The sequence below is a fragment of the Crotalus tigris genome, unplaced genomic scaffold, assembly GCF_016545835.1.
Source record: "Crotalus tigris isolate CLP2741 ecotype Arizona unplaced genomic scaffold, ASM1654583v1 scf7180000024310.2302065, whole genome shotgun sequence".
In the NCBI taxonomy this organism is placed as follows: Eukaryota; Metazoa; Chordata; class Lepidosauria; order Squamata; family Viperidae; genus Crotalus; species Crotalus tigris.
Genome location: NW_024100482.1, coordinates 2164977 through 2302065, shown reverse-complemented (window position 1 = coordinate 2302065; position 137089 = coordinate 2164977). Strand labels below are relative to the sequence as shown.

General features: G+C 36.5%; 1 protein-coding gene across 1 annotated transcript; it reads left to right on the top strand.

Annotated features, from left to right (window-relative positions):
- Positions 1-29216: 29216 nt before the first annotated feature.
- LOC120299781 (follistatin-related protein 4-like) lies at positions 29217-92648 on the top strand (the record flags this gene model as incomplete). The annotated part of the gene is made up of 10 exons (XM_039324946.1): positions 29217-29428; positions 47825-47945; positions 71472-71633; positions 73041-73175; positions 75049-75075; positions 79273-79391; positions 80235-80384; positions 81560-81667; positions 84188-84297; positions 88216-92648. Coding segments are annotated over 10 exons (1847 nt in total), but the record flags the coding sequence as incomplete, so codon positions are not given.
- Between the last annotated feature and the right edge of the window lie 44441 nt (positions 92649-137089).

The window sequence follows — 137089 nt, the reverse complement described above, 5'->3', positions numbered from 1 at the left end:
ATTTTCGCCATCTTCGGATCTTCAGGAGACGGGTCTATCAGCCAGCCTACCCCCGAATGCGCACTGGATTGGCGGGCAGCTGCTGAGTCAACACCGTTCCTCTTCCGCCGCTCAGGACTCCTTGGGTACGCTTACACTTTTTCCTTTCCAGGTAGTGCAAGGCATCCCACCTTCGTCGCCAGTGTTGCGTCCTTGGCGGGAAAACAGACACGAGAAGCAACTGGAGTTCTCAGGTTCTTTTATTCAGCGTTCAGCTTACAGGAAGATGGCTTCAGCTCAGCCCAAACGCCTCACAGCCTCTTATATAGGCAACTCCCGGGTAAATGGGTTACTTTTCCCGCGCCAGCACCCTCGCATGCGCACGGCGCTGGCGACAGCCTGTCTGGTCCCGGGCAGCTTTGCACCTGCCCGGGACTGCCTGCAAACGCCCGAGCCGTTTGCAAGGCTCGGGACATAACACTTACCTTAAGGACTTTACAAAATTCCTACCAGGCTATTAAATGAGTCCTCACTGAAGATAAGGGCAGTGATAGAGAAGAATAATGAGCACATCCCAGTGGATGAACAGCTAGGCTAGAATTAGAAGCCGCAATATTTTTCTGTGGCTTCTGAACTTGATTTGCCTTAACTTTAAGGTGACCAACTTTTTTACAATGAAAAGGAGGACACAAATAATTGAAGAAAAAAATATCGTAAATAAAAGAAACATTTTATTCATTGCAACAATAATACAGACAACTTGCATGTGCAAAGTTTGCCAGCCGGGTGTTTTGGCGCGCTCAGCAGCAATTCCTATTGGCTTTCAAAAGCCAATAATGGGAGTAGCACAGCTCATGCAAAAGTTGAAAAAAAAAACATCAAAAAAAGGTGCCGGAATGCCGTTCTGAGCATTCTATGAGGGAAAAAAAAGCCCTGCAGATTAGTCTTCAAATATCAAAAAGGAGGACATGAAGGAGGATACTTTTTGAGGGAGGACAGAACTTACAAAAGGAGGACTGTCCTCCCTAAAGGAGGACGGTTGGTCACCTTATAACTTCAGCTCAGCTTCCAGGAGCATGAATGCCATTATGGAAAAGAACAAAAATACCAGGCAACCTCAGGGTAATAACTCACTCACCCATCCATGCTAGTTTTGATATTTATTAGCTTTATTGGTAGACCACTGCAATCCGCCTGACACCTCAGACTAATTTAGCTAACATGGGTGCTTATTAACTTTAAAATAGGACTATTCAACATCACATATCAGAAGAGCTTACATTGCAACTGTCCTTTGAGAATAACCAGAAAACACTTTGAGGTAATCCTAGAAGAGTTGCCATGAATTTCCTGCTTCTGACTTGATTGCCCTTTTGCTAAAGCTTTCCAAAGTGTCATTGAGCTTTCTACATAGAAGTGGGGCTGGTATGCTTAAATTTATGTATAAAGAATTATGTCTCTGTATGATAAAATTACAGATGTAGTATTCCCGTTCTTCAGTAGTTCATGACATAATCTCCTTTCTACATACTTTAATTCAAAGATTATGTCTGGTTTTCTTTGCTATGTTCATGTTGTCAAAGTAACAAAAGTAAGTCTGTGACCTAAAAAATATTTCTGCTTTTAAGGTGAAATTTTTCTCACTTTTTATTTGACTAATTTTAGAAGACCCTAAACAGATTCTTTTTGCAATATTAACAAGATTATGACTAAGTGGCAGAAAGAAGCAAAACATAATACCGACAAATTAGTCTTTATTTTTTTTATTTCTAATGGTGGTTAATTTCATTCGCGGTTCTTTGCTGAAAACTAATGATGGTGAAGAGTATTCAATTCTTACTAAGATGAAAGCTTTAGCTTTATCACTAGCATTTTCATTCCCATCATAAATGGAAAATATATTTAGGATTTTGAAATCAAGGGAATTGAAACCAATTATTTTTTACTATTAAGACAGATGGGGAAATATCTGCTTCCTCTCCTTAGATGCACTTCAAAATAGGCACATTTATTAAAATTATATCTTTATGAAATCCTTTAATCATTATTATGCTTCTTTAATCATTAATTATGCCAGCATATTTCACAGAATCATTTTTTCCAAAGCATTTACTTCACCATGAAATAAATTTTCTAAATAAATTTAATAAACAAACAAACAAACAATCATAAATAAATAAATAAATATTCTTAAATTTAGCAAATGGCATCATTGGAAGGTTTTTGTCTTAGAAATCATCAAGATTAAGTTTAACAGGTTATTTAATACATGTACTTTCAAAATAGATCCAGCTCTTTGTGATTTTAGGGGATTTTTCCATAAGGCTTGTAAAAAGAAGAACCAGCCAGGCAGTTAGCATTCCTGTATCTTCATCAAATAAAAGGTAATTATATCAGATTAGGGATAATAAATGATTTATTAAATCTTTAAAGCAAAGGCAAACCAAGATTTAGATCTAGGTTTTTAAGGACCATGAAGTTAACTGTAGTAAGAGTTACCATATTTACATTGTTTTTAAAACAGTGACATAAAGTATATCATGAACAATCTTTACAACATTGTGAATTCAAATTCTTAAAATTCCATGAAATTCTACTAGAACCTCTTCTAACATTGATTTCTTCAAAAGTATCTTCTAACTCAAACTCTGCTAACTCTACAGAAAAAAAATATTTTTCATTTATTCATATATGGACACAACAGAACAAGAATTTCTGAGGAGCAGTCCACAAATATCTCAATATGCAGAATTTTTTACTATTTACAAGGCATTATTTTCCATCTTGAAGCAGTCACAACAAAACAATATTCATATCCTTTTTTAATGAAATGCATTTTATAATTGGCAAAATTTTGCAATTAAAGTTTATTGTCACTTATTGTGGTTGAAAAAGAAATGCAACATAATTTAATATTGTAACTTATAATTAACTGTATTTTCCCGCAGGATACTTCAGAGCTAAATTGTTTTAGTGGGTGAATTTGCTGTCCAATTATGTTAGCAGTGAAAGATTATTTATTATTAAATGTATGTGCCACCCGTCTTGTCCAGACATGATTCCTTAAAAAGTCTATAAAAATAAGAACTAATTTGTTGATATTGTATTTTTATCTCCTGTATAAAAGGACAATTTACGATTTAAAAAAATGAAATATTTTTAAAAGTAGTTTACTGTTTGTACAAGGAACAAAGCCAGTAAACTAAATAATTATATCATGTAAAATATGTTCAGGCAGTTCTTTCCAAACTCTCATGTCAAATCAAAGCCATAATGAACTGTAACAATGAATAAATGATCACATTATAGCAATCATGTTTTATTAGTTCCACAAATATTGTTTTAGGTCATTCAATGGAGTACGAAAGCACACACACACACACACACACAAATACAACAATGACTACTGGTTCTAATAGGGTACAAGGTCCATCAGTTTTAATATCCTGAAAATGTTCTTCTCTGCATGCAACCAATTTTACTGTATTCAGGGCATTGTAAACTAATAGCAATGAAATTCAAATGGCTGTAGGCTTTGGGGGCTAGAACTTAAATTACATTATAGGGCAAAAAATCTGTCATTTTGAGGAGATCACTGAAACACTAAAGCAACAAAATCAGTTCAAAAGCAACATTCAAGCTTATTATTTTGTTACATGATAAGCATAAACATAGGCCTGTCTCCTAATGACAATCTAGGCCAAAGTCATCAGATTAATTCAGCATATTAAAATTGAATGTTTAAAATCTATTCATGTCTCACTATATATTTTAAAGACAACGTTAAAGTATTTAGCATCTTACTGGTTTCAAGCACAATTTATATTTATCTGGACTGATTCCTAGTGTTGGCATTATATTGAAATATAATCCCTCTCTGGTTAACTGAAGGAAGAAAACTGTAGCTTATAGTTTTGGAAGGCAAGCACTACCCTCTATTTCTTAACAATATAATTTTAACTTAGAGTTTTACAAACAGCTGCAGTTAGTGGCATTGGGATGTTTTGAAGTGGAAGTGAAAGGATAAAGGCTTAAGCCTGGCCTAACTCATATCATCACCAAATTCTCGATTTATAAATATGTGTAGTTCTCCTGAAAATTCATCTCCCTGTTGTTGTTGTTTTGCCGCAATGTGCCACAATATGGAAATGGTGGGAGAAAAAAAAAAAGCTCAGAAGACAGGTTGCACGGTCAAAGGTTAGGATTTCTCATTTTCTCCTGTTCAACATATTTAATGCACAGAAGATAGTCCTAGAGAAGTCAAGTGGCAGGAGTAGCACTGCCAAAATGTTTATCTGATACATTTTTAAAAAGGGAAGTGGTTTCCAAGCCTCAGACATTGTATTTATTTCTAAGAGTATGACTGGGTTTTATAAATGTTATTGCAAAATAAAGATGGTGAAAGGCTAGAGTCCTGTGGTTTGTTCAACAGTGTGGCTCATTTTTTAGAAAAAAGAAAAATAGGCAAGTTTGAAGAGAGCAGTTTGGAGTGTTACAATGTGGATAGGATTACCTCTATCAATTTGTTTTCTGTTCAGTAGATATTTGGATTATAATTGCACTATAGTCATATGTGGACTCTGCAGGCATATTGCTGTGTACTGTGAAGTGTTTCCCAACTGCACTGAATCTGTTATTCTACCCCTCCCCTCCCCCAAACAAGGAGGGAAAAGAAAACAATGGGCCACCAATATCCTGGCCCATATTTGTCAAGCTTCCAAGGTAGTTTCATGGAGTTGGGTCTAAACCACGGGTGTCAAACTCAATTTCATTGAGGACTGCATAAGCATTGCGGTTGCCCTCAGGGGGCTGGGTGGGTGTGGCCTACTGGATGGGCATGGCCATCTTTACATCGTTCATATCAAGGGTACCTGTGGGGGCCTGGGCAGGAGTGGGACAGATCTGAGGGTCTCTGGCAGAAGGGGGTGGGACCAGGGCAAATGCCAAGGCATGGTCCACAAAAGGTGACATCTCCCCAGCATACACCCAGGGGCCGGGGCCGATGCAGCAGGGACTGGTTCCTCACTGTTTCCAGACGGCCTTGTGGAAGTAGGATTGAATGTGTTTCAGCATAGATGGCTACCACAGGCCATCCTGGGCCAGGACCAAAGCAGCGGGAGCCATTCCCTCACTGTTTCCAGGATGGCTTCACGGGCCACATGAAACCACTTTGCGGGCCGCATCTGGCCCCCGGGCCTTGTGTTTGACATGTCTGGTCTAAACAGTAATCAACATTTCATTTCAGGAGCAGATTATACTACCTGCTTCAAAGGAGTCAGTGGTGTAACCCCCTCTCAAGAAGCTGTCTTCGAACCCAACAGCATTGGGTAACATTTATTCATTCTCCAGATTTTTCTTTTTAGAGAAGGTTGTAGAATGGATGATAGGCATTTAACTTTTGAGAGCCACCAGTGAAGTGGATTACTTTGAGATTGTTCAGTCAGAGTTCAGGTCAGTTTACAGTTTTCAGAAGGCATTGGTCGCCCTTTTGGATGATGTCTGGAGGACAGGGGATGGAGATGATGTAACCATCTCGGTCTTCCTGAATTCTTGGAAGTGTTCAATACCATTGACTATTGGATCTTTCTGGGCGAGTTCCTGGTGGTGGCGGTATTGTTTTGCTTATTCATATCTATCCATCTAATATTTATCATACTACACTCCTAGTATTAGGAGGGGAAGAATATATCAACCGAAGAGTTTCATAATGTTTTAGCCTAATATAGCTATTTTATTAGGAAAGTTAGGCTTTAAGTACCACATTGCATAATTTATAAATAAGGGACAAACCGAACTCCCAATTAAACCCTAACTTTGAAAAGCTTTTACAGTTAGCGATAAAATTGTAGATAATAAATATTTTGCTTTGGTTTCCCTATAGTTATATGGAATATGGAAAGTTTGGCTTTCCATATTCAAAGAGTTTGTTTTTGTCAAACTATAATCATCATACTCAGTTATTATATTTTGTGCAGAATAATCATTTCCTATTCTTCCTGTCTTAAAATGGGGAGAGGGAGAAATGAAATAAATGTGTCTTATCTGGCATTGTTTTGCAACTCCAGAATAGAGGAAATGATGAGAGAATAGTAATAATGCAGATAATTAATACCTAATTCATAATATATTTGCAATGGTTGGCTGATATATAAATTAAATACTATTTTCTTCTAAAGTTTGACTTTAACTTAAAATAGATCTGAAGCTCCATGTATTTGCTACCTTCAGCTCTGAAAATCAACAGCATATAATAAGGGCAACACGAGGAATAATGTTCTGTTTTAAAATATTAAGTAGTTAGGAAAGAAGGTATTTGAAGTTTGTCCATTAAAACCACATAGGAGAAAGATGTAAAGATGTCATTCATAAGATAAAGTAAATGACGGTAATCAAAATGAAATACAAGGCAAGAAATTAGTGTACTGTATGTGGCATTCAAAGTCAAAATAAGGAAAGTGTCCCCTTAACACATGCTTTCCTTTCTTATCATTTTAGTCTTTCAGTTTTCTGCATTCTCAGCTGTTAGCAGATGCTTATTCCATAATCTTCTCTTTTTTATTATCCTTCCATTGCGTACAAAAGCAGTACATGCATTTCACTTGGACGACCATATTTACTTCTAGCATATGACCTCTGTTAGCTTTTGTGTCTCTTTCCAGAGCAAAAACAATCCAGATCAATCATATTATAGCGTTATTAGTGTTATAGTGTTATTTTTTTTTATTGAAAATTTTTAAATATTTTTACAAAAAGCAAAAAACAAAAAAACAACCCTAACCCACCCACCCCAACCCTCCCTCTCCATCCTCCCGACCTTCCCAGAGCTGAATATAGGCTTAATTAAAATTTTTAAGAATCTTAAAAAAATTGAAAAAGTATAAATCATAAATATATCTAAATACCTTACATAAACAACTTATAAAGTAATTAACAATAAAATATATGTAAGAAAAAAGCATAAGTATTAAAAAGAAAAAGTACTTGAAAGAAAAAGAGATAATAAAAAAAGAAAAGAGAAAGAATAAAAGAGATATAAAAAAGTACAATCTATCAAATATTAAAGTTTATATACAAGTTATTAAAAAGCTAAATGATATTTTTTTATATCCAATTTATATTGTATAAAATTTATCCATTTTTCCCATACCGCAAAGAATTTCTCTTGCGATTGCTCCTTTAAGAAAGCCGAAATCTTTGCCATTTCCACGAAATAAGAAACTTTAAAAAACCACTCTTGCAAGGTAGGCAAGGATTCCTTCTTCCAATATTGCCCTACTAACAGCCTAGCGGCCGTAATCAAATTTAACATCAATATAACTTCCTTAGCATCATAATCAGTAACAATACCTAACAAAAACAATTGTGGGGTAAATTTTACCCTCTTTCTAAAAATTCTTTGAATATTCCACCATATCTTAATCCAAAAGACTTTTATATTTTTACACGACCACCAAATATGATAATAAGTAGCATCCAAACAACCACATCTCCCACATTTAGGCTGTAGGTCAGGATACATAAGAGACATTTTTTGTGGATCAAGGTGCCATCTATAAAACATTTTGTAAAAATTCTCCCTTAAGTTCTGGGCTTGTGTAAATTTAACATTCCTCACCCAGATAGTTTCCCAGGTATCCAGTAGAACTGGTTCACCAAAATTTTGTGCCCATTTAATCATACAATCTTTGATTAGTTCTGATTCTGAATCCAGTTCTACTAGAACCCCATAAATTCTCTTAATATGGGTTCGCCTTTGATCTTTTACTTGTTTAAAAAGATTTTCATCTTCTCTAAGCAAGCCCGTATTACGATCCATCTTCCATCTATCCACTATTTGTCTATACTGAAACCATGAATAGGTAATATTTTCATGTACTAAATCTTCCAAAGATTTTAACTGCCAATTTTGACCATCCCATCTAAGTAGTTGTGTATAAGAAACCCTATCCATCTTAACTCCTCTCCTTATCCCCTCTATCGCATGCCAAGATATAGCCCATAATGGTATTTTAAAATCACTTTTATAATATTTCCTCCAAACCTGAAGTAAAGAAATCCTTATAATATGAGATTTAAAAACCCGGTCCACTTTTTTATTAAAAGTTAGATAGGCATGCCATCCAAAAAGTAAATCCCAACCCTCCAAATGGAGTATTTCTACATTTGTTAAATTAACCCAATCACTAATTAGTGTTAAAGCCACAGCATCATAATATAATTTCAGATTCGGTACCTTGAGTCCACCTCTCTCACAGAAGTCTTGCATAATTTTAAGCTTTACCCTTGGTTTTTTCCCTGCCCAAATAAATTTGTTAATACTGTGTTATAGTGTTATTATTAGTGTTTCAGAAATCTTTATTTTTAAATAACATTTTTCTGAAGCTGGGTAATCAACTGGAAATCAGATATTCCACTAAGGGAAAATTCAACAGTACTTGTATTGATTGCTAATTTTTTTTCCAGCAAAATCCTTTTTTTAATTAATTTTTTACAACAACAACCTTAGTGCTTGGTGTACAGCGTGCTGTCTTGGTTCATGATTTTTTTTTACAATCAATAATAGTTAATTAAAAGTCAATAATAATTAATTTTTATGTTTCCATAATTAGTATATCAATTGATAATATATTTCCTTGATCCTCTCTTCTCCCAATAGTATTCTCCTTCTTCAGCATTAAACAAATATAATTTTTGATATTTGATATTATCTATATATAAATGATTAAAGAAAAAAAAATCTTCTATATTTATACCAACAATAATAGCTTCCATATACAGCATTTTTTTCTTAACTTATGTTATTTCATAAAAGTCATCTTATTGATTCACTATATATCTTATTTTCATAAATCTTGTTTAAACTCAATTTCTCCATAATATTCAAACAATTCTTATCAATCATAATTTTCTCAATAATTAACATCTAAATATCCAAATTTTCCACTTAAATATATCATCCCAGTATTTTCATATTTCATATATTAAAGAAATACTATACTACTTATCTATCATAACATCTACCTATGACATCTTTTCTAATCAATTTATATTTCACTTTTATTTATAAAAATTGAATCACTATATATCCTTTTTTCAAAGTGCTTATTAAGCCTAATTTCCCCTCAATATTTCAATCATTCCTTAATCCTAAATCTTTTCAAACTTAATTTGTCTTTAAAGTTCAAACTTTTCCTTCACTTTCATCATCCCAATATTTTTGCATTTTGTATCTTATCAAAAAATACCATATTACTTATATCTCTTTTCCCACTTATTCTAAAGCCCCTTTATAGCCAAAGTTATTTGTTTATTTAGCCATATGCAAACAAGTGTTTGCTCGTATAATATTCCATCTGGTAGGGTGAATCATATCTCTTAAGCCCGTCTCTAATCTTCCTTTGCCAAATTGTTTTCCAAATTAATATTTTCGACTTGTCAAACAGTTCTTGTATTTTTGTAGTCATTGTTAGGCGTTGTTGTTGTTGTTAATTGCGAAGTCGTGTCCGACCCATCGCGACCCCATGGACAACATTTCTCCAGGTCTTTCTGTCCTCTACCATCTTCTGGAGTCCATTTAAGTTCACACCTACTGCTTCAGTGACTCCATCCAGCCATCTTATTCTCTGTCGTCCCCTTCTTCTATTGCCCTCAATCTTTCCCAGCATTAGGCCCTTCTCCAGTGAGTCCTTCCTTCTCATTAGGTGGCCAAAGTATTTAAGTTTCAACTTCAGGATCTGGCCTTCTAAAGAGCAGTCGGGGTTGATCTCTTCTAGGACTGACAGGTTTGAACGCCTTGCAATCCAAGGGACTCGCAGGAGTCTTCTCCAGCACCATAGTTCAAAGGCCTCAATTCTTTGGCGCTCAGCCTTTCTTATGGTCCAACTTTCACAGCCATACATTGCAACTGGGAAAACCATTGCCTGGACTATACGCACTTTTGTTGGCAGGGTGATGTCTCTGCTTTTTAGTATGCTGTCTAGATTTGCCATAGCTTTCCTCCCCAGGAGCAAGCGTCTTTTAATTTATTGGCTGCAGTCCCCATCTGATGTGATCTTGGAGCCCAGAAAAATAAAATCTGTCACTACCTCCATTTCTTCCCCATCTATTTGCCAGGAATTGAGAGGGCTGGATGCCATGATTTTGGTTTTCTTAATGTTGAGTTGTTAAGCATAGAGGATACATAATATGTAAGATATATGCTTTTTGTCTCCCAAACAGTGATTCTGTTAGCAGTGTCCATTTTGTTAAGTCTTCTTTCTTCTCAAGTTTGTTTTGATGTTCTAATGCATAAGGTATATTTTCCGTATGTATTGTTGTATCCAAATCATGTGAGATTTTTCTTGTTTGTATTAATTTATAATTCCCTTCATTTGTGACTTCGCCAATCAAATCATTTTTTTCTAGTTCACATTGTTATCTGATTTGTTTGTTCATTCTTTACCATCATCATTGATTGTAGATTTAAATTAGAAGTGTATTCATTTATGTTATCAAAGTTGTGATTAATCTCCTCATGGTTTAGAGCTATTGTGATTTGTATCTGTCGTAGCATTTCATAAATTTCTTCTTGGAAAGTATTTGTCTTGTCTTGAAATGTTGCTTCTAGAGGTCTTTGATCTTTCTTGTTGAATCCTTCAAGAGTAGATATTAAGTGTGGCTTTCTATCATTTTTTGATGAATATGTCATATCCATGTTGTCTCTCCCTTTCAAGTAATCCATCATAAGTGCCATAGTCTCTTATCAAGCTGGCCAAAACTCAAAATCCAAACAGTCCAATTTTGTATAGTTCTTGTCTTTATATATCATTTTTATAATCCACTGTAATTTTCAATTGTCAAGGTTTCAGTAAAATCAATGTTTTATAACAATTCTTTCTTTTAGGAGTTAATTGTCAACCAGTCAGAATTGCAATTCAGTATATTTAGCCACCTTAAATCCTTCCTGTAACTTTCCCTCTCAAAAATTAGTCTTAGATCAAAGTTTTTAAACAACTCATAAGTTTAGACCACAATCAAAGTATTTCTTTTCCTTCAAACACTTTCCAATCTTATAGCTGGCCCAGTAGGTACTCTCTTCTTTGTTCCTGGCAACTATCTTCTTAAAAGTTATTAGAGTTCATGGGAACAGATTTTTCTTTATTTCTGGGCGTTGTTTTTAATGTGCTATATTCTAATTGTCCACTAGATGTCAGCAAATATTTGTTTTCCAGCTCTTTCAGGCAAGAAGTTCTTATTCTTTTTCTTTTTTTATAATTTCATCAAAATCCTTTAGAATATAATCTTAGCAGTTTGTTTTAGTTTCTAAGTTTGTAGTATTTTAAATTTAATTTCAATATGTTTCTTTCCTTCTTAAAGGTTAATTTTCTGCTTCTGTCTATAGGGGAATGGGAATGTAGTCCCCTCTCCTCACTTTTGGAGGTTTTTTGCTTTGGGGATCTTTCCCAGGGATTTAGTTACAAAATAAGGGACAGAAGATCAAATACTCTCACCAATTCCAAGCACGCTGCTCACTGTTGTTCTGGTTAGTGCTCTTGGATTTCGGCTGAAGGTAGCATGGCTGGCTCAGGAATTCTGGGAGTTGAAGTCCATGAGTCATAAAGGAGCCAGGGTTGCCTACCCCTGGGCTAGACACTGGCATGCAGTTAGTCTTTCTCCTGTTGGGTTCAGAGGGCTTCCCCCCGATCAAACAAAACAATTGCTGTCACTTCATGATCAACAGGTCACCCCTCCTTCATGATTATTATCGGGGCGATTTCAGACCCATCTAGGGTCCCCCTGGCAGATGAAACTAGCCACGGGGAGCGGAGGTCCGCTCTTGTGCGGCCATGGGCTACGGGCGCAAAACCGGAAGTCTCTACAAATAAATATTACTTTAGCTGATGGTGGAGAAGGACATATATACATACAACATATATGTGTGTGTGTGTGTCAGCTAATATAGTTAGACTTCAAAACTTAAGAATCCCCAATCTGTAGATAGAGCAAAAGTTATCATTACTTTTCTGACACTTGAAATAACTCCTTGGAATATAATGAATGTTGTATTTCATATTAATTCCATCCAAATAATTCCAGCTAAAACTCCAGTAAAGCCTCCTGCATCTTAATTTTCAAGAAAGCATCTGGATTCCAGTTTTATAGAAAAGGAAGATGGTGGGCAAGGGTTGTATCTGGATTTGCTTGACAATATCATACTTATCCTGTGAGGAATTTAAAAATAAAGACATTAATGCAGCATTGTGATCCTAAGTGTAAAGGCTTGGTCTGTAGAAGCCCCAAACCAGGATAACACCTATATTTTATTCTAGCTCACTCAATAATTATATCTAACAAAGCTTCCAAATGATCATCAGAAAGATCAAAACACTTCCAAACACAGCAGGGCTTTTGAAATAATTATACTGCATGCATCTATCTGTAAGCTACTCCCAATATCTAAATAGGATAGCCTTCATTCATATGAAATAAGGTAATATGTCAAAAAAGGAAGCATCCATTTACAGAAAGTATTTAAGTAGTAATGCATATTTAGAAATAATTTTTGAATTTAAATTTCATAGCAGGCAAGCCAGTTTCTCATCCGTGCAATCACTCTTAATTTGTACACCACCTTCAATGTAATTCCCCCCCAAAGAATGGGTATGCATCTCCATCCAATTAATTCATTTCTTTTGGTTCCCAGACAGCAACTTTATCTCTCCACTCTCCCCTTAATGTTATCAGAAGCTGAAATCCTTTTGATATAAATAGCAGTGGTTCTCAACCTTGTTAATGCTGCGACCCCCAACCGGTCGTAAGTCGAGGACTACTCAACCAGTCGTAAGTCAAGGATTACTCAACTGGTGCAGCACCGTTTGCAGAATGGGACTTTTGGCGGGCTCAGCAGGGCAGAGACAGCCTGGACAATTCCTATTTGCTTTTGAAAGCCAATAGAATTAGACTCTATTCAAGAGAGTCTATTCTATTGGCTTTCAAAAGCCAATAGAATAAAAGGGAGTAGCACAGCTAAGGAAAAGGGGGAAAAAATGGCGGACTGTGTTGTTTGGTGACCCCCGTGAAATGGTCGTTTGACCCCAAATGGGGTCCCGACCCACAGGTTGAGCACCACTGTATAAATAGTGTGCTACTGTTCCTCCTCCTGAAATTAAACCTTTGTGGTTTGAAACTGGAGCTAATGGATCAAACACACAGGTGTTTCATGAAGTGCTGGAAGAAAGATGCAAAATTATCTGATGATCTTTAGGTTTGTTTAAAAAAGGACCATAAGAGTCAGGACTCTTCTCATTGCTTGACTGTCAAAGTTTAGTGGACAAAAGGCAACTAAATCTTCCCAGCACCAGTGTTTCATATAAAGGGAGATATCTGGCCATTACAATCAGTATCTGGTTCACTAATTGTTGGTCTTTACCAACTGCCCCCTTTGGCATCTATAACACAAAAATGTGTATTAACAGTTGATCAGCAAAGAAACTGGCTTAATTACACAGCCTTATGCCTATATTTTACAAGCAAGATTTGTCAAAAAGTTTTCTTCTTGGCGCTTTTACTAATCTTGCCTCTTATACTAGGAAATATTCACTTAGCCTTTCAAATCATTGTCAAAATTATCAGTCTCATCTGAGTCTTTCTTTCACTGAGAATTTACCGAAAATTCCAGCATTCCCCATGGAGACCTAACCCATTGAAAGCAATGATGGCTTTGAAATGCTGATCCAAAATTTTATTTAAAGCCCTAGGATTCTGCTTAGAATCGAATAGAAATTCTGATAAATTACCTCTTCACTTTATGAAATAATGTCAAAGGTTCTTAACTTTGGGGGTTTGAAAAGATTTAATAGTAGCAAAACTACATCTCAACATTAGATGTGCTGATAAAATGAATCCAATGGATTCCTTGGGAATTATTGCATTTTCATCTCTTCATTCTTTTGCCCTTCCTGCTTTAGGTTTTTGTTTTGTTTTGTTTTTTGACAGTGCGTAAGATTTTTTCCCTTGCTCTCTCTTTCCTTTCTTCTTCCTTTTTTATTTCTCTTGTGTTAGACATGTTTCTTCAAACATGCAAGTCATTCCTACATATACTGGTATATGAGTTACACAATTTAAATAGATATGTTTGTAGAACATGCTAATTTTTAATTAGAATAAATTTCATAATTGCCTACTTACTGTTAAGAGACTTTTAATGAAGCAGTTAAGATATTAGACTAGGATTGGGGAGACCAGAGGTTCAGTCCATCCTCAGCCACTGTGATTGAATATTGGGCCAATCACTCTGTCTCAACCTAATCTGCTCAAATTTATGAACCTATTTGTTGGGGGGGGGGATTGGAGGAGTACCATGGGACTCCCGGGAGAAAAGGTGGAATAGAAATCAAATAAGTAAAAGGATCACTACTTTAAACAAAACCTCAGAGTAAACCATCATAGGATTTTTAAAAAGTGTGTCTGGGTGGAGAGTTCTAGGAAAACATTGCTAAATATTCAGAATGCATGGAAATGGCACAGAGGTGTGAAAGTATGCAGATTTAACTAAATGAAGTGGATCAAAACGTATTGCTGGTGCAGTCAGTGTTTTGCATTTGGTGAAAAGTTGCTGACCTGTGAAGTGGAAATATTTAATAAAAGGGGAAAGTCATGAAAGCTATATTTTTCATGAGGTAACTATCACATCTTATCATAAATTGGCAATATGAAATGTCCATCATATGCTAGATGAAACCAGGTGATATTGGTGAGAAAAAAAAGTAATGCAAATTATGAATTAGAAATTTCATTTCTTTAATACATGAATTGTGCCCCTCAATAATATAACCAAATGTTATTCTTCGAACAACAAACCATGGACTGGTATCAGACTAGTCTAAATGATGACTTTGTAATAGATTTTTTTTCCCCATCTTGTACTCTTCCAACTCCTTGGAACTTCTTGTCTCCCTTTTTTCAAAATAATTGATTTTGCTGTCACACTGACATCTAGTTAATGGGATGTCAATATATTTATGATAAACTATATGGGTTTATGGAGTAGCCATATAAAGTAACTCAGGGATTATTGAAGCCCCATAGTGAAGCGCTGTAAACTATTTTTTTATATTCTGTGTTAGGTATAAACTAACATAGTCACAAAACTGGATATTAGTTACACTTGGCCAACTCCGCACAAATTGTCTGGTATTATGTCATTACCTTTAGCAGCAAGTGTGGCCTTTGGAAACGTGAATGGAATAAAAATATTTTGGGGAATATATGTATGCAGAGTAAAAATATATGCAAGTTTTTCTTCCTTTCTTTTTTCCCCCCTCTTTCTCTCTCCTCTTCTCTCTCTTCATGCCATAGAAAAAGGGAGCAAATGGCAGAAAATGAGTATTTACTGATTAGTAAATACTGATTACTATTTAAAATTAGCAGTATCTCCAAAGATGTTGAGCAGTCATACAATTCTTATTTTATGTATCAGAATTTGCTCTTACTCTCATCTTTTCATTCTCACGCTGATCCAATGAGTTACGTAGTAACTCTTCTGGAAATCATAAAGAAGTCTGCCATTTGGTTGCAATGGTGAGTGGTAAAAGGAGTATTGTGTGAATCTATTCAATAAAAGGACACAATATTTCACTAAACAAGTTCTTCCAATCTGAAAGAAAATCATTTCCAAGTCAGCTGAATGTTTCAAAGAGACATCATTTACAACTGTGAAATGTGAGAACTCAACCAAAACTTTGATTCCTAAATTTTATATATTTGGGAGTTTTTGTATTTGGAATAGTGTGTGGGTTTTTTTTTTCTTAACAACTAAACTTATTGACCACAGAAGTACAGTGTTGTATATCTAATTCACAATACTATTGTAGGTCAACAATGCTGTGGCCAAATTAGAATGTACATATGAAGCAGAAGTTTTGGAAGTTGTTTAACCATTAGCAGCCCTATATTTTCTGTTAAGAATTGATATTCATGGTTGTGATCAAATTGAGATGATTTGTGGAGATTACATTTTTCAAAGAAGGCAGCTGTGTTGTCATAGAAACAACTAAAACGTAACTACAGGCTGTGTGATGGTAAAGGAGGCAGACAGAGTAGAAGGAAGACAGTGTGTAAAAAACAATTCAATATAAAACTGTCTTGTTGATAAAGAAGGAGCAATGGAAGACAAAAATCCTTCAACAATTGAACCTGAGCTAAGTGGTACTGATTACATGTTGTTCTGTGCTTCAGATAATGACATAACTGGTTGTGGCAACCTGCCAAGAGTTCTCAGCTACAAAAGACAGCCACCCAGTTCCCCGTTAGGATTCTATCATTTGTAGCATAAACAAATGCTACAAATGATAGAATCCTAACAGTGGCTCAGTGACTTAATGATGGTCAAGATGATGAGCTCCTATCACTCGCCTCAGCTTCTGTCCACCTAAGAGTTTGGAAGCATGTTCTGTGCAAGTAGATAATTAGATACCACTTCAGTGGGGAGATAAGCTTTGGCAAACAGTCAGATTCCTGATAGCTCTGAACCTTCCTGGTTGCAACGTCCATTTGTGAGGGAATTCCAGGAAAGAAAAGGGCCTTGGGTAACACTGCAGGAAGAGCCACTCGTCTTTCTCTCTGGTATGAGAGAGAGAGAAGCTCACCCCTTGTGGCTCACCTTGGGAAGCATGCAAGTGTTTCCTATCAATGACTGGTTGGTTGGCAAGTCAAACTACTATTCTGCCCAGAGATCACAGATACTGACGAGTAAACCATATTTGAATAAATTGTCAAATTTTTATATCCTTTGCACAATTAACCACAAGGACAGTAAAATGATCCATATCTGATCTATATGCAAGTTGGCATCTGTACTTATATTGCAACATCTAAATAATGATATAATCATGCAGATGTCATCATTGATTCTCCTGTCTACACCTCCCCCACCTACTGTTGTGTTCTTACTATATTGTACATGCAATAACAATGACTTGTAAAAGAAAAGTATAATTCAAGATGTGAGGAAAGGAAAAGAAAAACATGTGCATGTCATTACTTGCCATAGTTAGCTAGTAATGCAAGTGACAGAGAGAGAATTTACTGCTGATGGTGCTGTTTATTAAGGATATATAGCACAACCATTCAGTTCATAGGAACTTTGACTGAATCACCCCTTTGATCTTAATCTCACTATCAAATAATTGATTCCATATTTTAGATCAGATGCTTTTGAACTGATCTGATGATATGCAAACATACTCTTTTCTCCTGAATTGAATCATCATTCAGATCAATTTGATTCAAGTTGACAGTTTCAGTATGATTTGGGATGACTCACAGAGCCCCTAATGTTTATTTCATGAGACTATAGATGAAAATCCAAGGCCTTGGCCTACCTCCTTTATCTTTTGAGTGTAGAGATGTTTGTAGAGGAGGCTACAAAAGCTACAAAATTGACTTTTGTGTTGAGAAGCACTCAGCTGTGAATGTTGAGAGATCCTGAGCTAGACTTATTTTCTGGAGGGAAAGTTGACAGAATAAATTGTATACTTTTTAGCGAAAGATTAAGCATAACTCAAACAGTCATAGCCTAAAGACTTCATGAATAAATAACAAACAGAAAAGTCTTAAGATGCTAAATTCTTTGTCATGGTTAGAAATACAATCAGGCTTTTTTATGACTCAGAAAACACTGTGACTAATTTAGTGCCGAATGTACTATAAAACATTATTTGAAGCAGCATGCCTGTGGGAGGCAGAGGGCATATTACAGTAAGAGTTTGAATTATGGCAATTACAAAATATAGCTTAGATTAGTATATTTTCTTAGGATTTAAAAATAATCTTATTTTATACATACATTTGCTCAGTTATGTTTGTACACTTAGAATTCATAATGGAAATAATAAAATGGGGAAGATTTTTCATTGGTTATGACCTGAGCCTCTGAAATACTTTTCAGTCTATATAAAGATCAATATGCTGATATATAAATACATAGAAAAACAAAAATAGGTTTTCTCAATCCATGAATGTCATGCCTATAACAAAAAGTTCTGAACCTATCATTATTGATGGTAGTAGTTTTCTTGTTCCCTATTTAGCCATTCCCTCAGATTCATTGCACGAATTATGCAAACAAATTCACATAGCGAGTTGCAATGTTAGGAAGCTAAGCCAATTTGGAGCATTACAACATTAGTACTGATTCCTAGCTGCTTTCAGGAATTATTTTTAAAAATGAACCCAAAAAAATAATTAATGTGAACAAATGAAATTTTACAGAACAGGATACACAAATTCCTTATCACTGGATCACTGTTAGTTTCATATTTATTATTAATGATTTAGACAGATGCAGTTTACTTTATGAGTTGCTTTCCTGAGTGGAAGGGGCTGTAGATGCTGACAACCTGTTATCATGGCATTGAATCCAAAGAGATTCCTGCATTTACTGCAGCCCTTGAAGGGTAAAACAATGGGAGCCATAGATCCCATTGTTTCTAATGGCATTTCCCCCCCCCCAATTCTATGTGGATTTGATTAACATAAAATAGTAGCTTCAAATTTTTAATTTGCTTTCCAATATAATTCAGTGTGGAGATATTTATAGATTTGTATACATTTAGCCATGGAAACTCATTGAGAAGTTCTAGTTATTGTTCCCCAGCCCATCACTCTCATTGGGTTACTCTTGTTGCGGGGAAGTGGGGGAGAGAGAATACTTATGCTGCTGTAAATTTCTAGAGGAAAGGTGGAATGTAAATCTAATATGTACAATGTAATACCCTCTCTCTCTCTCTCTCTCTCTCTCACACACACACACACACACACACACACACACACACAGAGAGAGACAGAGAGAGACAGACAGACATATGTACTGTATATACATCACAGAATTGAATGGGATTGCACAGACATTTCTTTGGATCAATAAAAAGGCAGTGAACAAATAAAGTTTGGTTCATACATCCCTAATTAGAAATGTTTTATTGACTGCTAGAGCAGATACTGAGAAAAAAGTCTTTGCTTACATATGCCCTAAATTAGGATATAACGTACTTACTGAGACTAAAATTTAATGCAAAGTTTATGCTCCTTTACTAATTGGAGACAGAATACATTAGGAGCCTGTGTCAATCAATATAATAAATAAATGCTATGGAATAACCTTCGTTCTTTAATAAGATGCACATCTGCAGAAACCTAGAAAAAATATTTCATTGTTTCAGATATATCTGAGAGCAAATAGGAAAAATAATTAAAAAACAGTAAAATATTGTGCAAAATGTTGTATCAGGATTTTAAAGTCCAAAAAAATCTAATTAGTGATACAAAAATCATTTTCCAAATCAAATGGAATTCTGCATGTAATGTACTCCTCTTGCTGAAGAAAAGTAGAATCTATGACCCGCACTTGCTATGTAAATTATCTCTGAGCTATGCTAAATCAGTGAATTTTGTTCTGTAGATGCTCGTTCCCGGTTGCTCCCTGTAATGACCTCAATTATATATGTCTTCATTGTGAAATTATGATTGCTATTGCTTGGCTTCATATGACAGCAGAGGGAAGATTTCCATGATAAAGAAGTATAATTGGTACTATCTCACTAAATTAGCATGTAGGACTTGCTATTAAAGATTATTCCTATTAAAATCAGTGCAGTTCATAAAGACCCTGTGATTGAGTAGTAATAATAACAATAATGACAATGTAGCAACAATGGTGCATTGGGATATTGGTAAGAAATACATTTGCCTGCAAGCAAGAACTGGTAGACCACAAAATAGACCAAGATATACAAAAAGAAGCTAAAGTATTCTGGGACTTTAGAATATAAGCAGACAGGTCCGGCCACATAACACCTCTAACTTAACACTTGTCAACAAGAAAGACAAAAAAAAAAAAATCTGAATAGTAGACATGACAGTACTTTGAGACAACAGCAGAGAAGAGAAAAAATTGGAGAAATTTTGAAAATATCATTATCAATCAATTGCAAATGGCAGTTTTACATGGAACAGTCCTGCAATGCTACTGTTAACACCATCAAACAACAACAAACAACATCTGCATTTCCAGGTCCTTGGGAAAGATAGATGAAAATACAAATCCAGTTGAAACATCCTGCTGATTGTGTAACAAACCACAATAATACAACTGGGAGGAATAAAATATAATGATTATAGATCAATATAAAACGCTTAATAGTTTATACCAAGAATATTTACAAGTATATATGACTAGAGATGCATACTTGCAACATATATCCTGCCTGTATGATTTCTTTCTTAATCCTTAAATTAAGAAAAGTATCTCTCGAGTCAAGCTTGACTTCTGGTGACTTCATACATTATAACCATGTAGTTTTTTTGGCTAAATGTAGAGGCAGTTTGTCATTGCTTTCTTGAAGAATACTTTTAAACTTCTCAATCTATCCTACAGCCCTGGTGTTCCCTGTAGGCTTGTTTCTTAGATGAATTTTAGACAGACTTGGATTCTAAGCCATACAAGATCAGCTAGATGTTGCCATCTGCTTGGATACTACTGACTCACAGAGGGTCACAATAGGATCTATGCTGCTGAAATCCTAATTGCACTTGTTTGATCTTCTCACTCATCTTTAACATATGTGAGTTTGTGTTCTCCAAAAGTACTTGCAATAAATAAAAGAATGGTTGTGATTGTGTTAGCTTATATCTTTATTAGAATGCATGAGACTGGTCAGCCAATTGTGAAAGATTATCATATGCAATTTTTCTAAGAAATCTTTTTCCTTTTTCTTCTGTGAAACTCAATATTTGTCCTATTTTAAAAGGAAATATTACAACAGTACACTTGAAAGAAAGAATATGAGATAATGTTAAAAGTGATTCATAGAATCCAAATCATTCCAAAAAAAACCCCTATTATTAAGGGAACACAAAGACAAAGCCAGTATGATTCCCTCTTATGTCTTATCTCTTTAAACAAAAAGGATCTTCATTAAAGCCACTAAATTTTATGTAATTTGCTAATTGTTTTTATTCTATTAAGTGCATGTCAAATATAATTATTTTCATCAAAAGAAGAAAATGTATTTCAACTTTAAAAAATGTACTAATGTTGCATATATTAGCGGTAGAAATAAATATGTGTTGTGAATATTTAGAAATAATCAAAATAAAATGTTATAAACTGTGAATGTAATCAAATCTCAAATATGTGTGAATAACAATAGGCAGAAGAAAATCATAATCTGGCCAGATTATAGGAATCTGACACAATCTGTAATATCTATTTCCAGAGCAAAAGTTTGCATAGAGTTTCATAGTTGACCCAGAATATTTCTATACCTGGTAATTGGCTTAACTGTACAATTTTCTGCTCTTTTTAACTCATTATAAGAAAGCTACTTTCTGGTGCTTTACATATTCAGCACTTAATATTCCCTAATGAAAAGTGCACAGCTTCAGTAAATTTGATGCCTGTTTTTAAGCGGTGTGCAGCAGCGAGAGCCACTTTGGGTTAGGCCCTCAGTAAGGTCTGCAGAAAATAGAACAAAAATATTGGAAAGGAGTTGTCTGCAGATTGTGAGCAATTTGGAACAAAGTGTACACTGGGCAGAAACTGTGAAGTGTTCATATCATAAGAATATAAATAGTGGCCTCCTGAATCAGACCCCTAGCCCATTTAGTCCAGCTGTCTGTTCTCACAGTGGCCAACCAAGTACACAAGGAAGCCCAGCTTTCAGAGACAGCCATGCTGCCATCAAGAGTAACATGTATTGGTCCCCATGACTTCCACAAATTGGTCCAATCTGTTTTTGAAACCAGGAAAGCTGGCAGCCAGCACCACATCTCACGGTAGTGAATTCTACGTTTGAATTATGCAATATCCATCAGCAAGGGCATTGAAGATGAAACATGGCTGGGTCTTTCAGCATGGCAATGATCCCAAACACACCGCCCGGGCAACGAAGGACTGGCTTCGTAAGAAGCATTTCAAGGTCCTGGAGTGGCCTAGCCAGTCTCCAGATCTCAACCCCATAGAAAACCTTTGGAGGGAGTTGAAAGTCCATGTTGCTCAGCGACAGCCCCAAAACATCACTGCTCTAGAGGAGATCTGCATGGAGGAATGGGCCAACATACCAGCAACAGTGTGTGCCAACCTTGTGAAGACTTACAGAAAACGTTTGACCTCTGTCATTGCCAACAAAGGATATATAACAAAGTATTGAGATGAACTTTTGATATTGACCAAATACTTATTTTCCACCATAATTTGCAAATAAATTATTTCCAAATCAGACAATGTGATTGTCTGGATTTGTTTTCTCATTTTGTCTCTCATAGTTGGGGTCTACCTATGATGACAATTACAGGCCTCTCTCATCTTTTTAAGTGGGAGAACTTGCACAATTGGTGGCTGACTAAATACTTTTTGCCCCACTGTATATAAATATCTTTTGTCTGTATTTCGTTTCATTGGGTGACCTCTGGTTCTTGTATTTGGGGAGAGGAAAATAGCTTCTCTTTATCTATTTTATTCACACCATGCCTAATTTTGTTAGGTGAAATTTGTTCCACTCTGAATCTTCTCTGTATTCTCTATATCTGATCTGATATTTTTTTTGCAGCGGGTGCATGCTGTATCAAATCAACAGCTTCATTGAACTGTTCACCATGATTCCAAGATCTCCTCTTTCAGCTAGCTCTGCTAGCTCTGATCCTTTTAGTTTGTTTGAGTAGTTAGGATTTTCAGCACCAGTCTGCATTACTTTCCACTTGCTCATCTTGAATGACACCTGCCATTTTGACACTTATTGCCTTAATGTAATGTACCTTAGATCCTTTTGGGTTTCTTTACAGTCTCTTCTTGTTTTCAGCACTCTGCACAATTTAGTGTTATCAATAAAATTGGCTATTCCACTAGTCGTACTTGATTCCAGATCATTTATAAATATGTTTAAAAAAACAATCCTGGACTCCATTAATTATATTTCTGCATTTGAAAAATATCCACGAACCTCTATTCCTTGTTTTCTATTATTAAGCCAATTATTTATTTAGAACTGGCCCTGTCCTTATAATCCATAACTGTTAAAATTACTGCTAAATCTTTGATGAGATATTTTATCAAACGTTTTTTGAAAATCTTAATAGATGACATCTACTGGCTTGCCTTGTCCACATGTTTATCAATACTCTCAAAAAAGTAGTAGATTAGTTAGACAAGACTTTCCCTTCATGTAGCTATGTTTTGTATCCTTGAGTAAGGCAAAATGATTCCAGATGTTTAGTAAATTTATCTGAGGTAAAATTATCCAAGCATGAGGTTAATGAAGATGCCTGTTTCACAATATATGAGAAGAGGCTAATCAAGATTGCTCTAAAATTGAAGATGGCATCCTTTCAATTAATTTAGTAAAACTGCAGGAACAATTTTCTATTATTACATCTGTATTTAGAAAACTTTCAAATACAACCGATTAGTGAAGGAAGATATTGATGACAGTTCATTGAAAACAAAATGAAAAACTAATATACTTAACTTTTTTAGCAAAGTTGTGGGAATAAATGCTTTAAAGTTTGTGTGTGTGTGTGTGTGTTTTAAAAAAATCATCTCTTCTTTTTGGTAAAATGCCCTATATGATAGTTATTTAAGTATATTCTATATGCCTATAATGCTTCTGAAATTTTATACCATTTTATTTGAACTGAATATTCATACTGACTAGCATATTGATGCTTGAAAAAAAGAAAAGAGGAATTATATCCCTGGAGAGTCTGATCAGGCCACTGCCATTCAGAAGAGCAAATGTCAATTACCTGGTCTATCTTTTCTTTATATCAACCAGAACATTGATAAAGTGTTTTACTACTCAAGCAAGCCCAGACTGTGTCAGGTTCACTGATTAGTATTTCACGCTGGATTCTTAATTTCTCTGCTTATCAATAAAGGAGAAAAGAACTGAAACAGTAAAGAATAGATGACTGGATTAGCCATTGTTTCAGATTGTGTCTTTTAAAGGTTAATCAGCTCTGACACTTATAAAGAAAATTAGGTATCTTCTCACAGTTACTTTCCAAGATAGTCTAAACTTTTGTTTTGTGTGTGTCACAGAAAAGGTGGACATGTGTGATTAATTGTTCTCCAGCCAACTGCCAACTTAAAGTCTATGCTGCTTGTTTTCTTGAACTATGTCAACACTTTTGCTTTCATGTGTCTTAGTTATGTCCATGCTTTCAGATCACTTTGGACTTTTGGTGATTGTCTTGGCAATCCCTGCAGTTTTGTGGGGAAGATTTCAGAAGTGGTTTGCCATTGCCTGCTTCCTAGAGCTGAGATACGGTAGAATGGCTGGCCCAAGATCATCCAGATGGATTTATACTTAAGGTGGATCTAGAACTCACTATCTCCTGGTTTCTAGCTTGATGCCTTAACCACTACAAACCAGTTCTCAAGGCATTGTTACTGTTGTCAAAAAGACTTATTCTTTCAAGTGTTAAAAACAGTGCCTCTTATTCATGACAAAGCTTCTGTAAATTCCAGCAAGGATCTTATTTCAGGAATGTTAATTGTCTTTCTTATTTTCTATCGCAATAGTTGCTTTTCACTTAGCAATATCCACCCAGCATCTCTCTATTCCTTACAGGTAGTCCTTGACCTACGATCAATTACTGAGCGAGAAAGGTGTTAAATGAGTCTTGACCCCTTTTACGACCTTTCTTGCCATAGTTGTTAAGTGAATCACTGCAGTTCGGTCCTCAAGAAAATCTGGCTTGCTCCATTACTTGCTTGTCGAGAGCCAGCTGGGAAGGTTACAAATGATGATCACATGACTCCAGGACAGTGCAATTATTATAAACACAAGCTAGTTGCCAAGCATCTGAATTTTGATCATATGCCCATGGGGATGCTGCAATGGTTGTAAGTATAAAAATTGCATAAGTTACTTTTTTCAGTGTTGCTGTAACTTCAAACAGTCACTGAATGAATCATTGTAAGTTGAGGACTTGGTGTAATTATTTTCTAACAAAGTTACTATTGTTTATTATTTTCCTCCCAACTAGCCCTCCTCAATCATTCTCTCTATTGTCTTCTGCTACTTTTGATTTTTTTTTTCCCAGTCTGGGAAGATCATATAAAGAAAATTGCCTTTACTTCCTTCTCTTCACCCCGATCCTGCCACACCCTACTCTTCAGTTCCTTACCCTCTTCCTATTCTTTAAGTGCTGATAGTTTTCCGGCCTCATTGAAGGACACCCTTCCTCATTTTTGTTGACTCTCCTTGAGTCCCATTTGTGCTCAAATTCCAGCTTCTATCTTTGTACATGAGAGAGCTTGTCTTTTTCATTTATCATCTAACGGCCTTGTTGATCTACATCACTTAGAATTTTGCATAGGCTACTCAATTGAAATAGTTCTTTCTTTAATGCTGAATGACATTTTGGGGACCAAGTCCAATGACTTCCACTCACATTAGTTCTTTTGGATCTGAGAGATGTACTGGAGGCAGTTGGCTTTTAAATCTTTGGGAATAATTGGTGATGCTGTTTTTGAATCCTTGGAATATTTTTCTTTGCCTTCTTGGGTTTTTAATTTCAGTATTATATGGTCAATTTCAGTCCTGGGAATTTCACCTTAGAGTGGATGTCACCGAGAAATCAATCTTTAGTCCTAGTTTACTTACCATTTTTATCCCTTCCTTGTGTAAAAAGGAAAGGACTATGATTCAATCAGGGCTTCCATTATCCTGGATAATGTTCAAATTTAACCTCTTATCGACTTTTAGCTTTAAAAAAGGAGAAAAATGAACTTGTGTTTATAGGTTTGAGTATCAGAAAGGATAGCTTATGGAAAGAAGGAAATTATGATCTAAACTTAAACAAAGAGGGTAACATGTAAATGCATTTATAATCACTGTCAAAAAGATCAGAAGCCACTTCTTTGTTATCTTCTTTTTTATTTTTATTTTTTCTTTCTTTTTCTTTTATTTTCTTTTTTTACTTATTCACTATTCTTCCTTATTTTCTTTGTTTCTTTTCCAATATACGTATTGTTTTTGTCTTGTTAAAATATTCTTCAGTAAAAGTTCAGTGGTTAGAATGTAGTATTGCAGACCGATTCTGTCCACTGCCAGGATTTCGATCCTGACTGGTTCAGGGTTGGCTCAGCCTTCCATCATTCCAAGCTCAGCAAAATGAGGACCCAGTTTGTTGGGGGCAATATGCTGACTTTGTAAACCACTTAGAAAGTGCTGCAAAGCACTATGAAGCAGTATATAAGTCTATTGCTATTGCTATTAATACCTTTCTCCATCCTCTGATTTTAGTCTGGAATAATGTCATTCGGGTGGTTCTGGGCCTAGTATGTTCATTACATGTCTGCATAGGGCTCTGCACTGGCTCCCCATTTGAATCAGAGCCCAGTTTAAACTATTGGTGTTTTTGTCTTTACAGTCCTCCAATCACAGACTTGTTCTTCTGAATGTCTCTATACATTTTTTTTTCATTCCTTCTGTTCCTTTCAGCAATACAATCTTCTTTCAATTCCATTTCAGGGTCATGGTCTTCATGTTCTGAGCCTGTAGGGACCTACTTTAATGACTCTGGAATCTATTCCATTTTCTATGGACACTGATAGATTTAATGTGATTGGAACTGCCATATCTATGCTGTAGACCTCCAGGTGACCACAAGATAACTTCATGTGTTAATAATTTTCTGTATCTCTTGACTTCCCTCTATTGGACAGGTGAAAATTAGACAGCTGTGATATGCATGATTTCTAGAGATACCTTTCTCCTGAAGTCCATATATTTGCTATATTGTTTGCATGTCAACCACAGACTAGATCAGTATTGCATCAGAGGGTATGTGATAATAAACTTATCATCTTAAATATCATATTAATGGGCTATTAATGTGAAAGTTCCATTTGGAGCATTTAACTGTTGCATAGTATAGAGTCAAGAACAGATACAGTATCTAGGGAATGACAGAGCTATAAATGTTTCAGATTTGACAATGTTGCTTTATTACTTCATCACTTCTCATTATATTTAGTTAAAATGCTTAATAATAATTCTCTTCCACAGACAGTAAATTTCACCATCAATAACTTACCTGTTCATGTGGCAAAGCTGGTTGGCATATTTTACAACAGTTATGTATGCAAATGATAATGCTATTATTGTGGGGTTTTGATGGGATAAAATGTAAAGATATCACAATTTTGGCTATATTATTTTTCTTTTTGGTGGTATTAATCAGAATGTAGTGCCAAGTAAAAAACTTTGGATATTCTATAGATTTAGAAGACTGGTAAAAATTATGAGATAGAAATATTAAATTGACTACAGCAGTCTCATATAAAGAAAATCTGTATAAAATGTTTTATAGATGGCATATGACACCAATAAGATTAGCGAAAATCTTTAAAAATACTTCAGATAATTGCTGGAAATGCAAACAAAGGCCAGGTACTTACTATCATATCTGGTGAATATGCCCTAAAACATATGGGTTAAGATACATATATGGTTGGAAAAGATGATTAAAAGACAGATATAATTTAAACCAGAACTGTTTTTGTTAGGAATATTAGGATCTAATTATGAGAAGGAAAATGAATACTTAATATTGCATGTATTGACAGCAGTGAGAATAGTATTTGCCCAATGCTAGAAAAATGAAAACTTACCAATGAAAGAGGTCTTAATTAAGAAAATCTTAGAATGTGCAGAAATGGATAGATTGACTTTAGAGATTGAAGAGAAAGAAGATTCAGTTTACTTTAGAACATGGGATAATTTTTACCAATGGTTAGGAAAATGAACTAGTGAGAAATGAATGTGATATGTTATTTTGAATATATATTAGTAAGAAGAATGATATGTATTGACCAACTGATACTGTTTATGATTATCATTTATCACATTTACTACAGCTATTTACCATTATATCAATTATTGTTAACCAAACATATGTACTCGGACAATAGTCTGTTTGCTAAAGATTGAAAATGGTATTGGGGGGTAACCCCAATGTTGATCCCAATCCTGTCCTAATCTTAGTCCTGATCCTAACCCTAACCTAAACCTTAATCCCCATCCCGATCCTATCTTATCCCCAACCCTATAAAACTCAATAAAATCTTTAAAAAAAAGAATGTAATGCCAAGTAAAAAAAATTTTTAAAAAACCCTAAGACCACTTCATACAAAGCAGTTAAAATGGAATAGAATACCATGTAATTAGAATAGAATGGAATGGAATTAGAAAAGAATCATGATGAAAAATATCATTTTCTGATGTAAGAGGTCATGGATGACTGTTTACTCAGTAGGCATTGCACTGTCTATCTTAATAAAGCTATCATATACACATATGGATAACCAGTCCACGGAGAAGCCAACATTTTAATCAAAATACCTTGAGAGATATGCAACCTGCAGAAAAGCCAACCCGCTTTTTTTCATGGTATTTTGGTTAAAAATTTGAAGAACTGTTTATCTATGGATAAATTCATCTGCAAGTATAACTGGAAAATACGGTACATTAAAAATATTGTCATATTCTTGCAAATAAGTCTATCCATGGATAATTGAACCAAATTTCTGGAATATAATATGGGATCTAGAATTCTCAATGTACATTTGAGTGTACAATATACAACATTTTCCTGGTTATTATTTACTTACTTACTTACTTACTTACTTACTTACTTACTTACTTATTTAATCCAGATCATATATGTTATATATGACTTTTCCCCCAAGGGTTTGATCCAGCTGAAGAAAAGCACCTTTGGATGATTTTATGATTGTGTTTTGTTCCATTTTATATTTTACATATTGGGTATGTTTTAAATATTAGGTGGGATTTCTTTGCTTTATTGCAAATGTTTGATGCATGGTGCCTAAAATCATACTGTTTTAGTTGGGTAGTCCTACCAATCAGACATACAGATGATGATAGATAGATAGATAGATAGATAGATAGATAGATAGATAGATAGATAGATAGATAGATAGATAGATAGGGTTTTCACATTCTTAACCTGAGAAACAATTAGTTCAAACAGGTGTGCCTGTCAGCATTGCAAAAGAAAGGTATATGCTAATCATTTTAATATGAATTTAATTTCTGTAGGCTAATAAGACTGATATTATCTTATGTCTAACAACCTTGAGGATTATCTGATGGGCAGGGAGTATTTGGGTTTATATTTGGGGCAACCGACATTTTAGCTATTACTGAAACTCCTTAATCATTTTTATTTAGTAGATAGTAAAAAGAATAAATTGCCTTTTGTAATTATTTTCACAGAGGTGGTTCAACTCATACTCCCCGAAGAGCAGAAAGTCAGCATTACCACAGTAACTGTTGGACTAAGCACTGTATTGACTTGTGCTATACACGGACCTCTGAGGCCTCCAATCATCTGGAAACGCAATGGGATTATGTTGAACTTCTTGGATTTGGAAGATATCAATGTAAGTCTTAAGTCTTCTGTCATAATCATGACTACATTGGAGAAATTAAAGTATGAATTTACATTCTCCCAGGATTCACACATTATTTGAATATAAACTGTATATTCTCCCTCAGGGAAAATACATTCTCAATAGTAAAAATTAGTTTTTGTGGGAAATTTTGATTTTTCAATCAGTTTTAAATGTGGCAGTTTTTATATTTTCAACTTTAGTGGCATACTGTGTAAAAATACAGTATATATCGTGCTTATGTATAATCATGGTTATAGGATGAAAGAAGATTTCCTCAGAATTTTTTGCTACCTTATATATACTAAAAAAAACTCTAAGCATAGGATAAACCAGAAACTAGAAAGAGAGTTCCAGTTTTGAAAAGACAAATACTGCAAAAACCTTTGTTCCCTAATTTTCCCAACACTGAAAATGCTGTATCGGGAAGAGGATGGGAAAAAAGATGTGGTTGGATCTTAACAGAGACATGCTGGGAAAAGCTTTAAATTTATCAGACTCAAACTCATCAAACCAGGGGGTAAAAAAATCAGACCAGCCTTTGTAATGAAAATAAATAACTATAAAAGCCTGGATAGGAATAGAAAACAAGTATGTATCATTGGGATAGGTAAGATTATCTTGTGAAATGCTCCCAGTTGGTATTCTGTTTGGACAATAAGTTTTTGATAAAGTAAGAAGAACAAAAACACAGTTGATTCAGTTAAATGCAGCTTATCTTCCATAAAACAGATGTTTTACGTTGTTTAAAATAGCTGTTCTTTTGGATAAGGAAAATACATGTTCAAATAGTGTGTGTATGGTATGTGTGGGGGACAGAGTATGAGTGTGCATGAGTGTGTGTGTGTGAATTTGTGTGTGTGCATTAGATCTTAAATACTTTTTTGGATGAGCATTCAAATTTTTTGATAAATTAGTTGTTCTTTATTCTCATCAGTTTGTTCCACTGATGAGTATTATATACCCTCCAGAGAAGTCATTTTGTGAACAAGTGACTCTTTCCTTCATTTTCTCCTTGCTTAGAATATGCAAATGGGCCCTGCTTTCAGGCTGTGCTTTAGGAAGGTGTGGGAGATCCAGTCCTGATTCAGATTTAATATGGTGACAATCAGATTTAAAACTTTGCTCAATTTTGATCCAGATTCAGCCATTTCTTCCTGCTGTTTACTAGATCAAATTGTTCTAGTATTCATTTCTTGATGACATCAGCGGTAGGATACATCTGCTTTACTGATTTGTAAAGAGAGGACTTTTAACAGGCTGCTGTAGACCAGTAAGTTCCTTCCATTGACCTCTGTTAACTCTTCTAAATTGGACTAAAAGTCACGTTGGACAATCCAGCAGTTGGAAATAGTGCTTTATTTCTCTTCTGCTAAAGCCCAATTCTGCATTACTCAATGATATATTTAAAGGCATAAGAGGAAACTATGCTTCTTAATACAGTTGAAGTCAGTTAATTACATTGTTTCTATTCCCACCCTTTTAGGATGCCTCAAGCAGCAACTCAATTGCATTTTTCTACTTTGCACAATAAGGCTAGCAATTTAGTTAATTGGAAGCATAACAGGAGATTAATTGTACCTTTTAACTGCAAGAAAATGTCCTTGCTTCTAGCATGATTTAATCACATACAAGTTTAGAGACATTTTTGGACATTTTTTAAACAAGCATACTGTCAACTCTACAAATGAGCATGGCTGCAGCCATTTTTCCTACTCATTTTCGGTTGCCACATAGAATGGGGGGGGGGGTTGCCCAGGTGTTTCTCTAGTCAAACTAATCTTTTGTCCTGTGGGAACCAAGGACATCAGCTACTCCTGAGACTGAAGGCTGGGCATTGCATAAAAAGCCTGCCGAGAAGATGTATTGGGGAACGTAGTTGCTTGCATAGTTCTATACTTTTGTATTGGGGAATTGTTAAGTGTGTTTCCAGACTTGGTTTCACTTTTTTTTTAAATAGTAGACTTGGTTTCACTTTTGATGTGCCGATACTTTGTAACTAATAAACTTGTTCTTTGAGAAATGTGCAAGCTTCGGAGTTCTGCTTTATTTGTCTCTGTTTGTTGGAACCAAGACACATACATTGTGTTTCAATTGAAATAATGTTCTATCAGAATTTAACAGGCAGCTGTCAAATAATATCAAAATAAGAAAAAGGTTGTGGCAGAAAAAATCTAGTATTGTTGGGCCCCACATCCATGTCTGTCCTGAACAGAGATAGACAGGTATGTGACATGCATCAAAATAAATATTGATAACTATGATATTTGGCAATGAAACACCAATTCTAAATGTGAACAAAAATTAAAATTAGGAGATTAATTATTTTTTGGTGGCCTGCTGCTTTTCTGCTCTATTTTGACTGGCAATTAAAATTAATCATTTTTCTCTACTTAATGAGAGACTTATAAGCTGCATAGTAATTTCTGTTATCTACCAAGACCTGAATATTTTCATCACATAACTCTTCTGAAAGTACCATCTGAATGATTCATATAATTAATTCATTTTATCCTTGTCCCTAATATTCAAGGTTGCCTAATTAACAAAATAATATTTAATACTAATGAAACCATAGCTACTTGGGATGCATTTTAAAAGAAAACACTTTTAATCATATATACATTTTATTACACTTACAACTCACATTTTCTCCAACCTTACAGTGTTTAATGCAATGGTTATTCATACTGTTCATTCTTGTGAATATAATAGTGTGCATGAGAATGCATGAGAAACAAAAATGATTTTAAAAATAAATAATGGAAAGCTCTTGTAATTTAATGTGTTTCTCATTTTCCTGAAAGGAAATTTTAAAATACCTTTTAAACATGTATAGTTTACTACGGAAATGTCTAACAGCTAAAGAAGGATGGATCAAATTATTTCAGGTCCATCTCAGTTTCATATGTGTTTATTCATAAATTCATTCTGCATTTTCAACATTTCCTACTCTATAATGAAGGAGCCCTAGTAAAAAATGATGGCTCTCTTGATAATTGAAATCATAAGCTGCATGTTGTTAAATAAGCTATTGTATCTTAAGTCTTGCATCTCTCAGGAGATGGGATAAGATCACTGGAGAGAAGAAATAGTAGAAACTTCAAGGGATAAATGAATCTCATGAAGGGCATTCAGCTCCTTTGAATAGACTTTTCCAGTTTATTTTTAATGTTTCAACTTCAGTTTTTATTTCAAAAGTTTACCACTTGGTTGGCCTTGCCTGCTCCTGGGGCCTATGTTGTCTTCCCTCCCTTCCTATTTACATTTTCCCCATTTTGGATAGCACTGTCGCCTTCGGTTTAAATGGCGAATTACCCTATATCAGGCTGGAGACTTTAAAAGATAGTATAGCAAAACTAGCACCTAGATTGCTAAGAAAGAATTGTATTCACAATTCAGAAATAAATTTCAATCATTCTATATCTCATCTCTTACATATATCTGTCTCATAGGACAATAGAAAATTGGTGGATGATGACCTCCACTTGGCTGCTGTAGAAGAACAAAGCTTTGGTTCCATTGGGGCTTTACAGAATCTCCCTAGTGATCTGCTAAAGGCCTAGCCTGAAAGACACCTATGTAAAAGCCTTCCTTAAAGTAATCTAAACCAGATACTGGGAGAGACTTTTTTGTTTCTTAAAACAGAAAGAAAATGTGACTGTATCACAAGGGCATCTCTATTGGCATTCCATTGAAGAAAATGATATCTAATATTTTCTCTGCTTCAAGAACTAAGCTCCCCTGTTGAAGGAAAGAGTACAGTATATGTTAGGCAGTTACTAAAATGGTGGATAGATATGTACCACATGCAAGTGTCTTATAAAAGAGATGTATAGTTATTTGCAAGAGATGCATTTTACTGTTTGTTCGGCATCAATTGACCACCCAAAAGGACACTTTCCTCTGTTTGCTTATGCTTGATGCTAGGATAAATCATAACCAAACATTTTGTTTTCTTTTCTTTTCACAATAATCAACCAATCTGTCCAATACTCCCTAAGGCAATCTTGATGTGAGAGATAAGTGCCATGTCATCAATATCTATTAGAATTGAGATTTTATATCCATTAAGTAAATGGAAGAGAAGGCTTGTGTAGATCTGGGAATGCATCGTAGAGTTCTCAAAGGTTAGTTGCATTAACAGTCCTATTATCTTGGCCACTGAGCTCACTCTGCTAATTTTTACCACTGAATATCCAGTGTATCAGAGAGATGATGAAGCAGTAATTGCCCAACCCAAAATAGTGTTTCATCCCACAATTTACAGCATTTTCTTACCAACAGGACATGAACTTTCCTCAGGCCAAGTTCCATATGTCAATCTTTTGAGACAGTCCAGACAGAAAATCAGAATCATGGCCAACACTGCTTTTATTGTATGGTTACAGCAATTGAATCTGCTAGTCTGCCTCCCTCTGCCTTTACTTTCCAGAGAACTAGGGAGGGTCCCTTCTGAGATCCCTTTTCCACCCCCATCTCTTCTTTGGACTCAGATTTCTTTCGTCAGACTCCTATTTAAGGTGTGGTTCTATCTCCTGTCTCCCAATCCCATTACTTCATAATAATTTACTTGAGGCTCACAGATCTATGATTACATATGGAGATCTACAAACAGAACCTTATACTGAACAGAATTAAAATATGTTAGTGACGGATGACTGAAACTGGCCTTATAAATGAGTTGTATATTCTGCACCAACATTTCCCTAAAGCCTTCCTGCAGCTGTCTGCAATTGCTCTATGAATTTAGAAATAGCTGGACCAGAAGAAGGCTTATGAAAGTGGGTGCCAATATGCTTTGGCTTAACCTTTGCTTGAAGCCATTGACTGCTATACTTGCTGACAAAAATGAGCTTGATGGGTGGGATCTCTGTTATATTCTGAGTGAAAGGGATTTGGAAGGCCTACAGAGAGATCTGGCCACCTGAAAATACCACATCCTCATAGCAAGATGTGTTTGTATAGTGAGTGATACATGGGGAATTTACCTGGTTCTTTGTTGCTCACTCTAGGAATGTACTAAATTCTAAAAACCTTTGCATTCAACCCAACCAGGGATTTTATTTTGTTTATATATCAGGCTCCCTCAGATTTGAAACACAGATGGCTAAATTACAGTTAGTAGATTGGCAGCAGCCTGAGTGCTGAGTCAAATTATAACATTCAACCATGATGGCTTTACACTCATGTAACATATTAACTAATCCCAGACTGACATAATAAATTATATGCGTGGTTAATTTGTTCCAGGCAAGATTGCATCATTTACTGAAGAGCCATGGTGGTGCAGTGGTTAGATTGCAGTACTGCAGGCTAATTATGCTGACTGATGGCTGACAGTAGTTCAGCAGTTCGAGTCTCACCAGCTCAAGGTTGACTCAGGCTTCCATCCTTCTGAAGTCAGTAAAATGAGGACCCAGAATGTTGGGGGTAATATGCTGACTCTGTAAACCGCTTAGAGAGCACTGTAAAGCTGTATATAAGTCTAAGCCCAAAAGCTGTCTTTTGGATTTGCTGAATAATAGCTTGTTAATTGTTTGGGGACTTCTTTGGGACAATTCCCCAAGAAGGAAACTCTCAATCTGCAAGTGGAACTATGAACCACCTCACTACTTTTCTCATGGTACATGCTTTCTCAATATTCTTAGCTACTATTTCTAGCATCTCTAATACTGATTTCAAAGTATTTAGATCAATAGGTTAGCACTATCCTGTACAATGGACCTGAAAACCACTTACAAAGCCAATTTATAGGTTCCAGGCTGTCTTGTTGTTAAGACTGCCTTTAATAATGGTTTGAAGGTTATTTGGCACACTGGGAATGGTAGTGAGCCCCAGATTTTAGTAGCCCAATTCAAGATAGTTATTACTTGTTGACTGCTACCTTACATAATGGATTGTAGAATTCACTGGTTGTGGAGTTGGCTTTCCTGATGGCAAGTCACCTGGAAATTGGTGATGGGCAAACTGTGCTCTACAATATTTTCCTTAGATATATTCTTTTCCTAGGAATTGCTTTTGTTTATTTTAATCAGTGTATGATTCTTTCCCACTTTCTTCTAATTTGTATGACCACCTTCAACCTACATAGCCAGGGAGAAGGATCCTGTGGCAGGATAGTTTTTCTGTGGTCTTATTCTATTTGATAATTTCACAGGTGCCAGACAAAATTACTGTGCAAAGGTTTTTTATCCACTCAGCCAGTTACTGAAACACTGGAATAAGCATTGTTTTCTTTTTCTGTCCTGTTTAGCCTCCAGCTGCCTTCTTCATACATAAGCAGAAAGAAGTATCAGCAAAAGTGCCTGTGTGCATTGTCACCACTGCACAAAGCAAAACTAGACACTCTGTGGAGCCAACAGTTTGGTCTTTGCTTACACCAACCAAATATGAAAAGGAGTATTTGAAAATTAGCTTGCCTCATAAAGGCATAGAGCAGACATGTCCAACTTGCGACGTCACATGACATCGCGCAACGTATCAAAGCTTTTTCGCCGTTGCCAGCAATGGGGTGGGCACACCTCCGGTATGATGAAACTGGCCCACAGGCCGGCAGTTTGACACCCCTGGCATAGAGTATAAATATCAAAAAAGAAAATTGCCATAGGAGAAAAAGAGAAAATTACTCACATTGAAAATCAAGATAAATATCCTCTGTATTTTGGTAGGAAATAATCACGCTAAAAAGATTATAGATATTTATCAACTGACCATCTACACACTTTTTAATCTGATTCTTTTTTTAAACTACTAGTACCAATGCTTATTGTCTTTGTTACACAGAATATAGTGGAATTTGCTGTAGTGGGATGAATCCTACCATAAGGCAAATTCTCTAGCAAATTTATCATGATGGCCAAGGAATAATGAGCCCTTTTTATTATGTGGAACTGATTGTTGAGAATAGGGTGGGAAGTACAAGAAATTAATTTTGTTCTTTCCCATAAAAATAAACAGTTGCCAAGCCAGGCTTTTCCATAAAAAAAAAAGTTTATGAGCTTTCCATAAAAGAAATTGCACAAAACATAATCAACCAACTGCTGCAAATGAGGTGAAACAGACAGCAAATTTGAAATTCTCTTTTTTGAAATCTCTCTCCCTTCCAAGAAATTGTGATTTGCAAACTTTATGGCCTCATCACAAGGTCAGTCTGACATTAGCCCAAACCAGTTAGTCATTTAACCTAATATTCTCTTCCTTCCTTCACTGCCATTTAACATAAACACAAGGTTTTCTCCTTGTTTTTAGCTGAGCTCCAGCTGAGCATGAATTCTGCACATAATGCAGAATAGGGCAATTTCTAATATTCTAATAAAACTCACTTAAGACTCTAATTTGACTTGTATCCAATTCTCTGCCTCACTGTGCTAGAAAGGGCAATATGTTCTTTCCAAAAAAAGAGGCATTTTTAAATAACATGTTTCATGTTTGTTTGTGCAACATATTGGTAACGATAGTGAGAGTGGACACAGTGATCCTTACTAGTTGTCCCAGTTATAGCTTTTGGAACAGCTGATTGTATCTCAGGAAATGGAGATACAGTAGCTTGATACATACTTACTTCCATTGCAATAACAACTCATTCTTTGTGATAAAGTATGTGACACCCTTTGTAAACATCAACAGATTTCTTTTCAGTTCGTCATCCTCATTCCCATTTTTGTATGAGTGCTTTTCAGTGACTTCCTTTCTCTAACTTTCCATTTCTCCTTTCCCATCCCATTGGTTCCCTTTCATTCCTATCATAAAGTAGTCCAGTATTCAAGCAATTCCACTTAACCTTTTCTCTGTGCTCATGGTTTCCCTTGTAGGTTAGGAATAAGGAGAACTGTATAACACAATGCTCCCACTCCCAAATCTTTCAGGATACCATGCTTGATAAAAAGGATGGATACATGATCTTCTTCCTGCTTCTGCCAAAAGATCTTAACAAACACAACTAAAATGCCATTTTACTGTTATATGTGTTGGATTAAATCTGACTGGAACAGAATCAGTCTGGTATAGGCAGTGGTGGGATTCAAATATGTGAAAAACCAGTTCTCTGTGTGGATGCTGCTTTCAGAAGTCCATTCTGGGCCTGGGCAACAAAAAATTAGCCATTGGTTCTGCCGAACTGGTGCGAACCGGTTGAATCCCACCACTGTCTATATCATTCTGTATGTTCACTTCTGTAAGAACACTTGTAGCACTATGGTTGTCTTTCTAATTAAAAAAAAAGCCATGTCTCCCATTATTTCTACCTGACCTGAAGGTTTTGTCCCATTGTTTAGTTAGTATCATCTGATGAATCCTAGGAAATCCACATTCTCTATTGTACCATCTGCCCCCCCCCTTATAAGCCTTTAGATATTCTGACAAAAATCCTGCTGTTTTCCCCAAACTCCATGTTAACTTGGTCCTGTGCACACTTGAAATCTTTTGCTTATGATACGAGTTTCCTCCATTACGTGTTGTTTTTTTGGAATTGTTTTCTTATTTTTAGGCATTGTACTGATTTTAATTATACACCAATCATTTTTCAGTTGGGCCAGCCTTATAAATTGAAATAAATAATTGTTCCAGATTACTTTTAATTAAACTGTCTACTGGCAGATAAAAAAAAATCTCATATCAAGTAGTAAAATTCAGTTTATCTGGTACCATACTTTTGTAAGGAGAAGCAAAAAGTATGGGAAGGTAGTAATCAGTTGCCTTCATTTTATTGTGAATAGTTCTATTTTATATTGATTTTATGAAATTTTATAGTTTGTATATCTTTTATCTTGTATTACCTTTTGGAACAATGTACCAACACTTTTATATTTGTCTGTTACACTAATAAATTTTAATGCAAAAAACAGTATCATCTTTAACTTCTTTTTAAACTTCAACGGAGCATTTCTTATTTGAAATGGTTTAGATTTAAAATATCCAGCATACCATTTCTAGTCACATCACAGAATGATTAATAAGTGATCAACGCAGTGGTGGAAATGCAGTTTAGAAATTGGAACAAAAAATTGTTTTAGAGTACAAAGGTCCTTCTTCAAGTTTTGCTAATTATTTTCTAAAAGAATTTCAGACAAATTCTGCCCGGCTGAGACGTAGATTTTTCAGCTCAGCAAACTAGATCATATTCTTCTTCCTTTGCATGCCATGTTTCCTATCAAATGTGCTCTGATGCTCTTAAAATTTCAGCCATTAACTTGGCAATTATTGGTAATTACTGCTAATAAAAACGTTTGACCATAAATGTATTTATAATCTGACAAAAATGTTCATGTCACCCTTTAAATATGCATTTATCCAATGTTAAAAGCCAATTTTATTTGGTGGTCATGCAGAGAGATAAAAGCATTTTGGATCAAAGTATGGTGGAATATCCAGAGAATTCTTAGAAGGAGGGTAAAATTTACTCCGCAATTATTTTTGTTAGGTATTGTTACAGATTGTGATACAAAGGAGGTTGTATTGATGTTAAATTTGATCACAGCCGCTAGGCTGTTAGTAGGACAATATTGGAAGAAGGAATCCTTGCCTACATTGCAGGAATGGTTTCTTAAAGTAGCTTATCTGGCGGAAATGGCAAAGATCTCGGCTTTCTTAAAGCAACAAACGCAAGAGAAGTTTCTTGCTGTTTGGGATAAATGGATAAAATTTATACAATTTAGATTGGGTATACAAAAATATTCTATAGTTTTTTCATAAGTTTTATTTTTATATATATTATAGATAATCTTTTTATATATATAAATATAAAGTTCTTAATTTAATTTTTATTTTTACTTTTTAAGCCTATATTCTGCTCTGGGAAGCTCAGGGAGGGGGGGGAAGGGAGGGGGGGGTTTTGGGAGGGGTGGGGTTTTTTTTTTTCTTTTATATATGTATTGTTTAGTTTTATTTTTTTCTATATGTTGTCTCTTGTTTTGTATTCTTTTTTCTTTTTTGTAAAATTTATAAAACTTTTAATAAAAAAAAAAGCCAATTTTAGTAAGGAAAATATTAAGGTAAGACAGCGGGGTATAACTCAGATGAAATCTCTACTTCTATGGAGGAGATATAACCCATACTATGAAACAAAAGATTCATGCAGACTCATCCATGATAATTCCAAGGAAGGGCAATGGGAAAATATATCATGAATGCACCCACAGCTTCAATTTTCATTTGTTCAGGTCAGTAATGTCCACTTTCCCCCTTCTAATAGGAGTATTCTCCATTAGCAGCGTTGTTACAAAACAGCATTCAGAATAATGTAGAAACACAATAGTATGATGTATCTGTGGCCCACATCAACTCCGTCAAACTTCTATAGATTCAGAATAACAGATTTGGAAGGGACTTTGGAGGTATTCTAGTCTAACTCTCTGCTCAATCAGAAAACCTTATATACTTCAGACAAGAGGCTGTTCATATCTTCTTAAAAGCCTCCAGTGTTGGAGCACCCACAAATTCTGGAGGCAAGCTGTTCCACGGATTAATTGTTCTAACTGTCAGGAAAATTCTCCTTAGTTCTAGGTTGCTTCTCTCCATTGCTTCTTGTTCTGCTTTCAGGTACTTTGGAGAATAGCTTGACTCCCTCTTCTTTGTGACAGCCCCTTCGATATTGGAACACTGCTATCATGTCACCCCTAGTCCTTCTTTTCAGCACTGTGTTGGCTTTTTGGGTGGCTGCAAATACTGCTGTCTCATATTTAAGTGATTGTCCACTAGGGCTTCAAGATCTTTCTCACAGTTACCACTATTAAGCCAGGTGCCACCTATTCTACACCTGTACATTTGATTCCATCTTTTTCTTTTACCCACATTTGTCCTCCAATCTTCTCAGTGTCACTTGCGCTGAAAGTCACTGCCACAGCTTGTGCTTTTGTGAGAATGAAATAATGAACAGCTGTAATACAAAATCTAAACAAGGTTTTGTATTACAAGTGTTATTTATTTCCATTCTCACAACCTAAAATAGATTTTGTATAGTTTTAAAAATAAATCATCAGTGTAGTGGTTCAGGTGGTTTGGCTGGGAGCACAGATAGACCTTGGTTCTACTCCATTCTCAGCTGGACAGGGGGGGCAATTATTGATCTCTCAATCAAATCTATCTTGCAGGAATGTTTCTAAAGAGAAAAAATAGGAGGGGAAAGACCTGTGCTTGCCAACCTGAACTCCTGTATGAAAGAATACTACTATTACAGTTGTATCGGGACAAGCAAAGCACTTCTGGGTTGAAAGGATTAGCCAGTGAGATCTCCATTGTCCAGGGGAAACCCAGTGGGACCTCCTTTCATGTCCCCATTAAGCTGCCTATCAAAGTGGTACCCATCTATCTACTCACCCGCTTTCTCACCTGCTAGGTTGGCAGGAGCTGAAGCAAATGACAGAAGCTCATCCCATCCCATGGCAGCAACCGAGTCGCAAAAGAATACTGAATATAAAAAAGCCCCAACTCATTTCAGATCTCATGAAGATTGGGAGTTACTCTCTTTTTTTGCACTAGTGAGCAGAAATAATTCCACACTTTTCTGAAAAGCTGGCTTCTTCAAAGCCTCTGATTAGGAGAAGAACCCTGCTATTTCTAAGTTGCAAAGGTGTCCCAATTGTTCTGCTCCGCAAAAGTAGTTTGTGCACAGGTGAAGCAGATACAAGGGAGCCACTATTCTCAAAGCAAGACAAGTTGACCCCACTGGCACCAGCTAAGGTCATGGCATAAAATAGCACCTCACCAAGAAGACCCACATTGCTATGTGTAATTTGGGAGGAGAAACCAATAAGAAGCATTTAAATGAAGCATTGATCAACCTTACCTGCTGAAGGTCCACCAATTGGTAAAGTCAGGTACCCGATCCATTCTTAAAGTAAATATCCTGAACTGTAAAAAAAAAAAAAAAAAAAAAAGAGAGAGAGAGAGAGAGAGAGAGAGAGAGAGAGAGAGAGAGACCCAAATAGAAAATACTGCTTTTGAAAAACAAATATCTGCAAGGAATCATGAAAGGAAATGTGATATGGAAAAGATATCTGACAGCCAGCCAGATATAGTTTTGTTTCTTAAATTGTCTGTGGATTGCAGAGGTTTAAAGGATTACAGAATACAAAAGCTAGCCGAGATCAATCTGGAACACTAGTTTTTAAACTAACAAAGCTTGAAAGCATTTTGGGATCATTTCAGCAATATTTTTTCCAAAGGTATTTGTAAAGTGTAAAAGCAACTCGCCAGAGGATACAAGCTTTTATTTCAGCGAAGAAAAAGTGAAGCAAATCAAAGAAAGGAGCAATTTGCCATCTGACACTATAAGAATATGTCACTGAAGGAATACAGGAGCATGATTTTCTAAAAAAATAAGGATTCTGTCTAAGCCATAAGCAATTTTACTGTACATAATGCTATACAGGACAGATTTTGCATAGGGTTATGAATGGATAAAAATCTGTTGATTTTGTTCCCATTTCCTGGGATTCTTTAACTAGAACTTTGATGTTGATATGTATCTTAAAGGACAATTGCACACATGCAACACTTCGGAACTGGAATTCAATAATATGTAATGGCATTGTGTAATCATATAAGGATTCAAAATCATCTCAATTTGTCTGGGCTAGGATACATTTTGATCTCTTATCTTGTTCAAAACTAGTGAAGAAGCCACACTGATTCTGATTATCCACAAAACTGCATATAGAATATTTGCTACCTATAATATTTAATCCAGAATAATCCACATGCAATCTCAGGAGTTGTAGAATTGAACTCATACCCTTATATAAAAAACTTGTCCTTGCAAAACCAATATAGTAAGGAAGCTAAGATACTGGTCTAGAAATAGGAAAAAACAAAGTTCCTCTGGGGTTCACTGAATAATTCTCTCCCGCTCCTAATATTTGATCATTTCTGTGAAACAACACTCTCAAACTGCCATCAAATGTTTAAGCTATATTAACATCTGAATAAATGCACAATGGTAAAGTGGACTAGGGCTGTGAATACTGGATTCACCCTCTGCATATCTACCCCTGTGTCAAAGGAGAAACTTTTCACATGTTCATTTGAATGGAAATAGAGCTCTTCAAATGACTGAATTTTATTCATTTGAATATTGTATTTAATGTTTTAATGTGTTATAATATTGTTTTATCATGTTATAAGTGCCCAGAGTCATGTGACAGAGAGATGGGCATAAAGAATCCAAAAGCAGTGTGCAGGCAAGCATTATCGTGAACCAACACCACACAGGAAGTCAGCATGCCCCGACACTTGTTATGGATGGCTCATCTGAGCTTTCATAATGTTTTACAGTAGATTTCTGAACTGATGGTTGAATCACGCTCCATGAACTTTGCTAGCAGTACTCCTCTGGCGTCTTCACATTTGGCAGGATTTTCTATGGCACCACTTCTGGTGTGGTGTTGGTTCACGATAAAGCTCGCCCACATACCTCTAGATGCACCCAAAAACTTCTGAAGCAGTTCCGTTGGGATGTTTTTGATCAACCCCCCCCATAGCCCAGATTTTAGTGCCAAGTGACTGCTACTAAGGAATTTCAAATCTTGTAAGACGTTATGACAAGTGCCTCAGTTTGAATGGCGATTATGTCAAAAAGTAATGTAATGTTGTAGTTTTCTAATGTGTATAATAAAAATTCTGTATCTGCAAGTGTCTGTCATTGATAACCAAACAGAGGTTTATTTCCAAATTGTCCTCATACATATGTACACACACATATATATATATATATATATATTTGTCCCATTTATCCATTGATAAACATATGCAGGTATGCTCTTGACTTATAATACTTCATTTAGTGACCCAAGTTACAATGGGACTAAAAAAAGTGACTTAAGACTGGTTTTCAGACCCCTTGACCAATGCAACATCACCACAGTCACATTATCAAAATTTGGATGCTTGTCAACTGGCATTTACTTATGACCATTGCAGTGTTCTGGTGTCATGTGATCATTTTTGGAGACCTTCTGACCAACAAAGTCAATGGGGAAAACCAGATTCACTTAACAACCATGTTACTAATTTAACAACTGCAGTGATTCACTTAACAACTGTGGCAATAAAGGTTGTAAAATAGAGCAAAACTCACTTAACAACTGTCTCACTTAGCAACAGAAATTTTGGGCTCAATTGTCATAAGTTGAAGACTACCTATATTAGGGCCTATTGTATGTAAGAATAATTTTGTGATTCTCTATGGTTTGCTTTTTATGTATATATGATAAGAATATGAAAGAATTTTCTATGCCTTTTTGAAAAAAATAATCAAATAAGATTATTCAATAGCTTTTAGCAACTCTGGAATCTAAGATGACAATTGAAATACTTACTATTTTTTTACTCATGCTTTAAGAACAGGTGAACCGTGAAGACTTTACATATCATGATGACTTAACATATCGAGTTTCACAAACTTATTTTCAGCATCCAATTTTCTCAGTCACTTGGTAGCGATGTCTCCGATGTAACTGTATGAAAAATTTCACTAGTTCATTTAAATTTTACTAACTAGCATAAATGTCCAAGAAAGTACCTGGCAGATCCAAATGTCAACCCATGTTAACATTGTGGAGAGGGAGATTCTGGAACAGTTGAAGGACTTGTGTACATTTAATCTGAAGAATTAGGGGAAAGATTTAACAGAAGATTTAGGAGAAGTTTGATAAGTTTGCTTATCAAATTTGGAAAGCTGCCTATTTATCTGGGCAGTGAATATACCATTAAAAATATCACCCATAAAACAAAACAAAACCCAGTTCAAGGTCCTCTCATTAGAAATATAAAATATCTTCATATTTCACCATGAGAGCTCCCAAACTAATCCTGGAGGAAATACAAAGTTTCTATGGCTTCCTGAAAGGCTGAGATTGTCCATATTTGGGTGGTGTGTGTGTGTGTGTGTGTGTGTGTGTGTGTGTGCGTGTGTGTGTGTTCAATAGGACAGGCAACATGACAAATTAGGCATATTTCCTAAGGTCCGCAAGGTGATATTTTCTCATCCAGATGACCTAGAGCTCTGCCAGGTCAGATGATACAGATTGAAGCCATTAGGGTGAGGTGTTCCCACAAATAACCTGGGCCCATAAATGTAGATCTTTAAGGATGTCAATCAGCAATTTGAATTGCAACTGGAAGCCTACTATTTTATGGGCATACTATGTTTTGTTTTTCCAGAGAATAGGACTGGAATCCAGAAACTGGATATTATTATTATTATTATCGATCATCGCACAGTCAGCCAGATGTTCAGACTGGATTTGGCATTTTGTCTACCTATCGAGTCCTTACCCAGGACCTGGGATAGGCAGATGTGGATGTTTGATGGTATTACAGATATCGTCGCAGGATGGAAGCAGTTCCTAATAAGGCCGCCTTTTGCAATTGACTAATAGCGAATTTGTCAATGCCAATGGTGTTCAAGTGGTGCTCCAGTTGTTTTGGGATTGCACCCAAGGAGCCTATGACTATTGGTACTACCCTTGCTTGCTTTTGCCACAGTCTTTCTATTTCTATTTGTAGGTCTTTGTATTTTGTTATCTTCTCCAGTTCTTTCTCTTCTATTCTGCTGTCTCCAGGCACTGCCACGTCCACTATCCAGACTTTTTTGTCTTTCTTATCGACAATTGTTAAGTCTGGGGTGTTATGTTGCAGGTGCTTGTCTGTTTGAATTCTGAAGTCCCAAAGCAGTTTAATTTTATCATTTTCTATGACTTTCTCTATTTTATGATCTCACCAGTTTTTGCATACAGGCAAATGATATTTTTTTTGCAGATCTTCCAATGCACCATTGTTGCTACTTTGTCATGCCGCTGCTTGTAATCAGTTTGTGCAATCTTCTTGCAACAGCTTACCACTGGTCCACTGTTTCTTCAGCTTCTTTGCATAGGCGGCATTTACTGTCTGTTGCTGTCTTCTCAATTTTGACTTTGTATGCATTTGTCCTTAAGGCTTGGTCTTGTGCAGCCAGAATTAGTCCCTCGGTCTATTATTATTATTATTGTTGTAAATATAAATATAAAGTAAATAAATAGGGAATAATTGCGGGAAAACTATTTGGCAGACTATATCTGAAAATCAGCCAATCACATATGAACTTTCCAGACTAATGTGATCCATTTCAAATTGCACACCCTTCCCAATTTGGCAATGCAATTATGGGATGTTGGGAACAAGCATGATACAGAAAGTTGCCTAATACAGCCCCTTTTCAAAAGGCTTTACTCCACCTGGAATTTGGTGCTACAAATGGCATAGAAGTGCAACAAATACACAATAAATAAATAAAAATGGAAACAGCTTCACAAATTGAAAAGATTACTTATATGGGAACCCTAATGACACAGTGCTTAGAATGCAGTACTACAGCAAACTCTGCCCACAGCCTGAAGTTTGATGGGGTTCAAGATTAATTCAGTCATGCATCCTTCTTAGGCCAGTAAAATGAGGACCCAGATTGTTGGGGGCAATATGAAAATAATGCTGACATTGTAAACTGCCCAGAGAGTGCTATAAAGCACTATGGGACATTATATAAGGCTTAGTGCTATTGCTATATAAGTTCATTGATAATAATACTAACAACAGCGACGACGATGATGATGACAACGATGACAACGATGATGATGATGTTGTAAGATACCTTGGAGGTCATCTAGTCAATCACCTATACCATTTCAGACAAATGGCTGTCCAGTCTCTTAGTTCTAGGTTGCTTCTTTCTTTGGTTAGTTTCCATCCATTGCTTTTTGTCCTGCCTTCAGGTGCTTTGAAGAATAGCCTGACTCCCTCTTCTATGTGGCAGCCCCTGAGATATTGGAATACTCCTATCATGTCACCCCAAGTCCTTCTCTTCATTAGACTAGATATACCCAATTCCAGCAACCGTTCCTTATCTGTTTTAGCCTCCAGTCCCGTAATCATCTTCGTTGCTCATAATTGTACTCTTTCTAGAGTCTCAACATATTTTTACATCGTGGTGACCAAAACTGGATGCAGTATTCCAAGTGTGACCTTACCAAGGCATTGTAAAGTGGTATTAATACTTCACGTGATCTTGATTCTATCCCTCTGTTAATGCAGCCTAGCCCTGTGTTGGCTTTTTTGGCAGCTGCAGCTGTGATTGTCCACTAGGACTCCAAGATCCCTCTCACAGTTGCTACTATTGACCAAGGTATCACCAATTCTATACCTGTGCATTTGTTTTTTCTTGCCTAAATGTAGAACCTTACTTTTTTCACCATAAACTGACTATATCAGATTTGGAAGGTGGCAGACTTTGATTTAGGGAGATGTTTAAACAAAGAGTTGACCATTTGTCAGAGATAATGAATTGCAGGATTCTCTCCTTGACCAAGGACGTAGAACTAAATGACTACTTAGACCTTTTTCATCTCTAACATCCTGTAATTCTATGTATCAGCTCTGGAAATCCTGAATTCCTTTCTTGGAACTGAGAAGTAAAAACAGTGTTATTATTTTGTGTCTGAAAAACATTTTCTTTTTCAGCATGACAGCTCTGCATGTAAAGGGTACATTTTGCACATGTCATCCCCTAAGCTAATTAAAACCAGAAGATAATTCTTCAAGCTAATTAAGTATGGTTTTTAAATGTATTGTTGTGGGTGGTATATAAAAGTATAAGCAATTCAGCACAGCCAATTCTGCATACTAATGAAAATAGAAAAACAGCTGCTGCCTGTGTTTATTCATCAATATAGGAGCTTGTATAGCATCATTTGGAACAATGTGATAAGGCCAACATACCCGCATTTTGAAATCTTACAAATATTTCAATTTCTCAAGCAGAATTATCATTCCAAATTATACAATAAGCAACCCATGTAAGGAGGAAGGATTTTTTTCTCCCCAAATGAGATAAGCCATAATATAGGTAATTAAAAATCAGAAGGTTTTATTTAAAAGAGAAATAACCTCCTTATCCCTGTTTCATTACTGATTTTGAGGGAGAAAGGGATGGAAAAATCCATTTACAAACGTATTTTTTCAGATAACTGAAGGCCAGTTCAAGTATTCATTTAATAGATAATGCATGGAGCTTTCATTTCCAGTCTCCTAGACTAAAGCTGTCCCCCAGAGTAGTTTGCCTTGTAATTTGTCATTTTTTTTTTCATTATAGACTCAGCATATTGAATTTTATGTGTGTATGCTTTTTTTAGAAATCAGAAGCTGGTACTAAGTTGTGATATTTTTTTCTCATTTTGGTATTTGCATGTGGCCTCTTATTCTTTTCGCCAATGAATCTAAACATATTAAAAATGCAATTCAGAGGGAAGAGCAATTGTCAAAGCAACCAGTGTTAGCTTAGTTTCTTGCAGCATTTCAAACACATTTGCTAAATGAGAGGTTTCTCCTTCCCCCACCCTCTTTTTTGTTTATTTACAGGATTTTGGAGAAGATGACTCTCTCTACATAACCAAGGTAACAACTATTCACATGGGCAATTACACGTGTCATGCCTATGGCTATGAAGAATTGTATCAGACCCACATTCTTCAGGTGAATGGTTAGTAAATGGCACATATGACAATTCGCTGAACATTACTATTTTTTCTTACAAAAGTAGCAAAAAAGCCCACCATATTGTATGATTTCAGTATTAGTTGTAAATGGGAAGATATCTCTTAGTTAATTTCTCTAGAGTAGAATACAAATACACAAGAAGAAATATAAGGGGAGTGTGTGTGTGTCGTGTATTTGTGTGTATGTGTGTGTTCATTTGTTAGTCTTTTGTTACTGTAACAAAATATTAGGAGGTGACAGTTATGAAAATATGGAATAAAGATTGTAAATAAACAAATAGTTGTGCAACAAAATCTTTCAAGGAGGCTCAGTGAGAGAAGGCATGTAACAGACAAATCTCTTGGTCTATTTTGTGTGACAGTGTGAAGTAGCCACAAACGGCTACTTCATATAGCATAGCTATGTTCTGTGCATTATTCCAGCAGAATAATTGAAGACGGTGGTAAAGCAATACAGCAAGCTTTCAAGCATCTTAGAGTATTTCATGCTTTAGTACTCCTTATGCAAAGGAGGACCAGATAAAAAAATCTTGCCCTGTTTCTACTGGTAGCTAGCAGAGAATAAATTCAGTGTTCTTAGAGTAAAATTTGATTTTAATTGCAGTTCTGGCAAACTGGACAAAACATGCCTTAACTGATCTATATTGTTTCCATGCTGTTGGCAAAGGTATCACTAAGGCTAATAACTTAGTCTATATTTCTCTATCTTATGAAAAAAACATAACATAGAAGACCTAATTGATTAAAGTGAGGGTGGGCATAAGAAGGCAATACCTACGGACCCTCCTGTTGATTGTAGTGGCATACAGAAGACCATGGCTTGAAATGTAAAAAGAGATAGAACAGCAGGAATTAATAAATTAAATGACTAGCATAAATAAAAGAGAAATATATATTAGATCTGAGTGAAGGTGGTCTGATCTTTTAGAGTGAGCTAGATGAATACATGCATAGGGTACAAAGATTTGGAGAAGATTTCTAGAGAAGTATGAGCTAATGTCATCCATTGTACTGATAATTATGGAGGTAGGAATTAATAGATTGATGATAGGTATATGGTACTCCTGTGAATTATGAAAATGAAATAATTTAATATGAGTTCCTGGGGGAAATGTTCTGAAGAATGTGATCCAAAGGAAGAAAATCTGACTAATTGATAAAAATGAATGGGTGGGAACAAAATGAGATTGTTTTACCTTTTTCACAAAAGACACTAGAGTCAGGATTAGACTTTTCTGCTGTTTGCTTTACTCCACTTTCTAGAATTAACTCACTCTGCGAAAATGATGGCTTATGGAGACATCTCAGTATATCCAAGTGACAGTATAATATCACAGACCAGTTTGAGAAGTAACAATAAGAGTCCAGTGCACCATAGTGAGGGTACACAATATCAACTGATTCAGACATCTAAGAAAGAATGAAAATGGCAGCTGGTCAGTGTCTGCTTTAAAAATGTTCTATTTAGAATATGTAGTATAAGCATTTGGTCATGCACACACATGGCAAAGGAATGAATATACATCTTAATTCACATTTATGAAAAAAGGCTGAGAGAATTAGTGTTGGATACAAGGATGATGAAACTTCTGAATTTGCTACAACTCATTTTTCATATAGGCCATTTGGTACAGTGAATGGGATAAAAGAAAGAAAGTAAAATCAAGTAAGTCTCTGAACTTCTGTCCCATACTCCTAGACTAAATTTAGGGGCTTTACTAACATTAAGTACCAGTAGGTTCCAAAAACAATCTGTCATGTTACCTTCAAAATGAGAAATATCCAAGTAGTCAATAATCAGAATGTACCGATGTATCTTAAAATAGCATCACAACAACATCAATAAGACAACAACTCTGAAACTGTGGTACCATGATATTCTAAGGTTTCAAATAAGATTAACCTTTCTCTTCACTACTAGATGTGACAAATTCAGAAATCTGCCCTAAGTAATATAATTTAGCTAAAGTTAAATTGGTACCTTGAGAAGTGCAATGGCTTGGAATGTATGACTGACAGAACAAATCTTCCATATAAAGAATTCCTTTGAGATGAATGACATTCTTTATAATAAAATGTTAGAAAATTTGGTCCTGGCTTTTGTACTCAAAAAAGTAAACACATAAAGAGAAATAACATCCTAAGTGTGTGTGGTGAAAGGATGAGAGAGAGGGATTTTTTTCCCTGTATTTAACTGCCTCTTTAGAATATTGTTAAGATAGTGCATAATTATATAATTAAACTATTTTTAAAGCTTTATTAGTCAAGAGGCATCAGCTGCAGTCCTAAAGTCACAGGCCATGCATCTGTTTAGAATTGGTTTTATATAGTATAATTTTGTGCCCAGAGTCCTATTAAACTAATATGTATATTAGTTTAAATGTGAAACAATTTTTCATCTGAAAACCATAATTATACACATTACGTCCTATTAAAAGGGAATCAATAAAAATAGTTATGTGCTTAAGTCCTAGTATTTTCAATACAGTTAGATTTAAGTCAATACCTCAGAAGAGAAAAACAAATTTGAAGGGACCTTGGAGGTCTTCTATCCAACCCCATGCTCAATCAGGAGACTATAACATTCCAGACAAGTGGCTGTCCAGTCTCTTCTTAAAAACTCCAGTCATGGAGCATCCACAACTTCTGAAGTCAAGCCGTTCCACTGGTTAATTGTTCTCACTGTTGGGAAATTTCTCCTTAGTTCTAGGTTGCTTCTCTTCTTGATCCATTTCCATCTATTGTTTCTTGTCTTGCCTTCTTGTGCTTTGAAAAATAGGTTGACCCCCTCCTCTTTGTGGCAGTCCCTTCAATATTGCAACACTGCTATCATGTCATCCCAGTCCTTTTTTTCACTATACTAGACATACCCAATTCCTGCAACTGTTCTACATATATTTTAGCCTCCAACCTTCTCTAATCATCTTTGTTGATCTTTTTTGCACTCTTTCCAGAGTTTCTACATCTTTTTTTATAATATGGTAACCAAATCTCAATGCAGTATTCTGTGGTCTTACTAAGACTTTATAAAACAGTACTAGTACTTCATGTGATCTTGATTCTATCCTTCTGTTAATGCAGTCTAGGATTGCATTGGCTTTTTTGGCTGCTGCCACACACTGCTGGTTCATATTTAAGTGATTATTCACTAGGACCCCAAGATTCCTCTCACAGTTACTGAGATTGAGCCAGGTTTCATCTAATCTGTACCTGGATATTTGATTTTTTTGCCTAATTATAAAATCATACTTTTCTCTAAATTGAATTTCATTTTATTAGATAAGATCCAGGATTCAAGACTGTGAGATTCATCTGGATTTTGAACCTATCTTTTGAGGTGTTGGCTATTCCTGCCAGTTTACTGTGTCTGCAAATTTGATGAGTTCCCCTTCTATTCCCTCATCCAAATCATTTATGAAGATGTTAAAGAGTTTCTCCAAAGCATCTGAGGGCAGGACAAGAAGCAACAGATGGAAACTAATCAAGGAGAGAAGCAACCTAGAACTAAGGAGAAACTTCCTGATGGTTAGAACAATTAACCAATGGAACAAACTGCCTCCAGAAGCGGTGAATGCTCCAACACTGGAAGTTTTTAAGAAGAGACTGGACAGCCATCTGTCCGAAATGGTGTAGGGTTTCCTGCCTGAGCAGAGGGTTGGACTCGATGACCTCCAAGATCCCTTCCAACTTTATTATTATTATTATCGATCATCGCACAGTCAGCCAGATGTTCAGACTGGATTTGGCATTTTGTCTACCTATCGAGTCCTTACCCAGGACCTGGGATAGGCAGATGTGGATGTTTGATGGTATTCCAGATATCGTCGCAGGATGGAAGCAGTTCCTAATAAGGCTGCCTTTTGCAATTGACTAATAGCGAATTTGTCAATGCCAATTGTGTTCAAGTGGTGCTCCAGTTGTTTTGGGATTGCACCCAAGGAGCCTATGACTATTGGTACTACCCTTGCTTGCTTTTGCCACAGTCTTTCTATTTCTATTTGTAGGTCTTTGTATTTTGTTATCTTCTCCAGTTCTTTCTCTTCTATTCTGCTATCTCCAGGCACTGCCACGTCCACTATCCAGACTTTTTTGTCTTTCTTATTGACAATTGTTAAGTCTGGGGTGTTATGTTGCAGGTGCTTGTCTATTTGAATTCTGAAGTCCCAGAACAGTTTAATTTTATTATTATTATAATAAATTATTATAAATAATTTATTATTATTTCTTTGTTTTCAATCACTGTGTATCTGCGACGGATAGACACCTTTTCTTCCAGTAGTTCTGCAGCTGCTGGCCCTGGTTGCTCAGCCAACAGTCCTGAGTCCTGTAACCCATTTTTCACCAGATATCCAGGAACTCCAATATCTAGCGCAGACCTTGTTAACCTGGGCGACATCCAAGCCGGTATGGCATTCTGAAATTTACATCTCACCATATTTGTCTGACTCCTCTGATGAGACCTGTCCAGTATAGTTGAACCTCTGGCATAGCTCTCATCTTCCTCAGAGTACACAAGCCCCACAACCACGTCAAGGTAGTGCTATTATTATTACTACTATTATTATTATTCGGCCTAAAATGGAACCTTGGGGTACCTCACTGCTTACTTCCCTCCATGTAGACGTAGTTCCATTAAGGATTACATATTGAGTGCAATTACAAATCCATCTGGTGGTGATGCTGTCTACCCCACATTTTTTTAAATTACCAAGAAGTAGGTTGTGGTCTATTTTGTCAAATGCCTTACTAAAATACAGATATATTATGTCCACTGCATTTCACTGATCCTCTAACTTAGTCACTTTATCAAAAAATGAAATAAGATTTGTTTGGCATGATCTATTTTTGACAAACCTGTGTTGGGTTCTGGTTATAACTTTCCTTGTTTCTGGATGTTCACAGATCTGTTGCTTGATTATCTTTTCCAGGATCTTCCCAGGTATCGATGTCAGACTGATTGGTCTGTAGTTTCTTGGATGTGGTCTTTTTTTTCCTCTTTTTTGAAGATGAGAACCACATCAGCTCTTTTCAGTCTTATGATAGTTCCCTGGTATTCCACAATCTATCAAAGTTATACTTCACATTTGTCCTGCTCTGCCTGATTGGCTAGAAAATCTCAAATACATTCCTGTCAGATTTTACAAAACTAACTTACTTCCCTCTCAGGATCTTTGTCCTCCAACTTTGTCTAGTTCTTGATCCTGGAAATTTATGTTCAGATTCTTGGTATTTTACCCATCAATCATACTTTGAGCTTCTCCTAGTCTTTCACCTGTTTTTCCATGTGCCTATGCATTCAGACAGGCTGTATGTACTTGAATAGACTAAGTATTCAGTATACAGTTTATCATACAACCCACTGAGCGCATTATACAACATGATCACCAGAAAAGAGAATATGCTGGGCAATCCTGCAGAGAGGCTACATTAAATTTAAATCAGGATTATTTCTAGTATGCTGAGATCTTGATTTCTGTACTTTCAGTAATAACTTTCCAAAGTCAGGGCTTTGGCTTTGTAGATAAAAAGGAAAGTGAGTTCTCTGAGACATCTTCTTATCAAAGGAAACCATTACAATGTACTCTCAGTTTCATGAACCTCAGTTTAGCAGAGTTGTTATGATGTATAATATCCACTCAACATTTTATGCATGCATAAAAACACACTTTCCATTTGAGGTATTTGTAAAATTCCATTTGTTATTTAACTGAATACTGGTTATTAAATGGAGGACTTACTGCACCAATATTTATTTTTACTTATTTATTTATTAAATTTATTGGCCACTTGTCTTACCACAGGGCAACTCTGGGCAGCTTACAATGTGAAAAAGCTTACACTGTGAAAAAGATAAAACTATACATATCCTATAAACAACAAAAAATAAAGTACTATAAAAATACAAATATTCAACCCTAACTAAAAGATAGAGAGGGGGAAAGTAGGATGAGCTGAGGAGGAGGTAGGATCTGTAATTAATCTATCAACCACCCTATTGGGAACCCCCCCCCCCAAGTCTTTAAGCTCTTGTAGAACAGTGTTTCCCAAACTTGACAATTTTAAGGCATGTGGACTTCAACTCCCAGAATTCCACAGCCAGTGTTGCTGGCTGTGGAATTCTGGGAGTTGAAGTCCTCATGCCTTAAAATTGTCAAGTTTGGGAAACACTGTTGTAGAAGATCGGGAGGGTTGGAGCTGACCTCACTCTGAAGGAGCGCGGTGGGGGAGGGAAGGCATTTCAAAGGAATGTCTTAATTTGCCTTCTAATGTGCCCAAACAACCACCAAGTGCTAGCAAATATATCAAGCGAGTGGACATTCTTTTTGACAGAACGCTGTAGGCTGTGGAAGGTATTTGTCTTATGCTGAATTGAGGGTTTCTCTATTTCCTCTTGAGATTTCTTCTTAAAGTGGCTTCTTGCAGCCCTTAATGTGCTTCACTATATTCTACATCTCTCCTTTTTTCACTTCAGTGATAACATATTCTGGCAACAAGTTATTGGGGAAACAGATCAAAGTGTAACGGCTAAGTAAAAAACTGTTTCACCTACAAAAGTCTCATAGTACAAGATAAATTCTTCTGGGAATCCCTTGTAATTTACGTTTTAGCAATTATGGGATAAAGACTCTGATGTTTTTCTGGGATGAAAGGTAGTGAGCTAAATAGCTAAGTAAAATGCTAAATAAGACGATAAGATTCTTTGACTAACTGGTTCAGGATAGTTTACATAAAAATTCATGTGACTATTAAAATAAATTTTAAATATATTAAAATGCAGGATACTTTTAAAAAGAGCATTAGGATTCCGAGTCTCATCTTTTTTCTACATTTATAAATATCAAACTGGCAGAAGAACCCAAAGCATCAGTGCTATTGACATTAGGAAAGCTGCCAAAATCCGTCCTTTCTAGAAACCCTTTGTGGGATTGATGGTATGTTAGGGTCCCTCCTCACAACAGGCAAAATAAATATAATTCATATAAAAATCACAATATTTTAACTAGAATAGCAATCTGTTTAGCTCAGCATTGTCTACAGTGACTGGTGGTTCTTCTCCATGTTTTCAGGCCAGAATGTTTTATACTCTATATCCTGATTTTTGTGATACTCAAATGGGGATGCCAAATAAATACAGTGGCCATTCTTTTTTCTTTTGATTCTAGATTTCTAAATTCTATAGGTCTAGAGAAATTCTTTTTGTCACAGAATCTAATACACAAATAATAAACTACCTTGGGGACTTCTGTCTTGCTCTAGGTATCTAACAGATAGTCCTCAACTTAACATCAGTCCCTTAGTGACCAAAGTTACAACAACCTTGATTGGCTTAATGATACAGTGTTCACTTAATGATCTGTACAAAAAAGGTTTTAAAATCAAGTATGATCATATGGTAACCCACCAAACAACCGGCATGACTTACAATCAAAAATTCTAGGCTCAATTACAGACGTAAGTCAAGGGTCACCTATATAGTGTCACCAAATACATATCGAAGTCCCATATAATTCAATGTATCTTTTCCCCAAATGATGGAGTATAGGATGAAAGCATCAATCATATAATACGTGACTTTGTGTTGTGAACTGTATGTCCAGGCAGATCTCTTTCTTTGTTGAAATTCTGTTGAAAGAGTAGTGTAATCCTTTTCACCACATCTTGGAAATGGTATAAAACTCACTGATTTAACTATCCATGCCAGCTTCTCTGAAAGAAGAAATAGTTAGCCCATAAGACACAAGCCACATGCATTGTTAGCCTAGAACTGACAACGTCAGTAAACTTTCTGTTTACAATTTGCTCTTTGACTCAGACAACATTATTTCTTTCCCATATATGGATGCTTATGTGTATTTGGAGGCAAGTGAGACTGGCATGCTACCTTTTTTAATCTAATAACCTTTCCATTAGAACACTCAAGACAAATCATTTCGTCATTAACTTCAGTTGAAGAAATCTCTATCTGTCATCTTGAGTTTTAGCCAATATCTTCTACCTAACAAAGAAAATTAGTCTAGCAACCATATTTCTATTAAGATTAAGGGCCATTGTAATAGAATAGACATATTGTATAGCATAATTGTGTCATAAATCATAAAAAAAACCTTTTTAGAAGACAGAATGTAACATTCTAAGGTCTTTTCCCAGAGCGACCTTAGCTACTCTACATGGAAACTACCACAATAGTGCATTTCCAAGGTTGTTCCATCAGTATAAGAATACTTGAATCATAGGGGAGAAATCCCTTCCATTGTCTTTCTTAGAAGATTTTTCTTCTGGGGCATTATGGCCTCTATCTGTTTGACCCAAGGCTAATAACATAGCCAGAAGGAAAAGTCACACATTGCAAATATTCTGTAGTATAACATTGAAAAGATATAAACATTTTGGAACCTGAGTATGAAATGCTAAATAGTAAAATTGAATTCAGCTGCCTCTTATAGTATTTTTGTTAGAGAAAATGAATTTAATTCAGTCTACCCAGCTTGCCTGCCTGCCTGCTTAATCAAAATCAGAAAGAATAGTCACATTCCTTTTTTCCTCACAGATTATGTGATCATATCACACTAGAGATTTGTATTTTAAACATCATGCTTAGTGAAATAGAAGCTGTTTATCTTTTCTAACACAATGTTCTTTCTTGGTAAAAAAAATCTCATAAAGCAATAATCGGCTATGGAAATGGATAGTTTGCAAACAAAAGACTCCTTAATGCAAGGAATCATTTTCTTTGGTTGCTGCATTTTACAATAAGCTGACATAAATCATCACATTTTCCTAGAAAATGGTTGCCATTGGCTCCTCAATCCAATTTCACAGATTCCCTCAGAGTATTTTCTAGTAATAGGTATCTATTTTGAACAATATAATATATGACAGTCTAGCGTTTAGAATAGCAGTAAGCTGAAAAATACCCTCAATTTCTTCCCTCCTATAAAAAATCACAACATTAAAGGCAAATGATTGATCTGTCAATATAAATAACATAGAAAAATGATTCAGTTGGCTTTAAAGCTGAGTCAGCCGTCTTGGTCTTATCCATCCATTCTAGATGGCTACTTTTTATTCTTCCTAAAATATGCCCTAATGTAATCTTTTGGCCTTGTTTACTATGCTATCTATATATTAGTGCTAATAATATGCTGTACTAATTGTTGTATCTTCAATTCCTGACTCCTGGTGATTGCCTGGGCAAGTCCTGGCAGATTTTTGGCAACTTTTTGAGAAGTGGCTTGCCATTGTCTCCTTCCTGGGACTAAGAGAGAGTGCCTGGCCCAAGATCATCCAGCTAGCTTTAAGCCTAAGGTGAGACTAGAACACAGTCTCCTGGCACAAAACCATGGCACCAAACTGAATCTTTAATCGATACTGATATTAGTATAAAAGTGTTCTTTTATTGCCCTTAGTTATAAGTGCATACTAAATACTTTACTACACAAACCACATCTCTTCAAGTCTCCAAGCTCATAGAGAAAAAAAATAACCGCCTCAACACATATAATAAGGAAACATAAGGGTCTACAGTAGTTAAAACATGGTGGAGGAGGGAAAAAGTCTCCATCAACATTTCACTTGACTGACTAGAAAAGTGGGGAAGGAGAGGGAACCTCCATGAATATATGAGAGGAAAAAGGAATATGCTCTATTCAGAGCATGCTTTATAGAAAAGCCCTATTATTCATTAATTTTATTTTAAACATGTTCATACCATTTCGTATGTCTAAAACAATTCAAAGTAATGTCCAACATTAATTACTCATGTAACAATTGTCCCGTATGGTGCATCCATTTGAGTTTTGGTGGTTTTAAAAATATTACATGTGATTGCTGATATCAGAAGAGTAACCCACTTAATATAAGGCTTAAAGAACTGCGTGTTTTGGCTGTGCTTTGCATTATTTACTGCGTTCTTTGAAATACATTGGGCTTCAGTTATTTGTGATCACCCTAGCTACAACTGATTTTGGAGGGAGAGCATTAAATTGATAGCTCAAAGAGTTAAATGAGAAGAGGTCAGTTAATGAATCTAGGTTGTTGGATATCGGAAGCCCAGGCATAATGAAAAGCAAACCAAGAGAAAGCCTAACCAGCAGAAAACCCTGCTGGAACCCATAGGAAAATCTAGTAACTGTGAAACACTGAAAGGTATCTTATCTTATAATAAGCAGACTTATAAAGCTCTTCAACAAAGCAACATTTGTTGAGATTATTTATGGTTCCATTAAGGTTTTTTGTTAATCTGTGTGTACAATATAGATATATTAACAACTGTATTGTGAAAACCTAAACACAACTTAAATTCCATGTTGAACAATCTCTTTATCGCAATGAATCAAAAAAACACAAAATAGCGCAGGTAGTCCTTGTTGTTCAGCAACTGTTCAGAGTTATAACGGCACTGAATGAATGGTAGAGGGGACCAATTCTCAGAGTTACATTGGTTGCCATGCCTCTGAGGTCACACAATCAGTGTTTGAGTACTTGGCAGCTTACCCATTTTTAGGATTGCAGCATGTGCTTAAACTCTCCCCACTTGCCTATCTCCCTGTTTCCCTTCCCTCCATCTCTGCCTTTTACAGGATTAATGGTACTCTTATTAGTTTCTATGAAGTCTTTTAATGCAAAGTATAATGGGGGGGGAGAGGAGTGGAAGAAGCATAAAAGTCTACCATTTAAGCCATGTGGTCGGGACAGGTTATTCCTAACATTCAGTTATGAAAAATATTGTGTGGTCTTATAGATACATCCCCAAATAAGGAATATTTTTTATTTATTCCTAATTATATTCATTGTTCATTTTATCTCTTTCCCTTAATAAATATATTCAAAACTGTAAAACATTGAGAATTAACCACTAAGCACAGGCTCTAGCTTGTTCTTTTATTTAAAAAAAAATTGTTTTTTCCAGAGTTTCCAAATAGAGAATAAACAAAAGAATACAGAAACAAATGTTGACATGTGGGAGTCAGTTTTAATGCTTTCAAGATAACCTCTTCTGCTTTGTGTTAATGAAATCTACCAAATATACAGGCATGTACAAATTCAAATCTATTCAGATTTCAGATACCTTGGAGGAAAAATGTAGGATAAAGTTGGTTCCAAAATAATCATCACCTTAAAGAGTGTCATGAGATATTAAACCATGTTCATCTGATAATTCCTAACCAGATAGTGTATTTAACATATCACATGAGTAACGGTTTTCTTTAAAGCTGCAAAGACAAGCAGTGTTAAATTTTCCTGAAATTACATTGTAATTATATAAGGGCACTTGCAGAGAGCATGTTAAAAATTGGGTATATTTAGCCTCAGACACAGCTCTCAGAAATTTAGATTGTATTGCTTCAATTGGGGTTAAGCTATGATAGTTGCAAATCTATTCTCTGAGAGACAAGTGATTAATTGTAGAGAGTAAGGAAGATCACCTTGACAGAAATATGCAAGAACTGTTACAAAGGCAAAGGGTTAAAACATTTTTAAAGTCCAGAGCAATGAGATCACGTTCAGGTGCCTCCCTGATTCATTGAATTTTTAATCTTCCTGAGGAGTTGATCTTCCTGTTCTGGGGCAGACATTAATGAATATATGATATGCAATTAATGGAAAAAAATATGTAAAACAAGCTTGAATCGTACTCCCTAAGCAAGAGTTGGGCAGTTTGACATCAGGATCCAAAGAGTAAAGTCAGGCATGGATAACAATACAAAATATGGTATTCACCCCCTAGCATCTAGTTTTTGTTCATGTTCCCCTCCACAACAATGTTCTGTAGGTACAATATCAACTTTATTATTGTTGTTACAATTATTACATCATAAGTACCATGTTTTTGCAGATTTCCTGCATGATTCTTGGTCATAGGAAAGGTACTTTGTTGTTTATATAAACTGTCAGAAAAAAATATTCCAGTAACTCTAATTTCTCAGTTTTTCAACTTATGATCTTGTAAATGTGTTTGTGTACAATTTATTTTAATTACTTTTTATAATTATCCATTCCAAGCTATTACAAAGCCATTGCTGCCACTGCTGCCTTGACCCTTCTTATGTTCATGCATTTAATTTTTCTTACCCAAATATTAGATTTGTAATTGCCTCTGCTGAAATTCATCTTACATGGGGAATCCTGGGAAATGAAGTCCATATTTCTTAAAGTTGCTGAAGTTGAGAAATACTTCTCCAAAGTGTTTTCCACCCCTCTCCATCTTTGTGCCATCTTCAAATGTCATAATCATTTTCTACTCTTCATTTAAATCACATATACTGTAAATATGTTGAACAGACAGGACTTAGAGCCCTTTGCTACCCACCAGTAACCACTGGTGTTACTGATGCACCAATATAGCTCACAGCAACAGTAAAATGTATCAGTCTTAAAACTCCAGTATCATTCAAAATATCTGTAGACTCAGGGCTCAAATGAATATATTTTATTCTAACAATAAATAAAATAATTGGCTGTTAAGCAATTTACAAAGCTACCTTTATTTATTCTGTATTGAGAACTGTGTTGCAGTTTAGCCTGAGTATGCTACCATCTGTGTATAATTTTGCAATCATAATAATAATATTGTCCACATAAACAAAATCCTGGAAGACTTTATCAATTTTTATAGAGATCTTCTATAAAACAGATGATTTAATTCACATACTATTAGAAGATGCAATATCTCCTAAAATTAGTTACTTATCAGGTGTAGTCGGAATCATTCCTAAGCATAATGCATTAATATATTGGATTCCATTCGTGTTAATTTACCAAGTAACTGAACCTTTTTTCTTTGGGAAAAATGACTCCCTGTTTAACTAATCTGGCATGTATTGCTTCAGACAGTTCTTGATTGTTGACTTGCCAAGGTCAGTATGCATATTGTCAGCCTGCTTAGTAAATCTCTGTAAATATGAAGCATTCTTTAATGGATGACAATATATATTTTACCTGTGCAATTGCAGTTTTACAGATAAAATAAATCCAAATATCCAGTAGGTTGAACTACCCTGGTGATCAGCTCCCAGTTCTGATTTTCTCTTTCTATACACGTTTGTGGTCATTTCAATTCCAGATGAACTGGGTTTTGCTCTCTGAAATCAAAAGGACCAGTATTATTTCGAAATAATTTGCAGGATGAAACTTTTTGGTTAAACTTAGGAACATTCTAGACATCATTCTAAGAGAATGAATTCTATAACTGTTTGTGGAGATTCTCAGTCATCCAGGTCATAGTTGTCCTTAAGGTGCTTTTTTTTCTTCAAAAGAAAAAAAAGAGGGGTAAAAGAATCCATCTATGTTAGAATTGAACACCCTTCCCTCAATAGAGAGGGAGGAATAAAACACCACCTATCTCCAGTTTACAATGCACTCCTTACAGAAGTTCCAAGAAGATTCCACAACTAATTGCACCCTGATTTGGGTGACCCTAAGGGCACAGATAAACTCCCAAGTGGCCTCAACAATTCTCAGATTGCAAACAACCAGATGACCTCAAATAAATACAATCCTTCCATTCCCCCATCCATCCTATGACAACCTATCCTTCCATCTCCCCACCTCCTCAAAGGGAAGAAAAACAAAAAACAATCCAGTTGCCTTTTGAAGAAAAAAGCACCTATGAGATTCTACAACTATGAGAATGTCTAGTCAGAATGACAATTTGAGGTCTTTCAATCATGTATAAAGATCAACTAAGTTATTTTAGAATATCCATGTCATTTAAATTAAGTTTCTGCTGTTTGTGATTTTGCTGTTTTGCCATCAGATTGCCTTCTCTTTAAGCAGGCTGTTCTTTAACCAGAATAGATCAGAATTAGGATTTCATCCACTTTCAAAGTGGAAGCACATTGAGGTATATCAATCAGATTATCAGATTGAGAAATTCCTACTTCCTCAAAATCTACCTAGTTCCAAGTAAACTGCTACTTCAGTAATTTTTGAATTGTTGCTATCTCAAAGAACTTTAGATGTGTCATGTTTGGGGATGCCAGGGCAGTTCTTGTTTATTTTGTTTACTGTTTTTATTAACCCTAGTCCAGGGTGGGGAACCTTGGCTCTTTTATGATTTGTGGACTTCAACTGCTGGCTCAGGAATTCTGAGAGTTGAAGTCCACAAGTCATAAAAGAGCCAAGTTTCCCCACCCCTGCAGACCTAGCCCAACCCTCTGAAAATCTTATACCATGATAAATTGGAAAGCATTTAAAAAGTCATAAAACTCTTTTGTCTTTCATGAGTTCAGCCTGCTTTTCAAATTTACTGAAGCCCATAGTATGTAAAATTCAAAATGGTAAATAACATTTTCACAATGCTTGTCAACAGAAGGAAAGCCTATTTTTAATTTACTATAAAATGCAAAGGTAAAATGTTGTAGCACCAGCTATAATCTTACATAGTCCTAGCTGATCAATAAATGTGTACTTTCTGAAATGGCTTATTGCACCAACCTTGTAGCCCTTTAGAGAAAAATGAATTAACATGATGGCTTTTATTGGACTTCCTCCCATTTTCAGAAACACATAAGCTTTTGATCTTTTCAGAAATGCACTGCAAGAAGGAAAACAACACATTTTTCAGCACATTCCTTCAGGACAGATATAATTCTACTGATGTTAACAAGGTTAATTTGTGAGTGTGATCAAAGATTAAACTCAGATTGTAAATGTGTCTCGTATATATTTAGTTGACTAATTACACAGAGCAGACATCCTATATTTTTTCCACTTTTTCTTTTTTTAAAAAAGCCTATCATTCTGTTCTGCTGGTAGTTTTAGCAGAAGATTAACAAGGTGGATTTGGATAGATGTTATATACCTCTTTCCCTTAAGTGCATGGTATTCCTATGCAGTGCTTGAATACATAATACAGGATTAGATTAGAATTTTAATCCAGCCAGATTCCCTTGGTTCAGTTGGATGTCTATAAAAATTGAATATATAAATCATTTATTTTAATTACAAAAGGGTTATACTTGGTTTTGCCCTATGCCACACATAGTACAGTGATCCTTTCCCAATGTCAGTCTAAAAATCCTTGGGAAGTAAACACATCTTAACTTTGAAATGGTATCATTACCATTAGACATAAAGAAATACTGTTCGACTTAATGGTCTCATTTTGGCAGAATTACGTAAGGCACTTGAAGCACCAAATAAGATGAGCTTATTCCTGGCAAACTCCATTGAAACAGGTGTGAATGATGATAGTTTGGAGCACATATAAGCTATTGAAAAAGTTCAGTGCAGACCTAACTGGTTTAATGGATTTGAAGATTCAGTCCAGTATAATCTCTTGAGAGTATACTGACTAGCAGAAGAAGTTTAAAGTATTTCTTGGTCTTATTGTATTCTTAAATATTAGAATAGAATAGAATAAAGATTTGGAAGGGATCTTGGACATCTTCTAGTCCAACCCCCTGACCAAGCAGGAGACATTCTATCACTATATCATCCCAGTCAAGTGCTTGTTCAGTCTATTTTAGAAAACTTACAGGATGGAGTACCCACAATTTCTGGAGAAAAGCTGTTCCACTGATTAATTGTTCTCACTGTGAGAAAACTTCTTTCTAGTTCTGCATTGAATCTCTCCTTGATTAAAGAAGTTTTTGCTGCTCCAACTTGTTTATGGAACTTGCCAAGGGCAGTGTCTATAGTTCATGTCCTGTGCTAAGTACATTCACTTACAAGCATATTCCACAGTTCACAATCCACAGCTGTTACAGTGCCTATAGATAGCACAAATAATAACAGAATATTGGATGCAGTATTCCAAGTGTGGTCTTACCAAGGCATTATAAAGAAATATTAATACTTCATGTGATCTTAAGTCTATCCCTGTTTTAACGCAGTCTAGGACTGCGTTGGCTTTTTTTTCAATTGCTGACTCATATGATGTCATTATTTTATATTTTTATACTGCCTTGGACTAAAGCAGGGGTCTTCAAACTTGGCCCTTTTATGACTTGTGGGCTTCAACTCCCAGAATTCCTCAGCCAACTGCTATTTCAGTAATTTTTGAATTGTTGCTATCTCAAAGAACTTTAGATGTGTCATGTTTGGGGATGCCAGGGCAGTTCTTGTTTGTTTTGTTTACTGTTTTTATTAACCCTAGCCCGGAGTGGGGAACCTTGGCTCTTTTATGATTTGTGGACTTCAATTGCTGGCTCAGGAATTCTGGGAATTGAAGTCCACAAGTCATAAAAGGGCCAAGTTTGAAGACCCCTGGACTAAAGCCTTAAGTACTCATGTTCTTACTCTGTAGTCATTGCTTCCAAATCCAAAAGAATCTGTGACTCAGTCCCCAGTGGGCTTTTATACATCAAGAGAAGTATAAAAACATAAAAAAACCCTGGTGAATCTGATTAAAAACTACTTTGTTAGATATTCTGTCCCTAACAATGGGGACACATGCAAAACATGTGTTTAACCACTCTTTTGAACAGTAGACAGTATCATTTAATAGTGGAAGATATAAAGTCTGCTGGAATTGTACAACCAGTAAATTTAGATAAATAAATAATCCTCTATAAATTAACTAAACCGCAGAATATCATAACATACATTGCAAAGTTATCACTGTGCAAAGAAATACCTTCATTGGTCTTGACTCTCTTACCATTCAACTTAACTGGTTGAATTGGGGTCCAGACATTATTTAAAAATGGAGGGAATATCTATCCACCTGTGAATATTTGTCTATATAGGTAGTCCTTGACTTACAACAGTGCATTTAGTGACATCAGCAGTGTCATTAAGTTATACCAGCAGTGAAAAAGTGACAAGACCATTTTTCACATTTACAATCGATCCCCATGGTCACGTGATCAGACACTTGGCAATTGACTCATATTTATGAGAGTTGCAGTGTCACAAGGCCATGTGGTCTCCTTTTGCGATCTTCTGCCATGCAAAGTCAGTGGGAAAGCCAGGTTCACTTAATGATCATGTAACTAACTTAACAAATGCAGTGATTTACTCAACTCTGGCAAGAAGTTCATAAAATGGAACAAAATTTGCTTAACAAGTATCTCGCTTAGCAACAGAAATTTTGGGCTCAGTTGTGGTCATAAGTCAAAAACTACGTGTTCTTCTTTCATGCATTTCCTTATTTGATTTTCTTCTAAACTTAGAAAAAAAACCTCAAAAATATAAAGCAGTGATTGACAAGAGTTGTCCATGGATTCTAGGCTGTCTGTATCACTTGGTATCTGCTATGCCAAGACATAATATAGCTGTGTATAAGAACATTCTTCTGCCCAGTTATATAAGATGAGACCCAAGAAATGCATAAAAGTACATTTAAGACACCGGGTACAGGATACTTAAGAAATGTCTATGACAATAATAAAAAAAGAAAGATAAGGTCCAAAATATAAGAGTATATAATCAGTAAAGAAATTTAATGAAGTGGTTTGGTTCTATGGATAGAATGAATTAGGACTGACTTTCAAAATTAATATATAAAGGAAAAGTGATAGGTCGAAGAAGTTGGGGAAAATAGATATAGTATTCTGGTGAGATGCAGTTGATGAAATCCTCAAAGGAAAAAAAAGGAAACTCATAAAGCAATAGAAGCAAGGATGATTTACATGCATAGCATGATATTGAGATATTTAATGAATCAGTGGTTATACATACATTTAGTCATATTTCCCTTTCTTTTCTTATCCCACACAATCAATTCCTTTGACTTACTCGCTCTTTTTTCCCTTCTATGCTCTGCGTAATGTTGCTTATGCCAAAGAAAATAGTGTGATACCCAAGGCTTAGCACAGTTTGAAATATGCTATGGAGTAAATTAAGCTTTGCCAATTACTGTGAGAGACATAAACATTTAAGGTGAAACCACTATGATAGGCTATCTCAGGGCTTTATCGTTGTAAAATAATTATTGATTCTAACTCTAATCAGGTATAAAATAAAATGTCACTACTTTTTTTTTAAAAAAATGGCAAAATCCCAGATATGTATGGTTTCTGGCCAGAACATTATCAAGTTCTACAATACTGTATTAAAGAATTTTTAATTAAATATATTTATTATTTATTTGAATCAATCTACCTTTATTTCTAAAATAGATTATAAATCTAGATGTATTGTATCTATGAATATTAGATATAACATTTTATGCTAAATATATCAACTTCTAAATAGTTTTTTTCTGTGTAAGAGCACAGATATTAGACAATGCAAGAATATTTAAGATCTCTAATAGAAAAAGATATCATATAATTAATCTATTTGCAGATAATGTGCTCATATGTCTTAGGGATCAAAATAGAGATATATCTTAATGACAGTTTGAATTACATATATTTAATTCAGTGGCAGATTTAGAAGTTCAACTTCAGTAAATCATCTGCTATGTTAATTAATACTGAGAAAAATTCACCAAAAAAGATTGAATAAGTGATGGGATTTTAAATCAATCCAGATAGATTGATATATAGGAGTGCTTATTAGAAAGAACCAGCACCAATTATTATTATGATTTTTTCCCCTACAAAATGGTAAGAAATTTTAAGTCCCAGCAACATCTTTTGGGTTCATTTCCTGGCATTTAAAATGACTTATTCCAAAAAGCTGTTCTTTTATATATTAAAAAAAAATACCCCATTCTGTTGTCTTGTACTTATCTTTGCATAGAGCAAAGAATTATTACCTCATTTTTACTTCATTATAAAACATTTTGATAAGCAGGGTGTATATTTATTTCATTTAATAAGAGAATATTATTGATGTTTATGAAAATTCTGTATTGAACACAAGGGTTATTGGTACAGTTTTTGCTAATAGATTTCCCTTGTTTAGACCAATTTCATTTTGGATGGAAATACTGAATATGTTTTAAACATTTTTACTTTTCCTAAAGATTATGTGTGTAAAGTGGAAGTGGGTGGATGTTTTAATAAACATTCCATTTTTTATTATTTTAGCTTTTTCTCAGGTTACTTTTCAATTTAACTTTTTAGCAAACTATTATTATCAGATTGGGGTTGGGAAGAGAGGTATTCTTCAGCATAATCAATTTTTCAAAGAAACAAAACTATGAATTGTATAGAATGAACGAGCAAACATTTCATTCATGATAGCAGTAATCCAGTATTTGAGAGCCTGCCACAAAGAGGAGGGGGTCAATTTATTTTCCAAAGCACCAGAAGGCAGGACAAGAAACAATGGTTAAAAACCGACCAAGGAGAGAGGCAACCTGGAATTAAGGAAAAACTTCCTAACAGTGAGAACAATCAACCAGTGGAACAGCTTTTGCCTTCAGAAGTCGTGGGTGCTTCATCACTAGAGGTTTTTAAGACTGGACAGTCACTTATCTGAAATGGTATAGGGACTCCTGTTTGAGCAGGGGGCTGGACTAGAAGACCTCCAAGGTCCCTTCCAGCTCTATTCTATTCTTTCTTTTTCACCCTTTTACGTTATGTCTTTTTCCCTCTGAATATTAAAGTACATAGTCTGAAACATGACATGTCCAGACTGAGCAAAGATGAAATTTTCAGAGTAATTTTTTTTCCTTATTGGGGAAAGTTTGGGTTTTTTAAGGAGTAAAATGGATTCCTTCTAGAAGTTCATTTTGAATCTTAAACTTCCCATGTGGTGAGAAAATGGCCTGTGGTTTTAGACTTTGGTGTTTTTAAAAAGAGCTGTATGTTTCTTCTTAAACTTACTCCAAACATTTCTGCACATTTTGGCGTTATGAGGCCATAAAGAGGATGATGTGGAACTGTATGTGGCCCCTCAGATGTCACACTCTTCACATTCTGTAGCATTTGCCCTGGACTTATCCCACTGATCAGATAGGAAGTCTGGAATTAGAATGGTAACAGTATCTAGAACTCCATTCCATGGTCACTTCAGTTCTCATTAAGGTTCAGAAGCTGCCATTCTTTTATTAAAGAGTCTTGGATCTATTGAGTTGATTCCTGCAATGACTCATGAATAAAACAGCCCTTCAGTGCTTTTAGAGAATTTCTAGTTGAGAACGTTGAAATTTTGCGCTTACTCTGAAACACTGAATGGGCCATAGATTCTTAATCCCAACTCTACATCCTCATGTTGTACAGCATAACTTGCTCCATATTGTAGGATGTAGCTGCAATAAGATAAACAGAACAAAGCAAGACTGAGCAAGATTTGTTCACATCTCACACTTGGTTTGAGTCATAGTAAATGATTCTGCAGCTTCTCACCAACAAGCAGGATTGAAATAGACAAGAGGGATACAAGAATACACAAACTTCTGAATTATTGTAGAAAAGCAAAGAAGCTGTTTTGAAAGAATTCCAATCACTGCTGTGTATGAAATCTGATTTCTGTTTGTACTGCAATCATATTTTTCTCCTCTTTCTCTTGCCCAGACTGTGTAAACAGCTACAGGAAAGTCCCTTTGGGGTGCCTATGGGCTATTTCCACCAGTTTTATGTTGTGGTCACAGATTGATCAGCTGTCAGGCTGTTTTCTTTTCACCATGTAAGAAATAGGTCCCACTATAAAGCCAGATGGAAGATAATTACTGTATTAGGCCAAGTTTGTGGCAGTGTATGATAGCCATTGTTGTATCTTTGAGTTGCTATCCAGTAGAGTTGTTTGGATTGGTAAAGTATTTATTAATAATTAATAATTAAATTCTGGGAGTCAGATATTTGTTATGAATATTTTTTGGTACAATTCCAAAATATTTTCCATATTTACTTTGACCTTGATAACCCCATAAGAGCATTTCCTATGGATTTATTCAGAATTTTTCTGGTCTGGTTGCCTGATACTGCTTTCAATTAATTCAGCCTGAGGATGCACATAAGGTGTTAAAGTATTAATAGACACTTCTATTAGAAGTATTATTCTTCATCCATTTCAGCTAATTAAAGATACATAACTTGGGGATGCACTAGATCCAGGGTTTTTTCATTAGAGAACCAGTGACCTCAAAAGCAGTGATTTTCCCAGTTTGGACACAAAGATGTCAAAACAGAGACAACAGGGTTTCATACTTTGCCAATTGTAATAATATGATATATAACACACAGGACAGCTCTTGAAAAAAATTGAATGCCAACTTGGTTAACAATACACTAAACAGAAAATATCAAGATTTAAAGGAATTTGAAGTATTTAATTCAAAATACTTGTACTTACTGTATATTGAATTCCTAAACAGTCTGGACCCCAGCATATATTCCTGTGATTAAAAATGGCTTGCTACATTTTGTGCATTTGTAATCATAATTAAGATGAAGTGATTTATAAAAAGTCTAATTGGGAAGTAAACAAGAAAGGAGACATCTGAGATCAGAAGAGACCCAGAACTTGGGGAATGGCCAAGGAAGAGCCATTTTTAAATCCTGTGGCGCAGCAAAATTTCCTTCTATGGTATTACTTTTAGCAGTGAGGCAGTAGGACCTTCCTTCCTTCCTCCTTCCCTCCCTCCCTTCCTGCCTGCCTCTCTTCCTTCCTCCCTCACTCCCTTCCTTCCTTCCTCCCTCCCTCATTGTGAACTAACATTTCCCTCCATGAGATGTTTCAGAATGATTCCCCCTCTAAAGTATGTAAAATATGTGAACTGAAAAGAGGGGGGAACTGGGGTTAACAGATTTGACCTGCATTTAGGGACTGTTAGGTGGTTTCTAAGTGGTTGTTAAGAGTTGACAAAGACTTGATGGCACACAATGAAAACAAATCAATCAATTAAATAGTAGAAAATGGTACAAAAAATTCAAATTCTCTGCTGCCATCTAGTAGTTATTCAGATTTTCAAAGCCCAGATAGGCTAAATACTTATATATTTTATAGTTGATAATATCTCATATTAGACTATGCAACCAGCAACAAAATGTAGGATAGTCTAATGTTTTGGCAGATAGCTTGTTTTCATTTTTCATTTCCGAAAGAGGGTTTGATTACAATACGTCTGCTTGAACAATAATAGCATTTGCTTCCAGTTTTTAATGCCAGAACTCAGGATGGTTTAATTCCATCTGGCAAAAGGTAGACTCTTTTCAAGTCTTTGAGGTAAAACATAATTAGATTTGTATTAAGTATGTTGCCTAGAAAAGAATTATTTTTTAAGCACCAGCATCATAATTTAATAATATCCAATATACTATATATAATATATTAACTCAATCTGTCTTTGCATTGATTATTGGCTTGTTTTTATTACAAAGGCCTCTGCAGTTGCAATCAAAAGCACAAAATTGGTGAAAAGAGAGTCTTCATTTGTCCAGCCAGTCATTTCAGAGATGAGATAGAGAGACAGACAGAAAGAGAGAAATGAAAGAGAGAGAGAGAGAGAATATATATTTACTCAACTAATACAAAAGCAGTGTGGTCCATAAGTGTGCAGCTTTAAGCAGATAAAACACAGAAAAGATCTTCCAACCCAGTATTTATTTTCTTACCTACCACTGGAGTGAGGGGCTTCATTCATGATCAGTCATGCTCTAGTCATGACCTGGTTGGACTACAGGCTATCCTTGACTTACAACTACAATTGAACCCAACATTACCATTGTTAAGCAAGATAATTAAGTAAGTTGTGCCCATTTTATTATCTTTTTGCTACAGTTGTCAGGCAAATCACTGTAGTTATTAAGTGAATCATGTTGTTAAGCCTAGAGTCATTTGTTTTGTGTAATATGCAACAATATAAATTGGATGAATGAATCAATGGATGGATGGATGGATAGATGCATAGGTGGAGGGATGGATGGATGGATCAATAGATTGATGGGTAGGTGGATGGATTGGTGGATGGGTGGATGAATGGATAGATGCATGGGTGGATGGATGGATGGATCAATGGATTGATGGGTAGGTGGATGGATGGATGGATGGATGGATGGGCAGATGGATGCATGGGTGGATGGATGGATCAATGAATCGATGGGTAGGTGGATAGATGGATGGATGGATGATGCATGGATGCATGGGCAGATGATGGATGCATGGGCGGATGCATGGATGGATCGATGGATCGATCAATCGATGGGTAGGTGGATGGAGGATAGATCAATTGATGGGTAGATGGATGGATGAATGATGGATCGATGGGTGGGTGGGTGGATGGATGGATGGATGTATAGATAGATGCATGGGCAGATGGATGGATGCATGGGTGGATGGGTGGATGGCTGCATGGGCAGATGGGTGGATGCATGGGTGGATGGATGGATCAATGGATGGATCAATGGATTGATGGGAAGATGCATGGGCGGATGGATGGATGAATGGATGGATGGGTGGATGGATGGATTTACTCAGTTAATATAAAATCAGTGTCCTCCATATGTGTACAACTTTAAGAGATAAATTACAGAAAATGAAGAGCTTCATATCCAGTGCTTACTTTCTAACTCACCATTGCCCAAATTAGAAGCAACCTGCCTCTTGGAAAAAATATGTAATTGTACAAGACTCCTGAATTGGCTCTGAATACAGCATCTGATGTTCTAAGAGCTGCAAAGGTTAATTTAACTTAATTTAAAGTCATCAGTTCCTGTTTCTTCTCCCCTTAGTGCCACCAGTGATTCGTGTCTATCCTGAAAGTCAGGCACAAGAACCAGGAATATCAGCCAGCCTCAAATGCCATGCTGAAGGCATTCCAAATCCCAAAATGTCCTGGCTAAAGAATGGAATGGCTATCACACCAAAATTATCCAAGCAGCTCCTTATTTTAGGTAAGGGTGAAAAGAATGTGAGTTTTATCTATCACTGGCAGAATCATATGGATTTTTTAAAAAAATTCTTTACTAATATTTGATCTTATGTCATCTAGATATGACTTTGCCTTTGTGCTACTTGGCTAACATATATTGGGGCCTGTTTGGGATGTTGATTTACTGCACCTCTTTTTTAAATGACTCTACATATATTATGCACTTCTCTTTTGCTAGAGAATTAAGACAATATTCAATTCTTTTTATCCATTATCAGTTGAATGATTCTATGGCTGCTTATTACAAATTAGCAGTTTTGAACAGTGTCAGTAGAACAGTAGATTGTCTCTATTGATGGATGCACCTAGCTGTCCTTTTCAGAAGTTACCGTAATAATTTTATTTGGATGGGAAACCATTAAGGAATACCTGGTTTGTAAGCAACATCAGGAAACTGGAAAAAAAATGTGCAAGAACATCATAGCAACCACTTGCATAATGGCACAAAGAAAATTGCATGGATATGCTCAGGAGGTCAAGCCCAACTGAAAGAAGAGGTATTATACCTTCATAAGTAGTTGGAAAGCAGCAACCTAAAGAAAGAAAGTTATAACATAGCATTAGGATATTACATCAAAAATCAATTCCAATGTGACTCTTGCTTTGGCTGATTGTGAGCAAGCATTCTTATCATGTCAAATCTTAACAGAATTTTCTTGCTATATTATTGTAAGGGTGTTTTTTTTAACTTACCTGTACATCACCCCAAAACTTACAGGATTGAGATGATTTACAAATATTGTAATATAAAGAAAGCAAAGAATAAATGAGGTGAGGAGGATTTTCCATTGCCAGATATGTTATTACAGTGGAACATGGTACTTTCTCTTGGGCTACCAAAGAGGCCTAATATCATCCTCTAACAATTTGGGGAATTACCAGGGGGTTTAGGGATGTAATATCTGCAACAGGCCTCTGTGGTCTGCGTGTTACTTGAGGCCAAAAGATTGTCCGTAAAACGGAAAAATAAAATATGAAGTATATTTCAATCAGGTTTCACAATTCCTCCATAATTGCCCCTTTTATATATCACTTACTCAGCATATCTGTAAAAATTTTCAAAAAAAAGTATTCATACTAGTTCAGAAATGTTAACTGAATGGATATATTTTTCAATTATCCTTTCCTTATTCTGACAAAAGATGTCAGTGTGGATATCTGCAGAATATTCTAGAATCTTCCTTCTGTAGGCCATCTCACCACAAAAAATATTGGACAACAGAATCATTCTGAGGCTGGCCTATAATCCCTTTAATTTCAGCAGAGCTCTCCAAATTAATGTGCTCAGGAGAGCATCCTGACAATTGTTCAGGTTCTGAAGCCTCTTGCATTTTCAACTTTTTATGCCTTTCTTTTTGTGATGCTGCAGCAAATGGAAGTGAACTTCATATCAGCAGTGTTCGATACGAAGATACAGGTGCCTACACTTGCATTGCTAAAAATGAAGTGGGGGTAGATGAGGACATTTCGTCTCTCTTCATTGAAGATTCAGCAAGAAAAACCCGTAAGTTTAATTTATATATCTACTTTCTAATTATATGTCCTCTTTTAATGGACTTGAGTGATTGGAACCAAACTGGATTTTGCCTGCGTAAAGGACCACATACTGAGGTCTAATTTCAGAATGACTGTCTAGTTCCCATTGATCACTAGAAATAAGAATTATTTACTGAGTGAAACAAAACTTGATAGTTTCCTAGCTGCAGATTTGTAACATATGGAAATTTCTATAGTTTTCATTAGTAAGGTAAAAATTTTAGGAGTCCCTGAACATATTTCTTTCAAACTCATTTCTGAAATCGTATATGGTACTTAAAGAATACAATCTTGGGAAACGCTCCCCAAGGACCAATTAAAAATGGATTGATCCAGCAGATTGTCTTTGGAGATCTTTCCAAGCTATTTTTTCTGAATTCCCCAACTAGCACTGGTTTTTGGCCAAATTGGTTCAAAATTATGAGGATTGTAATTTCAAACTCTTTAGGTATCAGGCTGAAGAATGCTGCATTAAATTAAATTAAATCTAAATTAATTTTATTAATTAAATCCAATAATAATAGCCCATTGCCTCACTTCAAACTCATTAATTAAACTATAATTCATGATTTGAAGGGCTGTCCCATTCAGATTGGAAAGACAATGAGATCTGGTAAATCCTCTAATTCATAATTATGTATCCTAAATCATAAATTATCTGCAAAGCTATGTGAAACTATGAGATTCAGTATACCTGGTAGAAAAGAATAGTTCCAACTACTTCCTTTAAGGCCTTACTCAGGTTAGCATTCATTTTCTTTACGTAAAACTAACAATTGCAGTTGAAACTGTCTGTTCTATTTTGATTGCTTTTGTTACCTTCATTATCATGCAGATTGCTAAGTGGCATTGCCTGTGACAAATTCCTTAAAGGCCAATTTACACATACCTTTTTAAAAGATCTCCCTGTAAGATATTTTGCAGATAAGTGTAAAAATGTATGGCATAAATTCCGGTGTGTATATCATAACAAAATCAACAGGAGACCATTGGAATTGAATACATCTGCCTAAACAATTTGCTTTCAGCGACAAACAGAAAGTTGCCATCTTATATTAACTGGCAGAAGAGCCCTAACATCCACAGTTGGAAGAGGCCAGGAGTGCATTGGCTATAAGGTAGCCTCTACATTAGATATTTTAGTTTACATAAAATAGTGTGATTGTGCTTGGAGGAAAACAGAGCTTTAATTATGCTTGTGGTAGGCAGGCCAAGACGTACCAAGCTAACCATGGCTATTCTTAAGGTTCTTCTCCCACCTGGAGATTTTCTATCTGTATGGACTTCAACTCTCAAGAATTCCTCAACTGCGTAGTCATTATTAAATATTCTGGAAGTTGAAATTCACCCCTCTGAAGATCCTCTGGGTTGGAAGACTGCATTAGATATTCCACATTTAAACAACCAGTATAGAGAGTTTAAACATATTATCATCATTATTAGCAGAATAATATTTATTTTTGACCTATATGAAGTTATATATAGGCTAGACTTGAATGTGGTTGGTGCACCTGCTCTATGTGATTTTAGTGTCCCAAGGATTACAACCTTTATGCGGCAAAAATCCAAGATACTTTGGTGAATATGAGTTTCCTACGTACAAATACTTTTGCTGGGAGGGACAGGGGAGTCTGGAATTCTCACACAGAAAGTCAAAATTGGTGAGGTTCCCTCCAATAACTTCATTTCTCTGCAAAAATGTAATCACTTATTTCAGAAATTGCTATTGTGTAAGAAAAAACAAAACAAAAGAGCATTAACGTCATTTAACTGCTACAATGAAATGTTGACATTGTTTTTTGTTTCCATTTTCTGGCTCTCCCATTTCTCTGATGCTGCAGTTGCAAACATACTGTGGCGAGAGGAAGGTACTGCAGTAACATTGTCTTGTTGTAGTGATAATGTGCTTGTCTGCTTTAATAAATCCATAAGAAATCATTCTCCACTGATTTTTCCACTAATGTTAGCAATGTTGGCCAGTCTCAGTTTAAGGCACAGGCAAACCAATTGCATAACTGGGACAATATGAATACAGTAACATACATTTTCAAAAGGGTGCCTAAGACATAATGGCCCAGGCCAGTCTTCTCTCACCTGGACATTTTCTTCCTGTATGGACTTCAACCCTCAGAATTCCTCAACTGTGTAGTCATTATTAAATATTCTGGGAGTTGAAATTCACCCCTCTGAAGAGCATCTAGGTTGGGAAGACTGTATTAGATCTTCCACATGTTAAAAAATCATTATAGAGTTTAAACATATTATCATCATGTTAGTAGAATAATAATTATTTCTGACCTATATGAAATATATTTTAAACATATAGCAACCAGTCCCTGTCATTCTTGCTTCATAATTGTGTTTGTACAGATTATTTAATTAAGCCACATTCTTCAGTGCCATATTTCCTCAGTATCCTGTACATATTTGGGGGGGGGGGGAAATGGTCACACTCATTTCTTTAAGCAAAACAGAATATTGCTTACTATCCATGTCTGTTTATTTGGCATTTACGCATTCAGTTCTTATACAAACTTTAAACAATCAAACATTTTCAAGATTCAAATACCGTATATGCCGGCGTACAAGGCGACCTGGCGTATAAGACGACCCCCATCTTTATCGCCGGGCTGCATTCCTAGAACGTCGTCTTATACGCCAGAAACTACCAGTATTTCCGGCGTATAAGACAACTCGGCGTATAAGACGACTCTCATCTTTGGCGCCGATTTTAGCGCTCACGGAAGTCGCCTTATACGCCGGCATATACGGGTATTCCTTATGAAATCTCACACTAGGATTGGAAGGCATCTATCCCTGGCCTTATTCCACACCATTATACTTAAAAAGTATATGGGGTTGCAAAATAAAACAGTCACTATGAAATGTTCCCTAGGATAGGACAGGACAGCACAGCACAGAACATCATAGCACAGCATAGGACAGGACAGCACACCACAGCACATAGCATAGGACAGGATAACATAGCATAGCATAGTGCATAGCATAGCATAGCATAGCATAGGGCAGGACAAGACAGGATAGAATAGGGTCATAGATGCTGACATTTCAGATATAAAGATATATGAAAATACAAGATACATTTTCATCCACATATCAAAGTATAATTTTATTGAGTATAAATGTTCTTATATATTTGCACATGCAAAAAATTCAACATGAAAATTGTTGTTTAACTTTTTGAACTTAACAAATGCTGATTATGACCAAATGTGTTCATAGCTAACTTTCTAGACCTTTGGCAGACCTATAAACAGCTTGACATCCTGCTGAATTACTGAAATAATCCATGTTGAGGGCACTCTGTGACAGAAGGCTGTATCTTTAGCCCTTAGCATCATAAGGCTTCTTAGATTATTTAGTCCTCTTATTAAAGACATAAGCAATAGTGATATAACAGTGAAATGCACTTTGCAATAAAGAAAACGCAGATATTGCAATTTCAGGATCTCCTACAGTTTTCCGTTTGGTGCTTGAGCTCAAGAAGCAGCAGATCAGACTTACAGAAATCCCTTTCTTCCTTTCTTCCTTTAATTCTTTAATGTCCCCATTCATCTCTCATGATAGGAAAGTAGAAATAGTCATATATGATTAAGTAGAGAAACACCAAACAGACAAGTAGACATATAAAAAGTCTATTACAAAATGCTGAGAAAATCGGAAAGGCAATTTTAGGATTAATTTCAAATAAATATAACATCATAGATGATGACAATGAATGTTTCACTGCCTTCTGAGTTGCTATGTCAGTTATTCCTGAATTTTTAAATTTGCTGTACTGGATATTTCAAAAACAAGATATGACAATCAGACTGCAAATAATGAAAAGACAGCCAGATACAGATACAATGATAAGAGAAAATTATATTTTGCTCATCTGCAAAAAGATTGTGAGAACCATTCTTTGTTTATAATGCTTTGCTGTATTGCAGGTTAATATCCATGAGAGAAAACCTATTCAGTCATGGGGTTACATTATCTTTCTTTGAAATCAGTTCAATAGAATGCTTCAGATGGAAAAAAGAAAAGAAAAGAAACAGGGATGTTCCTTGGAAGAGAATGCTATGTGAAAAGAAGAGTTCTAAAAGCCCATTTGGAGCTAAACTCTGTTCAAAATACAAAATAATTGAAACAGAATATTGTACTTTATAAAACTAGGCATAATTTTTAGTAACCATCGAAATACTGGTTCTCATGGCATTTAGAGTACAATATACAATATTATAATAGAAAGTGTATTATGAATGTGTGTTTGCATCACTAATACATAAACAACATTAAATACATGCTTGATATTACCATTATGATGTATAAAATCTAGAATGTGGATCACGTGTTTTTATCAAAACAATCATGCAGAATAGGAAGTCAGTGTGCATGAACTAAATTCATAATTCACAATTACATATAAATTACTGCATGATTGCTACAATTTGATTAAAAACTTCCCAATTTTACCCATCTGCAGAAATGTGCACTCATTTCATCAGAGGTCAAACTCCACCTTCCAATGTGCATATTTAAATCCCTGTTGAATGGGAACTGACAAGGTTCTCAGTAATAAACTGTTATCTAAGAAACTTTGAGCCAAAGTGTCTTTTAACTGATTTGCAGCAATTCAAGCTGCCAGGCAGTAGCTATGCTTTCAGAAATGCATGGTTCCTCAATCCAGCATCACATTTAAACATCATTCTTCTAGATCCATTTTGATGCCTTAACTGGGGTATTTCTGTGGTATAACTAGGAGACTAAACATCATATGCTGAAATATCAGATTGAATAATCCGGGTACCATTTTTCTGCAAGTTCACATCCATTAACCAAGAAAATAAGTATTATTTGAAACTGTTCCAGAACAAAGGCCTTTTTAAATTATTAAACAGTCTCCAATTCTGTCAATGCACTCTCAGTTCTAGTAGTAGCATGATTTTGAATTATCTCTCCTTGAAATAAGTGGGAGTGAAAGTGGTTAACCTTAACTGGATTAATTTTCAGTCCTGGAAGCATGTGATCTACTCCGGAACATTTCTAGTCTGAACAGGATTTGGGGATCACTAGCTGAAGCAGAATAACCATCTACAACAGCTGATTTTTTAAAATTAATATATATGTATGTTCCATGCAAAACCAAAAAAAAGTAGTAATTTGACCACAATAGAACTATGGACGTTTGGCAGATAAGTACACTATCAATATCACTTGGAATGACAGTAGCCATTACAAAACAGCCAGTATAAATCTGTACTCTGATCACGTGTATTGATTGGATTGCTGAAAAATGATGGAAAAGCTGCTCAATACAGCACACAATGTATTTATTACTGCTTCTGCATGTAATGGAAAATGAAGTCCTCTGTCTAAGTCATGGGACATTCTAATTAAGCAAAAATGTAGAATGCAATATTTTACTAGCAGCTCATTGACAAATTATTTTCTAAACCTTCTGGAATGCCCCAGTTTTCACAGATGAGTGCTGTTGCAATGCTAAAAGGTTCCATATTTGTGAATTAGAGTTTGCAAAATTTCAAAAATGTCTTTGCTTTGGTGGCTATGAGAACTGACCGATCCCCAAAGGCTATTGGATACCAAACAAAATATTCTCTGAAAGCTATAAACAATATGTGTTGCTTCAGTGTGGAACTATGTGCAATATATTATAGGATTCCTGCATTTGAGGCATTTTCCTGAAAAACCAAAATGGTTAGCGGTCTCTTTTTTCATGTAAAGGAAGGAAGCCTGCTTGTCTGATCAACAGACCCATGACCCCAGTTCCTTATTTGAAGGTCTGACTGCTACCACCAAGGCAAAACATTTTTGGGTCTACTTGTACCTCTTTTCCCACACCTTGAACCTGTACTTGTGATATGAACTTTAATTTTGTGAATGCACCAAAAGTATCCTGATTTTTAGGTGTTTTTCTTTTTCCTTCCAACCTTTCCTTGTTAGTACTTTCTTTTTCTGGTTTAGCTTTCATTTTGCTTTTAGACATAGGAAATATGACTTTTTTTTTCTCTTGCTCTTTTTGTTCTGATTTTTTCTTCAAGGTCTCAGTGTGGGAAGTATGTTTTATGTCTTTTCTGAAGATGGAATCACAATAATTCAGCCAACTGACTGTGAGATCCAGAGAAATATCAAACCAAATGAGAAAGTGTTCACCAGTTATGTAAGTCTGAGGTCATGATTAATGTCCAGAGTATTGATAATGTTGATCTAATGCAGGGATTTTTAAATTCTGTAGATATGGTGGCTTCTAACATAAATGATGTCTCCCCTATAAACAAAATTTCCTTGATGATGTGTTGAGGAAATTAATACACTTTTTAGTTTAAACAATTAAAACTAAAACTAGCGGGATTTGTAAATTTTCTGGATTTATAAAGCAAGCAAGCACAAAATGAATTTTTTAACAGTGTCCCTTCTTTCCTATGCAAGCCACATCAAGGGATTTTTTTTAAAAAAAATATTGTGACAACCTTCCCCCATTTGCTCTGAGGTGGGATCCCTCTGGAGGGCCAAACTATTGGGTTCCAAGCCACAGACTGAGAAACCTGAGCCTAATTTGAGCCTCGCTGAATTGAGAAATCTGAGCCTAACTGAATTATGAAAAGAGAGAACAAGATACATAAATGTGTATGAATAGAAAAGTACAAAGTTGAGTTTGGCACTTGTTTGTTGATATGGTGCATTGCATTTGGCTATAGAAAATGCACGTTTGAATACAGAACAGATCCAATCTGAAAGTTAACGTTCATGCTGGAGAAAGATGCTTTGAGCTTTTGGAGGGCAAGGTGGACTATACATCTAAATAATAAATAAAATAAAATTCAAAATATTGCGTACTAAAGACCTGTTTCTAGTACAAGTAAAAAGATTCCTGTTTTAAGTGCATCAACAGTTGCATACTTTTTACTTAAGGTCCTCAGGTTTGGGGGGTGTGTGTGAGAGGGTTCCCTCTTTGTAGATATGTTTGGCAGAGATTCAAACTCCATTCTTCTTTTTATTTCAGGCAGATATCTGTCCTACTCTTGAAGGTGAAGTTGTTCAGTCTTGCCTCTGGGCTTCTGCTGTCAATGTTAGAGACAAATATATTTATGTTACTCAGCCTAAGTGGAATAGAATAATGATCCTTGATATTCAGACACAGAAAATCATTCAGGTAATCTTCCAGTGACAACTCGTTGTTTTAAGATGGGAAAAATAGCCTTGACAGTGCAAAGAATTTTGCTGCTTCCCTAAGGAGATTCTAGCTACTGCCTTAACCATGACTTGCAGTCTACAGTTTGGTCTGTTTGCTGAGGGGGGAAAACCCCTATTTGCAGCTTATTATAAATGCAACAAGCAAGATATAATGGCCAGTAGAAAAAGGGTTATCATTACATGAACACTTCTAATGGGTTCCCAAAAAATCAATGAACACATGCATGTACAATTCTTAGGATTTGCTAAGACTAAGATTATTTTCTTGTATCAAAGTACAATATTCAATATTGTATGTACATATGTAACCAGATCCAATGTATAAGTACCTTGGTTCTATCCTGTTGCAAGAATATATGTAGCATGTGAAGCCTGATCTTTGCACATCCTCACTTAAACTAGATCCTATTGAGTACAGTGGAAACCAATAGTGAGGTTTTCTACAAGGATGACTTCATATGCACTGGAATTAGTGACATTGACTTCCAAGTAGTCATTCCATTCCATTGACTTCTACCATGACATGGTGTAATATGTGGTGTGTTCTAGTTCATCCGAGGTTGTATTTACCTACTTTTAAAAACTGCTAAGGACCAGATGATTTTTACCGTGTCCTGATGCGTAAAACCACAGAACTTAAAGAAGATGTACTTTCTTTTTCACATGACTGTCTATAGAAAGAAATAGAAAAAAATAGAAGCTTTGGGAAAATGGCAAGCACTTTACAGTGCAGGGGACTTTCCAAAGCTCCTCATAGCTGGATGTAATGAACACTTTATGGAGAAAAGCCACTAGACTTAGGTCCTTTGTTGATGCAATGGCATGAATCTGGAGGCAAATTGCATATGTAAAAAGAATGTTGGTGGAGCATCTTTAGAATGATATCATAAATGACATCAGTATTACTAATAAAAGGAGCAGGTCTCAAGAGGCCATGAGGTCTTCTACAGGGCATTTGCAGTCAACATGGCGGTCTGTGTTGTCTAATTTTAACAGAAAATGGAAAACGTATCCAGCAATTCTCATTAGTAGTTTGTTAACTGCATTAGTTTCCAGATTCAGAGGCTGCATTTCCTTTTCATGAAAAAGAACTAACTGGTTTTGTTGTTGTTGTTTTGTTTTGTTTCTTTGAAGTCTCTGGATGTTGATCCTCTGCCAGTGAAGTTACATTATGATAAGTCACATGACCAAATATGGATACTTAGCTGGGGGGATATGAAGAAATCCCATCCAACATTACAGGTAAGTTTCCAATGAGTTTAATAGCTCAGTGTTTATTTATATCTTTCTATAAATTGGATTTTTAAAATAGAAATATAATTATTTATTTGTATACCAATTTTGCAGCCTCCTCTGCTCCTCTGTTCAGAGTAGCTCCATCTTTTGTTTTGTTTTGAACAGTCTGAAAACAGAACTGATAGCCAGAAACATGCTTGTTTGAAAGGTACTGATAATTTCAGTGCCACTGGCTGAAGATATTCCAACATCATTGGGCAGTTTTTGATCTCCAAGAATTATCACTTAATGAAAGAGCAAGAGAAGACACTTTCTGTTGATTTGTCCTCTTCTGCACCTCTTGCTTCATCCTCCTTAGTTTTGGAGGAGCTCATCCTCCAGAATAGATTCTGGAGATGGGAGCAAGGAGATGATGAAGGAAAGAAGAACTGGCAATCTCTTTCCTTCTCTTGTTTGTAAAGACACGCCACTAGATCAAAATCTATCATTCAAGCATAATGGGATTGTAGAAGTCCACCACCCATTCTTCTAATCATCAGAACCAGATTATATTTAAGCAGACATCACTTTTAATTATTTGCAGTTAGTTTTAGAGTTATCCTATATGCTACCGGTAGTTGTCTCCTTTTATTTCTTTTATTTTTGCATTGTTTTCTTTCTCTTATTTCTTTTCATTTTCTCCATCCAGAAAACCCATTATCGTTCTCCTAACATTCTCTTAATGTTGTGGATTGCAAATCATCATAAAAGACATCAAATTTAAAGCATTCAGGGTTATAGAATTGATTCCCCCTCAAAAAAATTGCAGGTCTCATGGAGAAGCTTGAATAAGCTTGAATTCTTGAGCCAAACTGTTTTCCTTTGCTTGGTATAAACACTCTTATCCTCACCAGTTTCCTAGATATTGTAATTTGCATTATTGAAAGAAACAAAAAAAAGATTTTAAAAAGGCAAGATTCTGTAAGTGTAGATTGCCTTCCAGCACTGTGGAGAAAGAAAGAAAGATATTCAAACACATCTCAAAGAAAGATACCCCTACACAATTCCAGCATTAGCTGTACTCACAGCCTTCCATTTACGCTCGTAGAAACCTATGGACTTTGTTGCTTGTTCTTATAACTAATTATAGCTTCAACATTATTCTGATTGTAACAGTTACAAAGCCATCTCTATATGCAAATGATCATGGCACAAAAAGTAAATCACTGCACGTCCATTGTACAAGCTCCTAATTATCTGAACTGTAACACTTTGCAGATTATGTCACACAAATTGTAGAATTCCTAGGATTCTGTTACGGACACTGCGTTACACTAATTTTGTTTATATTGTATTAGGAAGGAAGGGTAAAATATACTGTATTTTCCTGATTATGTTAAATCCCTACATCAAGAAATATCAGATTTATAGCAGTATAATGAAGAAAACTCTAAATATTTGAAGCAAATCTTTTAAGGCTCTAGCAGTTTTGGTTGTGAATTCTTAGCTATACAGTACATTCTAAAGCAGTGGTCCCAACCAGAGACCAGTTTTGTGGAAGACAATTTTTATACGGACCAGGGGAGGTGGTTTTGATTTTGCCTACTTGCCCACTGCAAAGCTCTAGCTGTGCAGCCCAGTTCCTAACAGTCAACAGTCAACATCTGTACTGTGGCCCCAGGATTGGGGACTCTTGCTCTAGTCTAAAGTAGGGATGTCAAACTGCCAGCCCTTGGGCTGGATGCGTCATGCTGAAACTGCACCCATTCCATTGCCAGCAATGGAAAAAATTTGCGATATGTCGTGACACATCATGTGACATTGTGAGTTTGACATCCCTGCTCTAAAGCATTCCTGCTCATCAACAGATTAGTAAACTCTTCTAATGAGTTTACTAATGAGTAGCTATGTTGAATCAAAAGCACCTTCCTACATAAGAATCTCAGAATATAAACACTTTCTTTAAGATTTCACCTTTATGTTTTGCTGATTTTGCTGGAGAAAAAGAGAGTTTTCCTAATAATACAGAATTTCATTTTTAAATATTAGACTTTAGAAAAAATAGAATAGTAGAAAAACCATTTTCTCATTTCCATACATCATCTTCTAATAGCTATAATACATATACCTTTATATAAATGATTAGATATTATAACTTTGCTGTGGGCATTCAACAAAGTGAATTGGCCTTGTGTATTTACATTAGATTAAATAAACATGATTATAACATCCACGTTCATTGCTGCTAGTGTGGAAAAATTATTGCAGGATTATATAGATATAGGACAGTTTCAAATCCTGCATGACTGCATCGTATAGCAATGTAAATGGAAATTATTCTCTGATCTTACAAACCTACACAGAGATGCCATTTCATCAACATACTTATTTTTAGGAACCGATGTAACCATCATTTTGGCTTATGGATTACTATTATGCACATGGCCACCAACTTTGTTGGTCTCATATGCATTTTAGGCCTTCTAGATATTTCAGTTCTTCCTTTCTTGCTCCTATCAGTGGCCAGTGTTTGTTTATTCATGGTAGGTAATATCAGAAGCAAGCACTGGAGAGAACCAGCAATTCATCTGTACTCACCTGACTGGAATGGATGATTATTTTATTCCACCTACAAATCTGATTATCAATCACATCAGGTAAGAGTTCCCTTCAGTCCAACACTTTTCTGAATCACAGACAATACTGGTTTTATTTTGTACTCTTGCCACACCAAAAAAACCCTCATGAAGAAGAAGAAGACATAAAGATCTTCTGTAAAGCCTCTTGTGAGTCTAGAAACAGAATATGATATCATACAGACAGAATGGACCTCAAGAAGCAATAGAGCAGTCATGACTACCTGATAGAATTATCCATTAGTTCCTCCATTCTCAAGATTGTCACTGGATTTTAGTTTAATTTAATGAAAACTTCAACCAATGATTTACATTTTAAGTTTTGGTATAGCGACAGTCTAATAAATGGATTTCAGCTTTTGCAGTCTGACACATATTCAGTATGTTTTCAGGAAATAAGTTAATAATGTAGTTAAGTTTGAATATCTCCCTACCATGTTAGAACATGATTCTAGGACTTCTTATCTATATCTTTCTACTTTTGGCTGAGACCCATTGCAAATGTACCATTCTAGTGTCATAAAGCAATATCATCCATATTTATGAAGCCAGTTGATTGTACAATATCCAGAATCACTTCCAGGGAGTTGCTAAAGGTTTGCCATGACAGTGAAATACTATTTTTTGCTGTTGTTATTTTTTTTTTAAGAGAAAAAAACTATGCTTTGTTTTAATTTCAGAAATTGTATATGTTTGCTTTAAATAGCAATAGCACAAACAATGGGTGACATACAAATTATTATCATGCATACATGTATACAGATACATATATATTAATATTCCAATTCCAGATGTTTCTTTTATTTTTATTTAGCATATGGCATCTACAGAGGTCATGCAATCACTGGTATACAAATTCAGATTAAATAAAATATCAGCATACACACACACATACACACACATGGACAATACAATATAGGAGCTAAAATATTAAATTAAGATAAAACCATAATAAAATCACCGTAATAAGGATCTGTAGAGGTCCAATGGAATTCCAGTGTAATCTAGTAGAAGTGGGGTTTTGCAGTGGTTAAATCATTGGATTAAAGCTTGTGAAACCCAGGTTTAAGTCATGCAAGTTGGCTAGATAATTTTGACCTGTCCCCCATATCACAGGATTACTGTAGTAGGGATAACCCAAAATGGAATCCCTAGGTCAATTAACCTGAGGTCTTGGAAAAAAGGAGTAGTATAAGTGTAATAAATAGACTTTGATCATGATCAGACTTGTGATCTGGCCATGACAAAGGTAGCTCTCCCTGCTTGTCACTGCCCTGACAAGAAAAACATGTCTGCATGTTTCAAGTCAAATGGGCTTGGAATAGGCCCATCACTACCATGGTGGCCCTCAACTCCTGAACTGCTTCCAAGACCAGCCCCAGGGAGAGCAAATTGAAGTCCTCTAGGACTCTAAGCCTGGAGAATTTCATAGTCAACTTTGAGAGGGCATCCAGCAGCTCAGGCAGGGAGATTATTATGCAGCAGGGATGCTGTTTCAGTAGCATCAATCCCAACTGATCTTGCAAGCCTATTTTCAATTTTTCAGTTTAGATTTCAAGTAAGACATTCACACACCTTTGCATGTCAGCTCAAAGAATGATTTAACACAAGATCCTAAAAAAAATTGTTGTTGTTGTTGTTGTTGTTCAAACCCAGAATCTGAACATTACTACTTATAATTTCTTCAAGGAGACAGCTTCAGAAATCATTAATTTATATTGACATCAATACTTTTGTCATTCCATATGAGATAATAAGGTATAGTACAGAGATTCTTCCAAGCTCCACCACCTGTTTTAACCGACAGTCAACTAAGACAGGTATCTCCTTGAAGAAATTATAATTAGTAATGTTCAAACTCCGTGTTTGAATAACAACAACAAAAAAAAATAGCCACCAAGAGGAAAAAAATGGAAGGAATGTACAGTAAATGGTTGAGTGGTTATTTAATAATAGCAGGTGTATCATTGATCTGCCTCATTCACCTGTCAATGTAACCCTGGGTATGTCTCCTAAGAAATCTCCATGAGTATATAAACCAAGCTATCAGATGTCTGTTTAGACCAGTATTTCTCAACCTTGGCAGCTTTAAGATATATAAACTTTGATTCCCAGAATTCCCCAGCCAGCCATGGGGAAGGGAGTTGAAGTCTATACGCCTTAAAATTACCACTGGTTTATACTGCATTTACATTTATTGTAAGCGTAGAAGTGTTTAAACAAAGTATTTTTCTTCAAAATACATTTCACTGCTTCCTGATACAAAGGAACAGCAGGCATAATCTTATTACTCCTCAGTCACACACCATTTTCATTTTCTGCGCTAGATTTCTTTTTTAATTTGTAATTGATGCAAGTATAATAGTTGAAAGACAAACTAAATCCCAGGGTTATTGGCAAGATCCGAGAATATAAAAACTTTTTTTTTCTTAAGGAATGAATTTTTATGCATGATATTGTGCAGTTTTCAACTTATTTTTTCTATTTACATGTGCACATGTAAATTATTCACCATCCACCACAATCTCAAAACTCTTTGTGGTTGGTAGTAATGATTATTATTTGGAGAAAGAAGGAGTTTCTTTGTACTAGAACAGCTAGAAATATGGTTTTCAATCAAAGGAATTGGAATATTAGGACCATGTTTATCTGAAAAAAAACCACAAATTATGAAAACCCATTTCAAATTAATGCTGCTATATATCTGACCTTTGTGGTCGTCCAGATTTGGTAGTCCAAATACCATAACCTTATTATCTTAATCTCTCCAGGTGGAGGGACCATCCATGTAGAACATTTTCTATTAATTCCTTTGAATTCAAGTCACAATGGGAGGTACTATCTTTTCGGTTCAAGACAGATGCTGTGTTTCTTCAGCTCTTCTAATACTCTAATACTCTTCCACCTCATTCTGCTTAATAAGCATTGTTTGCAACGGAAGGAAGAGTTCAATGGATAACAGGAAATGTTGTCATTTGTCCCCCCCCCAAAAAAAAAATCTACCATCACTTGCGTCCTTAGCTAGCTCTTCTATATAGATGTTTATATTTTAAAATGGATAAAACCCTTTGATTTCCATTGTCTGCTCTACCAATGGCTAAGAGCAACTCAATGAGAACACTGAGAAAAGAGTTACATATCTTGAAAAAATAGTTTTCGGTATTACTTATTGAGGTCAGGTTTACATTAGTCTGATATAGTTAAAAATCTTTATGCAATGTAAACATATATTAAGACACTGAAAACAATAACCAGAAGGACAATGCTATTTTTTTTCCAGCAAGAGACTTAAAGCAAATGCTGGAAGTATTTGCTATTACCCAAGAATGTCCTCTGGCATTTCACCATTTCAATCTTTTACCTGCACAGAATCCATTTATTCCATGGTACAAAACTTGACCGTGTGTTGTTTCACCTTTAATATCTTTCCCTGGATATCTCTGTGTTCAATTAAATATATTCTATTGCAGCTCAGTATTAAGCTCTATATGGAATTAAACAAGGCAAATTTTCTTTGCCTCATTCCTTCCCATGATCAAAATACAGTGTGACATTTGATCTAAGCAAGGTTGGATAAGGTGAGAAGGTACAAAAGTACCTTCAGAGTTTCCATCAAACTGTAATTTCCAATGTGACAGATGAAAAGTTATAAAAGATTTGGCATACTAATATGGCATACTAATTATTTGAAATTAATTTACTGCTCATGGTATCTAGTTTCTGTGCTCACTTCACTCACTGTTTATGATGTTCACTCCAAATTTTTGGAAGGTGGGCCATAGTATCTCATACCTGAGACTGAAGTTTGACTCTTGCTACAGTTTATAAATAAATGTTGGTTTTGAGCATTTGGGCACCATAAACGTGCTCACTCCTGAATGGAGCCACATTTCTTAAAGTGCACATTTTGTTATACTATGTTTTGCCTTTTGTTTACAGGTTTGGTTTCATCTTCAATAAGTCAAAGGCTGCAGTTCACAAAATTGATCTGGAAACCATGGCTCATATCAAGACAATCAGCTTTGGAAATTACAGCTGCCTGCCCCAAGCCATGGCCTACACCCACTTGGGAGGTTACTTCTTTGTGCAGTGCAAAGCAAACACATCCATGCCAAGGATTCCACAACTTATAATTGACAGTGTTACAGATTCTGTTATTGGTCCCAATGATGATGTATCAGGTACTCCCTACATCTCTCCAGATGGACGTTATTTGGTCAGTGCAGATGAAGACAGCAGGAGGATCAGAATCCAGGCCATAACTGTCCAAGGAGAAATCAAGTTGATTTATGATTTACAAACCTCTATGCACATATCTCATCTGACATTCCAATCCTCTTTCACTGAAGCCAATCAGTATTATATATATGCTTCTTCACATTTGCAAACAGATGTGCTTTTTATTGAGTTGTCGACAGGGAAAATGGACCTCTTGAAGAACTTAAAAAACCCTATCAGACCTAAAGACTGGCCCTGGAACAGCTACAACAGAATTATCCAAGACAGTGGATTATTTGGTCAATACCTTCTAACACCAGCAAAGAGTTCACTCTTTATAATTAATGGCAGACAAAATACATTACGCTGTGAAGTTTCAGGAATCAAGAAGGGCAACACAGTAGTCTGGGTAGGAGATGTATGAAAAATATGTGAAAGGAAAAAGAAACCAGAACTTTCAGGAAAAAAAAAGGACTGATTGAGCATTTAACTGCAGCAAAAATATATATATATATGCAGTAGCATTGTATATTTTTACACTGAGGGGGAAAACTGGTATACATTTCACAGTAGAAGACTGGTCTATTGCAAATAGGGTATGATTGGAATTGGTTATACTAGGAATTTATGTTGAATCCAGTTTAATGACTTAATGTATGGAATATACCCTGGGAAAGGTAGGATTCACCTGAGATGCTATAAGCAACATCTTATAGAGCCTCACTTTTGACTTGAAAGGCTGATCAATCTTTCAGTTCTCTCTAGGTAATCAATTTTCATTCTGTTATTCCAACATAACATTTTGTATACAACATTGTGCCATGTGGCATGAGATCAACACTGTCACTTAGATATTTTATTTTTTCAAGGATGGAAGAGCTGAAGGAATTTAGACTTTATAGAGCCATTCATGTCAAAGATTTCTGGAATCATTCTGTATAGCAGATATATTAAGGCAAAAGATTTGCATATTTTAAAAGGCAATATTTCCACTCATCTAAAAACAGAATCAAATTGAGACAGTAAGGTGAAAAACTGGATTATGTATTGTTTCAGCTTCTGCTACTCCTACCTTTTCCCAGTCCCTCTCTTATAGTGAGAGTATTGTACTGAAGACACTGCAGTTAACACTAAAGGAAACACTTAAGAAGTGACAAATCAAGGATAGAGAGAGAAGTATGAAATTGATTCAGCAAAAAAATGGAAAGAAAGATGTAATCATGCTTGGAACAGACCAACCGAAATTGTTAGGAGTAGGAATTCCACTGTAAGCCATGGTTTTCTCTTTAGATAATACAGTTCCTTCAAAGGCTAAGATTTATACGCGCGCGCGCGCGCGTGCACACACACACACACACACACACACATAACCAAATGATATTGTATTAGATCTTTCTCTGAGACCTAACCCAAGCACGTGTATCTGATGTAGCCAGAGTTGCAGAACCTCCCGATCTAGGAAACTTTGTTTAAGGTATCAATCAATGAACAAATATGCAAATATCTTCTATGTAATCCACAAAGAGATTTATTAGTTTATTTTTTGAACAGCATCAGCCATACAAAGTGTACAAAAATAAGCTGCTATTTTAGCATTACAGAAAAGAAGCAGTACTGTTTTCAGTGCAGAAACATTTTTCAGAAAGCATTTATTCCCCTTCATTTAAAATTTACCATTAGTCAAAGAAATTGGGCCCTTCGTAGAAACAATAGATACATCTTTAAAAGCACTCTTTTTAATAGCATATTTTTGTGCAGAAAACTTTTACCTTTTATATAAATCAGGCATATCTGTCATCTAGGATCTTAGGAAGAAAAGCCTTTTAAAAAATCTATCTGTTCCATTTTGCTGTTCTTCATATTCTTCCTTCCTTCATAATGTCCTCATTTATAGTTGATTAGCATTTAGTTATGAAACACAGAATAAAGTAACACTCAATTTAATGAACTAAAAGGGGAAAGGAATGCCTGTTAAAGTAAAGCATCCATTAAATCAGAATGGGATTTTATATTTGCAGGTTTTACACATCTATACATGCATAAAATGGGAATAGGGATTTATACATGCGTAATTGATATATGGTACGCATGAATAAAATGGTGCATGGGATTGTTATGCATGTGTAAGTGGCAAATGGGCTTTTATGCATGCACAGAAGCATACAGCGTACTGACAGATTTTGTTTATTGCACTTGAAGTCCATTAAAGCAAAATTTTACTGCAATTTGACAGAAATTAAGATATATCAATGATGCGACCACAGACAGTAAGACTTGTGCATTGACTCACTGTATAATACGAATACATTTGCCCATTTAAAAAGATGTAACGTAAATGTATCTTCTTAAGAATGTAAACTCTAATTAATTACATTTTGAAATACAGATACACATACAAATACAAAGTCCCAGTATACCTTAAGTCAGAAGAATACAGATCCCTTTATCTGATGCTTTTATCCTTGATGTGTTTTAAACTACAACTTCAATTTGATGTAACATATTTTCCATTAGGTTTGGTGAGTTTTCCATAATATTGGTGAGTTTCCTCCCATCCCACCTCCAAAGGGATTTTGTGGACAGTTTAATATTTATTCAATATATATGGTAATAACTAGAAAAGTACCCTCTTTAATCATTTTTGCAAGGAATGAAACCACTGTGTTTTAAAAGCACAACATTATTTCTGCCAAGCAGACACTAACCATCTTTAATTTGATTGATGATTATGTGCCAAGGGCTTTAAAGTGTATATCTATGTGTGCTAAGATATTCTGTTCCAAATGAGATCCCAGTTTCAATGACTGAATATGTAGAACACAATACCATGGATACCCCATAATCCTTCGCCTGTCCTAGGGCAGTCTTATCCACTCTTGTTGGCTGAGGATTTCTGGGAGTTGAAGTCCACACATTGGGAGAGTAAGGAGACAGATTGGGCAATATTGATAAAGACAGTTATTTGAACTTTCAAGTGGTTTGATGTGCTTAGTATCAAGAATCCCAATCCACTTTTTCAACTGGTTGGAATAAAACAAGTATTTCTCTATTACATATTAGTCTTTCCTGAGAGATTTCTATCTACTGCCATCTACTGCTGAACATCTCAGGTAGCCTAAATCTATAGTAGAATGTAAGCCACTTCGTTCTGTTAAAATATTTTGAAAACCGTAATCATATTTGAGGATCTAAAAACTGTTGACTAAGAATTCTTAATTTATCCTTCCCTCTCCTCACCATTCTTCTGTTTTCATTATTCATTCATGGGAGGTATTAAAGATTGAAACCAACCAAATTCTGAAGTATTGATAGAGCTTAAAACAAATTATTCAATTTTTGACAGAAAGAGAAGAATGAGATCTTCTAAATTAATTAATGACAGAATTCTTTCAATCCATTGCTTAACTTTCCAGAAATAAAGAAGGACATGAGAACTATTATAAAAGTACAGTAGTTGGCATTGTGCCTCTCTTGTCCCAATGTGATCAGTGGTAAAAGACACTTTTTCCCACTAAAGCCATCATTTGTTTTCCTATGAGCCTTAGGAGGTTAGAATTCAGACATTAAATATTGGATGTAGGCTCCATTTGGAAATATTGCAAAGTAAAGCTGCATTTGATTTATTGTCAAAGTGTTTTATTGAGTGCTGCTTTATTATTCCATTTTTATTATTTTTGTATAGGTTAAGTTGCCCATCAATTAAAACCTTTGTGACATAGATGCAGAAAAAATGTTGATTTTCTTCTTTGAAAAAGATCCTTGTAAATATCTATTGAGGTAAATATTCTTGAAATTCCGATATGAAGGGTATGTAATAAACTTCACTGCTTTCTGTTTACTTTAATACACTGGATTAGAGTGAATTCAAATGTTAATTTTTCCAAAGATTCCTCTGTGACTTTCTTCTTTCGCCCTCAAGTTCTATTGATGTGTTTTCTAAATATCCAAATGACCTCATCCTTCTTAGAAAATGATAATTAATTTAGGTGCATCACATAACTTGTGAACCATTCCAATGATGTTTGATCTAACTGAAAAGTATGCACATTTCATAATCATAATTCCGAGATCACAATTTCTCTGTACCACAAAAGGTGAACATGAAGTTTGTTTCCTTACAACTCTTGTTTCTTGAGCTTATTAAATCTCATTTGGTTGCATTTCCTGATTTATTTGTTTTGTCTGCCTGCACATGACATTTGGATACCACTTCCTATTTTTTTCTCAGCCAAGAAATTAATAATCACAGTGATTAAGTGGAAATAATTTAAATTGAAATAACATGTAATTAGCTACCCTAACATGTTTATATATCATTAAAAGTTCTATTGGACAGACATTGATTTCAATGAACAAAGCAACTGATTTAAGATAAGGATCAAACCCCTGATATACAATGCAATGTTTTTTCACTACTTAAATGAACGACAGTATGAAAGAGATGCCATGATCTACCTTGCTAACAATAATTCCTTTTTCTTTTTGAAGAGGAAATTGTTAAAACAGTGTTGCTAGTACTAATCTAGCAATTTATTTGTATCTCGATTAGTGTATTCAGAATTAAACAGGCTACCTTGACATTTTTAGTAGAGGAGACAAAGATTAAGCTTTAGTCTGTGTGCCAATGTGAACATGCCCATTTCATAGTGTTCCACAATACTTGACTTTTTTCTTGATATGCATGCAGAAAGCAGGGAGCATCATTATAAACAACTGGAAGTTAGAACTGTGAGCAATGTTTTTAATCATTGTTTTATTGTTTCCCTTTTAAAAATAAAATAAAAATTTATTTCAAAAAATAGTACATTTTCCCCCATTCAGATAATGAATCTTGATTATGAAACCAAAGGACAAAGTTAAATAGTTGTTTGCTAGTGGCTAAAAGCTGTGCATTCTTTCCATTGGAGTATTAGGAAAATGGCCATTTTCTGTTCATCATCAGTTTGGATAAGGATAGAACTGATGTACACTGTGTCTCATGCATATAACATTCCCATACTCTTACAATATTGAATTTCTCTTTACTTACAATATTTTTTTGTCAAAGTAATTTACTACCAGGCAGGACAGGAAAACAGACTTCTTTCAGAAATAGTTCTTATGGAATCCTGATTTACCTTGAAGTAGGTAAATTAAGTCATGATCCAAATTAAAGGACTGAATGAACCATCTGTTGTCCATAACATCTTAGGTTACATCTTGAAAAAAACAGATGGTGTCATCATAGCCTAAGAAAGGCCTTATTTTTCTTCAAGGCTAGTTTAATTAAGTACTTCAGCACATAGGCTATTGCCCTGCATGATGTCTTCAGCACTTGTCAGACACAGTCAGATAAAGTTAGTCAACACAAAATGACAGACAGGAAGCTAGAATGAGCTCAGTGAGCAAAGCAAACTGCATTTAACCTTTACTAAACAACTCTAAGCAGAACTTGACAAGTTACATCAAATTTCAATGAACTTTATCCTTGGAGAGTTGGTATTTGTTGAAACTCAAGGCAAATGGATTGTTTCAGCATTGTTGCAGCCATTCCTCCTGATTTTTTTTCCCAGCAGTATCTGCAATCTAAAACTTATCCCAAAAAAATTGACCAAATTAAATCCTAGTTTTATTAAAGGTAGGACATCTGTTAGTGAAAATGTGATTATTCTTTTCAGTAGTAGAAATACTTAGCATTCCTGGATTATAGCAACCAAGCAACAAAGATACAGGCTTCTGGTGAGACATCCGCCCACTTCAATCAAGAAAAGACTGAGCAAATATTGTGACATGCTGATATTCCTGGATTGAGATATGTTTATGATAGTCTCATATTTCTTGGAAAATATCTGGACAAAAGCTTTTGAAAGGCAAAATGCAATGAAAGTTAAGGTACTTTGTATGACCATTAAGCAGATACTGTAATGTTCCTGAAGTTTCTTTTCCTCCTGGCCCAACACAGGAAACCAACCAAATGTATGTTCTTGAAGGAAAGACATGTAGGTTTCTTCTGATGCATTATTTTATTTATTCATTCATTCAAATTCTGTAGCTGCCCATCTCAATCCAATTGAACCAAATTGTGACCATGAAAGTTACATTATTATATACAATATATTCTGCAGCATATGTGCCTGAGTATGCATGTGTACACAAAAACACATCTTAGTATACCAGAGGGAGAAATATACCCAGCATCCTGAATTTTCATAAAACCAAGTTTCTAATTATTAAAATCTGAAAAACAGATACATGTGGCAATAGTTTGATTAGCTCAAATTTCACTCAGGGAGGATAAAATTTGCATTACAATCCAAAATTCTCAGTCCCAGAAATACTAGCAGTATATACATTAATTTAATCAAACTCATGTTGCTTTACTAGCACATAAAGTTCCATGGTTCAGAGACAAAGAGCTGGAGGAATGTCAGTGTGGCGGTGGTAGATGCTGTGAATAAGTTTACTGTTATATTTCAAATTATTCCACTGAGTAAACCTTAGTATCTAGACTGTATGTGTTCTCAACAATGTTTAAAATATTAAAATGCCTTTTATCATTTTTTTTTCTCGGTCTCCTCCAATCTTCTATTCTCTTCTCCTCAGTATTGTTTAAATTTTCATAGTATTCTTGGTATCTGGCCAAGAATTTTGGTCATATTCCATTTGAATGATACATAAAATCCAGCAAGCACTGATTTTCGTTTTGCACCTGTTGCATTTTTATGGACTGGATCCTCTATTTTCATTTTGCCATTTCAAAACAAAACCTTGGGAGAACATTTTCCTTCTTTTCTCCCTATTCATTGACTATGAGTGCACATAACATTTCTCTGTATGCACTGATATCTATTATAGGTAGTCCTCTACTTTGTATTGCCTTTGTGACCACTTTTGTTTATTTTTATGAGGAAGGAAAAATCCAGCACACATTTAAAAATGCCTTGTGGGCAGCAATTGGTTCTTCTCTGACCATCAGCCCTCAAATTCAGTATTAAGATCAGCAATCCATCACCGGCATGGTCTTGAAGGGAAGTCACGAGTCACATACCAGGTTTTTAACTTGATTGACAAGTGAAAAAACAAGCTAGAAGAAAACAATAGCAAACAATTTCTGTAATATTGCCAAGAAAACTACATGGACAATCCAGTGTATTCAGTTGTCAGTTGTCAGCCTTCCAACGTTGACCAAAAATGGAAACCAAAGACATGCAAAGTAATAATACTTTTATTATTAGATTATAGTAACAGAATATTGGAATTCTGAATGTATCCCCCCCTCCCCATTTCCTGTTTTCTCTCTTACTATCAGAACTAGAGAGGGTCATGGATGAGATCCTTTCTTATATTGCTTTTCTTCCCTGGGTTTAGTTTTCTTTCACCTGACCATTGTTTTGGTTGCAGCTCTTCTGTTCCTCAAGGTTATTCCTTCTAACTATTACAACAGCTTGAGAGAGTCTTTAGATGTTGTTTGTTTATATTTTCGTCTGTGTGTGTGTGTGTGTGTGTGCGTGTGTGTGTGTGTGTGTGTGTGTGTGTGTGTGCAAATTTAATCTCACTAGATTAAACTGCGGTTTTAAAATGCTTCCAAAACAAAATGTGCATTGGAGCAACCTCCAGCAGTAATGAATGAGCCTGCTGTAATAATCCATACCCAAGGTACCTATTGCAAGGTCTTATGCAACCTAACTTAAAAACAATCCACCAGGATCTATGAGGCAACAGGTACTGATATCCAGTTGATAAGTGAGAATCCCATATTCATAGTTTTAATAAGAAAGCACTGAATGAAAGAAACCTGAAAGAAAGTCTCTGCTTCACTCTGTGTTATATAGGCCAACTGCATACTGGCTGGTCCTCCATTCAGCAGCAGTATAGATACTAAGGACTTGGGATGGCTGTTCATATAGAAAATAAGTTCATCTTCCCTTCTAACTCGCCGCTATTCCCCTTTCTGGACTGTGCTGCATTTAAGGGCAGCAATCATTCCAAATAGTAGGATGTGCTCCAGCCACCAGTGAGGTTATCTTGAGAGGTGTGGTTCAAAATTTTGTCTTTTAGAAACTACCCAGGAGGCAGGCAGTATCCTTATGCCAGTTTTGATTTTAGATGTGGTTTAAGTAATATAGAGGCCCTAGCAATGTTTTCTTCCTGTGGATAGATCACTGACTGTGAAATGTTGGGGTTTTGTAGCAAATTCAGAGGCAGGGACCAGATAAATTGGATCCAGCCCCAGAGGCTAAGGAATCTAATTTGCTTAGAAATACAAATAAATTAATTTGGCAATGCTGTAGAGGGAACTTAAATTAAAGTAAGTGAAGAAACAAAAACAATTCTCATGTCTGCATCCACCCAACCAAGGAATGTTGGGCAGTTCCAAAGCATGCAAATGCAATTTTAGGCTTCCTAATTTCCAAGTCACAGGAAACAATCATTTTATCTTGTTCTGCTTTGATCAGAACAAGAGTTGTGTCCAGTTCTGAACATCATACTTTAAGAAGAAAAAAATGAACATATGAGGAGAAAGATACAAAGATGATCAGGAGACTAGAGACCATATTTAGGAAGAGAAATGAATAGGATAATTTTAGCTTCAAGAACAACTGTCTGAGGAGGTTATAATAGCATTATTTAAATATCTGAAAGGATATCACATGCTTTAGCTCCTGATTTAATAAAGAAATTATAATGGGTTCATGAGGTTGGCTCTCAGAGAAATTAACCAAGTAATATCCTTCTAGCTCTTAGCCAATTTATTTTAAATAATTCTACTGAAAATCTTTCTGCCAGTAAAATTGTGTATAATTTTCCATATGTCAAATAGAAAGAGAATGAGAAAAAGAGGAAGATATTCCTACAAACATGAATTTTGAGAAATCTATTTTACTGTTTGAAGTCTTAAAAATAGCAAAAGAGATCTATAGAGAAGCCCAAGAATCATTTTAAACAGCAGTAAATTAATGAATTCAGGCAGAATGTCCCAGTATCTTGCAGACAGGCTTTCTAGAGCTACCAAAACATGCACAACACTTCCATGCAGGACATCTCTTTAGGAGCATGGTCAAAATTATTATTCTTCCTCCATTATAGCAGGAATTGCCAAGGCAAAAATTATAAACCGAAGCTCCATCCTTAACATTCTTAACACCATCATGCACATAAGCACCCAAGCACACATTCACTGCCATAAAAATTCAGCACCAAGCAAAATCTGGCTATCTGGTTCATTTCTGAAAAAGAACAGTAAAATAACACTTTCAATACTGCATAATTGGGGGTGGGGATGTCTTCGCCATGCTGTTTTTTTCCTATCCAATCCCCATTGACTTCCTGGGAAGCTGCAGGAAGATCCATACAGCTTTCTGCGTGCAAAACACAGAAAACAAAATAGCCTTTGCTGCAGAGGTGAATTCAGGGCTTTGATTCATCTATTTTTCAGCACCCAAAAGTTATGGAGAATCATTTGTGCAATTCCCCATCCCAAAATCAAGGTATTACAAATCAATGTTTTATGGTAAGAATTCCAATACAGAACTGTAAAAGAGGTCCTGGGTGTGAACATTTCTTTTAAAGATCAAAACCCTGAAACTGTTTAAGGTGCCTCTTATTATTGTCCCCTTAGTTACTGAAACCAAATCCATTGCAGTTGCTATGGCAGGATAAAGTATGAATTAAGCTACACACTTTTCTTCTTTTCTTTTGTCATTGATGTATGTGGACCAACCTGCTTTAGGGGGGAAACTTCCTGTGTTTCCTTTATGTCTTTTTGTTTGATAGCTTTCATTCTGTTACCTGCAGGCCTTTTATGGATCTTCATAAAAGGTGCTAAAACTTTGACAGCTCACACTAAAATGCATGTGGTGAAAGGACAGGAAAATAATTACTATTAGTTGTCTCACTAAAGGGATCTGCCACGATAGCTAAAAATGGCTTTAGGCTTAGTTCTCTATCTTTGGCTTAGAAGAGACAGAATTAGCCACAGTTTGGGGCTTGTGCATTACCAACTCTTCAAAATTTTCTGCCTATCAAGCACCAAAAATATTTCAAGCTGCAGTCAAAACATGAATTAACTGAAATGTCTGTCCTTGTTCCATTTTTTAGAAACAATCTGGCAAAACACAGAGATTATGAAAAATACGGCATACAGTTATGTTAGATATCTGATAATAGATGATGGTGATGATGATAATGATGATAGATAGATAGATGATAGATAGATAGATAGATAGATAGATAGATAGATAGATAGATAGATAGATAGATAGGCAGATAGATAGATAGATAGATAGATAGATAGATAGATAGATAGATAGATAGATAGATAGATAGATAGGCAGATAGATGGGAGAGAGAGAGAGAGAGAGAGAGAGAGAGAGAGAGAGAGAGAGAGAGAGAGAGAGAATTTGTGCCTTCTATTCCTGGCAATTGCATGGACAAAACCCTACAGTTTTCTTGGCAAGATTTTCAGAAGTAGTTTGCCACTGCATCCTTGCTAGAGCTGAAAGAAAATGAATGTCCAGCTTGTTTTGTGCCTAAGACAGGACTAGAATTCACAATCTCCCAGTTTGTAGCCTAGTGCCTTACCCAACACACCAAATTGGATCTCGCTCTGATGTATAGTGTTACTTTATTGTATAACAAAATTACAAAAGAAATACAAAAATACAATAAAATACAGAAGCAACAAACAAACATCTAAACAGATGAAAAGAAAATAGAGGGATCAGAAACAAATTATTGAAAGCGGTAACTTAGACTAACTCCCCAATTCAGCAATCCAGTTCAAACCATCCTTGTCCTTTCAATTTTAAAATTGAAAGAAACAAATCAGGTTTACTATTTTTCCCCTCCTGTTCCAAGATTAGACTACTACAAAGAACTTCCCTAGCCTAACTCACTTCCCTTACACAGATTTCTTATTTGTATTTAGAAATTTGGCATGCACTTTGTTAAGTCCTCGAAGAGATGGCGAAGGATGAAGACACTTTTCTACAGAACAACTCTTTATTGTGCTTTTAGCCAAAACTCCAACAACGAGCAAAGGCATGCAGGCCTCCTTTTATACGCCCAGATCCCCAGACATAATGGCAACATAGTCAGCCACTTTTCGCACCTTGCATATGCGTGCAAAGCTGGCGCCACTCAGTCTGGTCCTGGGTAGCTTCTGCAAGGCCCGGGACCATTGCATCGTCCCGAGCCTGGATTTGCAGGCTCGGGACACAACACCCCTCCCCCCTAGCTTGGAACAATCCTGACACTTCAGTATTCATATTTTGGGGAAGAGTGTTAAACTTCCTGACAGTCAAGCATGGAAAGGAGTGCCTGAGGTTGCCTCCACCCACAAGTTCCTTGTCAACTAAGACATTCAAAATCATAAGTAAAACAAAATACATTATTAACTAATAACCTTAAGGGTAGTACCCCTTGTAGCTGGACAACAACTTCACAAAGTCTGAAAGATATTTGGGAGGGCACTTGGCCCTTTGTGACCTCCTTGGACCGGGAGAGTTTGCTGGTTCCTTTTCCTTGCCCACCAGGCTGGGTGAGCCAGGACATTGCTGCCCACTTGCCTCAGGAGACCCTGGTGTTGTTGCCTGACCTACCTGCTCGCCTGCCAGCTCAGTAGGTCAGGGATTTGCTGCCCCAAGTACCTGGTTGACCTGCCCATCTGCTGGTTGGCTGTGCCCTCTGAGCTCAAACCAACATCCCTTGGAGGGGTAGTAGTCCCCAGATCCACAATGGACCTTTCTTGGGAGCACTGTCCCTCGAACCCAAGATCAGCAGATGGATAGTCAGGGGTGGCTACAGGGCTTCAGTATCCAGTGGACCCCAAGGTCATGCCTTAGGTGCCAGAATCAGGAGTAGCCTCTCTGTTTGCCTCTGTTTACAGAGGACTTCCTTCTGCGAGCAATTGAGGAATTTGGCCTGCTCCCATGCTGTGTTGCCAGTTCTCTTGCAGGATGTGAGTTGTGTGGATACCCCCAGTCAGTCTCCCTGGCTGGAGTAAGTATGAGTGTATGGGGTGAGCCCCTGCCCCATGACTTCCTGTTCGGAGCACTTGTGGAACCTTGAGATGGGGGATCAATGGCTTCCTCAGCGGCCAGTAATGGCTGCTGACATCGATCCTCAGAATGCACTCTATAGCCTTCCTTCCCCCCCCCCCAGTGCAGAGCCAGCAGCAGAATGGTGTAAATCCAGGCTCACACGCAGCTGATCTATGTGCCGCTGAAGAACACGGCCGTCTTCCAAGGACACTTCATATGACAAAGGTCCAGAGACCTTGCAGACCACAGCTGGTACCCAGAGATGACCAAGCCCATAGTTCTGAGTCCAAACCAGAGCACCCACTTGCAGGCTCCTTGGTGCCCATGGATGCGACACCTGAGACGCCACCTGGTCCAGGTGCAGTCTGTCCAGCTTAGTGATAAGCTGGTGACCCCAGCGAAGTTCAGAGGGCTGTGCAAAGTTTGGTGCAATGTGCAAGAAAATAGTCTGCTAACCTGTGATGCCAGTCACCATAAGTCAGTTTCTTGAGGGCATCCTTGGTGGTGCGCACCATACACTCAGCCATTCCATTGGTGGATGGGTGGAAGGAAGCCAAGTTGCATGACGGATCAGGTTGGCCTGAAGAAAAGCCTGGAACTCAGAAGAAGTGAATTGAGGACCATTATCCGAAACCAGAACATCTGGAAGGCCATGAGCTGCAAAAATGCCTCTCAGCACCTGGATAGTCTTGGCAGTAGTAGTGGAGGTCACAGGAACAACCTCTAACCACTTGGAATGGCTATCAACAACAACCAGGAAGAATTGCCCCTGAAAGGGCCTAGCGTAATTTATATGTACCCTAGACCATAGGGTTTGAGTTTCCTCCCACCTATGAACTGGGGCCTGAGGCATTTCAGGCCAGGACTGTTGGCACACATGGTACCCATGCACCTGGGCCTCAATAATTTTATCAAGGCCAGGCCACCACAAATGGCTGCATGCAAGCACTTTCATCCTGACTATCCCAGGGTGTCCCTCATGTAAAGAGATTAAGATCCTAGACCTCAATGAGGCAGGGATTACTACCCTACTTCCCCATAACAGGCAACCCTTGAAAGTGGACAACTCATGCCTCTTCTGCCAGAAACTTTGGAACTCAGTATCAGGGCATTTGTCAGGCCAACCTGACAATACCCACATCAACATGTGTGTAAGTGTGTCATCAGTGGCAGTTTCTGCAGCCACATCCCTAGCATTGAGGGGAGACTCAGGTAGCTCTTGAATGGATAGAATGTTAACGGTTGGAGCAGGATCTGGCTCCAGTGTTGGCAGGGGTAATCTACTCAGGGCATCTGCATGACCCATTTCCTTTCCAGGTTTGTGAATCAATGTGTAGTCATATGCTGACAGGAAAATGGACCATCTCAGCATACGAGGAGAAAGGATATGTGGGGTCTGTTTGGTCATGGTAAACAACCCCAGCAGTGGCTTATGGTCAGTGTAGACCATGAAGTGGCGGCCGTATATGAAATCATGAAACTTCTTAATGCCAGCCACAATGGCCAGCGCTTCCCTGTCAATCTGAGCGTACTTACACTCTGCAGAAGACAAGGTTCTAGAATAATAAGCCACAGGGACCTGTGTCCCATCAGCCATCAGACGGCTAAGAACTGCCCCTACTCCATATGGAGAAGCATCACAGGCAATGTCAACAGGTAGTTGCTCATTGAAGTGAGCTAGTACAACATTAGAAGTAAGCAAGGCTTTAACCTCATTAAAACTTTTTTCATGGACCTTAGTCCACTCCCAACAGGCTTGTTTGTCTAAGAGCCTATGCAAAGGCTCAGCTATTGCAACTTTATGCGGCAGAAATGCATGGTAAAAGTTTAAAAGCCCCCAAAAGGCTTGTAGTTCGCCATTAGACTTAGGGCTTGGGGCCTGCTGAATGGCCTTTAATTTAGCTTCAGAAGGGTGAATGCCTTGAGCATCTATTCTGAATCCCAAAAAGTCAGTAGAATTGACTCCTATCTTACACTTGTCCTTTTTTAACTTAAGGCCTGCTCTTCTAAAATGAAGCAAGACAGCCCTTAATCTCTCTGCCAAGTTTTGAGATGATTCCCCTGCAATGAGGACATCATCAAAATATGGGCAGACTCCAGGAATACCCCTCAATGTGTTCTCCATGACACTTTGGAATATGCAGGGGCTACATTCACCCCAAATTGCAATCTCTTTACTTTAAAAGCTCTTCTATGGGTTACAATTGTCTGAGCTTCAGCAGCTGCCTCATCAACAGGCAACTGTTGATAGGCCTGTGCCAGGTCAAGTTTCGCAAAAATGTGCCCCCCTTTAGGGAAGCCAGAATGTGACTTACTACAGGTACTGGATAAGCGTGTTGCTGCAGTGCCTTGTTTAGTGTGCACTTGTAATCTGCACAAATACGTATGTCCCCATTAGCCTTAAGAGGCGTTACTATGGGGGTTTCCCAAGGACTAGAATCTACAGGTTCTAAGATGCCCTGCTGGAGCAATTTGTCCAGTTCAGCATCAATCTTGCCTTTGAGGGCAAAAGTTACCCTCCTAGGCTTGACCCTAATGGGTGTTATGGAAGGATCTAATCGTAATGAAAATGGAGGCCCCTTATAGGATCCAAGCTCAGAACTAAACACATCTGCAAATTCCTTGCAGACTTCTGCAAGACTTAACGTTTGCAAATGGTGCAACCCCATGAACCTGGATTCCCAGATCCTCAAACCAATCGAGTCCAATAAGACTCGTACGTTCACCCCCAACAACCAACACATCTAAGGGACCCTCAAAATCCTTGTACTGTACCTTAAGGGTGGCCTCCCCCTTAACACACACACCTTAGAATTCTGAAAGTCTGTGAGTATCACGTTGGATGGCCTGAGTTTAACTCGAAGGCCACTGCTGCTACAAATCTTCCTGGATGTGTTGAGGGAAATTATGGAGAGAGCAGACCCAGTGTCCAATTCCATGGATAAAGGAACCCCATGCAACCTTGCTTTAAGGGACAGTTTCTTCTTTATGGGTTTATGTGTGCCTGTCCTTAGGACACTTCTGCGTATTGCGCAGAAACCCACCCTATTTTGGGGGACCCTGGTACCTTTCAGATGCAATTCTTCTCTAGGTTGTACCTTCTGACAACCCAAACAGACGGATACGATGTGGCCTTGCCTGCCGCGTGCCCTGCAAATGGTGGAACGGAACCGGCAGTCAGCTCGTTTGTGGTGTCCTCCACACCCAAAGCATTGAAGGGCCGTTGAAGACTTTTCTGTGCATTCCTTTTGTCTCCTTCCGGCTGCCTGGTAAAGCTTGTCCACCTCATCTTCAGGAACTTCCTCCAACTCTTCTCGCACGTTCTCCTGGTGGATGGCGACGGTCTCCGGAGAGCTTCTGGTGGGCCGCATATTCTTTACTGCCCCTTCTGCTGCTTCCTCTGCTGTAACCTCTCGCAGAGCATCTTGGAAAGAGACATCTTCCTCAGCAAAGATCTTTTGCTGTAAGTTTCTGTTCCTTAAACCGCATACAAAACGATCACACAGCCTTTCTTCTAAATCTTTAAACTCACATGGTCTGGCTGCTCGTCTCAAGGCTGCAATAAAGTCCTTAGCAGATTCACCTGCCTTCTGATCCCTTTGTTCAAACGTGTGCCTCCAAGCAATGACGGACAACTGGGGCTGGAAATGCTCTTTTAGAAGCTTCTTTAAATCCATGTATGTTACACCTTCCAGAGAGGCAGGGGCCACTAGATTTTCTGCAATCTCAAAAGTCTCCAGTCCACATACACACAACAAGGTGGCAGCCTTCAACCCATCTTCTTGAATTTGGTTTACTCTGAAATAGTTCTCCACCCTTGCAACGTATGATTCCCATCTTTCCGGGTGTGAGACATTGAATTCTGATAAGCGGCTGATCTTCGCCATTGTAGCTTGCGCTTCACCCCTCACTTCTTCCAGGGAAAGGGTCTTTCAGCCAAACTCACTGACGCTGTACTGACAGGATGGATGCTGACTTTAACGCCGTTTTCCCTCTTCAGGATTTCTGTGGGTGAGTCTTATAGCTTCCTTCTAGTTATCTTGTGAAGGATCCCACCTTCATCGCCAGTGTTAAGTCCTCGAAGCGATGGCGAAGGATGAAGACACATGTCTACAGAACAACTCTTTATTGTGCTTTTAGCCAAAACTCAACAATGAGCAAAGGCACGCAGGCCTCCTTTTATACGCCCAGATCCCCGGACATAATGGCAACATAGTCAGGCACTTTTCACACCTTGCGCATGTGCGCAAAGCCAGCGCCACTCAGTCTGGTCCCGGGCAGCTTCTGCAAGGCCCAGGACCATTGCAATGTCCCGTGCCTACATTTGCAGGCTCAGGACACAACACACTTTTATTTTAAAAGAATACCCTATCAACTCAGAAATGGTCAAGAGATGAGCAGAACTTTCTGAGATGAAGAACTACAGAGTCCTTGATGCTCTCTGAAGTTAATTGTTTGCTTGCAGATATTTCATTACCCAACTAGGTAACATCATCAGTGTGATGATGATGATGGTGATGATGATGATGATGATGATGACAACAACAACTGATGATGCTATCTAATCAGGTAATAAACCTCTGCAAACAAACAAGCTCTGAAAGCATTGAGGACTCCATAGTTCAACCCTGAACTCCACTTATTCTCTTCTATTGATGTTGTCAATATACTTGCTAAATTTAATATTTCTTACCTTTATTAAGAGAGAATCTATTTTTATCAAATAAAAAAATCCACAGAAACTGTTTTACTTGGATCACCCATTCATCAGGTATTTAAATAAACAACAAAGAACATCTTATTTCTGTTTATATATCAGCATACATTCCAAAGTTATAAGATATCATGGTATATAGCTAGCACATATGATTATACAACTTAAATCTTGAAAATAGGTTGAACTGAAAATTATTGAACAATGCTCTGCTTTCTCAACTTAGTGAAGCACATTATTGAAGTGGCTTTTCTTATTCTCATTGGTTTTCTGGGTGAAGCTCAAGTCTTTCTCCCCCCCTCCCATCCCCCCCCCCGCCTTTCTTTCTCCCTTTTTGTAGCTCTACAGTATTTATTTGTCTAAAGTAACCTTGCCCAGAACTGGGAGCTGTCTGCTCATCCAACAGGAAAGACACTGAAAATACCAAATGACCCATAAGAAGCAATTAAATACACTTTCAGTTGATAAAAGAAAGAGAACAGGTGGATTCCATTGATGTATTTCTTTTCATCTCACTTGTTTATTCTGTTAGCATCCTCTGTCATCAGGCATGGTCCTAGAATTTTCACAATGCTTCCAGAAACTCTGCTGAGATCCTTAGACATATTACTATCTTTCCTTAAACTTCATTTACATAATGACTACATTTTATTGTTTAAGTCTTTAGTCTAATTTTGACTGATGCATATTACTGTCTGTCTCACTTGGATACCAGACAAAACACTTTTCAAAATCCATACATCTGTAGTAAGGCCTTCCAGACACTACTGGGTATTTAAACCAAAGAGATGTCACTGCTCATGTCTTTCAAATAAATGTAATAAATAAATTAATTGGACCAGCATCTTTTGTGCAGCAGGATATTTTTGAGATATTCTTCCTGTAAATCTCTCCTGAGTAATAGCTATAATTTACATTGAGCTGGGCACTTTCTTCAGATTATTTAGGGCTATGTACTTTAGCAGAGAGGAATCAAATGTTTGTGTGTATGGGGGTGTATATACTGTATACAATATATACAATACAATAATATATATATATATATTGTTGTTTTTTAAAAAAATATATTGCATTATAATCATTTAGTTCTTTATGACTTCTCCAGGAATGCTATTCTCCTACTGTGCTTTTCTTCACAACTCAACAGTAGAGCTGGGCAGAAGGCCAGGGGGATAGTACACTTTGATGAAGTTTCAAGCAAAGCACTCTCTCAAAAACCATTCCAGATTATAAAGCTGATCTTTATTCTGAATAATATTTTTTTTTCCAATTCTGGAGTCATACAATGCCTTACTACCTAAAAATATTAAGAGACTGTGGAGACATCCAACCCAAAGCTTTCAGGAAACAGTACTAGAATATAATCATCATATAGATTATAAGTAGTTCCTAATTTTTCATGAACCTTTTTACAACTACAGGTAGTAAAAAGTTTTAAAATCCCGTGTGCAAAGATTGAATTACATGTCAACAACTGAACAGAGACACATATTCACATGTGTACATGTGAAGACATGTACAAAGCACCTTTTGCAAGAAGATGATTGTTATGTGACTGGAAACGTCTCCATCCAGGGGCAGGGTTCTACACAAAGACAAAATATACCCAAAGCTAATACTGTAGGCATACACCAAACAGGACAGGACATAGTTAAGTGTCCAGACATGTCTTCTCTAATTATACTAGGCGGCACTATGCCAGAATAAACATCTATCACTTGGTAAAGAGGATGTTGGTTAGATGTCCTGACATGTCTAGGCAAAAGCAGCAGGCCGTTTTTAAACATCATGAAGGCTCATTTGATATAAAATCTCTGTTCTTGTAAAGTGAAAACCTAGAACAGTATTTCTCAACCTCGGCAACATAAAGATGTGTGGGCTTCAACTCTCAGAATGGAAGAATTCTGGGAGTTGAAGTCCATACATCCTAATGTTGTTGAGGTTGAGAATATCTGGTCTAGAAAAAGAGACATTACACTCCTGCAGCCCTTTGAAGAGAATTCACAGGATGGCATTATGCTACCCTATTACTGTAGGTTCTGAAATACAGCAAAGGATCAAAAGAAAAATTAAGAAATATACTACTACCTTAGGTTAGTTCTAAAGCCACAACTCTATTATTTTATGCTGTTTTTAGAAACTAAGAGTCTCAGGTATGAGCATGACATGAATTCTGAAAGCCTTTATCATAAAAATCCTTCATCACTGTATGATGAGTTGTCTATCTCAGAAGGAAAAACAGGTTGATGGCTGCACTGAATCAGAGCTTATTAAAAACATTTTGCTATAGACTTTCCAAACTCAAGGTCATTTGGCTCATCATAAATATTTCTACCAAGCTTGATAAATCATATTTCATGAAAGACAGTTCCATTGAACTGGTAACCTTCATATGTTACACTAAGGAGGACACTAATCCACCTTCAATATTGTCAATTGTTGGGGCCAAATTATCCATTTATCTGAAAAGGCTGGTATGTCAAGCTGTTGCCCCTGCCAAGATGTTAACATTCCTCCACTGAATTTTATAATAAAAATATTTAATACCAGGAAAGAAAATTTATTTTATTTCATTTGCTAATCCTGTTTAACTCTATTGCACTGTAAAATAGACAGACACAATTTAATCAAAACAAAGCGAAGTTTTATCCAAATCAGTCTTCTTGGGTCTAATTGGTTTTGCAAAAGTGACAAGAATTTAGATCAAATGTGAATAAGTGGAAGGGACCTTTGAGGGAGGGAGTCCAACCCTCTTCTCTGCACTCTTTCTAGAGTCTTAACATCTTTTTTATATCGTGGATGCAATATTTCAAGTATGGTCTTACCTGGGCCTTATAAAAAGCTACTAACACTTCACATGATCTTGATTCAATCTCTCTGCTAATGCAGCATAACACTGTGTTGGCTTTTTGAGCAATTTATTCAAGTAGGACTCCAAGATCCCTCTTGGAAATAGATGAAGTAAATGCTTGGGGTCCTGCTATGGACCAACCTCTAACGCGTCAGTCTTGGCACTGGCTGCATGCTCCTGTCTGATCATACCAATGGCATTAATATAGAAAAAAAGGGGGGAAAGCCATTTTGAAGGAAGCAATGTAGAAAATAATAGCAACCTGAGAAACAAAAGAAGGACCATACATGACTATCCACCATATCCAGCTGTTTGTACTATTTCATAGTTAAGAAAAACTTTTTTTTTGGACAATAGATACAATTCATATAAATAGATCTTATGGCTATTCTTTGAAAAGTAACCTTGCCAAAGGCAAAATGGTATTTATGAACTTTTTTTTTCTTTTAATAGAAGATAATTTCAGATTTACAATGTCCGAAAGCAGATGAAGATGATCGATTTTCACAGAAATAAATATAAGTAGACTTTCTGAGCATTTCTTTGACCTCGTTGCATCACTTTCCTTTTTCTTAGTTTTTTTCTGGTTGAATGAACTTTGCAATTTTGTCAATGCTTATTGATGCATAATGGGATCTTGATGGGAGTCCCAGATTTCTACATCTTTACACAGCACATTTTACTATGTATAAAAATGTCTGCTGCCTTTTGTTGAGCTTCAAACAGGTTTAAGGAATCAGATATTCAAATGTGCTATTGTTCAGTATTGTGGCATTGCTGATGCTCTCTGAGCTTGGTTGCTTTCTTGCAAACATTTTATTATCCAATTAGGTAATATCATCAGTGCGAGTGAGTATAGGGTTTATTTCTTTTGGAAAAGGAAAGACTGAATCTCCTCTAGAAGCCAAAACTCTGACAAGCAGAGATCAACACCAGACAAATAATGAGACAGAAAACAATATTCTAATCAAAGAACCAGCAAGAAAAAAACCCACTCCTCCAGGCAGAGAAGCTACTGTAAACTTCACAGTCACTTGCATTGATGATGTTACCTAACTGGGTAATAAAATGTCTGCAAGAAAACAAATAAGCTCAAGACAACCAAGAACTCCACAATTCAGTCCTGAACTGCATCCTTTTCCCCTCTGTTGACAAGTCTATTGGTTTCTGCTATTTTATCCAGAGTCACTATATCGTATTAGAAGGCCAGATCCTGAAGATGAAACTCAAATACTTTGGCCACCTAATGAGAAGGAAATACTCACTGTAGAAGAGCCTAATGCTGGGAAAGATTGAGGGCAAGAAGGAGACGACAGAGAATGAGGTGGCAATGGATGGAATCACTGCAGCAGTAGGTGTGAGCTTAAATGGACTCCAGAAGATGGTAGAGGACAGAAGGCCTGGAGGAACTTTGTCCATGGGGTCATGATGGGTCGGACACGACTTCGCAACTAACAACAACTATATCGTAAAGCAAAAATGTAAATGGAGGATTTCCTAAAAGATGTGGAAACTACAAACTATGGTAATTGTTTTGCCATTCTACATTCAAAGACCATACCATTAACAAAAGAGGAGAAAACTATTTGTAAAGATAATCGCTGGATGTTTTCAAAAATAAAAATAAAAATTAGACACCCATTTGTCCAAGTTGGAATAAGGACTCCTGCCTTGGGAGTGAATCGGACTAGAAGACCTCAAAGGTCCCTTCCCGTCCTATGATTCTGTAAAATATGGTATGGTCTTTGAAATCCTCCACCTATGTCTATGCCTATGTCTTTAGCCCTACAAAAAAAAGTGTGGGCAGTGCTATAAAAATGTTGAGTATGGGAGATATTCATGTTTTCTGAAACAATTTCCTGAGATGCTGTATGTGTTATTTTGAATGTTATCAGGAAACAGGAGCCAACCTACCGAATTATGTCTGTGTAATCATTAATTCAATTTATATATTTAGCTGCCCTTCTCACAAACGTGATTCTGAGTGATTCCACATACATCTGTGCAATGAATATGCTGGAAAAAGAGCACAGAGATGCAATGAGATGGGAATGTTATGGTGTTGTGTGCCTGGTTCAGTTTAATGAATACATACACATACCCAACAAAATCAATCAATCAATAAATAAATAAATATCCTGTCACTGTGTGATGTGTTTTTCTCTCTCACAGCTCTAGGAGATATGATGGCAATCTGAAATCAGAAGATCTGTAAAAAGATCCAGATTGAACTCTTGACTCAGAGAGTAAACTTCTCTGAATTTTATTGCTACATACTAAATTAAGATTTGGTTTATTGATAGTCTCTGTTTCTTGCCTCTTAAACTAATTTTTCAAGGGTATGGGCTTTCAGAGTAGCAAGGGGTACTTCCCTTATTTGTTCAAGTTCATTCAGAATTACAAGAGAGTACTTCCCAATGTCAAGAATTCTGAAAGCTCCTATAATGAATTAGTATACACTATAACAGTGATGGCAAAACCTTTAGAGACCGAGTGCCCACAAACTGCCTCCTGCCCCCACTCCACCTCCCAACCTGCCTGCTCCACCCCTGCCCACCTGCAGGGCCACGCACCGCCTCCATGGCCCACCACAGCAGATCGCCCAGGTAGCCCTGCAGCGCCATGGCAGCCACGCCTTCCGCCCAGACCCTGCAACATCATCTGCATGCTATGGAGCATGAGGGTGGAGTCTTACCCCTGCTGCCCGGCTATGTCCTTGGCTGCACTGCTCTGTGTGTGCCGTGCCAAGGGGTGACTCTCCTCCAGGGGAGCTGCTGGTGAGGAGGGGGCCACGGGGAGAGGTGGGGCTGGGGCGATGGCATGCATGCCTACAGAGAGGGCTCTGAGTGCCATCTTTGGCACGTGTGCCATAGGTTCTCCACCACTGCACTATAACTATATAACACTATATAGCCACCTTATTTATACAAATAATAAAGGCGGAATGTCCATGCATGTATACATACATACATACATACAGTACACACATACATACATACATACTGGGACATTAGTAGAGATGGCCTCATGAACTATTGTAAAACCATTTTTATGATCAACAGTTCTATACCATTTCTTTTCACCATATCTAACTGGAACCTCTTTCTAGACTACAAGCTACCATATCCTGTAAATCTTCAGAGTACACACCAAGTTAGCTTACTGAACTACTATGACAGATAAAAATTAACCAATAACATCTGTGTGGACCTGGGTCCATAGTAGGCATAGGAGGCAATGGTAGAGTACTTAATAACCCAATGAGTCCTCACAGCTTTCACTGTGAATCTGTCTCTTCCCCTTCTAGTATATCTCCCTCTGCCCCACACAACTGAAAAACAATCAGACAACTGAAATAAAATGTATGTGGAGATTGTAAATCATCCAGGACATGGTTGTCCCAAAGTGGTTTTTCCAAAGGCCAGCTGGGCTTTCTTGGTTTTTTCCTTTGAAAACATTTTACTTCTTGCAAAACTGAAGAAGCTTCATGGATGAGAAATGAAATGTTTTCAAAGGAAAAAACCAAAAAATCCAGTTGCCTTTTGAAAAAAGGACCTTTGCGACAACTGAAAGAAGAGTTGTTACTAGCAGAACATGAAACACCATCTTACCTTCCCCTAAGCCATAGAAATATATCATATACTGGGAAAGAGAAACAAGAAGGATGTTATGCATTATATCTTGAAGAAAGGGCACATTAATGGTATCAGTACCCCAAAAGTTATAGTTGTGGGTGCTTCATCACTGGAAGTTTTTAATAAAAGACTGGAGAGCTACCAATATGAAAGGGTATGGATCTCCTGCTTGAGCAGGGGGTTGGACAAAAAGGCCTCCTTCCAACTCTATTCTGATTGATTGATTCATTCATTCATTCATTCATTCATTGAAAGATTTGCATCATGGATGTAAACTCTTTATTCCATTATACAAAGTAGGAAAATAGGTCAGTAAGAAACTTGAGTTTGGCAGCAGTAAGGGAAATCCACAAATAATGAGGGCTGCTACAGCCACATCTACAGGATTGCAAGTTTGCCAGCCATGAATTATGAGAAGCACTGAGATGTGAAAGATTTGTATTTTGTTTTGTACATTTAGTGTTTCTAACCTGGAAAGAAGGTTTCCCAGAATTGGATCATAAGTCTATATAATTCCATTTCTCAAGTTATTTCTTCATTCTGGGAGAAATTAACAAACCTGTTTAATCTCTACCACCAAGAGTTGATATAATTCTAAGACAAAGATGGCTGATCATCTAAACATGTAATAGCACCTTTGAAGTCATCCTAAGGGGAAAAAAGCACTAGTGACAAGCATTGTTTCCTGAAACAAATTCAACTTAATTAAGACACAAAGTCTGCAATGAAAGACATCCCAACTTTTTGACAAAAACTAACAGTCACAAATTTGCTGGAGGTTATGTTTTCCAACTGCTCTTGATGATAAAGGGCAGGAGGTCTTTGAACAATGTCTATGTTATCAACTGTGTCCTTCCTAACTTTATTGACTTTCATTTTTAACTCCTAACTTCATAAATGGAACTCAGAGCTATTGTTGCAGTGCAAGCCCTCTTCAGTAACCTTGAATTTATGATGATCATAATCATCATTATCATTATCATCATCATTATCAAACAACATCTTTCTATACCAGGTCCTTGGAAAGCACTCAATAAAAATGCCAAATCCAGTCTAAACATCTGGCTGACTGTGCAACCAACCATAATAATAATTGTAAGAGATGTCATTATATTCCTTTACCTGGGGAACGAATGAAATGCAAATGAACATTGTTCCAATCTTCAAAAAGAGGAAAAAGAGGCTCCAACACACTATAGCACAGTGAATCTGAATTTAATACCTATGAAATTCTAAATTAGATTATAAAGAAACTGATATGTGAACACTTTAAAACAATATAGTAATTAGCTGAAGTCAGTATGAATTTGTTAAGAACAAGTCTTACCAAACATATCTCATTTTTGGGTCAGGTAACTTGCTTAATAGGTTTTGGGACTCTTGTAAACATTATATATCTTGACTTTAGCCAAGCATCTGAATAAAGAATCTCATGACATGCTGATTAGCAGTCTAGTTAAGAGTGAGCTGGATAGCATAACAGTTAAATGAATATATAATTATTTGAAAATTGGTCTCAAAGAGTGTTCATCAATGGTTTCTTCTTAAACTAGATTGAGATATTTCCAACATTTTGATCAATGACTTCTGTGAAGAAACAGAACGAATACTTCTCAAATTTGGCAGTAGTATCAGTAGTATTTTTTGCTCATAACCTAGCAAAGAAAAACTAAATTCATGTTGATTGGTTATAAAAATGGCCTGAACAATTTTTTAGCAGTAGCAATAGCACTTAGACTTGTATATCGCTTCATAGTGATTTACAACCCTCTCTAAGAGTCAGCATATTGCCCCCTCCCAACAATTTGGTTCCTCCTTTTACCGACCTCGGAAAGATGGAAGGCTGAGTCAGCCTTGAGCTAGTCAGGATTGAACTCCTGGCAGTGAGCAGTGAGTTAGCCTGCAATACTGCATTCTAACACTGTGCCACCACTGCATTTTAAACAAATGAAAATGATAATATTCTTTAAATGCCTGAAAGCAAATCATATGCAGCACTGAAGAAAGTCAAGGCTTGCTGTTCACCGTTTTAGAGTCTAGGATACAAAATAATGGAGTTTAGTGAGAGAAAGACAGAGTAGAAACAATGTGCTATCTACAATATATCAGTAAGATCACTTTACAGGGGATTCCATTATCCAGAATTTTACATGTCTTTCTTTCTTGAGATATATTTAAGCCAAGGCTTGATCTGCTGAGGATCTGCTGAGGATCCCTTAAACCAAATGCTTGCACCTGAGAGGTAAAAAGCTAAAAAAAAAAAAAAAAAAAAAAAACAGAGAATGAGAAGAATTCTTTTAGGACACAGAGTTCACCTCCTGCTGATCTCCAAAACATAATAAATCAGATGTTCCACTGCTATAAACAAAGCACTGCAACACATTGCCTATGTGAAAGTGAGCACCTCACTTGGATGCTTCTGGATTGAAAGGATTGTCCAGCTATCAACTGTTGTCCAGGGGATGCCCAAATCTGTTAACATAACACATTCTTCATGGAGGCTCCTTTCATTTTTTTTTTTTTTTGTGATTGTGGTAATATGCAGACAACAACACATATGTATACCTGTGTTGTGTACCCTGATTAGTCTACATTTGTGGACTAATTTATGGCAGTATGACAGAATGCAATTAATGTTGCTGGTTTCTGGGAAAGATCTTTTTAACCTGTACATATTTTAATCTTGTGTTTTATATTTTAAAAGTTATGTGTATGTATATATATATATATATATATATATATATATATATATATATATATATATATATATTTTTTGTTTTCTGAGGTTTTCGCGGGTATTTGTATATAGGTCTTTGGTTGTTCGGGTTTTCTCCCGCGTAAAATTGGAAGTGTCTTGGCAACGTTTCGACGAAGTCACATTCGTCATCTTCAGGCTGGTGTTTTTAGCTTCTTGCTTTGAGCAGCAATGTGTGGTTTTAGCTGTTTCTTCCTTTTAACTGCCAGTGAGGGTATGAACTGATTGGATGGGAGCTTGGCTGTGTTCTGATTGGGTGGAGGTGTGTTCTGAATGGTTAGGGGCTTGGCTGTGCTCTGATTGGCTGGGGGAGTGTTCTGTTTGGTTGTGCTCAGGTTAGTCTGAGTTGCAGAGGGGTTTAAGATTTTGGGGTTAGGGAGTCGTTTGTCAATAAGGGCGGTTTCCAAATGGCTGGTAGGCGGGAGGTATCATCTCGCTTGTTCATGCTGTGTGGGCGTTTTTCTATCTCGATGGCTTCTCTGATTATTCTGTTATTAAAATGTTCACTTTTGGCAATGGTTCTGGTATTTTTAAAGTCAATTTCATGTCCTGTGGCTTTAAGGTGTTGGACCAGGGAAGATGTTGGTTCCTCTTTTTTGACTGAGTTCTTATGTTCTTCAATGCGTGCACTTATTCTTCTGTTGGTTTGTCCGATGTATGTGGTGGGACAAGTGGTGCATGGGATTTCGTATACTCCTTGATTTTCTAATTCAATTTTATCTTTGGGGTTTCTAAGGATGGTGGATATTTTTCTGTTTGTGCAGAATGCTGTTTTGATGTTGTGTTTATGGAGGATCTTACTGATTCTGTCTGTGGTGCCTTTTATGTATGGGAGGAGGGCTTTGCCGTTTTCTTGTTCTTTGTCTTGGATTTTAGTGGGGGTTTCTTTTTGGATTAGGTTTGTAATCTTATTTCTATGGAATCCATTGGATGTTAGTACATTGGTGAGAGTGTGTAGTTCGGGTTTTAGGTGTTGTTCGTCAGCTAAGCGTTTTGTTCTGGAGATGAGTGTCTTGGCTACAGAGTTGATCTGTGCTGGGTGGTGGTGTGAGAGAGCGTGCAGATAGCGGTTTGTGTGTGTTTTCTTCTGGTAGATGGTGTGTCCTAGGGAGCCATTGGATTTCTTGTAGACTAAGACATCCAGGAAGGGAAGTTGGTTGTTAGCTTCTGTTTCCATGGTGAACTGTATTTTGGGGTGTAGGCTGTTGAGGTGTGTGAGGAAGTTGTCCAGTTTTTCTTTCCCATGTGGCCAGATTATGAAGGTGTCGTCTACATATCTGAGCCAGAGTTTGGGTTTGTGATCCGATTTTTCTAGAGCTTGGGTTTCAAAGTGTTCCATGTAGAGGTTGGCAATGACAGGTGAGAGGGGTGATCCCATGGGTGCTCCTTCTGTTTGTTTGTATTTTTGTCCATTATAGATGAAGTATGTGTTGGATAGGCAGTGGTTGGTCAGATCTAAGATGTGTTTGGGGGGGTTATATTTGTTTTGAATAGCTGTCAAGGCTTCTTTGATAGGCACTTGGGTGAAGAGGGATATGACATCGAAGCTCACTAGTAGGTCGCTGGGCTGTAAGCTTTGTTTCTTTATGATCTCTATAAACTGGAATGAGTTTTTTACGTGTGAGGTGATGGATTCTGCATAGGGCTGTAGTTGTTTGGCGAGAAATTTGGCTAGGTTTTGTAGAGGTGAGCCTATGGAGCTGACTATAGGTCTGAGTGGGGTTCCTTCTTTGTGTATCTTGGGGAGACCATAGAGTTTAGGGCATCTGGATGATTTCTCTCTGGGAATGATTCTTTGCTGGATCTCTTCGCTAATGGGGGAGGCTTTTATTTTGGATCTGGTGGTTTTTTCCAGGTAGGTGGTGGGATCTGTATTTAGGGGTTTGTATGTGGAGTCTTGGAGTAGGTTGGTTAATTTGGTTTGGTAGTCAGATGTGTTCATAACCACCGTGGCGTTGCCCTTGTCTGCTGGTAGGATTATTATGCTGGTGTCTTCTTTCAGGTTGCGTAGTGCTGTCTGTTCCTCTTTGGGTAAGTTGCTTTTGGGTGGCTTGCTGGTGCAGAGGATGTTGGTGATTTTGAGTCTGATTTTGTTAGCGTCATCGGGGTTGATTTTGGTCAGGCTGGTTTCAACTCCACATATAATGGTTTCAGTGGGGATGTGTTTGGGAGCGACTGCAAAGTTGAATCCTTTGGAAAGGACATTGGTTTCGGCTTTGGTGAGGATCCTATCTGAGATGTTATGCACTGTTTGTTTCATGTGTGGCTGTGAGGGAGGAGGGGTTTGTTTCTGGCGTTCTTGTAGTCTTCGGAGTTTGTTGGTGTGTGTATCTGTCTTGAGGGTGGTCTGTGTTTCGGCTCTCCAGACAGCGAGTTGTTTGGATTTGTCCCAAAGTGCGGGGTGGATCTTGTTGCTGAGTTTGAGGTGGAGTGTGAGGAGATCTTTGTTAATTCGGTCTAGGAGGAATCTTTTTGTGTGAAGTTCATTTCTGATTAGGGCCAATTCTGTTCTTTTCAGGATCCGTTTGGTGGCTGCAGAGTTGGAGTGGAATTTCAGTTGGAAACATGTGGGGATTAGATTTTGATCTCGGCAGTTACGTAGGAATGCGAGGTCACATAAAATGGAAGCTCTTTGGACTTCAAGTTTTTCATAGGTCCTGGTCAGATGGTGGATTTCCTCCCTGTAGAGGTTCGATATTTGTTTTCTGAGGTTTTCGCGGGTATTTGTATATAGGTCTTTGGTTGTTCGGGTTTTCTCCCGCGTAAAATTGGAAGTGTCTTGGCAACGTTTCGACGAAGTCACATTCGTCATCTTCAGGCTGGTGTTTTTAGCTTCTTGCTTTGAGCAGCAATGTGTGGTTTTAGCTGTTTCTTCCTTTTAACTGCCAGTGAGGGTATGAACTGATTGGATGGGAGCTTGGCTGTGTTCTGATTGGGTGGAGGTGTGTTCTGAATGGTTAGGGGCTTGGCTGTGCTCTGATTGGCTGGGGGAGTGTTCTGTTTGGTTGTGCTCAGGTTAGTCTGAGTTGCAGACTAACCTGACTCACCAAAGCCGAAACCAATGTCCTTTCCAAAGGATTCAACTTTGCAGTCGCTCCCAAACACATCCCCACTGAAACCATTATATGTGAAGTTGAAACCAGCCTGACCAAAATCAACCCCGATGACGCTAACAAAATCAGACTCAAAATCACCAACATCCTCTGCACCAGCAAGCCACCCAAAAGCAACTTACCCAAAGAGGAACAGACAGCACTACGTAACCTGAAAGAAGACACCAGCATAATAATCCTACCAGCAGACAAGGGCAACGCCACGGTGGTTATGAACACATCTGACTACCAAACCAAATTAACCAACCTACTCCAAGACTCCACATACAAACCCCTAAATACAGATCCCACCACCTACCTGGAAAAAACCACCAGAACCAAGATAAAAGCCTCCCCCATTAGCGAAGAGATCCAGCAAAGAATCATTCCCAGAGAGAAATCATCCAGATGCCCTAAACTCTATGGTCTCCCAAAGATACACAAAGAAGGAACCCCACTCAGACCTATAGTCAGCTCCATAGGCTCACCTCTACAAAACCTAGCCAAATTTCTCGCCAAACAACTACAGCCCTATGCAGAATCCATCACCTCACACGTAAAAAACTCATTCCAGTTTATAGAGATCATAAAGAAACAAAACTTACAGCCCAGCGACCTACTAGTGAGCTTCGATGTCATATCCCTCTTCACCCAAGTGCCTATCAAAGAAGCCTTGACAGCTATTCAAAACAAATATAACCCCCCCAAACACATCTTAGATCTGACCAACCACTGCCTATCCAACACATACTTCATCTATAATGGACAAAAATACAAACAAACAGAAGGAGCACCCATGGGATCACCCCTCTCACCTGTCATTGCCAACCTCTACATGGAACACTTTGAAACCCAAGCTCTAGAAAAATCGGATCACAAACCCAAACTCTGGCTCAGATACGTAGACGACACCTTCATAATCTGGCCACATGGGAAAGAAAAACTGGACAACTTCCTCACACACCTCAACAGCCTACACCCCAAAATACAGTTCACCATGGAAACAGAAGCTAACAACCAACTTCCCTTCCTGGATGTCTTAGTCTACAAGAAATCCAATGGCTCCCTAGGACACACCATCTACCAGAAGAAAACACACACAAACCGCTATCTGCACGCTCTCTCACACCACCACCCAGCACAGATCAACTCTGTAGCCAAGACACTCATCTCCAGAACAAAACGCTTAGCTGACGAACAACACCTAAAACCCGAACTACACACTCTCACCAATGTACTAACATCCAATGGATTCCATAGAAATAAGATTACAAACCTAATCCAAAAAGAAACCCCCACTAAAATCCAAGACAAAGAACAAGAAAACGGCAAAGCCCTCCTCCCATACATAAAAGGCACCACAGACAGAATCAGTAAGATCCTCCATAAACACAACATCAAAACAGCATTCTGCACAAACAGAAAAATATCCACCATCCTTAGAAACCCCAAAGATAAAATTGAATTAGAAAATCAAGGAGTATACGAAATCCCATGCACCACTTGTCCCACCACATACATCGGACAAACCAACAGAAGAATAAGTGCACGCATTGAAGAACATAAGAACTCAGTCAAAAAAGAGGAACCAACATCTTCCCTGGTCCAACACCTTAAAGCCACAGGACATGAAATTGACTTTAAAAATACCAGAACCATTGCCAAAAGTGAACATTTTAATAACAGAATAATCAGAGAAGCCATCGAGATAGAAAAACGCCCACACAGCATGAACAAGCGAGATGATACCTCCCGCCTACCAGCCATTTGGAAACCCGCCCTTATTGACAAACGACTCCCTAACCCCAAAATCTTAAACCCCTCTGCAACTCAGACTAACCTGAGCACAACCAAACAGAACACTCCCCCAGCCAATCAGAGCACAGCCAAGCCCCTAACCATTCAGAACACACCTCCACCCAATCAGAACACAGCCAAGCTCCCACCCAATCAGTTCATACCCCCACTGGCAGTTAAAAGGAAGAAACAGCTAAGACCACACATTGCTGCTCAAAGCACGAAGCTGAAAACACCAGCCTGAAGATGACGAATGTGGACTTCGTCGAAACGTCGCCAAGACACTTCCAATTTTACGCGGGAGAAAACCCGAACAACCAAAGACCTATATATATATATATATATATATATATATATATATATATATATATATATATATATATATATATATATATATATACATAATTGTGATGCTTTTGACATAAATAAACAAACACATTATCTAGAATCAATCTTTATTTCTCTAGTATAAACTCTGCAATACAAGGAAATGAAGAAGTATTCAAAAAGTAATATATATTCTGGAAAGTGAGCATGAATTAACATATAACTTCAGTTTTAAAATGTGTGGTTAGAGCTGTTGATTATGTGAAAAAAAAGATATATCAGGGAAATTTCCATAAAAACATATCCTGGAGAAATTTACTTTGGGAATGTATATTGGGAAATTATACACAAAAGTTCCAAGTATTAGGGAAAAGTGAAAAACTCTTAAACAGATATGGATTTTTTATAGATTTCAATTTAAATCAATTAAAATACATTCTTTCATGAGAAGAATAAAATAGATCAATTCTATACTGAATTCTAATTATAGGCAACAGAAATAAACACAAGTAAGTAAAATTGTGAACATTTTTCAGCTTTAACTCTGCCTAACCTATCTTAGATAAAAGTAATCTTCATTTACTTTTAATCCTGCCATTAAAAAAAAAAAACTAAAATTGCCATTCTTGGAATCTGGATCTAGCTCATTTTTATCAGCCTAACAGAGAGATTCCAAAATTCCTTGCCATATGCAACACAGAATTCATTGCTCTATACATGCTATGTTTTTATTCATTGCACATGTATAATTAAGACAGCGTGCAGCATATTTGTATGTTTAAAATATTAAAAATACAAATATGCTGCACACTGTCTTAATTATAGTAAGGTTTGAACCAAATTAATAATGTTTAGAAACACCAGACTGATCAATTTTAAACACTACTTCAGCTTCTTCTTTTACTACATTTCTTTTACTATACTATTTCACCAAAGATGCAAAGAAGCAAGCTTGAAGGAAGCAGTCAAAAAACAGCCTGATAGAAGCAGACAATTTAATGTTTCTGGTGCCCAACATGGTGGCAAAACATTAAAAAATAATAGACTGAGTCAATGTGTTTAGGTTGACACAAATGATGGGGGGGACAGCATAAAGTTAAGGTCATTTTCAGAGATGAGAACCTGGGGCTGAGTATCTTTGTTTGTTTGTTTGTTTGTTTGTTTGTTTGTTTGTTTTCATCTCTTATGGAGACCTGGGAACATGTAATTAGCACTACGGTATTGGTAGTAGAACACCAAATGTCAAAAGCAATTGAAGTCTACAAGCTAGCTTTATTGTGCACCTGTTGTTATGAACACTAGAGACAAGACTTGTCAAAAACATCGGGTGTGGCAGATACCACACCAATTTTCAAAGGATAAATACAAAGAGAAAACAATTTCAGAATAGGAATAGGCACAGTAATGAAACAGAACAGAAGGTGAGGAGAAAAGTACATAGGAGATATTATCAAAGTCTTCATATCATAGATACTTTTGTAGTCAATTATAGACAGCTATAAACTTAATAACATAAACAATGTCTTGCTAGATCTGAGCACTGGTCCATCTAGTTCAGCAATGAGTTTTTACAGTGGCCAACTACACAAGGAAGCCCACTAGTATCCAAATAGAGAGCCTTCACAGGCAGTCAGATAGCCATCAAGGCTAATAGTCATTGATCCCCATAACTTCCATAAATTGGTCCATCCCATTTCTGAAGCCAGCCAAGCTAGTAGCCAGCATCACATCTCATAGTAGCAAAATCTCATAATTTTTACAATTGTTACATTAGTGTGTGTGTGTGTGTATGTGTGTGTGTGTGTGTGTGTGTGTGTGGAGAAGGGAGGAAATATCACAAATAAAGTTAAGGTAATGAGATTTCAGAAGCAGGAACCATAATTTTATCAAACCTGTTTGGATTTTATGTTTTACCTTAATAGCAATATATTGTATAGAGACCTTCCCAAAGCTGAGTCCATTTGCATAATCTCATGGGTCCTATGAACTCTAGGAATTCTCCCCACCCCCCATTTTGCCTCCAGAAGCTCTTCTTTGATTGTAATTTGGGATTGTTCATGGCCCAGATTTTTTCCAGCGAGCAAGGTGACTCACATCCCACTAGGACACAGGTGTCAAACTCACTGTGTCATGTGACATGTCACGATGTATCATGACTTTTTTCACATTGCCGCACTTGGGTGGGCATGGCCTCTGCATGATGCAGCCGACCCATGGGCCAGCAGTTTGACACCCCTGCACTAGGAGAAGCAGACCAAATACACCTGTTTTGATGTCCTACATAGCAGCAGAAAACTGAACTCCAGGAGAGCAAGGTTCTGAAATTTGTTTGTCCAAAGAAAGAAGCAGTTCTTAAAGTTACACACTTAACACTGACGAATCGCTTTCTTAAATGCATTTTTTTAAAAAACAGTATCTTTTTTTTCTGCATTTCCAAAGTTATCTTCAGTCATTCGTTTGAATATACTGACAGATGGTTTTCATTTGTGTTTAAATCTCTTCGGTTAGGTTGGCCAGATGTTACCAACAGCAGTGACAACTAATTCACGAACCATAAACAATTAATTGTGAATGTGAAGATACGTTTGTATGCTCCTAATCATTAGATATCAGAGGATGATTATTTCACATGTTCAATCAAGCAGACAAATCTCTAATTAACACTGACAATGTGTTAAAGCCCAAACACATTATTAGGCTCTATTATCAAAGGAGAAGTATGCCTCAGGAATTATGTGAAAGCATCATATTGGAAAAGCTAGACTATATTACCAAGAAAGATCAAGGGCTTTGTTAATCTTACCTTTTTTTTTTACAGAGAAATTAAACAACAAGTCAGTTTAAATGAAACTATGGCTAGCATAACTTTTACATTAAAAAGGGGGAGCTGCTTTGTAAAAATTCCATTGCAACAAAAATACTGTAGTATGGATGGCCGCAGACAGTTCCAAAAAACTCATAGCCATGATTTGAATTACATGGCTTGAGCTTTATATATTTTAAATAGCTCCTCTGTCTATCCTGTTGAAAATGTTCTTTCAAATCTCCTGGCACAGCAATCTTATGTGGCTGGCATCTCCTTTGGTGGTGTGAAACCTTTTGAACTAAAATGACATGGCACAAATGGAACATTCTTCCTTAAAATTATATCCAACACTCAGAAGGGAAGGCTTTCCTCCAATGATTCCAGTCTGCCATATTCAGTTCAAGCTCATTTTCTCCAGTTTTTTTTTCCAGTTCTGCCAGGACATGTTTATCTCAGCCCTTTGCTCAGGAAATCCTCATTGCCATGTATTCAGGCCAATTGCAATTTATCAATCTGAGAGCAGCGACAGCAGTGGAAGGGGGCAGATCTCCAAGAAAGGGAAATGTACAAACCGTTTGATTCCAAATTACCGTAAAGGGGGGGGGGAGTAACCAGAAAGATATATGGGGAGTTGATCAATCAGTTGATATATGGGGAATAATATTGCTCCCTCTCCTCAAGCCTTGCTTTTTAGACCTTCAGTTGGATTTGTTTTGGAGGTTATCCCCAAATTCTTGCCAATATGTTGCTCTCAGAAGGAAGAAAACAAATTGCTTTGTGAGCAAAAGAGGATAATTTGTTCAGCTGTTTGCTTTGGGAAAATAGGATGACTGAGCGCCTGACTCTTTGATAGCAAGGGTTGTGAACAGAATTGGTTTATCATCTGACATTTGTGCACTTCAATGCAGTTTATTTGAAAGGTGAGAGAATGACTGCCTGCAACTGTGAAAGAAAATTTCTTGTCAGAATGATTGCTCAAAACCTATGAAGCTGTCAGTAGCACCTGTCTGTCTAGTTAATTCCCACAAGTGTTATGTACTCAAAGCTAAATCTTCTATGTACTGTAGTTACCATGCTAAGGATACTTAAGTTCATTGCTTAAAGGTATTTAGCTGGGTTGAATTGTAGAAATGTACAAGGCAGTAATATTCCATAGAAATCAGTGTACGTTACTTTGGATCAAGTATTATTATTATATATAGTGATAACATTAGTCATTCATACCTACAGGATGTATACATACAACACTATACCACGTAGCTACAAACAGCCATGTCTAAGTTATAAGATAGATTTGTATTATCCAATTGATTTATAAATTGATTGATTATGTACCATCAAGTTGGTGCCATCTCCTAGCAACCACACAGATAGATCTTCTTTGTGATGATTTGTCCTGGTCCTTCAGATCTTCCAACATATACCCACCACCACTGAGTCCATCTTTCTCACTGTGGGTCATCTTTTGCTCTTTCCTTCCGCATTGCTCAGCATCATGGACTTCTCAAAAGAGTTAGCTTGTTGCATGATTATTGTAAAATACAATAATTTCAGCTGGGTTATTTATGTCTTGAATGAGAACTCTGGGTTGATTTGTTCTGTGGATCCATTTTTTTTGTTTTGTTTTTTGTTTTCTTGGCTATCCATGATATTTTCAGTAGTCTTCTCCAACACCAAAGTTCAAAAGATAGTTCTTCCACCTGCCTCCAGAAGCAGTGAATGCTCCAACACTGGAAGTTTTTAAGAAGAGACTGGACAGCCATTTGTCCGAAATGGTATAAGGTTTCCTGCTGAGCAGGGGGTTGGACTAGATGACCTCCAAGGTACATTATTATTATTATTATTATTATTATTATTATTATTATTATATGAAAAAGAGGAGGAGTAAAGAGTTTTATGGCAGAGTATATTTTGAATAAGGACTCAGCATGTTAAACTGGGCAGGAAATCATTTCTAAAACTCTAGAGTAGTGTTTTCTCAACCTAGGTAACTTAATGTTGTATGGACTTCAGCTCCCAGAATTCCCTAACCAGAAGGCTGGGAATGAATTTGGGGAATTCTGGGAGTTGGTTCATACATCTTAAAGTTGAAGAAATGCTGTTCTAGAGAAATAGTTCCCAACTATAGTGCATCTATTGGATAAAATAATCCCTAATCCACGATAATTGGAAATCCTACCTGGAAATTATATGAGTCTGCCAGGCTTCTAATAATCATCTACCCCTGCTTTCTGTTTTATTTTGCCATTCTAACATTATACTTTTGTAGTGCCATTGAAATTGCTGTATCAATTGAAATATTACAATGTTATAAAATGGGCTAAGGGTTTCATTTACAGGTGGTCTATAAATACACAAATGCTATAGCTATTTTAGTCATTATTTCAATTTTAAAAATTGATTTAAGAAAGAAATCAGATCTAACAATAGTTTTAATAATTTATTTCTTAGAATATGTATGCTTATATTATTATAAACTATCTCTAATTTTAGAAGATCAGCTATACATTAACAAATGGACTGATACCAATTTGTATCTCTTACATTAACCATTTTAATACATCTTTCAAATATAATAACTTCAATAGAATTAAGCTAAGAAGAAAAGATCTGTTTGAATGATCATGTTCTCTGCATGATTCTTTTTTATTCCTTGCACAAGGTTATTTTTTTTTCAGAAAATAAAGCTTGTTAGCTTTTCCCTTTGGTCATAGTAAAGAAGAAGAGAGAAGTGCAATTAAGAATTATGATTAATTCTAAAGGTATTATTAAAATAGCTATAATTCATCTTTATGTGTCTTCAATATTAAATAATGTTGAGTCATACTAAATAAAAAGTAAGCTCTAAGCACTATAAGGTAATTCTATTTGTTTATTTTTCACTTGTACAATGCAGTCTTTACTCACTAGAAAGAAGACTGAGCATTAAAGTGTTATATTAATTGATAGACTCAGTAACCAGAATTCCATTTTTTAGTCAGTCAGGTGTTACACAAAAAAAGGTGTCCCCATGAGTACAATGAGATTGAAAACCTTGACCTTTGGATCCACTTTACCAGAACAAGTCACACTACATTGACTTGATGTATGAGCGCAAAATAGAGTATTAGGAAAAGCAAGGAAATTTTAAAAGAGATAAATAGTACCTCCAATGCTTTCATGTTTAACAACATGCTTTTTAAAAACCTCCTTGGAAATCCAGATAAATAAGATGTTTGGATTAATCCATTTCTTTCCTTATTTTTCTTTCATTTATCATTCTGCTCTCTGTTCCTGTGCTTAGAGAGGTTATTGCTGTAAAAAAACAAAAAGAATGGTAAAATTTATGTAAAGGCCCTACGCAATGCATTCTAGGAGCTACATAAAAACTAAACTTTTCCAGGCATGCAATGTATTATGAGTAGCTTATTACAAAGTACAAAGGTTTATTTGAAAATGTATGTATCCATCTCATACATCAGACATTTCAAACTCACAACGTCACTACATCGAGACTGTTTTGCCATTGCCAGCAATGGGGTGGGTGCAGCTTCTATGTGACACATCCGGCTCGTGGGCCAGCAATTTGACACCCCTGTCATACATATTCATTGAAAGCCACCAACTATAAGGTAAACATGTAAACACATTATGATCATTCAGAATGATTAAATTTACATTAAAATACAGGTAGTCCTCAACTTACGTCCACAACTGAGCCCAAAATTTCTGTTACTAAGCGAGACATTTGCTAAATGAATTTTGCCCCATTTGATGACCTTTCTTGCCACAGTTGTCCAGGAAATCACTGCAGTTGTTAAGTTAGTAACACAGCTGTTAAATGAATCTGGCTTCCCCCATTGATTTTGCTTGTCAGAAGGTCGCAAAAGGGGATCACAACCATCATAAATATGAATCAGTTGACAAGCATCTGCATTTTGATCACATGATACTGCAAGGGTTGTAAGTGTGAAAAAGGTCATAAGTTCCTTTTTTTTCAATGCTATTCAAATGGTCACTAAATGAACTGTTTTAAGTTGAGGACTACCTGTACTTCCCGCATCGGAAACAGTTTTATTTTAGTGGAAGAAACAACTTATGCAACCCAGTCTTAATTCTCCCTCTTCCCTTCATAAAGAGGCATAGACCCAGCAGTTTAGGCTGAACAGAAAAGGTCATTATCTGCACAAGTAGGCAAGATCCATGATGAGAGCTGAATAGGCATGCTAAGCTGGAGAAGTAAGAGTTGGTGTCACCACCTGCCTGAGTCAAATAAGGAGGTCAAATGGGAAGGGAATTAGATGGAGTGCTGTTAGCAAAGGATGTGAGGAATGCAAGAAAGGACCAGTGCTTAATTATTGTGTTATTGAAAGAGAATTTACGAGTTTTGCTTTCAGATTCAGAATATAATACAACTTTGTAAGTTCTGTTATTACACCCATATGTGCTCATTTATTAATGCATAGTTCCATACATTGATAAGTCCTTATTATTAAATATTTAGACAATTTTCATTTTGAAGGGCAAAATATAATCACATTTATTTACAACCATGGGTTTTAGCAAAATTCATACAAAATTGAAATAATCTGTATCCATTACATTTATCAGCTCCCTAAAATTATCCATACTGTCTGTCAACAACTGAATCCATATCTTCCTGGAAGGCTTTGCAACACACGGAACTTGTTTTGTGGTATTTTCATCTATACCAGTGCATAAGAAATATTTTTTTTTCTTCTATGCTGAACTGATTCAGTTGTATTAAACAAAGGAATAATAAATCTAGCTCTGGGTTCCTGATATAATTTTCAATAAAATTAAGTAATGGATCAGATCTTCTACCTGTGAATTATCACAAATGCATAAATGTGTGTAATTAGTAATCTTCTATATCATCCATCCAAGTCTGTTTGAAAATTAAGTTCTGTGAAAACTTGTCTCAGGGAATAAGATAAAAGACACTGTAAATAAGATGGCATTCTTTTTTCAAGGTATTGGTACCATGTGACCAACTCAAATTTATATATACGCTTTACCTTGTCTAAAATTGGTAAAAAAATAAATAATACCTCAATCATATGTGGCAATTTATAGCATCCAACTGTTCTTGATCTAGTGAAAATAGCGAGAATAAGTTTAGGCTTAAATTCACCAATCCACTAGTATTAAATTGTTCATATGGGTTTTGTCTTAGCAAATAAGTGCCAAGCACGACAACTAATCGTCTATAATATAAAGGTATTGCTTTCTTTACCTTTATATAAATTGGTGGAAGGCCCACTTTTGATCTCAACATCACTGCCAGTTACATGGAGTTGAAGTTAGAATTGATCTCGTGAATTTGTTCTGCATCACCACTAGTTCTTCTGGTTTACTTAAACCCCAAATGGGGACCACATGTCAACTGTGAGATTGTTTCCCTCTGGAGGATCAAGAGATCTGGCTGCACTAAACAGCCTTCTTTTGAATAGACAGACAGGGGAACAAATGGCTCTAATTATCTCATAGCCATTGTTCTTGAGATGCAATATGTGTTTTCCATAATACTGTTTCAATAAAATGGATACCCAAGTACTTGAAAGATAAAATGAATTATTATCTGGATTGTTTGTTAACGAATTCAGATAATACCCCTGAAGTAATCCCCAAGAACATTCACACATTGCAGCAGACGTCTCCAACAGATTAAAGGGCATGTTCCTCTCTTGGGATGGTTATGTTGGAGACAGCCTGTTAGCATTTTGTTGCACTTTATTTCTGTGAAGAAATATGAATATGATTCAAATCATCTGTTTATATAGTAACAATGGATCACTGCTGAAAAAAATACCTACCATTCTCATTTCAGTGGGCTAGAATTTCCCTTCAGAAAGCCACTTTCTGAACTTTCCATCTGTTGGCTATGTCAGAAACAATCAGCTGGGAAATTGCCATGTGTCACAATTTTATTTCTGCCTCTAATCCAGGTCCCCCCCCCATTCTGTTTATGAAATGCAAGTTCTTTTTCCAAGTAGCACTTGCAACCTGCTACATGCTGACTTGGGAGTAAGAGGTCTATGGGAAAAATAAATGCCAGCATAAGCAATTCAAGCCCAGAACAAGCCAAACAAAATTATGTTATCATCAGCACTGCAATGTGCTCTCAGGCTGATGATTGTAATCATAATTCTTTTAAGAAAATATTCTATTTCTTCGGATCTCTAGTCATGGCAAATACATGTTTTCTTATGATAGTAATATCTAGTGACATTAACAAAAATTTACTATCCAAATTGTTTGACTCAGGTTCATTCCCAGAAGTTTGAAGGACTCTTGAATTCAAATCCCCCCAAAAAAGATCTAGCAGGCGCTCCTCCATAAGAGACGAAGAAGAGAACAACAAATGAAGCAATGTTGTCATTTCATATGTTGCAGGAATATCTGAAAAGCTCAGGAGGATTTTCAACCAACACAATATACATGCACACTTTAAACCCCAAAATACACTAAGGCAGAAGCTTGTCCCCTCCAAGGATAAAACATCCAGACCCAAACTGAGCAATGTGATATATGCAGTACAATGCAGTGAGACATTTTGCAGATCTGTACACTGGAGTAACAAAACAACCATTTCACAAGTGCATTGCACAAGATAGGAGATCATACCTATCAGGACAAGATTCAGTGGTTCAGCTGCATTTGAAAGACAAAGGTCACTCTTTAGAAAACAGCAAAGTCCATATTCTGGGCAAAGAGGACCATTGGTTTGAAAGAGGGATCAAAGATGCAATCTATGTTAAAACTGAGCAGCCCTCTCTCAACAAAGGGGGAGGGATAGGACACCACCTATGTCCTGTTACAACTGAGGTCCTTTCAGCAGTTCCAAGAAAGTTCCACATTCATTTGCATTATTCATATGACCCTGAGGGCATAGATAAACCCCCAAGTGGCCTTAATGTCTCTCAGAAAGAGTGCTAATGACCAGATGACTGCAAGAAATATAAATCCTTCTATTCTCCACGATTCTGTCAGAACTGAAGAAGCTTCTTGGATAAGAAGTGAAACATCTTCAAGTAAAAGCAAAGAAAGTCCAGTTACCTTTTGAAAAAGCACCTTTGGGACAAACATGACCTGGAGGACTGAGAATCACCATTGGCATGTGTGAGGGAGAGAAACTTTGCTGGATCTAAGTAAAGGGCTTCATTCGCTCAACTTGCTAAGTAGCAGGTTAGTGTAATTTCTACTTTTAGATTGTGCTAATCACTGAGTTTAACTCAAGAATGCTACAAGATGTCTCTGTGATTAACACGACTTGAAAGTAGCCATTGCGTGCCTAAGTAATTTTGTAGCTGCATCACTCAGAGGGAAGAATGTGTGTGGTTTCTCAACTCATTACTTTAATAGGTAAGGGTAAGGTAAGATCAAGATAAACATAATCAAAACATCTGCTTATTTCACAAGATTGCTAGGCTAAAACAGATGATGAATTAAGCATTTGGAGAACCTCAGAAAGCTAGTATTTCAGAAAACACTGAGAAATTCTAGGGAATAATTAAAAATGTCTCCGGTCTATGAACTATTTGTAAAAGTGCATATTCTACTATTAGAAATGCCAGATTAGGATGCAATCAAATGAACACTTACTGCATATCGGCACTGCCGCCTTTTTGTGGTGGGCTGGAAGCAAATAAAAGAAGCTTTCCAGAAATAGTTGATGGTTCAGGCAACCTGGCAATGCAGATGTGCCCTTGATTACAATATCCAATTAGATATTTTTTATTTATTTATCAAATTTATAGGGTTACCCGTCTCATACAAGGTGACTCTGAGCAGTGTACAATAAAACAATATTCTTAGACCAGCCTTCAAATTAGAGCCCAAGTTAAGAGCTACTATGAAGAAGGTTGATGCAGAGCTTCCTCAGCTTCCATGGTAAAGGACAGTATTTTTTTAAAAAAAACCAATGAAATGTATTAAAATAAGGAAAATCTGTTTCTTTGAAGTGACACTAAAGTTTCTATTCTATTCTAGTCTATTCTATTCCATTCCATTCCATTCCACTCCACTCCACTCCGTTCCGTTCTGTTCTGTTCTATTCTATTCTATTCTATTCTATTCTATTCTAATGAACTACAATGTCATTTATAATAACCTTAATTAATCATATACAAAAATCTGGTTACTGGTATTAACAGAGTGGACATTGAAAAATTGACTCATCTTTGGTACAGCTAATTGTTTTGGGTATCAGATGAAGACTTTTTCTTAAGAAGTTTAAGACAGAATAAGACATGGCTACTGTCCTTTCAAATGGGAGACAATAAAGCAAAATGAGAGATTCAGTGACTGCAGACGTTCAACCGGGTGGGGATGGAGTAAAAATGTAAAGATAGTGGCTGTGGTCATGCAATCAAAGCATGTCCTTTTTTTATGTGTCCTGTACCTGTGATTTGGTGAGGCTTCAATACCATAGACCTATGTCGCCATCTTAATGTTTTCTAACCCATCTTCTAAATGCCCCTGATATTGTAGCCTCATTGATGGTCTTCTTCTTGCCAATATAAAACTGAAAAAAAGGATTCTACTATCTCTGAATCCTTGTATCATGTTTTACTTCAAATGGAAACAAATGAATAAAAAAAATGAATAATTGGAGAAGCCAAACCCCTGTTTTAGAGTTTTGTGAAGTGCTCGGCCTCTTTCTCATCATCAGTAACTGTCTCCTACTCTATTATTGTTAACATAAGTAGTATAAATAGGAGACTAATCTTTTACCATAAAAATGACACAGAATATAATTAAGCTCTTACCCAGGCAATTTCACTTTAAATTCAAATAAAAATGAGAGGCTTGGCCTGCTGGTAATTCAAATACATCAAAATTTTCTAATCCACCAGCTTTGCAGACTCTAATCTACCATTTTTAAAACATAGTTGATCACTTCTCCTTTACAGCAAATAACAGCGGTGTGAAGTTTATACATTTTGTACAATTCTTTTTAATTACAGGGTAGGAAGTTTGAATGCTGAGTTGGATTTTTGTTTGAACAGAGCTGCTGTCAAACCATTTCTTATTCTTTATTTGCCTAATAATCTAGACATTTTATTCTATCATACAAAGAGAGTATAAAACATTGCATGCAACCCTTACATTGCATACAGCTCTAGCTGACCTTGACTGATCTCAAACTGCTAAATAGCATCAGACCAGATTAAGACTTTGATGGGAGAACAGCAGGAATTCTCAAGACTGCTTGCTAGATTTGGGGGGGGGACAAGAAATATTGGAGGAAGGTATATCAAGCCACTCCCATATTGTTATCAAGTAAAACTGCTCATCTACTCATGTAGTCATTAGGCAGGACTGCAGAAGTTGGTGAACTGTCAGATGGCACTGAAGAGGTGCCCAAAACTCTATACCATTCATAGTTTTGCAATTCACATTTGGTACCCGTGATGCAACTTCACTCCAAGATCACTTTACATTTACTAGATCAAGATAGATGGGACATGGGGGTGATGATGTCAAAATTCTGTAGCATATCTGGATACAGAAAATAAATAAATAAGAAAGACTTTATATGCGGGTGTCAGATAGTGAAGATCCCACCACATGAGCCAGGAGACAATCAGTTGCTTTCTAGCTACTTCATCAGTTCATATAGTGCAAGTTTACACCTACATATATTTCAATACATACTGTATACTGATCCCAAAGGAAGAAAAACTGAAAAAGAGCCTAACTACTAGTCAGGTAGTTGAAAGGAAGTTGGGATATTCTGAGAGCTCAGTTTTTCCAATGTCCAACTTCCAACTTTTATAGCTGATGGCATCTGTGCTGATTCCCACAGCAAGTTTTTACACTCTGTTCTGGTCTCAGACCTTTCCTCCTTGTTTTGATGTGCCAGTTTCTTTTCAAGAAAAAAAAAACTTGTTTATGCTACTCAAAGATGATGGATAAATAGTTTCTACATCTCACTGGAGAAACTATTTAGCATGTATGAAGATACTTCAAATCTATGGTAGAAATGTGAACGGTTTGAGAAGACATTTCCTCATCCTCGATGGACATGCCAAAAAGCTAGAAAATTTGGGACTGAAATATGTACACTAATTCAAAAGATTGTAAAGGTTAATATACAATTGAAACCAGAGACTTTTCTTTTGGTACTAACCAATAAATAGAAAAAAGTTGTAGACCTTTGTCATTATACATGATAACTGCAATGAGATTATTATATGCATAAAGGTCGAAAGATTCAACATCAACTGCTATGGAGGAATGGATGGTGAAGATGTAGGGAATTGTTGCCAAAAGTGGCCAAATTGTCTTCTTTGATCAGAGAAAAGACATTATCTAAGTTTATTGTTGACTGGAAACCCCATAATAGACTTTTTGAAACAGAAAAAAAGCAACTTTTGATAAATGGCTTTAACAATTAAGAAAAAAGTTTATAGAAAAAATGAAAATTATGCTGTAACCATACAGTTAGAAATACAGTAAATATATATATTTATAATTACTAGAGGGGGTGTTTGCACTTTTGGCTTTGTCTTTTTTCTTTCTTTCTTTTCTTTATTCTATACATTGCTTTCAGTAAGTTTTAATCTTTCTTTATTAAAATTATAATAAAGTGATAGAAGATATAGCTAGATGATCGCTAGCTAGCTAGATAGACAGACAGATTTGCTACTTTATCATCTTAGTTCTGCCAGTTTATTCTTCAGCTATCTTATCTCATTCTTCCTTTGTTCCACTTTTCCTTTTTGTGTCTGTGTGCCTTTGAGTCAGTCTTGACTCCTGACAACTGCCTGAACAAGTCCCTGCCATTTTCTTAGCAAGATTTCAGAAATGGCTTGTCCTTGCCTTCTTCTTTCTAGGATTGAGTGAGAATGGTTGACCCAAGGTCACCCAGCTGACTTTGTGCCTAAAGCCAACTAAAACTCCTAATCCCTCAGTTGCTAGCTTATACTAGATTGGCTTTCTCCCTTTCTCTGAATGGTACCATATAACAAGAATTCAAGATTTAGGAAGTGTGTAATAAAAAAAAAATCTAGAAAAATAGAATAAAGAATAGAGATATACCGGTAGATAATAAAGGCAAATAATAATAATAATAATAATAATAATAATAATAATAACAACAACAACAACAACAACAACAACAACAACTGTATTGTCACTTTGAATTTACGCCAATCAGCATTCATCAAAATGAAATTTCATTACATACAGCTCTCAAAGGGTCACCACCAATGATATACACTCCTTGTTCGTGGCCAGCTCAAGTTTCAGAACATCCATTTTAGGGAGCAAATGATAGCAAACAGGACAGATGGAAATGGAGCTCCATGTGGATTAGCCCTCAAATTAGCTTCTATTTATATATTTAAATGATATATTTAAATTTAAATGATATATTTCATATCATTTGGGATTACAGGTTCTCTGTGCCTGATCTAGATATTACAGATGCTCATTTGAAACTATGGAGTCCCAGATCCTGAATTGCAATGATATAATTCAAACCAGCTTTTCAACACTTCTTGGGCATCCAATATCTCCATTCCCAATTTCATACCCCAGGGTTTCCATATGACACAAAGGAAAAGGAAAAGATGGTTAGGTAAAATTGGCGCGAAGATAGCATACTAAATTTAACTCTCCCCACATAGCCCTTGGCAAAGTTTTATTTTTATGCATGGAGAAATCCATCACCATTTCTTTCATGCAACTCTGTTCCATTTTTTTTATTAAAATGCAATAACTTCTCCATTATTCCATCTCATCCTCACCTCCAGCTATCTATTCCAGGGGAAAATATTATTACCCCAGAAACCAATGTTTGGGTATTAATTTTAGAACAGAACAAAACTGTGCTCAGTTGTCTTTTTTTTTAATCAAATCAAACTATTTGACTAAATTTCCTCAATAGATAATATTGATTCTAACATGTCCAGTTTTCATTCCACCAAAGACAATAACCAGCTGTCCCTGCATTCATTTTCACAAACTCCAAAAGGAATTGATTATCATCCAACACTTCTTGGTAGCACCAACTGGATACTGTGAAACCTGGCAGCCATCTTATGACAGCATCAAAGGGATAAATATTCTCTTCTTCCCGTAAAGCTTTTTAACCTTCCGGAATCAAGTGCAAGTGTTTATTTAACGTTTCCAGAATTATTGTGGCATCCAAGTATCTTAATGGTATAAAGCCCATTCTTTACATGATTTAAACAAGCAAGATATATTTACGAATGAAAGAAAATATATGTGTCCTAGGATATGTCTTGGATCTTGCAAGATATATTTAATTGCCTTTAGGCAGAAAGAAAGACAGGGAAAATAACATCAGAGCTATAGCTGATACACCTACAGCACATTTAGTTGTTTACATATTGAGAAAGAACAGACACAAACACATAGACAAAACCAAAGTGATAATTTGTTTTCCCATCTCGCCTTTTTCATTTAAGTTGCACAAATCCTTACAGAGTGAAATACTGAAAATCTCTATGATGAAATACCGATTACTTCCTTTTTTATGAATCACATTAAATAGTAACTGTTTAAAAAATAATAGGTTTGTTTTCCTTTGTAGGTGCAACTGATAACACAATTATATCCTTACTGTCACGGATGCTGCTCTGTCCTTTCTTATAAATAAAACCTCCCTCCCTCATATAAACCATATGACAATTAGACCCCAGCTCATCTTAGAGGGTTTGGTGTTCAAATAGCTCTCAGATCTCTCTCAGCCGCAAAGCCTTTCAAAGCAGAAATGTTATATTAGGGATTGAATAAACTGGCAAAAAATATGCTCAGGATATTGGAATAGCTTGCCTGTGCTGCAGATCTGCTTTTAACTGGAAGGGAAACATAGATTGTGTATTTGATCTGATATTCTCTCACCCCATGCCCAAAATTTGTCAGGTGGTTTTGCCTTAAAAGGAAAACTCCTTTGGAAGTCAACTATTCTGTGTTCTTTCATTCAGTCCCTTTTCAGTGAAAACAAAGCTCACTTAGGCAAAATGAAGCAACCGTCTCAAGCAGCCATTGTTGTGAGCAGTGCTTTTTTTGTAAAAAAAAAAAAAAAGGTGATGGAACTCACACACATCATACAACCCGCCTTGCCTACCCTACAAGTTTCCATCCAAAAAAGGTGCCGGAACTCCGTTCTGGGTGTTCTATGACAAAAAAAAGCCCTGGTTGTGAGTACGGCAGCACCAGCATTGTCTTAAGTGTGCCTTTGGGCCCCCTGTTTTCCTTTAAAAGTCAAAACCAAAAGTATTACTGTTCTTGTGTATCTCTGAGGATGTTGGCAACCTGGTCAGCTTTTATATGTGGAATAGGGAGGAAGCTTTCTCATCTTAAGCTAGTCTTGAACCAGATAAGCCTCCACCAAACTACAGTAGCTGTGTTGAGAGGAAGATGTAGTGAAATTGTGGAAAAATGGTGAGGAGATAAGGAGAGGACCCTTTTTGCTATATGCGTGCTTTTTTGTTTTTTTTTGTTTTTGCTCCTTAGGTGATAAGTGCATCTAGGCTATAATCTGAACCTGATGGATTAAATTCATTACTTTTTCCTTTGCTTTGGGGGGGATTTGATAATATGATAGCATGATGCAAGTGTGTACTTTACAACTTCAGTCAATGATTGCAGCACAGATGATCTTAGAAACTTGATCACAAGATTAGCCTCCAAGGGTAGGGAGTTGTGTAATATGGTAGGGTATGTTTTATTTTTCTATCCGTGTATGATGGACTATCTATGGAACATACACCTGCATCCGTGAAGAATTTTTTTCTTAAAGAAACAGAAGTGATTCATTAAGAAGAAAAGCAAAATATTTCCTAAATCACTCATAAAAGACCTCTCTAGCTACAATGATGTTGAGAAGCTGACTTGGTTGAAGATAGTGGGATTTCTAGCTACAGTAGGGATGTGAATCCTGTATTTACACTCCTCCATTGAATGTTTTGTTTTATTCTTTTCTTTGTGGCACTTTCCTGGAGCTGTAAAATGATCCCAGGACATTCTGGAACTGGGAGAGAACAGAGTTGAAGATAGGAAAATAATGATTCCTTCCTCGCTTATTCCATCAGCTGGATGGGGCATGTATGGCTGGATTCAGGAAGTGATTAATATCTTTTTAAGGAAGGGGTTACAACACGGATGGATTAAGTTACAATGGTAATGAAAAGCCTGAAAAAAATTAGGGATAGATTGTCATAGAGAAAATCTTTGTGGTTGCCAGGAGTTAACAGTGTCTTGATGTTACATAATCAGTCAAAAACAATGGGGATATTGCTGTCCGCCTTAAAAGAAACAATGGTATACCTCCTTCCAAGAACACCAATTCTTGATCCTACCAACCAGCCTCCAGCCTTCCATTTTTCAAGAGAGTCTTGGCTGATCCTCTCCATAGAAGGAGAATAAATATAGACAATGGGGACAACAACTTTTGTGTTGATATTTTTTCTCTTGATTCAACGATGAGTGGATAGAAATTTATCTCACTAGTAGAGAAAGCGCTAAGAAATAAGCATTTGTTGGTATCTATAATAATCTGTATCCCATGTATACAACCTGAATTTCCTTCTAAAATTCTAGCCTGATCATTCTAGGCTGGGA